General features: G+C 42.9%; 1 protein-coding gene across 1 annotated transcript; it reads right to left on the bottom strand.

Moving 5' to 3' along the window:
* Nucleotides 1-13,596: 13,596 nt before the first annotated feature.
* On the bottom strand, nucleotides 13,597-99,196 carry TRIM71 (tripartite motif containing 71). Its single transcript, XM_065400201.1, has 4 exons — nucleotides 98,330-99,196; nucleotides 37,285-37,452; nucleotides 17,953-18,087; nucleotides 13,597-15,048 (listed from the first exon to the last, which is right to left on the bottom strand). The coding sequence occupies exons 1-4, from the start codon at nucleotides 99,194-99,196 to the stop codon at nucleotides 13,597-13,599; spliced, it is 2,622 nt and encodes an 873-aa protein (XP_065256273.1).
* Nucleotides 99,197-117,990: the final 18,794 nt, after the last annotated feature.

Here is a 117,990-nt window from a genome sequence, read left to right as displayed (position 1 = left end):
CCTACAAAGTTCACTCAGTCCTACTTCTTGTTCAGCCAATCGCTCAGACAAACAAGTTTGTTTATATTTACAGGAGATAATGCTGCCCTCTTCTTATTTACAATATCACCAGAAAGTGAGAACAGGCCTTTGCATGGCACTTTTGTAGCCAGCATTGCAAGGTATTTACATGCCAGGTATGCTAAACATTCGTATGCCCCTTCATGCTTCAACCACCATTGCAGAAGACATGCTTCCATGCTGATGGTGCTTGTTAAAAAAAATAATGTGTTAATTAAATTTGTGACTGAACTCTTTAGGGGAGAATTATACGTCCCCTGCTCAGTTTTACCCACATTCTGCCATACATTTCATGTTATGGCAGTCTTGGCTGATGACCCAGTGTCACGGACTCTCAGATCATGCCCACTCTTGGCCCCGTGCAGTCCGTGGGGGGGTGCCCCTTTCAGTGAGGCAGCCCTTCTCAGGGGTCCACTCTCTCTCGGGGTCAGGCCCCTCCACCTCCTGGAGCCGCACCTCTCCGAGCCTTAACACGTCTGTCTCTTGCCAGGTGCCCCTTCAGGGAGTCCACTCGCTTTGGACCCCCGGGGCCTCCACCCCCCGATGGGGTTGATGCAACCCTGTTCTCTAGACCAGAGTGACTCTCAGCCAACATAAAACAGGAGAGTTTATTGAGCGACTGAACACAGCACAGGAAACCCTCTGACTCTCAGGCCTGGCCTCCCTGAGCACAGCACATCCCAGTCTCCCCTGCATCCAGGTGGGCTCTGCCTGCTCCCCCTCTCCAGCCCAGAGCCCCCCTGCTTCCCAGCTGGGCATCTGATATCACCGGACCCAGGCCCCGCCTCTGTCCATTGTCTTCTTTCCAGGTAAACAGGGTCCTCTGGGCCCCCCCCGGCTGGAACCGGCTGGTTAGGTCATGGGGTCCTCCCTTCGCAGTCCACTGGCCAGAACTGGCTGTGACTCCTGAGCTGGGTCACTGGTGAGGGTTGTCGGGTCACCAGGGTGTCCCTCCTCCAGGCCATCGGCTGAGGTCCCAAGTTCCCTCTCCGGTCCTCTGCAACAAACTCCCTCTCCCCTCACCTCGTTAAACCAGTAACACCCAGGGGCACTGAGTCCCACTCCCTCTGCATGCAAACCATTGGAAAACCACAAAAAGATAAGAAAATCCCCCACTTCGTCACACCCAGCACATGTTGCTCGTTTTTAGAACACTTTCACTGCAGATTTAACAAAACGCAAAGAAGGCACCAATGTGAGATTTGTAAAGATAGCTACAGCACTCGACCCAAGATTTAAGAATCTGAAGTGCCTTCCAAAATCTGAGAGGGATGAGGTGTGGAGCATGCTTTCAGAAGTCTTAAAAGAGCAACACTCCGATGAGGAAACTACAGAACCCGAACCACCAAAAAAGAAAATCAACCTTCTGCTGGTGGCATCTGACTCAGATAATGAAAATGAACATGTGTCGGTCCGCACTGCTTTGGATGGTTTTCAAGCAGAACCCGTCAGCATGGACACGTCCTCTGGAATGGTGGTTGAAGCATGAAGGGACATATGAATCTTTAGCGCATCTGGCACGTAAATATCTTGCGACCCCGGCTACAACAGGGCCATGAGAACCCCTGTTCTCACTTTCAGGTGACATTGTAAACAAGAAGCGAGCAGCATTATCTCCTGCAAATGTAAACAAACTTGTTTGTCTGAGCAATTGGCTGAACAAGAAGTAGGACTGAGTGGACTTGTAGGCTCTAAAGTTTTACATAGTTTTATTTTTGAATGCAGATTTTTGTACATAATTCTATATTTGTAAGTTCACCTTTCATGATAAAGAGATTGCACTATAGTACTTGTATTAGGTGAATTGAAAAATACTATTTCTTTTCTTTTTACAGTGCAAACACTTGCAATTAAAAATAAAGTGAGCACTGTACACTTCATATTCTGTGTTGTAATTGAAATCAATATATTTGAAAATGTAGAAAACATCCAAAGTATTTAAATAAATGGTATTCATGATTAATCACGATTGATTTTTTTAAATCGCTTGACAGCTCTAATATTTACACATATCCATTTTATAATTTTTTTCCTAGTTTTACCATAACACTGACTGACTAACCAGTTCCAGAAAGCTGAAGATGTCCTGTTCCTCCTTAATAGTCACATGACATATCTCCTGATCAGTATCCTTCCTCTCTAGACTTGCTTCCCAACACCTACTTTCCCCTCATTATTTTAGTCTCTTTACCAAAGTGCTTCAAGAGGCAGGCAGACAAGGAGGCTGTTGGGTCCCCTGGTCCAGCTAAAGCTCTGAAAGAATTTGGAAGAGAATTTAATTTAACCAATGTAATAAACAGTTATTTGTAAGATTCAGTAGCAAATGCTCCAGGATTCAAGACCAAGAATGGGATGTGGGAACATCAGTCACACAGATCCTATAACCAACAAAGTTGTCACTCAGTAAGGGCTTGATCCTGCTCCCATTCAAGTCAGTAGTGCAGGATTCAATCTTATCACTTCCCTCACAGCAGTAAATACATGTACTAAAGAAAGGAAGCAAGTCTTTTGCCTCATCCAGAGAGCTACTCTGAAATGATCACTCCTTCACCCTCTCCTTGCAGCCCCCTGCTGGCGAAGGCCCTCTGCTTGGGTTTTGGGGAACAGGCAATGGTTTCAAATCAATGTACCTCAAGTGCTATGATGGCAAAGAGGGCTTTCAGCATTTCAGCTCCAGTGATGTCTGGTGTAGACAGAGCTACAGTTGGCCACCAGTGTTTTTACTGTCCACCACCTACCAGATCTCAGAGAAATCAAAGCCACAAGGTCCTTAAAACAGCAGTGGCCATTGGCATTCTACTCTATACTAGTCCTTCCATCGTTGCGAACAGTGGTGGAACTAAACTGGTGGTAGCAGCGGTGGGAAGTTTTTGACAAAAGTGCCTAGAATAGACAAGAGGTCTCCACACTACGGCCCGGGGCTTCCATTTGTCCGGCCCTCCAACCAACAGGGGAGAAGCTAACAGCTGAGTAGGCACGAGCAGGCAGAGGGAGGGGCCGCCGGCAGCAGCTCACACAGGGCAGCAGCACAGCTGAGCTGTGCAGAGGGGTGAGTGCCTCTGGGAGCCAGTGTCCCCCCAAAAGGGGAGCCAACTTAGGGGAGAGCCATTGCTTCTCCCTGTACGTGCTCGGCTGCAGCAAACAGGCAGGCTGCATGCAGCTGAGTAGGCACGCAGAGAGGCTGCCGGCAGCAGCTGGGGGGGGGGGGAAGAGGGAGTAGCTCAGCTGAGCTGTGCAGAGGGGTGAGTGCCTCTGGGAGCCAGTGTCCCCCCAAAAGGGGAGCCAACTTAGGGGAGAGTCGTTGCTGCAGCCGAGCAGGCACGGACCCCTGCCTTAGAGTAAAAATACAAACCAGATGCTTAATTACATCTCCAATAAATGGCATAAAGAAGATGGAAATTAACAATTTCATAATGGTTAAATTTTAACTACATCACTAATAGAACCAAACAGTATTTGTATGATACAAATGTGAGTTTTTAGAAATAAAATTTAAAAAATGTGAAATGATTTTTAATGTATTGACAAATATTGTGTGATTTCACAGTACCTGCATCGATTAACTTTTATACCTGATTTAGAATTTAATGCAACACTGACACAGTAGAGTAGTGTTGTTTTTTTAAATAATTTTTGCATATATTTAATTTCTTTCACAGTCGCTTCGGCCCGCGAAGCCCCTTCAAAAATCTAATATGGCCCTCGTCTCAAAGTTTGGAGACCCCTGCTTTAAAGCATTAACTAATATAGGGTCGCTAACAGACTAGTCACTGGCTAGTGCATCTCAAAACCACTAGCATCCACTCAAGTGCCTCAGCCCCTCACCATTTCTAGTTTACTGCAAAAGCAGTGGGCTGAGTCATTGTGGGTTGCAAGAGAGTCCAAGGAAAGGATTGCTGCGCTGAGGGGTCCAAGTCAAGAAAAGTCAACTTCAGAATATTTGAGGTAAGGGGGGAATTTTCAGAGCCAAGAGGGAAGAAAGAGCATGATAAAAGGGAGAGACGTTTGCCAGGCTCTTCCTCTTTTCCACCTCCATCTACAGACACCACACCAAGTGACTCACACGCTGATCCAAGGGGAGAGCCTGGCTGAAGGACAACCAATCAGCCTGTGGTGGGAAGCATCTAAGTTTGTAAGGGCACTGAAAGTGTTAAGATCAGCTTAGAATGCGTTTTGCTTTTTCATTTGACCAAATCTGACTTGTTTTGCTTTGCTTTGATTTATAATCACTTAAAAATCAATCTTTGTAGTTAATAAATCTGTTTATTCTACCTGAAGCAGTGCGTTTGGTTTGAAGCATGTCAGAGACTCCCCTTGGGATAACAAGCCTGGTGCATATCAATTTATTTGTTAAATTGACGAACTCATATAAGCTTGCAGTGTCCAGCGGGCATAACTGGACACTGCAAGATGGAGGTTCCTAGGGTTGTGTCTGGGACTGGAGATATTGGCTAGTGTCATTCGGTTGCACAATCCAAGGAGCAGCTTACATGCCAGAGGTTGTGCATGAACAGCCCAGGAGTGGGGGTTCTCACAGCAGAGCAGGGTAAGGCTGGCTCCCAGAGTCAAGGATTGGAGTGACCTAGCAGATCACTGGTCCAGATAACACCAGAGGGGAATGTCACACCCACCTTTTGAATACTGTGTGCAGATCTGGTCACCCTATCTCTAAAAGGATGTTAGTATTGGAAAAAGTAAAGAGAAAGGCAACAAAAATTATTAGGGGTATGAAACAGCTTCCATCTGAGGAGAGATTAAAAAGACTGGGATTGTACAGCTTGGAAAAGAGACGACGAAGAGGGGATATGATAGAGGGCTATACAATCATGAATGATGTGAAGAAAGTGAATAAGGAAGTGTTCTTTACTCCTTCACATAACAAAAACTAGGTGTCACCCAATGAAATTAATTTGCAGCAGGTTTAAAAACAAATCTAAGGAAGTACTTCTTCCCATAATGCACAGTCAATCTGATGAACTCATTACCAGGGGATTTTATGAAGGCCAGAAGTATAACTGAGTTCAAAAGAGAATTAGCTAAGTTCATGGAGGATAGGTCCATCAGTGGCTATTTGCCAAGATGGTCAGGGACACAACCCCATGCTCTAGGTGTCCCTAATCCTCTAACTACCGGAAGCTGGGACTGGATGAAAGGATTACTCCTGGATCACTCAATAATTGCCCCGTTCAGTTCATTCCCTCTGAAGCATTGGGTACTGGCCACTGTCAGAAGGCAGGATACTGGGCTAAATGGACCTTTGGTCTGACCCAGTATGACCGTTCTTATGTGGTAACTTCCAATGTTCCCTCTTAATTTTTTAGGTCCATGTATGGAATGAATTTTGTTATGTGCACCAATATGGAGGTGATGTGGAGTGGGGCCGAGGGGTTTGGAGTGTGGGAGGGGGCTCAGAGCTGGGGCAGAGGGTTGGGATGCAGGGGGTGCGGGCTCTGGGGTGGGGCCAGGGATGAGAGGTTTGGATGCAGGCTGCCCCGGGGCTGCGGCGGGGAGAGAGGACTCCCCCAGCCCTCTCTCATGCCTGTAGCCGGGGGAGGGGTGCCTCTCCCTGGCTGCAGCAGTTCCTTGGCCGGGGAGAGGCACCTGTCCCCACCTGCGCAGCCCTTGATAGCCTGCTGCGCAACCGCGCAGCTTAGAGGGAACTTGGGTAACGGCTGTTTACATCACCCTGGAAGCTCTAGAATTCACTCCCCGTACACCATGCATCCTCTCACCCACTTAATTCTCTCATCTCCAAGTCTACTGAAGACCCCCTCCCCATATATTCTTTCAACATTTGTCCAAAGCTGTGTGAGCTAAAGAGGACTGCTGCCTGCATGACCAATTATTATGCAATCTTTAAGCTAAATTGTGCTGCCTGGCACTTGTGTCTGCCATAGGATCCCCAATGTACTTCACAAACAACAAATTTAGCACCCCGAGAGGTAAAGCAGTTATCACCCACATTTTACTGAAGAAGAAATGGAGGCACCAAAATTAATCGACTTGTCCAAGGCTACACAGGAACTCTCTGGAAGAACTGAAGATATATTTTGACATAAGGCCCATGCCTTAACCAAAGCAGTTCTGCAGAAAAGGACCTAGGGGTCACAGTGGACGAGAAGCTGGATATGAGTCAACAGTGTGCTCTTGTTGCCAAGAAGGCGAACGGCATTTTGGGCTGTATAAGTAGGGGCATTGCCAGCAGATCGAGGGACGTGATCGTTCCCCTTTATTCGACATTGGTGAGGCCTCATCTGGAGTACTGTGTCCAGTTTTGGGCCCCACACTACAAGAAGGATGTGGAAAAATTGGAAAGAGTCCAGCGGAGGGCAACAAAAATGATTAGGGGTCTGGAGCGCATGACTTATGAGGAGAGGCTGAGGGAACTGGGATTGTTTAGTCTCCAGAAGAGAAGAATGAGGGGGGATTTGATAGCAGCCTTCAACTACCTGAAGGGGGGTTCCAAAGAGGATGGAACTCAGCTGTTCTCAATGGTGGCAGATGACAGAACAAGGAGCAATGGTCTCAAGTTGCAGTGGGGGAGGTCTAGGTTGGATATTAGGAAACACAATTTCACTAGGAGGGTGGTGAAGCACTGGAAGGCGTTACCTAGGGAGGTGGTGGAGTCTCCTTCCTTGGAGGTTTTTAAGGCCCGGCTTGACAAAGCCCTGGCTGGGATGATTTACTTGGGAATTGGTCCTGCTTTGAGCAGGGGGTTGGACTAGATGACCTCCTGAGGTCCCTTCCAACCCTGATATTCTATGATTCTATGATTCTAAAGACCATCCTTCATTCACAAAAGTGATATTGATTTATAAAGGCACGGTGCAAAACCAACTATCTGTTAAATTGAAAACATTTTGGCCTTGCAACAAATTACCATTACCTGCATATTATTGGGAAAGAGAATTTGGTGTATTTTTAACAAAGGTCTCATATTTCCTATACTTTATTCCTCTGGTCTTTCAGAACACGACATACACTTCCTCAATTTTTGTTTTAGAAACTTTATCGTTTACAGAGAACCAGTTTCACTTTCTCCAAGATGTGCTTTGTCCTTTCTTACAGGATGCAACAAAGTTTTTTTAAATGGATAACATACACACACAAGAGACCCAAGCTTGCCATGAAAAACTCACATTTATTTGATTAAACAAAAATAAAATAAACTGCATAGGAACATTTTAAAGTCCAGAGAGACACTGACTTTGTTTTAAGGCTGCCAGTAGCTGATACATCATCTCCTTGCTACATCCTTCAGCCTTCTCTATGGACCACAAAGATACATTCAGAAGCCTCCATTAACACAAGAGTTCTCTAACATTGTTAGTTTGTTCTACATAACAGTTTGCCCATAACCCGTCATGCTTTCTTCTTTGCAGTACGTAACATTTTAAGTTACAAAGCCCAGCAATTTTTGTCTAAATAGACAAGTGAACCCTTTTTTGGATGGTGGGGGTTGTGTTAATGGAAGGGTTTTTTTTGACATGACCTGTTCCATTAACAGTTATAAATGCTCTGTTTTTAATGAGCTGCTCAGAGCAATGTCTGTCCCACTGAGCATTTTTTCTTATTAGGAAAACAGCATGATTAATCACTAAAATAGAAAAGTAGAGTCCAGCAGAACAGGAAACTACAAGAGCAATTGACTCAAGATGCACAACTTCCAAGAACTGACAGAATCATTCTCGAAGCTCATGGCATTACTGTGCTGAACTATATCAAGATGACAGTACTTCTAATTTAGTAATTACATTTTATAAGATGGGCTTGTATCTACAATAAATCAAGCGAGGACTTAAACTGTCTACAGAATTTGTTACACTGGTCTTAATTGGATAGAGCTTCCATTTGTTTTTGATGTTTCCAATTTCTGTGAAACTATGCCTCAACAAAGGACCAAATTAAATGGTATGTATGGGCCCTCACTCTTTTTACTTAAAATGTATCAACCACCAACCAAGATAGGCATGACAAGTAATGCACAATACAAACAATAGTCACATACAGTAAGAACCCTCCCCCTCCCCCTGCCAATTTGGGTGACTAAACACACCTTACAAACTAGTTAAAAACTTTTTAGTCATTTTAGGAGGAAAAAAAGCAAAACTCAGAAACAAGACATCAGTAGGAAACTACTACATAGACTGAAGTATTCTACAAACCTATAAAGGAGTTTACTGGTCTGGTAGTTTAAAGAAAGGTATCTACCCTACTTTACTACATAGACACGTAACATTCAGTCAGTAAGGCTCTGTAAAAAGAGCTTTAAAACAAAAATATCTACCTGAGTTTGTAAGCTGATACAATCATTAAGAGAAGGTCTAAGACCATGCAGGTACACAAATCTTTTTTAGAACCATTATTGGTTAAACCATGATGGAAAAAGATGCCAAATTGGCTTGTTAACCCGTAAGATCACTTAAAAAGACATCAAGGTACATTTTCCACCATAACATTTACCAAACCCAACACAGCATATAACCATTAGTGGTTTTCTGTACCCACTCTTCTAGCTTTTGTCACTCAACAATGACTAGGGGAGAAAAACAAGAATTTTTAATACAGTAATCTGATAATGTGCTTCTCTAAACTTTACTCCACATGTAAAATAATGGGTCTGTTGAATGCCACTATTAAAGTCAAATAAAAACCCAACACAACGGCTGCCTCTGGTAAGAACATTCAGTCTGAATTGCCTTCCAGGAACAGGAACTTGGTTGCACTGTCATGGTGGAAAACATCCTGTTGCATCAAGAAAACTACATATACAATCACCAAGTCAAAGAATCAATCTCATTCCCTTCAAGCATTTGGTATAGCATTGCGTTTAAAGAAATTATACCCTTAGAGTCTTTTCTGACAGGATACATTTGTAGGCATGCAAAAATAGATAAAATATTTTTCTCTTGTAGAGAGAAGACCTAAAGGTCTTAAGGACATAAGAACTCTGCAAATAAAGACACAAAGTATGTCATGTCAACCAGTAGTGTCATAATACTGAAAAAAAAATAGTTTCAGTTTGCATAATTTCTAGTGAAAATGAGTCAAACTTACAGGAGGATGATTAGAATTAATTTGCCTGAGTGTACGAATATTTGGTTTTATTTACAGTTCTTTAGCAAGGGCAGCCTAATATTTCCACAGGGAGGCAACAACAACAGAAAATAGCCACTTGTACACATCTACTATTTCCATTTAAACAAAAATGCGTATCCTACAGGCAGGATGTACCCTTCCCCTGCATGCAGACTAACACTTTCTTCTGAGACCTGTCTGATACTAAATTGAGGTAGATGCTTTACTTCTCCATGGTGAGGTAGAACTTTAAGAAACAAAAACAGTTGGGTCTCTATTTGTGCATTCTGTACCACAGCAAACTGGGTTCCACTGATCTCCAAAGGACTCAAGGACCTGAGGTACAATATTTGTCTAACGCAAGTACCAGTGTTTAATTTTTTAGACAGCTCCAAACTGTTTGTCTAAACATCTCTATTTTTTTTTTTAAATACCCTATTACCTTTTGGCACCATTTGGATACACTCCTTTAACAAATAAAAATAAAAACACTTTGGCACATTTTTTTAAAAACCAGAACTGAACATAGAAATTTTATGATCTTCAAAAGAAATAAAACATATGGCTGGATCAAGCCTAAAGACTGCTCTTGAAATAAATTAATTTGGCTTAACTATAACTAAACAGACTGAGTCGATCGCCAGCAATTCCAATGGAATGCCACAACGAAGTGCCTTCTTCTGTTTCCAACTTGATTATTTTTGGCCCTCATATACACTAAATTTTAGGTTTTTCCCTCTTTATGGTATGCACTTGTGGGCTTCCCCATATAAGTTATACTTAAAGGGTACAAATTAAAGGAGTGACTTACCGGAGGGTACTGCATCATCTAGCACCATGGCTGCCTCATAAGCCCTCAGCCAGGACATCACTGAAACTCTCACTAAAACAGTTTTGAAATACCAGGACTGCTTCATATGGCTGAATTAGGAGATGATGAGAGTTAACTGATAACATTTCACAAAGCGAAAATTTACTGACAGCCAACATTGATTTAACCTGGCACAGTTAAATTCCTTTGGGAGCATTCAGTGCACAAGTCTGTAGATCCAAATCTGTTATTCTTCTCCAAAGCTAGAGCCTGGAGGTGGGGGTGAAGAGATAACCAACCTTCTCCTTCCCCTAATCCACTACCACCAGTTCAGGAGATTATACTGAACAGTTTAAGAAAATTCAGGAGTTTGCAACCCAGTGTCAGACCTTTGCTTACCTTTCCTACACTCCTGTCCTGTATGTCTATTCGCCTAGTTTCTACATGTATCAGGACAGAGGAGGCATTATCCAACAATTGTCCATGAACATACATAGAACAAACGTTGAGCCAGATTTGAAATCCTACCAATTATATACCAAATAAACAAGCCCCTATGGGGCATATGATGTTGGCATTAAACTTTTCCTATAATATTACACTACTTACTCTCATTGCATTATAAGCACTCCATTTTATAAGCTACACTAATATTTTTCAATGAGAGCAAGTGTGCTTAGCACTATCTATTACAGTAACAGTATAGGAAATCATTTGGGTAGCCACACAGCCGTTTTTTTTAAAAACAAAAGCCTCCCAACGTGATGTGAAACACTTCGAAGTCAAATAGTCTTGTTTGTGCTAAGCAGATCCAGTGAATTAAGTAAACAGCAACTGTAAAGGAAGACATTGTGCCTCCCCCAAATAAAGACAGGTGTGTGGCCTTCCCCAGTCTTGTGCAGCAACATAATATGACATGGTGAAGGTCAGTGGAAATTCCACCAGCCTTCACATCTCTATACTATATAGTGATGGAGATAAACAAGAAGAATTTTGCTGCAATTCAACTCAAAGCATGCCAGGAGCAGTTAAATACTTAAAAAAAAAAATGCCTGGGGGATGGGGAGGGGGCACGCAGGGAGAACAGAAAATACAAAAGGGCAACATCAACAAGCATTAAGCATAATAGCTTTTCTGGCATAATCCAGCAGTGACAACCACAAAGGTCAAGGTAAAAAGGCCAAGCATTTTTAATAAGACAAAGAGGTGAAATGGAAGGATTCTGCAAATTGTCAAATTAAAGCTTTCAACCGGTTATCTTTGGTATCTAGGTCTCTGAGTCTAATTTGTTTTCACAGCCAAGTTACAAATAATTATCTCAGTGAAAAACATAGAAAAACACACAAACAAACAATATCAACTTCCACAATCTACCACAAAAGGAAGGAAAGTGGGCTGTGAAAGCTAAAAGGAGTAATTTGCTTTCTATTACACACGAATTCTGAAGAGCCATATACAAGTTTAATGACAGATCTCTCTAAAAGATTATCTTGGATTTTTTTTTTTAAAACAACACTATCCCTAAAATTAAGCCCAACCGATACCCATTGCTGAGCATTTGCTTCATGAGGTGTTAGCTGAAAGTAGCACAGTTACGTTATCCTGTGTAATTTAGGGGTTTTTCTGTTTTGAAAGGGTTCTTGTGATCTCACTGACTCCCTCTTCATTGTCCATCTCTTAAAATCCTCACCTTCTGGACAAATGATTAGGATTTCTAAAAACAGGAAATGAATTTCTTGGAAATGTTATAGTAATAGGGAAAGCAGTGGAAGCAAGTGAAAGTACACCTTGAAATTTCTTATTAATATGAAAAGAGTCCTTCAATTTTTCAGGTTGCTTGTGTATGTGGTGGCTGGGGGAAGAGATGAACCCTTTCTCCTTCAGCCTTTTAGTTAATAACCTTGCTTCTCCAATCAGGGCTCTTCTCTTGCTGGAATTGATAACACTAATCTTACACCACTGCAGAGGAAAAAAAACCTAATTGATGCATGAACTCTTCAATTTCTGCATAGTGCAAAAACTCCCCACCTTTCCGGTTTGCCAATACCAGTCCTATCCAGAAGGCAAGGCAATTTCTCAAGAGTCCATGTCAACATCAATAGCTAACATATTAAGATGCAAGCTATTGAAATGTGGACTGTAATCCACTAAGGAATCAAATTCCCATGGCTTGGTAACCAAAGCCCCTCCTCAAAATCTCAGCTGCTCAGAAAAACAAGAAATTCCTATCCCCATTGGAGCTAAGTTTTGCAGTTTATAGAGTTTAAAGAATCTGGCTAGTGTAGTTTTTAGACGCTGTCCCCATTTTAAATGCAGTTTTTCGGTGATGCCATGGAATGACGATGCAGAGCTTTATATGGCTCCATTTTGCCTCATGCTGGCTACCTTTCACCAGGGGCCATTAAGAATGCCTGTACATTAAAAAATGTTCTTCGAACCTTTCAATCCAACTTTTTTTTTAGGGGAGGGATAAGGGGAAAAAAACAAAAAGTTCAGCTGATGTCACTGACTGGTTTTGTGATCTGATTTTTTAAAAATGTGGACTTCTCTGAAATGCACCCTGAATTTCCAAAGTTGTGCTTTATTGTTTATTTTTGGGAAAATTTACTTTGTCCTGACAAACCTATTAATCTTTACTCCCCTAACTAAAGCCTTTATGGGAACAAAACAAAACAAAACAAAAAAACCCACAGCCATTTCACATGAAACAAATTTTAACTCCAGGGTTCAATTCTTCCCTGTTTTGATGCTCCTTGTAACAGGCATCGATACACATAACAGTGACATACATACGATGGAAGGAAGAATGTAACCTTGTTTTTAAAATGTGACTAATAATCAGACAAAAGGCTATAAAGAAATTATAGAATAGAGAACACATTACAGAAAGTCCTGCTTTTTTCATTAAACTTTTTATGACAACTACACTAAGTCACCAAAAATGACTTCCCCCCCAAGAAATTTGTGCATTTTCACAGGGGCTTCACTTTGTGCTGTAGGATTACTGCATTTTTCAAAACACATATGCAAAAAAGCAAACTTGCCTTTCCTGACTAGTGAACCCCACCCACTTCCACAAAAAGATCAAAGTCTTCTGGGAACAAGACACTATGTTGAACAATAAATCAAACACACTGAGGTATAAAAAGGAGAACAGGAAAAAGTTCTCTGCTGCAGCAGCATTTAAAAAAAAAAACAAAAACAAAACAAAAAAACCCCAAAAACCCTCCCCCCCCCAAACCACAGTACGATCAAGAACACAAATCTTCTACAAATATCTAATGCTACTGATTCCCCCCCCCCCCCATTTAAAAAAATTATAGAGCGCCTTTTTGGCTTCGTCTACAGAATTCATCACGCAACCACCTAATGTGCACAGCAACACATGTTTGTGCATGATGCCCCATGTGGGGAAGAGGTAAAACTTACTGCTGGGGGGAGGGGTGGAGGAGGAGAGAGGGGGAGAACACAAAGATAATGAGGTAGATAGAATTTATAACTTTACAGGATCACTCCCTGCAGAAAAGATAAGTACATTCATCTGTAAAAAATTAAAGATGAGGTAGGTTTGAATTAACGTTGTATTTTTTCGTTCTCTTAAAAAGAATTTCCCTGAGACAGTTTCTTCCTAATTCAGATAACACAGATTAGAAGACGAGAATTCGATTGTTTCCGAAGTCAACCACAACAATCATGCCATCAGGGGTGACAGCTATACCTGAAGGTCGGTCCATCTGACCAAAGCCACTTCCCTGAGTGCCAAATTTGCATAAAAAACTACCATTTGACTCAAATATCTGCACTCGGTGGTTCCTAGAATCGGCCACAATGATGCGCCCCTCTTGATCCACAGCCACGCCTTGTGGGCGCAGGAACTGGCCGTTGCTGGTGCCTTCTGACCCAAGGAAGCGTGCTGACTGGCAATCTGGATGGATGACCAGGAGGCGATGGTTGTTGAAATCTGTCACTACCAGATGGCCTTCATGATTGAAAGTCACACCCCTTGGAGAATCAAAGTGCTTCCAGAGTGCCCCTTCGAAGCCATATTTATTCAGAAACACACCATCAGGTCCAAACAGTTGAATCCGATGGTTCCTCGTGTCAGAGACCAGGATTTTGCCCTCGGCGTTGACTGCCACATCCCATGGGTAATTGAATTGCCCATTCTTGGTTCCCTTTTCCCCGAATTTCAGAATGAACTGCCCATCAAATGTAAAGATCTGGATGCGATGATTATCCTTGTCAGCCACGACAATCCTACGCGAGATATCACAGGCAACACCAGCAGGGCGATCGAACTGACCAGGCCTGGAACCCAAGGTGCCAAATTTGTGGTGAAAGGTGCCACAGGGCTTAAACACCTGAATGCGGTTATTACTGCGATCAGCAACCATGATGTACCCTTCTTTGTCTACGCAAACTCCCCAGGGGCGACACAGCTTGCCATCGTTGTCTCCCTCGCTGCCAAATGAAAGCCCTGGTAGTCCAATGCCAATGTAACTGCGCCCAGATTTTACCATGACCTTGAACGGACTGTTCTCTATGTGCTGGTTGCACATCATGACAGAGACTAGATGCTCTCCCTCCAGCTGCGGTCTGTAACTGACCAGGTAGGTTCCATTCTGCTGATCATTGACATCTGCACCAAATAGGTTTCCATCAGGGCCCATCACCACTGCAGAGATCATATCGCCCCCCGAAAGGCGTGGTTCACCATCATGGTCATAGCCTATCACTGTGAAGGAGGCCGCTTTGCCCTGTAGTGCACGTTTGAGACCTTCCCCCGTGGCTTTGGTCAGAGGAGCAAAAGCCCCACTGCTGACAAACCCCATTGATTTAATGGCCATATACAGAGCCTGGTCAGGAGGAGTGAACATGACTCTGTCATCCTCCTGCGGCTGTAGAAGGCCTCTCACATTCTTCAGTTCCTGCACTTGAGCCAGCATGCGATCCCGAGCCAGGAGAATATCCATGCTACGACCCTCCTCTAGGACCTGCTGAACTGCACTAATAGTGTTGTCCAGTTTATTTAGATTCTGACGCAACTTTTCAACTTGCAGGTAAAGGGACTTGGCTTTGACTTGACGAATCTTTTCCACCTTAAAAACAAACAAAACAAACCCATTACATTTATATTAAAAGACAGCTAGCAGTTCAGAAATATTTTTCTAGTGTTGCTTTCCTAATTCCTATACAAAATTGTAGTGTAGTTGCCACAGGGATGTTAGGAGATTATGAATGGAAGGGGAAGTGGTCTACAGGACAAACTCTCTATGAAGATGTGGTCCATGTGAGGAAAATAATTAGGAGAAATGTGGATGCTTATTGCAAAATGAACCTGCTGAGAATCACTGGTCCCTCCTCTGACAAATATAGCCTTACTTAAAAGCAACACGCACTTCTGCCATGAAGTTTTGCTGCATTAGTTTGCTATTTAAAAGAAAGGTCATTATTATTAACTAAAAATAGTCTCCTTGCTTTGCAATTGTCCCATCTTCCAGTCACAGGGAGCACTAAGTGACTGGCATAATAGGATTTATAGGCAGAGTGACAATTTTTTTTCAGTTATATATATATATATATATGTGTGTGTGTATGTGTATATATATATACACATACACACACATACACACACACACACACACACACACACACACACACATACATACACACACACACTTCAGTACTTTAGAAATCCATTCAAGATGTTAATGGCAAAAACACAGGCCTTGGAAAGTTAATGAAATGTGTAATCACTTCATTGTTGCAGAGTGTACCTCCAGCATCAGTTATGCAGCCAAGCATACATTCAGAAATTTCAGCTAGTGTATCCATCTGGTCAATGCGCATCATGTTTGAAGACTGCAGTTATATGTTTGCTTGACTGTTTAACAGATGAAGGAAGAAGTTCTGCAATGGAAGTGTGGACATGTGTTATTAAATTTACAAGGCAGGCAGTTTCTGCCAAGTGTGTTTTCAACATGGACATTTTAAAAAGATTCTCATCCCTTCCTTAGAACAGCTCCCTAAGGCCTAATATTCAAAAGTGACTAGGAAGTCACTAATCACTTCTGAAAAGTTAGGCCTAAAATGCTACTTACATTTTTTTTCTGGATGTACCAAGTTAAAAGAAAAACTTTGACAAAGCTGTCAGCAGTTGGTCATTTCCTCTTTTACAAATACATTTCAAAAAAGCAAACTATTTTAAAATTAATTCTGAAAATAAAGCTGGTGTCTGTGTCTGTGAACATGTGGAATCACACCTGTACAAAGGAGTGCTGGGAAGTGGTAAAAAATATTCTCTGCCATTTTTTGTTGTTTAGTTTTTTAAAATGAGGAAAATCAAAAGCTTAGTTTATGTCACAATAGCAACATTCAAAATTTAGAGATGTGTAGCCTATCAAAATGATGTTTGTTTTTCTGAAATAGAAATGTGCTAAAAATATAAGTGAAGAACATGTTGTTAGGCCTAAGTTTGGGGCTTGACAACAGTGAGGACTAATGCTGGGTGAAATAAGTGAGACCGCTTAGAAGCAAGTTGGAGATAAGTTAGGAAATAACCCCAGGTCCTGTTGTAAACATATTTTGGTCCTTACTTGTTTTTACAAGTGTTTTAGATAAAATGCTAATATTTTGGAAAATGTTACATTGATAGTTATTGATATGTTTTTATTCAGATGCTAATTAAGGTATTTAATGTTAAATAGCCAATGAGAAAATAGAAAATATTTAATTATGGTAAAAAAAGGTGGATTTAATGCTAATTAAAGTGTTATTATAATTGATTATAAAAAGAATACTACACTGATTTTAGATAGGCACACCCATCCAGCAGAGAAAGGTTTATACCCATTCTTCTCATTCAGGGACTGATCACCTCGGGATGGATCGTTTCACCTTAGAACGGGAGTATAAATGCAGTGAATGGTTACATAGTGAAGCCTGTTTATTTCATATAAAATAGTTAGTTGAGCAAAGTCTTTAATTTTATCACTTGTGTCATTTACAGTCCTTCACTAAATTGTCTGGAGGCTTGAACTGAAAAGGAACACAGGCAGGAGGCGCATATTTTAAAGCAGGTTTCCGCATAATCCAGTACCTGCATGGTGGATGGGGGGGCGCGAGGGGAAGGGGGAGAGAAAAAGAGAGAGAGAGAGAGAAATGACTCACGCTGAGCAAAACTCCCCCTCAAAACCCCAATTCTACTCCTAAAACTATAAAACGACCATAAAAACAATAAACCACTCTAAAACTAGCTGTGTACAACTGTATATTTTTTAAGTGCATTACACGCAAAAGAGGACACTAATAGTTCCAACCCAGACCATGCAGCAGCGAGAAGGAACTGGAAATGCGGTCGGTCCGCCCCGCCTTTTATCACCTTGGACGAAACCATGAGGCAAGACAAGGGCTCAGCACGGACCAATGGACACTACTAATTTCAAAATCTCCAGCTGCAGATGCATGGTGCGCATGCGTGAATCCTCAGTGGACTATAATAGGGACCATCACTCGAAGTAGTAGTCAGAATTCCTCTGTTTAATAACTGAACAAGTCCTGTTCCCAGAGCTGTGCAGTGCTGCTGCAGGGCCATGCAGAAGTCCGACAGAAACCAAATTTCAAAATTTCACTGTGAACCAGAAATCCTGTGTTTTGGCCAGCTCTGTTTGCGGATCCAACAATAATCAGGGCTACTGCATTTCCTATTCATTCCTATGTGACAGTACATTTTTGTTCTTAAAAGTACACATTTCGAATCTAACGGATATATATTTATTATGAGCCAGATTCTACCATCCTCATTCATGTTGAAACTACCTTAATCCTCAACACGATTTTAAAATGGGACTACCTGTGTTGTAAATACCACTCAAAATACAACTCAACACAAGGGTATCATAACATTGCCCTATTCTAATTTAAAGACAGGTCAGATTTCCATCTTAAAGTTTAATTGTTAGTAACTAGAACAGATAAATATACCTATATAAAAAGCTTTTTACCTTCCACAGCAGCTCACACTCCCGTTCTTCCAGGGCCTTCTTATGTCGAGATGTCATAGCTTTGACTTCAGACTGCACCACGTTTGCTTTCATCTCAACCTGCTCTGCCACAGCTTGGGCCTGTTCAATACTCAGCTGGAGAATAAACAGAACACACACACTGCTTAGTCAAACCAATTTAAGTTGCATTAGGTGATGGCTCTTACATTTAACCCAATGCCTCCAGCACTAGAACAGAAACAGGTCAATGTGCTCTCATAATACTGCTGTAGGACAAAGTTCAAGGCAGTTGTTTTCATGTAGTTTTCCTGAGTGCATGTCAGTTTCACATATTAGATGTTGGAATTTATACAAAATTCACTACATAGGACCAAATTCTTCCCCAACATAGCCTGTGCAAACCCCACTGATACCAGTGGAGTTGCACAGGATTCAAGTTAATGTACAATTTGGTCCAGTATGCACATGTTGATTAAGTTCGATATCAAACCTACATTCTTTAGACATGTATGTTGAGAATCCAAAATTACCTTCTTATCCCCAAGTATTTTAGACTAACAATACATTTGCTTCAGGATACAAGTCTAGTCTTCTAGTAAGACTTCTGTTTTCCACTAATGCAGAGATCCCCGAAGTGTGGAACATGCCCCCACAGGGGGGCCTAAAGGAATGTCCGGGGGGAGGGGGCCCAGGCCAGCCCCCCACAGGGGTAGGGAGGGAGTGTCACCCAGCCCTTTCCCGCCCCCAGCTCTGCTCCGGTCCTGCTCCCAGCTGTGCCTGGCTCCCAGCCTCGGCTCCATTCCCGGCCCAGAGCAGAGGCTGGGAGCAAGGCTGGGAGCGGAGCTGCACCTTGCTGCAGGCCAGACTGCTGGCCCCAACCGCAGCCCAGCTCTGGCTCCGCTCCCACCCCCAACCTCGGCGCCTGGCCATGGCCCCAGACCCACCCCCAGCCTCAGCCCCCTTCCCGTTGTCCGCATTTCCCCCACCACCACCCCGAGCCGCAGCCTTGCTCCCGGCCCTGGGCAAGGAAGGGGGCTGTGACCCTCAGAAGTTTGGGGACCACTGTACTAATGGATGCCATTTCTATGCAAGTCAATTATATGTAGACAGCAATACTTTTTATATATGACTTGGAGAAAGGAGTGGTGGCACATGAAAATAAAAGTATGTCTATTGACACTTTAGAACTGGGGAGACATGAGCAAGTCTTAGGGTATGTCTACACTACGAAATTAGGTCAAATTTATAGAAGCCGGTTTTATAGATATCGGTTTTACACAGTCGATTGTGTGTCTCCCCACATAAAATGCTCTAAGTGCATGAAGCCGGCGGACCGCGTCCACAGTACTGAGGCTAGCGTCGACTTCCGGAGCGTTGCACTGTGGGTAGCTATCCCACAGTTCCCGCAGTCTCCGCCGCCCACTGGAATTCTGGGTTGAGATCCTAATGCCTGATGATGCAAAACAGTGTCGCGGGGGGTTCTGGGTACATGCCATCAGGCCCCTCCCCCTCCGTCAGAGCAACGGCAGACAATCGATTCGCGCCTTTTTACCTGGGTTACCTGTGCAGACAACATACCACGGCAAGCATGGAGCCCGCTCAGCTCAGCTCACCGTCACCATATTTCATCTAGGTGCTGGCAGACGTAGTACTGCATTGCTACACAGCAGCAGCTAATTGCCTTTTGGCAGTAGACGGTGCAGTATGACTGGTAGCCTTCATCGGCTATCTGGGTGCTGGCAGACGTGGGGCTGCATTGCTACACAGCAGCAGCCCCTTGCCTTTTGGCAGTAGATGGTGTATTAAGATTGATATCCGTCATTGTCGTATTCCAGTTCAATCAGAGGCACCTGGGCAGACATGCTTTGTCTCCTGGAGACTCAGTCCTGCCGGCAGTCCTATTGAACCGTCTTGACGATGATGGCTAGCAATCGTAATACAGTATCTTCTGCCAAGCACCCAGAAGATGCCGAGGGCTATCAGTCATGCTGCACCGTCGTCTGCCAGCTTAAGATGTAAAAAATAGATGTATTCATTTGCTTCCCCCTCCCTCCGTGAAATCAACGGCCTGCTAAACCCAGGGTTTTGAGTTCAATCTTTGGGGGGGCCATTCTGTGCGACAGTTCTTTGTGTTTCTCCCTGATGCACAGCCACCTTTGTTGATTTTAATTCGCTGTACCTGTACGCCATGTCGTCAATCGCCCCTCCCTCCCTCCGTCAGTTTCGCGCCTTTTTTCAGACCAGACGCCATAGCACTGGGATCATGGAGCGCGCTCAGATCACCGCGGCAATTATGAGCACTATGAACACCACGCGCATTGTCCTGGAGTATATGCAGAACCAGGACATGCCAAAGCAAAACCAGGACCAGCCGATGAGGCGATTGCAGCGCGGCGACGAGAGTGATGAGGAAATTGACATGGACACAGCCCTCACACAAGGTACGGGCCCCAGCAATGTGCAAATCATGGTGTTACTGGGGCAGGTTCATGCCGTGGAACGCCGATTCTGGGCCCGGGAAACAAGCACAGACTGGTGGGACCGCATCGTGTTGCAGGTCTGGGACGATTCCCAGTGGGTGCGAAACTTTCGCATGCGTAAGGGCACTTCCATGGAACTTTGTGACTTGCTTTCCCCTTTCCACAGCAGGGCGTGGTGCGCATCAGAGAAGCTTTGAAAACCAGTTTTGTGACTGGCCAGGCTACGGTGTGAAACTTCTGTTTGTTTCTCCTTGATGAACCCTCCCCACCCGGTTCACTCTACTTCCCTGTAAACCAACCACCCCACCCTCCCCTCCCCCCTTCGAGCAGAGGCAATAAAGTGATTGTTACTTCACATTCATGCATTCTTTATTAATTCATCACACAACTAGGGGGATAATTGCCAAGGTAGCCCGAGAGGGGTGGGGGAGGAGGGAAGGAAAAGGACACACTGCAGTTTAAAACTTTAAAACTTATTGAAGGTCAGCCTTCCGATGCTCGGGCAATCATCTGGGGTGGAGTGACTGGGTGGCCAGAGGCCCCCCCACCGTGTTCTTGGGCGTCTGGGTGAGGAGGCAATGGGACTTGGGGAGGAGGGCTGTTGGTTACACAGGGGCTGTAGCGGCGGTCTCTGCTCCTGCTGCCTTTCCTGCAGCTCAACCATACGCAGGAGCATATCAGTTTGATGCTCCAGCAGCCGGAGCATCGACTCTTGCCTTCTGTCTGCAAGCTGATGCCACCTATCATCTTCAGCCCGCCACTTGCTCTGTTCATCCCGCGATTCAGCCCGCCACCTCTCCTCTCGTTCATATTGTGCTTTTCTGTAGTCTGACATTGACTGCCTCCATGCATTCTGCTGTGCTCTTTCAGCGTGGGAGGACATCTGGAGCTCCGTGAACATATCATCCCGAGTCCGCCTTTTTCTCCTTCTAATCTTTGCTAGCCTCTGTGAAGGAGAAACATTTGCAGCTGGTGGAGGACAAGGAAGAGGTGGTTAAAAAAAAGACACATTTTAGAGAACAATGGGTACACTCTTTCACGTTAAATTTTGCTGTTCACATTTTAACGAAAGCACGTGTGCTGTATAAGGTCGCATTTTTCCTCTTATATTGAGGGCCTGCCGGTTTGGTGTGAGAGATCACTCATGCGGTGCCAGGCAACAGAATTCGGCTTGCAGGCAGCCATGGTAAGCCACAGTCTTTTGGCTTTTTTAACCCTCCTAACATGTGGGAATGGTTTCAAACAGTAGCGCCCTCATTTCCCATACCAAGGACCCGTTGGGTTGGCCATTTAAAATGGGTTTGCAATGTAAAAGGAGGGGCTGGGGTTTCCGGGATAACATGCAGCACAAACCCAACTACCCCCCCCCACACACACACACCCAATTCTCTGGGATGATCCCTTCAACCCTCCCCCCCTCCGCCCCCCCCACCACGTGGCTAACAGCGGGGAATATTTCTGTTCAGCCGAGCAGGAACAGGCACCTCTGAATGCCCCCTTAATAAAATCACCCCATTTCAACCAGGTGACTGTGAATGATATCACTTTCCTGAGGATAACAAAAAGAGATAAGGAATGGATGTTGTCTGCATGCCAGCAAACACCGGGACCATACGCTGCCATGCTTTGTTATGCAATGATTCCAGACTACGTGCTACTGGCCTGGTGTGGTAAAGTGTCCTACCATGGCGGACGGGATAAGGTAGCCCTCCCCAGAAACCTTTTGCAAAGGCTTTGGGAGTACATGAAGGAGAGCTTTCTGGAGATGTCCCTGGAGGATTTCCGCTCCATCCCCATACACGTTAACAGACTTTTCCAGTAGCTGTACTGGCTGCGATTGCCAGGGCAAATTAATCATTAATCATTAAACACGCTTGCTTTTAAACCATGTGTGATATTTACAAAGGTACACTCACCAGAGGTCCCTTGTTTGCCCTCAGGGTCTGGGAGCACACCTTGGGTGAGTTCGGGGGTTACGGGTTCCAGGTCCAGGGTGATAAACATATCCTGGCTGTTGGGGAAACTGATTTCTCCGCTTCCTTGCTGTGAGCTATCTTCATTGTCTTCATCATCATCATCATCATCTTCCGCGTACCCTGAATCCGCTTCCCTGTTGCGTGTTTCTCCATTGACGGAGTCAAAGCACACGGTTGGGGTAGTGGTGGCTGCACCCCCTAGAATGGCATGCAGCTCCGCGTAGAAGCGGCATGTTTGCGGCTCTGCCCCAGACCTTCCGTTTGCCTCTCTGGCTTTGTGGTAGGCTTGCCTTAGCTCCTTAATTTTCACGCGCCACTGCTGTGCGTCCCTGTTATGGCCTCTGTCCTTCATGGCCTTTGAGACCTTTTCTAATATTTTGCCATTTCGTTTACTGCTACGGAGTTCAGCCAGCAGTGATTCGTCTCCCCATATGGCGAGCAGATCCCGTACCTCCCGTTCTGTCCATGCTGGAGCTCTTTTGCATTCCTGGGACTCCATCATGGTTACCTGTGCTGATGAGCTCTGCGTGGTCACCTGTGCTCTCCACGCTGGGAAAACAGGAAATGAAATTCAAAAGTTCGCGGGGCTTTTCCTGTCTACCTGGTCAGTGCATCTGAGTTGAGAGTGCTGTCCAGAGCGGTCACAATGAAGCATTGTGGGATAGCTCCCGGAGGCCAATAATGTCGAATTCCGTCCACACTACCCCAAATCCGACCCGCAAAGGCCGATTTTATCGCTAATCCCCTTGTCGGAGGTGGAGTAAAGAAACCGGTTTAAAGGGCCCTTTAAGTCGAAAGAAAGGGCTTCGTCGTGTGGACGTGTCCAAGCTTAATTCGATTTAACCCTGCTAAAGTCGACCTAAACTCGTAGTGTAGACCAGGGCTTAGATAAAGACTGAAACTTCAAGTCCTCTAGACACAAGTGTAGTCAACTTTCCTCTTCTATATTTAATAAAGTGAAACTATCAGCATTTATACAGTGCAGTCAGAGAGGTATTGTGCAAACATTAAAAAGGAGAGTCAACTTAGAAGGCACACTTGGAGCCCACAGGAGATAGAAATAAATTCAGACAAGTGCCACCTAAAAATTACTGTAACTGAAAATTAAGAAAAAATGTGTTTTATCTGTGCATTTGACAGCACTTTGTCTCCCCAATATAGCAGGTCAGTCGTTTCTTCCTGTTTGTCGTTCGCACACCAAGAGGGGAGAGCTATTTTGTATCTTTAAACATATAAAAATAAAAATTGGCAGGGCAACTTGAGGGCGTCTGTAGTACCAGAAAAACAAAACAAAATCCCCAAACAAGTTAATTTGACTATATTAAATTAAAAATTAAGCCTCACACAATTAAATCACAGAGACATCACCCGACCCCACCCCAAGGAAGTTAAGTACCAATTTTACAGATAGATAGTGAATCACAGTAGCTAAAAGATATGCTTGAAGTCAGACTGAGAGGCTGCATCTACAATAGGAAAGTCAGGAGCCATAAGGCTGTGCCATCTAAAGTAACATAGGCAAGGCCAGTGGCAAAGCCTGAAGTAGACCCAGAAGTTCATGAATTACAAGTTTGCATCTTTAAAATCAAGGCTCCTTAAAACAGAACTACTATAGTGGTGGTAGTAGGACTGGGATGTTCTTAAACTTGGGACTTCTATTATTTGGCTGGAGATAGTTTTCTGCAAGGCTGGATTACTAGGCAGCAACATCTCTGCATTGTGATAGCCGGAGGTTTGCAATGGAGAAAAATATCTAAATGAAAGCTTAGCATTTGCAAAATATTGCAAAATGAAGCAAAAAATTATGATCAGATCCTCCTATGCTCACAATTTGTTCCTGTTGCAGATAGGGGAGTTTTTTCTTTGGGTCAGAATAAAAATATTGTACAATCTCTCATACAGAGAAAAATCCTGGCATATGTCAGAAAGCATCAGCCACTACTGAACTACACGGGGAAACATGCATTGTTCTGTCAAAGGGCTAGGGCTAGCTTAGGCTTTGCTTTAAAAAAGTTAATGCCTACTGAGCATGCTCAGAAGTGTTTTTTCAGTTTATTATTTTCCTCCAAGCCTATTCCTGTATGTATCTAAAGATAACAATATTAAAACTTCACTACTCTCAGCTGTGTGATTAAAATGACTATTCCCCTTTTCTCCCTAACTCTGCCACTCACCACCACTATTTTTTCCATCCCTGCATAAAGCAAAAAGACAATTTTTTGGTCAAACTTTTGGCAGAGACCTATCATGGAGATATCAGTTCCATAGTAGTTTTCAGAAACTTATTTTGTGCCTCTTCACTTATGTTTTACACTATCAAGCAAAACCCATATATTTCCCCAAGATTGGAAGTTCTTTTAACATGGTCAGTGTTTTTAGACAACAAATCAATAAGGCAATAATGAAGATGTATTAATTTCTCACAATCATGGCTCTAAGTTTACCCAACTGAAACTACAATGTGCCTCGTTTATCCTAATCAAAAGAATCTGCCTTCTGTTACCCAGTACTGTAGTTTTGGTGTTTTATGCTCACTCCAAGTTCTTGCATAGATATGGTCAGAGTTGGCACCTGTGGCCCTGCCGACCTCCAATATACATCACTATAGCAACTTGACAATCAAAGATTTCACCCACTTTCATTTAAAAAATTCAATCACTGTGTGATAGATTAAGAGTTTATTTTTCTAAAAATGTACAGATTGAAGGCCATGTGAACATCTAGATAACATTACTTTTCCTTAGGGATACAAATATAGTTAGAATGCAGACAAGGCAATTTCCTACTATCTGTGAAGGACTGTTCAATTTCACAATAAGAGTAAACTCTTCTAAATACCATTTTCAGAAGCATGGAAGGTGCAATACACCAGGGTTGTATGGTTAGGGCCTCATGTTTTGACAGCTGAGGCTAATAATCCTCAGAAATACAATCCCGAGAAACAGAATAGAGAAAGTGTTGTAAGTAGCTGTCTATCTAGTAAGGGCTTCAAACTAGATATAGAGTCTTGTGGTAATGGTCATTGGATGGGCTGGTAGGGAAGTTGTTTATAGAATCTTATGACATCTGGATCAAATCTGACTTGGGTTACGAACTTTTAAGAACATCACTTTCAGTAAAAGACTGTCATGCTAGAACTCTATAATCTGATTATAAATGTGAGTAACATCTAAATTTAAGACAAGGGGAGCAATATTCCTGACTGGTAGAAGATCTCCTTGATAAGAGTAGAGAGGAAGTTACTTTAAAAAGGAAACTGCAAAAAAAAAAGGGATATTGACGTTCCAGGCACCTAAATTCAGTCTCTCAAACCCTGGATAACTTAGACCAAATTAACAAATATTCTGTGTTGTAGGAACAGTGGAGATTCTGTGGCTCAGCAGATTAGGTCAAGGAACTGCAGCCTCAGAGAGAATGGAGTGATGAGGGGGATTCTGAGAAAGACGCATGGAGATGGGAGGAGCCCATTTTTATTCCTGTAATCACAGTCTGCTTGTCTGTGAGCTCTCCACTTGTCTGGGAGAAACAAGACAGAGCTCCCCTTCAATGAAAGGGCTGGAATACGTGGGTTAGATGAGAAGCAAGTTCTACTTCCTCTTAGGAGTATGCTTTAGACAGCCTTCCAAGGGGTCTCTGAGAACTAAGAACCAGCTGCGTTGGCCAACTGAATAGTTTAGAAGAAGATGATTCTAGTTGTACATTTAAAACAAACAAACAATAAAACTAAAGAGGATCTGAAAGCAAGTGTTCAGCAGAAGGCATACATAACTCTCGTGTGAAGCTATGGAGGCAGACCCAGATTAATTTAGTCCTAGTCTGAGATGTGCAAAATGAATTGCTCATCTTCTACCTCACCTGCAATTGGCCAAGTAATCTAAATATTTATCAGTTTCCTCTGCTACAGTGAAAAGGTGAGTGTTTCTGAAATTAAACTGGAGCTTCACCAGCTACAGCAAGAGGTAATCTCATTTTAAAAACTGTCACTTTAATACTTCTAGGAGCCTTGTGGGTTTGTTTTGTGTGTGTGTGTGTGTGTGTGTGTGTGTTTTGTTTTAAACACAGTGTATAATTAAGATAAATGTGGATCTTTGTATTTTCCTCTAACAGGTTACCTTTCCTCAAGATAGTCAAGGAACAAATCCAAGATAAAATGAATCCTCCACACAATCAAGGCTGATTTTGTAGTCTAATTATCCAGTTCAAGTAGAAATCTTTTAAGCTCTATCTGAATAAAACTCTCCTAGCTCTCCATAGACTTCAAAATTCTGCTACCCACTGTTTTGACACTTCCGTCTTCTCTAGAAATCACAGTTCAGGCAGCCACAAAGCTCAATTTTTAAATCTGTCTTTGTTTCAGGTATCAGTTTCTTTCTCAGCTTGGTTTTCAGTAAGTACCTCAGGAATACTCTACTGTTAAGGCCACAAAAGAATAAGCTCCATTTTTGGTTGGATATTGATCCATAGAACACATCTCCTCCTACAGAGAGTCCCAAAATGAGGTTTACTGAGTCGTACTATTTATTGATCATTTCTAGTTATTTTGGAGTGCTCTACCTAGATAATGAAAATGTAGTGCTCAAAGACAAAGACTGGTCTTTCAGGATTTGACCTGCCTCAGCTTCTGTTGTCTTTTTAATCCTGTTTTCATAGCCTAAACCTTAAAATACTCCACATACAAATAAAACGTGTGCGTGTGTAAAAAGCAGTCACTCCAAAACCCCAGCTGACTGTGGAAGTGAGAATAGTCTCAATGAAGGATGGCTGTAGCACTGAAACACTGCCAGTCACTGAGCTATTGCTGCCAGCAGTCTTTCAATACTGCCAGCTCTCTGCCACAAACCTACTTGTATAGTAGCAAGTGTGCAAAGTGTACAGAACTCTAGTATCAGAGGAAATCTCGGGCATACTGTATTATTCATACTTTCAGATTTCAAAGCACATATTATATATACACTGCAATAGCTTCTATTTGGATAGTCTTTGTTCTCCTGGGAGCTTTTAAGAGGATATGTAATTTTTCAGTTTATTATTAATAGGCATAATTACTTAGTACTTACACAGACAACATTTTACATTTTCAAAGCACTTGTGCTATACAAACACCCCAGTATATACAAACATCGTGAGAGGCAGGGTCTGGGCTCAGGAGCCCAATGTGTAAAACTTGAATCAAACATTCCATTCCAAGGTGAGACAACAGATCTAGACCTGCTGAACCAGTTCCTATACTCCGTAGCCAGAGTGGGGCTCTGTGGAGCTGCCACAAAAAGGGGGAACAGTAAACTGGTATCAGAGGCATTCAAGGACACTTCAGGCTCTACCAGAGAAGTGCATCTTCTGGCTGGACTACATACACTGAGGAAGTGCATTCTGCAATTTAATATGAGACGGGCTACTACTGACACACTCCAGAGACCATGGGACTAGGACTTCAGAGATGTCTTGATATTAAAGGGGTATTATCAGTTACATTCATTGTGCTATAAAGACAAGGGTGCCACAGCTGGATGCTGGAAGAAACTAGAAACTGATTGACACTCAAAGTAAAAGAGGTGCGTTTATTTAAAGACAAAAGGAAAATTAGAGATCTGCTTATGAACTGTGTGTTGTGTACATTGAGGATTATTCAAACATCTAGGTCAGAGCACATCTGTTTTCCACTCTTAAGGAGGCAAGATGAATATATGAAGAAAACAGTATCCAATCATTATAAAATGCTATAACAAATTATGTTGCATCAAGTTTTTACTTCTCTCCTATGAATATACTAGAAGCTAGAAACTGGGCCAAATGCTGGCATAAATTTCCAAAAACAGTTCCATCTTGATTATTTCCCATCAGACTGATTTAATTTTTTATATCAGTAGCATAAAAATGATTGACTTTTTAGAACCATTCTTTCCCTACTGTTCCAAGATTTGACAGAGATATGCCATTTAAAATCTACATAAAAGGATTACCTGATAATCCCACTGACAAACTACATGAAAACAATTTGCATCTTTCAAAGACAAGGACTTGCTCCAGTCCCTTTGAATCATATGCGACACTCAAGAGCCAGATACTCAGCTCTTGTAAATCTGCATAGCTCCACTGAAATTAATGTAGCTATACCAAAATTTACATAAGTCAAGGATCAGGCTAATGTAGATGTTATCTGTGAATATAAAAAATACATTAAAATAGAGTTAAGGTTGAAAGTATGTATCAGTAACTCAAGAGTAAAATCCTTACAGGGATGTCATAATTATCATCACAAAAAGCATTACAAGACCAGGAACTTAGAAGGAATCCAAACACGTTAAGGTATAGGTGCCTTAACTGTGCATTTGCAAGTAATTTCAATTTTAGCCTATAATGACACCATGCAAAACAAATGAACAATTATAATTAGTATATTATGGTATTAGCTGGTCTGGATTAAATTCAACTGGTTTCTAAAAAAACATATTTGATTTTTCATTTTTGACTCATGTGGTCACAACAGGTGGAGTTAAGTTTTCTAAGTGCTTTTACTACAGCATTTCCAAATTTTAATATGTTTACATTTCTTTTAAATTTACACCTTGACCCTAACTCTGAATTTCCTGAATTAGTAATGCTTGTTTTAGGGACATCCCCTGTAATGTGTTTATTCTGAGAACTACAGATATGTACCCTCCACTTTAAGTCTATTTAAGCAAGTTTTGTCTGGGAAGTTTCCTTTTGTAAAAGATTATTTAAATTTTCAGAAATGAATCCCCAAACAAGAATGCCGAAGAGAATATTTTTTCACTTCAAAGTCCCAGAAGCAAAGACAAGGTTTTCATCTCGAGGCCAAAAGACCAAAAACATCAAGACACTTGATCACGGCCTTGGATAGACCAAGAGACTACCTACGCTTGACCAGTTGTATTTCTAAAGGTTTGGAGATATGCATCATCATCTTTAAGCCTTTTTACTTAAGCTTTAAGGGCTAATTTCACCAGTACCACGTGGTTGCTTTATCCCACTCGACTGCTTTGCACTGCTCCAAGTTTCCCTCTCCCCATTTCCTTGTGCACATACCCACCTCACCACAGTTTTTCCTTCTACCCACTCCACTGAATAGATTTGGTGCAACAAGTAGTTTGAGACGTTTTTAGGATTAATGGACATTTTTTGTAATCCTTCATAATGGAAAGTGTATTCTTCAGCTTCTATTGACAGCTAAAGTTATCCTACAGATAATTCTATTAAGAACTACCCTCCTCCAAAATGGCTGCCATCTCATACTGGGGTCAGAGGGACTGAAACCAGAGTGGACCATTGCAAAAGGTGCTCTCTTTCAAAGATGCCTACTGTTTCCCATTGTTCCCAACACAAGTGAAGCCAACCTGGCTTCAATTAAGATGATGGCTCCCCTATGCTGTCAGGGAGCAGCATCTTAGTCTTCACTAGCAACGTTAAAGCGCTGGTGCAGCAGCGCTTTAATGTGGCTGTGTAGTGGCAGCATAGCGCTGGGAGAGAGCTCTCCCAGCACTGTAAAAAAAAAAAAAAAAACCCTCCACAAAAGGGAATAGCTACTAGCGCTGGGAGCGCGGCTCCCACCGTTGGTGCACTGTCTCCACTAGCACTTTACAGCGCTGAAACTTGCCGCGCTCAGGGGAGTGTTTTTTCACACCCCTGAGCGAGAAAGTTGCAGCGCTGTAAAGTGCCAGTGTAGACAAGCTCTCAGTAAGTGAACTTTGGCACCATCACTATTGGGAACAATGCGACAGTGTGAAAGAGGGCACCTTTATGAGTTTAAATCTAATTTGCAAGTGGTAAGGCCTGAGGATAAACAGATGGGTTAAAATAGCAAAGATGCTATATATAGCAACTAGTGACAAGTTGTGTTTCTGGATTTGTTTTGGCTTTTAATACTTTGTCAAATTAGGGTAAAACTGAAAGCTCCAATTGTTTTGCTGGTATCTGCGATGTTAGCGCTGCTTCCAATGTGTTCCTACTCCAATCCCTATCCAATGATATTCCCCAGAGTAAAAACTGATTACCCAGAGATGTATCAGTTTGTCTCTGCTCAACATTTACTGGGTTTAACTAAAAACTATTCCTAAAATCGACCTAATTAAGCAGGTTTAAGTTTTCAACATGGCCAGAGACCAGCCAGAAGGAAAAAAAAAATGGGGGGGGAGGGAGGATTGTTTTGAGTTGGGAGGGGAGCTGAAGGAAAGGGGACTAAAACAAAAACAAGGCGTTTTGATGGAAATAAGGCTAAAAAGGTAAGAAAATTGGCAGACTAGAAATAGCAACAAAGCTCCATTTTTAGAGCAAAAAACAGACACAACTTTGGTTTGTATTTTTTACATATAAGCTTTTCCCAAAAACTTTTAGGCATGAGCAATTTGCAGAAATGCCAGCATTAGCAACATTCATTTTTCCTGTCACTCCTCCCACCCAAAAATTTTAATTCAAGGAATTTAGCAAACACAGCAGGACATAATATTAAATACTTGAAGGGATTCAGTCAACCTAATGTGGTAAACAAACATTTCTACCACTTTTATAAATAAAATCTTAAATCTAAGAGTGATTTGAGTAAATCTGTTTGACCTGACACTATTTATGGTGTTTACAGTTTTACATTTCTTTCAGCTTGGGCAATAAAATAACCAAACCAGTTTCACTGGCGAAATCAGTGTCAGTTTCTCAGTGCATGGGGACGGTAGTTAAAAAACAAGCTGTTCAAGTGGATTTATTTGTAAATTGTTGACATGTTTCTATTTGTCCTAGGCTTTATAAGGAGCTCCAGTTTGCCAAAAAGTTATATTTTGGACCAGATACAGGCTGACCTATAATAAAGTTTATCACTATTGTTTGCAGTGTCCTTTTACAGCACACACACAAGCCCATGGCATCTTAAGACTTAGAAATAAAGGCCCGTTTCTTACACAGTAACTAGCTTAATACTAGTGCAGAACCTGCAAAACCTTGCAAAAGAGACAGTTTAAGGAGAAGTGTAGAAACAGTAGTGAAAAAAGATACACCCAGCAGGCCTTGAGGATATTGGACTTTTTTTTTGGATATTTACTATGCAGCTTCACTGGTGAGAGCACTAGGTGTGACAGGGCACCAGCATTTTCACCCCTTTGTCATTTGACACAGCTCAGAGTAGGTCTAGGCAACAATGCTGGTGAACAAATGCTGTCTTGCCTACATTAGCACTCAAATCAGTTCAGCAGCAGCAGCGGTGGTGGTGCAGATAATTCTATCAAATTATAATTACCAGTATGTTATATCAAACTGAAAAAAGTTAGCAACTGTATTTGACAATATTGTCCTGATAAATCAGTCTCATTTTATTCCATCAAGGGATTGGCAGCAGCATTTTAGAGTTTTCAGATTTAAAACTTATGTCCGCTGACCTAAGACATCAATTCCAGCTTAAAAAAAAAAAAATCATCCCTTTCTCCCCCAAAACCCCACCAACTAGCTTATTGTTCCACACCTCTCAAACATTAAATTCCTGCCAATGCAAGATAAGATTGTAAAGATTTGGGGTGGCCTTCCAGACTCACTGGTGAGTTGGAGAAGGGGGGAGGGGGAGATTGATCTGTTTTGCTTTTGGTCTTTCTAGATTCCTTTCAATTTCTTAAGTGTTAGGTGGTCAGACTCCACCCCATCTGCTCCCCAGCTGGGTGCTACTTATTACCTTGCCAACAGGCAATCCCCTCAGCAATCCTCTCAATTTATTTCAGTAAGACAAAAAGGCATTGCCCTAATGGCCCTGCCTACCACCAACTCTGAAGTCTTTGATGTTGGAAGATAACAGAACCACTTCCTCTGTGTTCTGCTAATGACCGAGGCCTGTTACAGTTTTCAGCTGTAAACAACATACTGTCAAACACCACAGCAAAGGCAACTAAGGGATTGCCTAGGCTAAGCAAGGTGGTGTATTCCTAAAATCTCCTTATCCAACTTATTTGAATCAACATGTTTTGAAACCACTGTAGATGGCGTAAATTGTATTTTAACACATTGGAGGCCAATGCTAAGGCAGATTAATGCTCACCTCAAATATCTATTAAAAATACAACTTGCCCTGTTGAGATAGGGTTTTACAAACAAGTTCACTAACATGTTTTTTAAAACCCACACCCCTTTTATCCTAGTCTAGACATACCCTGAGATGCAGGTCAGCAGGAGCGGCAGACTGAATTAACTCATTTACAACATCCTTTTCAGATTTTTAACTGAGTTTCCTCCAAAACCTCAGAGAGAGTTTAAATAAATTTCCCTTTCTACAAAACTTCCAACTGGGGTTATTTGCATGCTTTCCAGATATCTCAACATAGGGGGCTCAATATCCTAACTCCTATCCCCACTTAAGCACAGTTTATCTTTTCTTCTCTAAGAAATTGCTAAGTTTTACATAACGTTCATCAGCAGAAATGCAGAAACCTATCACTTCTATCTATCCTTAAGTTCCAATGTCAGGGCAACATTCCTTTTAAAGCCTGTCAACACCAATCCTTCAGCCAACCAGCGGAATTGCTAAAACGGGAACATGAGCTGATCCTCCAAGGATTGAGCACTGCACCTCCATAGCCCTCCCTGTGCTATTTTAATTTTAGATACTAGACAACTGGGCTAGTCCCAAAAACCAATCATTTAAGCAGTTTGTATCAACATTTTAGAAAAGAGACTCAACCAAGCTAGTCTACGAGGTCTGAATGCAGCTTCTTCTGGACCTGTCAACATGGATTTGCTAGACATGTGGGAAGCATTCCCTATTCCATGTGCTGAACCCATAGCTTCATTTTCCTTATGGCCTGGAAGTAAGAAATCTCTCCTCCATAACTGGCTTTCCTGTGTGGCAGTGTCACTAACCTTTCAGCTTGACCCTCACCCTCTGAATTTCACTTATATATTTTTTTCCCCCTCAGTCCTGAATTATTTGTAGGATTCACATTTACAAGATCTTGTAGATCCAACACTTTTTGTGCTTCCCCAGTCCAGAACTGTCATTAACAGGTTCACTCATCATGACATTAGGTGTCTTCTGCCAGCTGTTTTAAGTGTGAAAAAAAAATTAGAAAAGAATGGTGAGAGGAAGTAAAAGAAGCAGAGAAAGGAATGAGGCAGAGTTAGGAGGAAAAGGGTGAATGTGATAATACACACATGACTCTTTGCAGATTGGCCATGTGGCTAATTTCTGCTTTAAAAAAAATTAAGAGGCACAGTCTGCTACTCAATCATCAACTGGTGCAAATAAAGCATCAACATCAACGGAAGTAAAAAACAATAATCTAATTTCTAACAGACAGACCCTTGTGCAGGCCAGCTTGAAGAAATTCAATGTTACTGTACTACTGAGATTCTATTAGCTACCATATCCTCCTCTTTGCTCAAACTTGGGGCACATTAAATATTTCTACATGGTTTCTATGGAATAGATCTGACATCTGACAACTCTTGGCTCAGGAACAAAGCAGACATCTTAAGCAGGCCTGGAAGGAGTGTGACGTACTAGACCCTACATGAGCCACTCACCTCTGAGCTCCAGAAACCCCATTGATTGTGTGTTCTGGCTCACGTGTCTTTTTAGAGGACTATAGTACACAACTCCCAAGAATGAGCCTCCAGAAACTGGGATAGGGAGAAACAGCCTACAATTTAATATCTATGTTGTAGTAGTACTTCTTGTGCTACCCATAGTATGAACATAAAAGTGACAGATGCTGCCCCAGACAGCTTAATTATCATATTTATGAACAGTTTTGTTCTTTATTTCTCTAGCTTAGGTACTTATATGGCCCCCATTACTATACTGAGAGCCTCACAATCTAACGTGTTTATCCTCACTGCACCCCTAAAAGGTAGGGATGTATTAGCCCATTTTACAGTTGGGGAACTAAGGCACAGAGAAACTAAGCCTATGAGCCTATGGCACAGCAGGGAACTAGAATCTCCCATCCAATTTCTCCCAACACAACACAAATTCCTCCCTCTCATGACCAGCAGTGGCAGCTGAGAGACTCCAATTTGTAGCCCTTGGTAAGAGGACATTCTATCAGATAGAATTAGTGATTTATCACTCAAACCTCTCAAACGTAGCTCCATCTTAGTGGGTGTTTTTTAATTACAAAGAGTTCCCAGACAAAAACCTCACACATTAGCACCAAACAAGGAACTGAAAGAAATACTACCATGTGGTCTCTGTAATGATTTGAATATAAGTAATATCAACCTTTTTTAATTTTAAAAAAATGTTAACTTATGTCAAGATTCACTGGTATGCTCTGGCTGCTCTACTATGTTTTTTGGGGTTTTTTTTTTTTTATTTTTTTTTTTGATTAAAGATATTTCATGCTGCTACTCAGTTTACTTAGATGCAAGATGGTAAGTCATAATAGTCTATTTTTAGATTAAAAGAATTACAACAGATTTAGATCGTATGGCTCTTTGGGATTGGGACAGTATTTTTGTTTTGCATTTGGTACAGCATCCAGCACAACGGTCCATGACTAGGGCTCTTAGGTACTACCGCACTAAAAAAATAATAAATCAAGAGTTAATTCCGCATACACCAAACAACCTCTGATTTGTAACCTGTGTTCCTTAGAACACAAGGACTGTGTAAGATCAGAGTTAACATCTGAGAGTTGAACATGCAGAATATATTTATTCACAGCATTACTGCAGCCATTTCTTAATGTTCTCTTCAAACCCAGGTGCTGAACCAGACATGGCTTTTCCACACACCCAGATTTCAAAGATCCTTCCAATACCTCAGCCATCAGCTGCATTTAGGATGGCGTTTCTGCTTTTACACCTCTACCCCAATATAACGCGACCCGATATAACATGAATTCGGATATAACGCGGTAAAGCAGCGCTCCGGGGGGGGCGGGGGGGGCTGCGCACTCCAGCGGATCAAAGCAAGTTCGATATAACGCAGTTTCACCTATAACGCAGTAAGATTTTTTGGCTCTCGAGGACAGCGTTATATCGGGGTAGAGGTGTACTTTTAAACTTACCTTTAGTTAAACTATATTCATTAATATTTAAAATAAACTGAAGAGTTTGAATATGTTTCTAATTAAGTAGCTGTTATCCTCCTTTTGTATTTTTATTGTGAAAGCATTAAGCTTTTCTCCCCTTGGTAGCTTAGACAAGAGCTGTGATCTCCAGAAGGAAATGCAGCAGGTTTACTGCACAGGCCAAGAGGCTCGGATGTAGAATATGAAATGATAATCCCAGCTCTGCTACTAATTCATGGCATTCATAAAAGTTTGTGCTTTGAGGATTTCAGATGCCCAATGGCAAAAATCCAGGGACTGATTTTCAGAGGGTCCTGAGCACCAACAGTTCCAACTGATGTCTCACTTACACACTGTAGGTTTGTTCTAGATGTCTAAAGTTAAGCACTCAAATTAAGACCATCTTTGAAAATTCAACTTATCCTCAGAGCCTCGGTATCACCATCTGTAAAATGGGGGCAAACAAAATACAACTACCAAGAATTGCTGAATCTCTTGATTTTATTGAGAGTCTCGCAATATTTGGTGTGGTACCTAAAGTCCTAGCTACAGAAGACAAATGATTTATGTGCAAGTGTCAGCTTTCATTTAAAAGAAAAATTTTCTCTAGCCTTCAGAGTTCCAGAGGAAAACACGAACTGAATATACTCTAAAGGTTAAAACAAAACAGAAGGCAAATCAAAAGCACTCAATTTTCGGGGAGTTAGGGAGGATGGTTTAAATCTCATTTTTAAGATCTGGTTTAAGGTCTGATTTATGACTTTTAAATGTTTGAGTTTGGCTAAACTGCCTACAAGAGTGTTATGAAGATTAATATTTGAAGAGCTTTGAAAGTGGGCAGTGCTGTATAAGTGATGTGTTACTTATTACAACTTTGGAGAAGATGATAGTTTAGAGCCTGATTCTGTCATGCTTCTCATGCTGACCAGTACTTTACTTGGCAAGAAGTTCTACTGACATCAGCAGGATTACCTGTAGAGTCAGGTACTACTCAGGGAGAGCAAGGGTGGCTGAATTGGGTCCTTACCTGTGTATCTGGTCAAATTCCTTTCTGCCTACCAAAATTCTTCCTGTAGTTTGAAGGGGTATGGTAATTTTCTTCCATCCTTGTCCTGTATTTAGACTTGTTGTGTGCTGTTGAACAGCTGCTGCATTCCACCATAGAAGTGGCACTATTTAATTCTATAACACCTTTCATACAAAATGCTTTATGATCCTTGAATGCAGAAATGCCTTCACCCACACTCTGCTTAAATTCATCCGTGTTCCTATTCTGAGAAGGTTATATTTGTAATAGGTCCCCACTCACCCACACAGAGTGGAATTCTGATCATTCTAATCCAAGTAGCTGATGCTTACTACTTGTCATGTGGCACTGCCCAAAACTCCCAACCATGCTTGGGGACCCATTGTGCTAGGCACTGGTCAGAACCATACTAAGAGACAGTCCCTGTTCTGAAAAGCTGGAGATAGTTGTTGGCAGTTATACAGCAGCAATGAGGCATGTGCCACCTCCAAACCAAGATAGCTTTACAAGATCAGAACTTTGAGCCTAGAACAAGTTACATGTCAAATTGTGCACAGTCTCACGTGGAAACAGCATGATGTCCCTATTTATGAAAGGATGATGCAACAAAGATGCATGTGAATAGTGTGTTGGCATTTCCTTTGATTTGCTGTTGACAAGGAAGTTCCTTCCTGAATAATGAAAAGACCATCACCTAATGCAACAAGGGAGAGGAGAGGGTTGGGTAGAGGATAGGGGATGCTGAAAGGAGAGGCTTTTTGCCCTTCACACACAGGGGACATTGTAGCAGCAGGCACAGCTGGTGGTAGACAAAAGGGAAGATTCTCTTAACCACGTGAGTGACTTACCTGAATAGCCTGGCGTCCTTGCTGAGCATCTGCTAGCAGTTGAATGGTGAGGGTTCTGGAATCCTGGAGGGCATCTTGGAGGTAGATAAAGCTATGACCCACATGTCGTCCCATGGTGCATTCCCGGCAGATAGGGACAGAACAAGTGTCACAGTAGAAATGCAGCACCTGGAAAAGGACACAGAAAAAAAAACTGTATGACACACTAAGCCACCCACAGAAGAAAATAAGTATCTTAACCATAAGAGGAGATATTATGGGTAGTAATGATAAGCAAAGTGTTCACAACAGCTTCTACAGAGGAAAAGTGATCCCTCTTGTAAGCAGCCACTCATACGTGGACAAAAATAAAATAGAAGTGTTATTGTTTTCTTTGCAATACAATACCAGGATGTCCATCCCACCCTTCTCTCAAGAACGGAAACCATCTGCCAACACTCACCCGTTTGGGTATGTCACCTATTGCATGTTTCAGATAACTTTTCTTGCATATACAAATATTGCATAAAGTTACTGAGCCATTTAAATTTACTGTACTATTGTTGCACTGGGCACATCAAGCAAAAAAAAACAAGGACAATCCTCTCTCTAATCTTTCAAGTCTATCTGCAAGACAGAACATACAAGGCAAACTGGATGCAAAAGCTTGCCATCATCATCAAAGGTGGTGTCAAAGCCAAGAACTGTGGCAATTCTCCTGTGCCAGCCAGCACTTTCAGTGTCAGTGGAACTTCTGGGAAGAAGCTGGAATTAGGAGGAAGAAACTATACATTTTTAAGACAAATGGAATCATGTTGGTTAATAAAACTAAACCAAATCCCAAACCCACATTCACTCCAGAGTGAAACTCTGTACGCCATATCATGTATTTATTCACTAGCAGTAACTGCTTGCATGTTTGCATTCCATCCAACAGAGGGAAGTGGTACACAGATGTAGCATCCTATACAGATTTGTGTTTTGTTAGAAGTTAAATCAGTTGGGCTTTAAAAAACAGATCTGTGGAGGAGTGTAAAAACCACCAAACAACCTCAGAACAAGAAAGTTCAGAGTGAAATCTAAAACTCTAACTTATACCTACACACAGCATTCTTGATGTAGTAGGTCATAAAAAGTCCTAGAAAATCCAAAACGCTGTTGAAAAGCCAAATCCACTGTACAATACAAGTAAAGTCTTATACCATAAGTACAGGTTTTCCTTCGGATGGTGGAAAATCTACTCCACAGGAATGACCAAGAGCAAAACAGAAACAAGAGCCAGGTAATGTTCATCTGAGCATGGAGTGGTGGTGGGGTAGGAGGCAAGGCAACCAAATCTAATGGCAACCAACATTCTCTGTACCAACTTTTTTTTTTTTTTTTTTTTTGGAAGGGGCTGGGGGGGAAGGAGACTACAGTCCTGATTTCCTTTTCCTAAAATTTATTCCATTTATTGATCATAATAAGCCAGGCAAACAGGCTCATTCCTCCACCTGGCGTGGACACATTTCATATTATGTAGAAACACATCTGTAGCAGCAAACAAGGTTGTGTGCATGTAGTTAATCTTTATTTCTGGATACATTTTTGAAGGAGGTTTTCAACAAAACCTTTTTAAAAAATGAGTTACATTTCTGGACACAGACTGTTCTGCTAGAGAAATTAAAGCATTCTTATTAGCATCTGAACAAGACTGATACCTCAAACATTCTAAATATTTTGAACATTTTGAAAAATATCAATTTAAGTTCTAAATATTAAATTTGGAACTCTGGATCTTCCTGTACTAGAAAATTCCTTTTGTGCATAATGTGATAAGTCAGTTTACTGTATTATAGTTTTTTCTTTCAGCGCTGTATTTTCAATGTAAGCTTACAAAGAACATACATTAATATTGCTGGGCCATCCAACTTTTAAACAACTAGGGGGGAGAGGGAAAAAAAAAAAAAAAAGGATGAAACGCCACGCAAGGTATCAAGTCAGGTCAAATGAATCTGATATTATTTAAAAACATGCAACATGAATTATGCATCTCACTATCAAGGACAAGAGCGGAAAAGAAAATGGTGATCATATGAGCAAGAGCCCAGCAGCAAGTTAAACCTGTCATTAGCTCTCTTAAACAGCTAATGCCAGAAGCAAAGCTAGGGCAAAGGCCAGGGAACTGTCCTGTCACACAGATCCAGATGCTGCTGCTGCCCAGAATACAATGCCTAATCTAGGAGTCATTCAGGCCACAGACAGAGAAACTAATCAAGCAGTTGCTCAATCAACCCACTCCCGTCCTCCCTCTCCTGACAGAATATGGATGCAAATGAAGTAATGACATTTTTAATGAAACCAACTAACAAAGGTGACAATTTTATTTCAGATATGCAGATTACATAGGGAACATGGTAAAGTCTTAAGGCAGAATTGAAAAGCCAACCTTCTCATTCGAGTGAGAAAGCTGTCGGCAAGTTTCTAAGGCAAAGGTCCCCAATCTGTGGGGCGTACCCCACTAAGGGGGCAAGGAAGAACATTCCAGGGGGTGCGGCGGGGGCCTGGGCCAGCCCCCATGGACAGCAGGCAGGAAGCGCCACCCAGCCCCACTCCTGGCCTGGGCCCAGGCCCCAGATGCCGGCCCCATGCCTGGGGCCCCAGCCTCAGCTCTGCTCCCACCCCCAGCCTCAGGCCCTTACCCCGTCCGTGTCCCCTCCCTCCCAGAGCCGTGACTCCACTTCTGGCCGGGCTTGGAGGGAGTGAGGGAAAGTGGATGGGGTGGGGTGGGGTGCGTGAGGTAAAAAGTTTGGGGACCACTGTTCTAAGGTGATGTATCAAGAGGCTTTGCAATCTAGATTTAAATTACAAGAGAAAGAGAATCAGCGGGGGACCACCACTTAATATGACCATGCTTACTCCAGCTCCACCACCCTTTAATAAAGTTAAGCTTTTTAAAAAAAAAAAAAAAAATTATATATATATCCCCTCAGAGACCTCAAAATATGTTCACTCTGCAATGAAGATGACTAGACAGTGAAAGGCAGCTGGAGGAGGATAGAGGAGTGTAGTCAACTTCAAGATGACCTGCTAGAATCTTCTAAACCAGCAGTTCTCAAATTGTGACTCGGGACCCCAAAGTGGGTTGCGGCCCCCTTTGAATGGGGTCGCCAGGGCTGGCTTAAACTTGCTTCAGCCCTTGGCAGCAGGACTCAGGTTGCAGGCCCCCTGGTCTGGGGTTGAAGCCTTGAGCTTCAGCTTGGCACCCCACCTGGAGCAGTGGGGCTGGGGCTTGGGCTTTGCCCCCCCCCCACACACACACACACAGGGCAGTGGGGCTTGGGTGGGCTCAGGCTTCGGTCCCCCCTCCTGGGGTCATGAAGTAATTTTTGTTGTCAGAAGGGGGTCGCGGTGCAATGAAGTTTGAGAACCCCTGCTCTAAGCACAAGTTGGAAAAGGCAAAAAGTGCATTACTCTTTTGGAGCCAACTTCAGTTTTAATTCTTATACCTTCATACAATATAATGCAACATATTAGAGGCAATTTAGCTGCACTGGTTTCTTTATTTATCTGAGTGTTAGAGTCTGTATACACCCCAATGTACCCGCAAAGAATCAGAGGGCCAGACTGTCCCCTTCGTTACCGTAACTGTAAGGAATTCAGAACTATCTGGGTGACGGAAGGGAGTTCTGTCAGCAGGACTCTGTGGATAGAAGCATAGCATCATGCCCACCGACAGCCAACTCTACAATGAATTAGTGAGTAAGAAAACTGACTGCCATCATTTATTATTCACAGTCTCCTTCTCTGAACCCAAGCCCAAGGTTCAGGGCCAGCAGCCAAGTTTCCTGTCCCTCGCTTGTTTTTTGGTGGTGTTTATTTTGCTTCTCCCACCACCAAACAGGGCCATCTGAGCCCAATAAATCTAATGGACTGTGATATCTGTAGCTCAGAATAAAGTTTTGTATTGATTCTAATCGGGAAGGATTAAGATCCAAACAAACACAGATCTTGCACCAAAACAGTAGAGATTCCAGTTTTTTCTTGCAGTAGAAAGATACATATAAGGGTTCTGTTTCAAGCAGACAAATATGTACTAAATTTGTAGAGAACCACATATAAAAGACCCTCCTAATCTACTGCTTCCCCCCCCCCCCCCTTCCCATTTCTGGAATAGCAGACTGAAATCGGAAGGGTTTGGCTCATGATTATTGGACATCATATACATTTTAAAAAACTATGACTAATCTTGGATTAATACAAACACAATCTGTAGAAGGATAAAAAGTTAATCTTCCATTACAGAAGAGCATTCTATCATGACAAAATGTATTCATTTAATCTAATTTTTAAGAACAGAATTAGGTTTTACGTTTGCCTCAGACAAGTTTCAAAAGATTTCAAGTTCTCCCCTACTCAACCACATCCCCTAAAACCAAACATATATAGCTACCTTGCAAAAAGTTCTCTTTCTTGGTGTATATTTAACATTTGGGGGTGCCTTCCACTTAAATTGTTATTTTCTTGTTTTTTAAAACCATAAGAGCAGGAAACATAAGATTTTTTTTCCCCCTTCAGACTTCATTTTTTGTCCCACTTGAAGATACACAGATAATGAAAGGGCAGGGGCAGATTGCCACATTGTAATTTAACGGATAGGATTTTGGAATGACCTCTAAGCCATGATAGCGTTATTAACTGCTGCCCATTCATCCGCAGTTCCCCAATTTAAGAACAAATATTATGTGACTATAGCCTCAGAAATAAACAGCCATCTTGTTTGGGGCAGGGAGTGAAGAGAAGGAAAATAGGAGATAAAAGATACCCCTTTCCTCCTAAATTAAAAAAAAAATTAGGGATCACAAGAACTACGTTTACTGGATTTACTGTTTGGTTTTGTAATTATTACTAGGCTGTTCTGCTCTAAAGATAGTTAAGGAATAAGAGATTTTCTTTTTTCTTTTTAAACATACCATTCTCCACTTTGTTAAACTCTGGGCAATTTTAGTCAGTTAACTGTAAGACTACTGGAAGATAGACATGAAATATGTAAAAAAGGAAGAGTAACAAATGTTCTTATCACTTTGAGAATTCCAGTTTATCACAATTAATATTTTAAGAAGCTCCCTCAAAAAAATACATCATCCTGAGAAGGAGAAAGGCAGGAAGGTGGTGATGGGAATGATTTTAAAGATGGTTAACAGTGATTTATTCCAAAAGAAGTTAACCATGGGTTGATTATTTCCAAATAGAAAATATTTCCTTAAATTGGTTGCATACAATTTTAAACAAAAAACAATAAAGGCAGCCTACTTCAAATTAAACAGAGTCAGTGAACCCTATCAGAGGGCTATTCATCTTTCACAGCCACAGGAGCCCAAGAAATACGACAGCAAGACAATAAACGTGATTGCTTCAGGAAAGGCTGTACAGTGCACTGTAAAAACATTTTACAACAGCAGATTCCTGGGTGTCGTTCTCCCCATTTTTTGGTCCGTCTGTTTTCAAAGGGGATGGGGGGGATGGGCGGAGATGTTGTTAAATGTCCCCTGGGATTCCACAGCAATCAATCAGCATCTGATGAATGGCCACTAAAGTTAAACTCTGACCCGACTCTACAATTCCCACACCAGTTTTCCCCTCCTTACTGTTGACCAGCTTCCAGAATGCCCCACCCATCTACCTCCCCTCACCAAAATTTCCGAAATACCAGGCACAGACAAAAGCACTGGAATGTAGTAGCCACGAGGAAAATTCAGTGAAAACAGCAGTTGAGGAGCCTTCTCTTAACTTGTGTTTAAAAAGTGTCCTCTTGGTGAAGCCAATGGGTGCCTTTTCGCCCCACAGCTCACATTGAAAACTTTGATTTATCTCTCTGTAAAAAATGTTTATTTTTAAAAATGTGTTTGCATGTAGCTATATCTCTAAGAAGGAACAAATAGATTTCTTCAAGTTCTTATGCTATCCCAGCATCATATGCACAAACAATATTGACACTGAATGTGACAGACTAGAATAGTTTTTAAAACTACAACATTAAGAACCTACTGATGGGGACAAAAATATTTTGGAAGTTAAAGAAAGCCAGACATTAGGGCTCGAAAGCTTACTGTAATGTTTACACATTATTTCTCATTCCACCCTGGGAACAGATACATAAAAATATATGGTGAAAAATAGCAGCATGGGGGGAATAAAATGAAGCACCTCAGGTTTTACACTTTTGAAACAAGCTCAACACTACTTTTATGGAGTCCAATATCAATTTTAAAAGGCAAAAAGCATACCTATTCCATTCAGCCCAGAACTCTGGAAGTTCACAGAGCAAAAAGCATTTCACTTCTTTTAGCTGTATTGACTACTGCATCTATTACTGCTGTTGCTTGCTTGGTAGCAAGTGCAGAAGTTAAGGTTGTCAGACTATGGAAGTTTTAAAATTCTACAAACATTTTAATCACCACATTTTCCAATTAAAAATGTGTTTGGTTTCTATTTAAGAACAATGTTTTAGAAGAGTTTGAGAAAAGTCCTTTTGGCTGTGTGACTTCAGAAGCATATTTTTCCACCCATTTTTATATAAAATAAAAATCAAGCTATGTGAAAAATGAAGATTTGGGTTCCGATACTCAAATTTGTGTGAACAGTCATAGCTCAACTGCAGTCAATTATCAATGGTTCACTGTCAGACTGGGAGGATGTATCAGTGGGTTCCTTCCGGGGTCAGTACTATTCAATATTTTCATTAATGACTTGGATAATGGACTGGGAAGTATGCTTCTAAAATTTGCAAATGTCACCAAGCTGAGAAGAGTTGCAAGCACTTTGGAGGACAGAATTAGAATTCAAAACGACCTCTGCAAATTAGAGAATTAGTGTGAAATTAATAAGATGACATTCAATAAAGACAAGTGCAAAGTACTACACTTAGGAAGGGGGGGGAAATCAAATGTACAAATACAAAATGGGAAATAATTGGTTAGGCAGTAGTACTGCCGAAAAGGATCTGGGGGGTATAGTGGATCACAAATTGAATATTAGTCAACAACAACATGAAGCTGCAAAAGAAGCTAAATATAATTTTAAAGTGTACTAACAACAATGTTGTATGTAAGACATGGGAGGTAATTATTAATTCTACTCAGCATAGATGAGGCCTCAGCTGGAGTACTGCATCCAGTTCTGGGTGCCACACTTTAGGAAAGATGTGGACAAACTGGAGCATCCAGAGGAGAGCAACAAAAATTATGAAAAGTTTAGAAAACCTGGCCTATGAGGAAAGGTTAAAAAACTGGGCATGTTTAGTCTTGAGAAAAGATGACAGAGGGAACCTGATACCAGTCTTTAAATATGGTAAGGAAGGGCTGTTACAAAGAGGATGATGATCAATTGTTCTCCACGTCCACTGAAGGTAGGATGAGAAGTAATGGGCTTAATCTGCAGCAAAGGAGATTTAGGTTAGATATTAGGAAAAAAACTTTAACCTAAGGATACTTAGGTTCTGGAACAGGCTTACAAAGGGAAGCTGTGGAATCTCCATCATGGGAGGTTTTCAAAAACCAGTTGGACAAACATTTGTCAGGGATGGTCTAGGTTTACTTGGTCCTGTCTCTGCACAGGGGCCAGACTTGATGATCTGTTGAAGTCCATTCTGGCCCTAGATATTATGATTCTATACACCCGGGGAGGGGAAGAGAGAGAATATGGCCCTCAAAGTTTACACTTGTGGTATGTTTGGCAGTTAGTGCCACTGTTACGTCATAAAAAAGTGGCAAAGCTGGGTTTGTAGGTCCTTAACTTTTTCAATGGAGCAACCTTCAAACTATATTAATTTTTAAAATAAATTATATGCATGTAAAATATGAGAAGGTGCTGAGCTTGTTGGTGGAGATCATTTATTTGGGTGGTTAGTTTACCTTATTGGCACTATAGAAGAAAGTGTCCAATCGTAAGCTACATTCCAATCTTCTTTAAATACCAGTTTAGCAGAATTTAAAGCTGTTAAAACACACATATCCAGAGCTCTATGTTCAAGTACATAATTTTATTATGTCACCTGTCTATTAGCTTGTATGTATGAATGTTTTGAAATGTAAATATTTAGTTTGACAATAAAGCTCTGATGTTAAGCCAGTATTTTCCATACCATCATTATAAGAACCATACATCACAAACCAAAAACGAAGAACCTTGGAATTCCTTAGTGTGAATACAGAACAACTCCACAGGAAACTATATCATGAAATCCATGGCAGGACACCTGAAAATTTAAAAAACAAACTGTCTTTGTCTTGCACCCAAGGTGAGCCATTCCTCAATAACTGCTGAGCCCAAGTCTGCTTTTAAAATTGAATACCAGATCTAGAGCATTCACTCAAAAATTAGGGTTTATCTTTGTCCAATAGGATTTTTACAAGAATACTGGCAGCATCTTAAGAAACGCTAAAACTCTTAAACCAGACAAGGCAACATGAAGAAAAGTTAAGCATCAGGAGGGATACCAGCTCATGATTTAGTGCTGCTCAGCAACTTGAGAGCAAAATAATGCTCTTTTAGTCTCCATTTAAAGATCCATAGAGTTTAAGGACAGAAGGGATGATTAGATCTCCTAGTCTGAACTCCTGTCTATCAGAAGCCATAGAATTTCATCTACAGGTCTGTCTCATCTTATGCGGGGGTTCCGTTACACGGTTAGCGCATAAAGCGAAAACCGCGTATAGCCAAAATCCCATTGAGTTCAATGGCGGGCGGAATCGCCCGCACTACAGGTATAGTATTAAAATTGTTATTTTTCTCTCTCTTTTTTTGTTTTTGTCGACCGCGTAAAGTTGAAATCGCGCATGTTAAATGCGTGTAAGATGCGACAGACCTGTAATTACTTTTGTATTGAGTCCAACAGCCGGTGTTTGGCTAATGAAGATCTTTCAGAAAAACATCTAGTCTTGATTTAAAGATCAAAAGATGGAGAATCCACCACTCCCTTTGGTAGTTTGTTCCAGTGGTTAATCACCTACACTGTTAAAAATTTGTGTCTGGCTTTCAGCAGTTGGTTCTTGTCTTTCTTTGCTAGATTAAAGAGCATGTTAGTACCCAGGTATTTTCTCCCCATGAAAATACTTCTACATGGTTATCAAATCACCCCTCAATCTTTTTTGATAAGCTAACAAATTGAGCTCTTTAGATCTCTCAGGCCAGGTCTGTACTCAACAGGCTTTGCTGTTATAGTTTGGGCATCACTTAAACAAAGCAATTATATCCTCAAACAAAATCTCTGTGATGACTTCACGTGCACCAGAGAAAACCAGCAGTTAATACAAAAGCACACAGAGTCATACAGTATAAAGATATTGCATCACAATTGCTTGCTTAGATCAATGCTGAATTATACCATCCATGTAAAATTATTATTATTGGGTTTTTAATTTATCACAGAGCATCTTATTCTCGGAAGAGAAATTAAGATATTCTCCTTTGAAAACAAGTGTTTGTAAAAGAGATCCAAGACCACACTTATCTATTCTGATTAATATGCTTGTTACTCTTCATTTTTAGGAGGATTATACTTGTGTGTTGTATGAAGGATGACTCACGAAAGCATTTTCTGGCAATGAGCAACCGTGCTCCACTCCCTCTAAGCGAGCTCTTATACTTAATGTTTGTTTTGGGAGACGTAGCTGTCTCAGCAGCCAGAAGGGCATTTCAATAATCATACAACAAGCATTACTGCAGGTTATTCTTTAATCCCCTGTGTATGACTAAATGAGTGAATTCTTGTCCATCTATCATTTTATGGCACAACATACGGTTATTGCCAAGAAGGTACTGTAAATCAAAGGAAAAACAGATCTAAGAATAAAAAGATCTAATCAGAGAAATCACCAATTGTTTATTCAAACATCTTCATCCCCATCACCATGTAGCAATTATACCTAATAAATATTGGCGATGTTTGACTATAAATACTGGATCAAAAGGTCTTTGGTGGAAAAACCACGAATAGCTTCTAAAAAAGACAAATATTAAAGATGAATTGGTACATGCTGAAGAGCTCAATTTCCTGAACAATCCAGCTATAGATAATAAAAATCACAGGCTGGGAGTCTGGAGTTGTCAGTTTCAGAAATGCCAAAACCAAACAAGTCACTTTATCCTTTTGTTGTGACTGCTTCCAAATTTGTAAAATTCAGGTATTACCAAGTGAAATTCTATGGTTTCAGGTTTCAGTGTGTTAGTCTGTATCAGCAAAAACAACGAGGAGTCCTTGTGGCACCTTAGAGACTAACAAATTTATTTGGGCATAAGCTTTCGTGGGCTAGAACCCACTTCATCAGATGCATGAAGTGAAAAATACAGGAGCAGGTATAAATACATGAAAGGATGGGGGTTGCTTTACCAAGTGTGAGGTCAGTCAAACGAGATAAATCAATTAACAGCAGGATACCAAGGGAGGAAAAATAACTTTTGAAGTTTGCAAATTATGGATACCATCAGAAAACCTAAACTTAATTTCCCCACTACTAATTTCTCCCTACTGTTATTCACACCTTCTTGTCAACTGTCTGTAATGGGCCACTCTCTTACCACTTCAAAAGTTATTTTTCCTCCCTTGGTATCCTGCTGTTAATTGATTTCTCTCGTTAGACTGACCTCACACTTGGTAAAGCAACCCCCATCCTTTCATGTATTTATACCTGCTCCTATATTTTTCACATCATGCATCCAATGAAAGTTTATGCCCAAATAAATTTGTAAGTCTCTAAGGTGCCACAAGGACTCCTCATTCTATGGTTTGTATTCTGATCATCTAGGTAGACTTTTCTGGCCTGAATCTATGCAAATTAACACATCTACTCCACAGGGTGGAGTTGTAAATCTTAATTCATTAATCTTAAAAGTACTTTGGAGATATTCTGATAAGAAGGACTGTAAAATATACACTAGCAGCAATAATCTACCCTCCCTGGGCCAAATAGTAGGCAGTTAGATTTAAACAAGGTGAGGTCAAAGTTTCTCAGAACAAAAATATTTCTTTGAGTAACAGTTTTGCTACTTTCCTCTAGTACAGTCATGTAATCTTACAACATCTCCCTCCCTCCCCAAACTTTTTAAGTTAGACATTTATTGCAAGCATTCCCTGTCAAGGAGAATAAGCTAGCAATGCTGCTCTGCCTGGATTTTGGCACTTTGTTCATAATGCTTTTGTGAAGGCAGTTTTGGTTTTGGACTGGGGTGGGGGTGGGGGGACGGACTACAGATTTCCCCCCACCCCCCTCAATACACCACCATGAAAATTTAGTGCATGTTGAAACTAGTCATTCTACAGATAGCTCTGGTGCCTTCCCTCTGTCATTCATAGGCAGTAAATTGAAAAACCCATTCAATTACTTTTTAAAAAAGTATTCCTAAAATATATCCCACACATACACCAATCAAGAAGTTGGCTGTTGGGGGGAATGGAATTCCTACATGTATTTTGAATCAGCAAGGAAAAGAAAATCCCTGGTTAACAATGTTTTTAGAAACAGTAATAATGCATGATTCAGGAATATCTTCTTTGGCTCCCTTGATTTTAAAAGTGTTCCCCCCCCCCCCAATGGCCTTTATACTGCCCCAGATCTTACTACTATAGATTTTTTGTTGATCTTAAGCCTTGTCTAGTGTACAAAAAATACCTTTTGCTTATTACAACAGGATCAGCAACAAGTGCAGCTAAACTGGTGCTGAGCACCGCTCATCTGCAAAGTAGGCAAGGGCAATTTAGTCACAGCTGTTAAAGGCTAGAAGACCATTATATCTAGCCAGGCTAGAGAATTTCGCTCAGTAATTCCTGCATCAGATGTGTGTTCAGCATAGTTCAAGCACACCCACTGCTGACACTCTTGTCATCAACAGGTATCTTCTTCAGTAGCACAGATAAGTTGTAGAACAATTCCACCCTAGAAACAGTTGGAGACTAATCTGAGGGAGCCAGGAGTTAGTTTGTTTTATTTGTTTAGAAAAGGGGAAGAGGCAGTGGTCAACTTAACTGGAATCATTTACATTTAGGAGTTTTATCATGGCCTCAGATTAGTACAAAGAAAATGCAAATGTGGGTTTAACTTCAATCTGTTACTGTAAGCAGTCTCAACAACGAAGCGTTAACTTGTTTAAAGTGGTTCTATTGTTATAGTATTCAAGAGTATTAACATTTTTAACAAGAAAACAGCATACACCTTTCAGCATTAAAAGAGGTTTACAGGTCCAGCTATTTTGTCAAACATCTATATTTGCATACGATGTAAGGTGGGCCAGAAGCCCAATCCTAACAATATTTTAATTAAAAGAAATACTGTTAGTGCAATGTTGATGTTATCTATTTAACTTCCACAACCCAAAGGGAAAAGTTGTCAGGAAATGCTAAATGCTTCCACAGCAACATTATTTCTCCCACATTGCACATATTTGCATTTACTAGTTTAGATACTTTAAGCGTATTTTATTGTGAATGGACACAGTTTGTGTAAATTAATGAGAAACACTAGCTGTAAGCTTTATGGACTTAAATATGTAAATATAAAATGCTTTGTTAGCAGTTTATATTCAAAGGAAAAAACGTTTTTTGTGGTGTGGACAGGGGATAGCCACACATGTAAACCAGGCTCCCCAGCATGGTAGAATTAAGCTACTGAGTCAAGTCCCCTCATTGAAGGCCCTTTAAAGTATGCAACCCGCCTTGCCTCAAAAACCCTCTTCAAACCATTCTTGCATCTGGCATAAAAGTCTCTGAACAGGATTTGCAAACGGCAGCTATCCTCTTCCCCACATCTTGGAAGTTCCTATCCTGCAGTCCTTTCAGCCACCTAGTTCTTAATTAAGATTTGTTGTTTTAAAACAACAAAAGGTCTAAAAACTGAGTATTACAATCGTATATATTTAAACACCAGCATCATTTTGCCTCACTCTACAGTGCAACAACAGTACACAGTTGAGGTAAGGAAAGTTATTAAATCCAAACTACATTAAGCTCATCTAAATCCTGCCAACAGTTTACCAAGGCAGGCATTCTAGCCAAATTCAATACCTTTAAAGAAAAAAAATAGGTGAAGAAGGGGAGGAAGGGGATTTTGAGTTTTAAAGTAACCATGTCTCACTTAAAAAACAACCAATGCAAACCAAAAAACAAACACCCCCACCACTCTCTAAAACAATACTAGGGCACTAGTTTGCTATTATTTCATCAGAAAGAACATCTACTGAATCAGCAACATCATTTTCTGCAACTCCCCTTTCCCAGTAATAATCAGACCCAATCCTGATTCACTTAAGACTTAACAAGATCACAGCTTGAGGTGATATAGCCACAGGCCATAAAAAAGACCAATAAAAATTTTAGAAGCCCATCTGTTCTGCAAGATTAGTGTCCTATGCTTATTTAAAGGATCAAGTTTGAACCCAGCTTTCAGAGTCACACTGTGGGTCTTCAAGGAGCCATGTAACCTGGGTCCCTTGACCAAGCACAGTCTGCCAATTTATTTTGGCAAATTTACTTAGTTGTGTTACTAAGAAAACAAAGAAAAAGATTTCACGTGAATATAGTGCTCAGGGAGACAGGTTGTCTATCTAACCCCTCAGTGGCCTTTTCACAGCAAGTCTGGTCATGTTAGGCTGCTTTCCCTCTTCCATTATCACCTCTTTAATAGCAGGCTCAAGTTATAGATTTTATGATCATTAGGGATCAACTTGATGCAACTTTCACCTCACATTTAGAATATGCAGTGTGTATATAGTTCTAATCCTAAGAGGAAAAACCATTATGCAGAACTCTGGTCCTTTACAAAACCTAGCAATAGAAAAATGGTTGCAACATGCACGGCCTGCTCACCCTGCAAGTTCCTAGTGACCAGTTTTCTGCCACCTTACACTTCCTTTACCCTCTACAGAATCACACAAGATTGCACTCTCCACAATGAGAGATCACCTCTCTTTGGGTATGTCTACACTGCATTTTAAAACCCACAGTAGTGAGTCTCAGAGCCCACAGCTACAGACTCTGGCTCTCAGGGCTCATACTACAGCACTAAAACCACCTGTGTAGACATTCGGGCTCAGGCTCTGAAACCCAGCTGCCCTTCCCAGGCTTCAGAGTCCATGTTCCAGCCATAGGGCAGGCCCCAGCCTGTAGCCCTGGGCTCTGAGAATTGCTGCCCTGGATTTTAAAACGTTGTGCAGACATACCCTTTACGCCCACCAGGATAGTCTTTCATCCACAAGTTTATACACAGAAGAATTTAAAAGCTACAAATAGTTTCTACTACATTTTTATTTAAAAACAAGAGAATGGAAGGTAGGTTTTTACATTCAGTTATGTTTTGTTTTGAAACAAACCTAAAAGAAATGGCGCTTTAAAGAAATATTATCATTAAGATGCATTGGTGAGTCTGGATTTTAATGCAGGGCAAGTGTTCAAATCCTACCATCATATACCAGGAATTAGAGTTAGGTGGTAGAATAATCTATAGTCTCACTGGAAAGATGCAATCTGTAGCTTCAAAAATGAGTGTTTTGTCCTCAATTCATAAATGCAAAGTTGCATTTTGACTTTGTAACAGATGTAAGTTACATCTGGAAACAGACAAAAGCCAAATGCCCAGCAGTTTTGGAAAATTAAAACATTGGGTCAGATTCAAATGAACTAGAAAGCCAAAAGGTCAAAGCAGCATTAAATCATTAGTTTCCCAGCTGCCACCAAGGCATAGAGATGACCTTTGATTTTGTAAGAAGTGGCCCAAGCAATTTTCTGATGGCAGTATGGACAATCTGGCAGAGTGGGGAAATACGTTAAAAAAAAAAAAAAAGCCTTAAAGGCACAAATTAAACTATAACCTTTCCATTCAAGCACATAGGCAACAATCTTTCATGTGCCTCATATTAAGGTGTGTTACTATCTTTATATTCATGGGGTAAGTTACATGTAAAAATAAGTCACCACTCTTGTGGGATTGTCTTTTTTTCAGCATAGTTGAAACACGGGGCAGAAAGTAAATTTAGTAACTAGGCTTTTTAGATTTTATGTGCAGTCAATTTTTTGTGATGGGGATTTTTCTTAATCTTTCAAAAAGAGTATAAAAATAACAGTTACAGTCTCTTCCATTTTTTAAACCTACTATTGTTTCAAGTATCACCTAATTCTAATGTAAGTGCAAGAAATTAAGTGGAAAACCAGCACCTTGTATCTAGTCCCTCTGTACAGGCAGTTTTTCATATACTTGGGACACATTGAAGTCAAGAAAAGGAAGGATAGTTTATTATTCTACCCTTCTCCTAGCTTCCATTGTTTTGGGTCCCCTCTCCTGGGAATAGCTCCAATGCCTGTCTTTGCTGTTCACAGTTCTGTCAACCATCAGCAGAGAGATATTGACATAGATGTTCAGGTGATGTAGTGGTGTCAGTCCCAGGATATTAGAGACAGGGTGGATGAGGTAATATCTTTTATTTCACCAACAGAAGTTGGTCCAAGAGAAATGCTTTTGAGCTACACAGAGCCTTCTTCAGGTCTGGAAAAGGTATTCAAGCCTAGTATACGCTAGGAATTTATTTCAAAGTAGCTATGTCTCTTAGCAGTGTGAAAAATCCACACCCTTGAGAGACTTAGGGTACGTCTACACTACCCGCTGGATCGGCGGGTAGTGATCGATCTATAAGGGATCAATTTATCGCGTCTAGTGTAAACACGATAAATCGATCCCCGATCGCTCTGCCGTTGACTCCGGAACTTCACCACGGCGAGAGGCGGAAGTGGAGTCGACGGGGGAGTGGCGGCCATCGATCTCGTGCCACGAGGACGCGGAGTGATTCTAAGTCGATCTAAGATACGTCGACTTCGGCTATACTATTCTCATAGCTGAAGTTGTGTATCTTAGATCGATCCCCCCCCCAGTGTAGACCAGGCCTTAGCTATACCAACCTAACCCCTGGTGTAGGCAAGAAGTAGGTGGCTGGAAGAATTCTTCCATCGATCTAGCTACTGCCTCTCAGTGAAGTGGATTACCTACACCAACGGCACTCCTGTCGGTCGGTGTAGGTAGTGTCTACACTGATGCACTACAGCAGCACCGCTGCAGCATTTTAAGTGTAGACAAGTCCTCAGAGTGTCACAGCTAAATACAAGCTGGAATAGGTTATTTAGCATAAGTAGTTAACGTATTCTAAGAGACCATTCAAGGTGAAATGCCTCATTAACATAGGACAAAAAAATCATAGAACAAAAAAGGAGAGTTAGTGGGTTTCAGGCTGTTGTAATAAGCCCCAAATCCAGTGCCTTTATTAAAATCATGATTTTTAGTGTCTAGCAAAATTATGCCTAAGATCCCAGGCTCTTTTGAAGGTGTTGTGCAGATTTCATTCAGGATAAAGACTGAAGGTATGTCAACACTGCAAGTAAAAACCCGTGGCTGGCCTGTGCCAGGTGACTCAGGCTCACAGGGCTCGGGCAATGGAGACATCTGGGCTCCGACTGTAGCCCAGTTAAACAGCCCCTTAGCTCGAGCTCAAGTCTGCTGCAATCAGCCAACTGTGGCTGTCCAAGACATATCTTGAGAGGTCAGATATGGAGTAATCATTTTGTGAAAAGTGTTCACCCACAGGTTATATGGTGTTTTTGTCTTATTTTTAGGTGAACGTCCATTTGAGAGCATAATGATTGTCTGGTTTCACACGCATAGTTGTTATTGGGGCATTTAGTGCACTGGATGTGGTACACCACATGTTGAAATAGGCATATAATATATCTATATCTATATCGAGAGAGGGGGGGGGGACCCATGGATCTTGAAAGGTGCATTGTGAGGAGCATTGATCATTGTAGCAGTAGAGATACGTCTGCAGGTTTTGCATCTGTTTTGGCAGGGTCTGATGATGCTTTGAGTTGGTGGGTTCTGGTCTGCAAAGAGACTGCTTCTGATGATGAGCTGGGGGGTTGTTTGACGGCCAGAAGAGGAGTCTCGGAAAGATTTTTTCAAGACCCATCGAGTATGGGTTGTAATTGTTTAATGAGGCCCTGTATGGGTTCTAGTGTGGGTGGTGAGAATTTTTTTTTTTTTTTTTTAACTCCTGTATTGAAGCAGGTTCTTTAAGGGTATTTGGGTGGCTCATTCCATGATGCAGTCTACTTCTCTGGTGGAGTGTCCTTGTGTACTGAAGGCTGTTTTAAGTGTGTTAAAATGCATATCCCGGACTTTCTCCTCAGAGCATATTCTGTGGTATCTGTGTATTCGGCTGTAGATAACAGATTTCTTGGCGCATCTGGCATGGTTACTGCATCTGTGGAGGTAACCCGTGCATTTCCTGCACATCACTGTCTGCAGGGTTCCCTTGTTGAGGTTGATTGCAGTGACCAGGAAGTTGATGCTGGTGTGGGAGTGTACTAGAGAGAGTTTCCTGGATGGGTGGTTGTGGTTGAAGGTGTGGTGGAAATCTATGAGGGAGTTTAGATCACCTGTCCGAGAATGAAAATATCATTGATGTATCTCAAGTATATCATTGGTGCTTTTCCAGTGAGGGGAGGGGGTGGGAACCCAGAGGAACAAAGGGTTCCCGCCTTATGCAAAAGATATATAAAGGGGGGAAGAGAACTGAGAAGGGGAGAGGAGCCATCATGGAGAATCCCCTAGATAACACCTAAGCTGGAACAAAAGCTGTACCAGGGGAAAGAATTGTGCCCAGGCCTGGAAGGTGTCCAGTCTGAGAAAAACTTACTGAAGCATCTCTGAGGGTGAGATTATCTGTATTTAGTTTGATTAGGCATAGATTTGCGCATTTTATTTTATTTTGCTTGTGACTTACTTTGTTCTGTCTGTTACTACTTGGAACCACTTAAATCCTACTGTCTGTATTTAATAAAATCACTTTTTATTTAGTAATTTACTCAGAGTATGTATTAATACCTGGGGGAGCAAACAACTGTGCATATCTCTCTATCAGTGTTATAGAGGGCGAACAATTTATGAGTTTGCCCTGCATAAATTTTATGCAGGGTAAAACGGATTTATCTGGGTTTAGACCCCATTGGGAGTTGGGCATCTGAGTGCTAAAGACAAGCACACTCCTGTGAGCTGGTTTTCAGGTAAACTTGCAGCTTTGGGACAAGTGATTCAGACCCTGAGTCTTTGTTAGAGCAGATTGGAGTGTCTGGCTCAGCAAGACAGGGTGCTGGAATCCTGAGCTGGCAGGGAAAACAGAAGCAGGGGTAGTCTTTGCACATTGGGTGGCAGCTCCCAAGGGGGTTTCTGTGATCCAACCCGTCACAGTGGCGTAGTCGAGCAGGATCTGTGCACAGCTGATTGCTTTGAGATACTGGTAGTGATTTTAAGTGAGTTTTAAGTGTGGTGGCTGGAGAACAGACAAAGTGGTTACTGGTTTGTTATTTTCTGTTTGCTTATTTTGGGAAAGGAAATTAGGGACAGAAAAGGAAGCAAAATAAGTAAGAATGAAGATCAAAAGAAGCTAAAACTACACAAGTTGCAAATTGCCCAGAAAGACTGAACAATGGGCGCTGGAAATGTCTCTGTTAACTAAGAAGCCCCTGAGCTGAGTACATCTCAGTTTCAGTGAACTGCAGATGGGTGTGGCCCAACCTCTGTCTGTGCTGAAGCTGACTGGAGTGTCTAACCTAGCAAGACAGGAGGGGAGGGGTGCCTGTTCTGGCAGGAGGGTGTTCTCTGTGGTATCCCAGCTCATCAAGTGATGGTCTCAAGGGAAAACAAATGGAAATTGATGTACAATTTGCCTGGAAAAAGGCTGACCTGGAAAAAGAAAAGGCTGCCCACCAGCCTGGACTTAAGAGACAAAGCAAGTAAGACCCAGAAGCATGACCTGGCTGTAATGGAGTGGAAGAGGTGCACAGAGACATGTATCCTGGAGCTGGAAGTTGGGGTCCTGGTGACTGCTGCGGTGGAAACAAACCCCAAGGACTCTAGCTGGAAGCAAACCCAACCTGAGTGAAAGGGGGGGGATTTTGCTGGCCAGCGAAAGGTCCCTCATAGCTGGTAGCTGTGAGCCTACAGCTGGGTCAGGGTCTCTTTCCCTTTTGGGGGACACAGGAGTGTCTGCCCAGTAGGGGAGCCCAAAAACGAATTTTAGGTATACTGCCTCCGCCATGGTCAGTGTCCAAGTCTCTGGCAGTAAGTTCAGGAGGAGGGTGTGACGTTGTGCAGTCTACATGGTTTTATAAAAACATGATAATAAGTGAATATAATATAACTGGGATAGTTTTATAAAAAATTTGATAATAAGTGACTATAATGCAAATGGGATATGCTTTGTGCAAAAGGTCTCTTGTAAGGTATCATTACAAAGCTCATAAGCTACTGAGTATGATCATCCTATTTGTAGAAATGTACCACTCTTGTATCTAAAACTAGAAATATAAAACATAACTCTGAGGGCCTATTGTAATTATGTAAAGTGTGGGCCATTAATGATGGTTTGGAATCTTGATGACTCCCATTGTCTGCAGATGGCTGTTTACCTGTGAGTCTCCCTGTATATGTGTGTGCTGGCAAGTGAGTAATGAAGTCTTGCAGTGACATGTGATCATGTCACCTGAACTGGAATCCATCTTTAACCTGGTGCTTTTCCAGTGAGGGGAGGGGGTGGGAACCCAGAGGAACAAAGGGTTCCCGCCTTATGCAAAAGATATATAAAGGGGGGAAGAGAACTGAGAAGGGGAGAGGAGCCATCATGGAGAATCCCCTAGATAACACCTAAGCTGGAACAAAAGCTGTACCAGGGGAAAGAATTGTGCCCAGGCCTGGAAGGTGTCCAGTCTGAGAAAAACTTACTGAAGCATCTCTGAGGGTGAGATTATCTGTATTTAGTTTGATTAGGCATAGATTTGCGCATTTTATTTTATTTTGCTTGTGACTTACTTTGTTCTGTCTGTTACTACTTGGAACCACTTAAATCCTACTGTCTGTATTTAATAAAATCACTTTTTATTTAGTAATTTACTCAGAGTATGTATTAATACCTGGGGGAGCAAACAACTGTGCATATCTCTCTATCAGTGTTATAGAGGGCGAACAATTTATGAGTTTGCCCTGCATAAATTTTATGCAGGGTAAAACGGATTTATCTGGGTTTAGACCCCATTGGGAGTTGGGCATCTGAGTGCTAAAGACAAGCACACTCCTGTGAGCTGGTTTTCAGGTAAACTTGCAGCTTTGGGACAAGTGATTCAGACCCTGAGTCTTTGTTAGAGCAGACTGGAGTGTCTGGCTCAGCAAGACAGGGTGCTGGAGCCCTGAGCTGGCAGGGAAAACAGAAGCAGGGGTAGTCTTTGCACATCGGGTGGCAGCTCCCAAGGGGGTTTCTGTGATCCAACCCGTCACACACCTGTCCGAGAATGAAAATATCATTGATGTATCTCAAGTATATCATTGGTTTCATAGTGCAATTGTCCAGAAATTCTTCCTCGAGGTGGCCCATGAAGAGTTGGCATATTGGGGACCCAATCCCAGTACCTATGGCTGTTCCCCTGGTACTGACAAAGCATTTGTTGAGGAATGTAAAATTGCTATAGCAAGGATGAAATGGATGAGTTTGGCAGCATGTTTGGGGTGGATATCTGAGGTTGTCCATTGTCTTGTAGATATTTCAGGCAGGCAGTGATGCCATCATGAGGGATGATGGCTTATAGGGAGGTGACAAGGATGGTGCTCAGAGGGAGGTTGTTAATGTTGTGGAGTTTCAGGAAGAAATCCGCCATGTCCTGAAGGAAACTGGCCCTTTGTGTGGTGAGTGGTTTGAGGATGGTTTCTATGAGTGCTGATATTCCTTCAGTAAGAGTGCCCTGGCCAGATTTGATGGGTCTGCCTAGGTTCCCTTGTTCGTACATCTTGGGAAGCATGCAGAAGGTCCTTGAGGTGAGTTCATTGGGGATGAGGTGGTAGAGTTTCTCTTGGAGTTGTCTGGGGAAGATCTGATATCCTTAAATTCCTGTGTGAACTATGCTATGGGGTCTTCAAATTCCTTGTAGTAGGTGGAGTCAGAGAGTTGTTGGTTAGCCTCATTGATGTCGTCATCAAGGTGGAGAACTACGTTGACACTCCTTTGTCTGCTAGTTTGATCACTATCTGGTGGTTGGGTTTCAGGGACTGTACAGTGGTCTTCTCAGTGGAGGAGAAACTGTGATGGATGTAATGTTTGTTCAGGAGAAATATCTGTGAAATCCACTGTGGAGCATCCAATCAGATGATTCTTTTTTCTTTTGACTGTCATAGAATATCAGGGTTGGAAGGGACCTCAGGAGGTCATCTAGTCCAACCCCCTGCTCAAAGCAGGACCAATCCCCAACTCAATCATCCCAGCCAGGATTACGTCAAGCCTGACCTTAAAAACCTCTAAGGAAGGAAATTCCACCACCTCCCTAGGTAACCCATTCCAGTGCTTCACCACCCTCCTAGTGAAAAAGTTTTTCCTAATATCCAACCCAAACCTCCCCAACTGCAACTTGAGACCATTACTCCTTGTTCTGTTATCTGGTACCACTGAGAAGAGTCTAGATCCATCCTCTTTGGAACCCCCTTTCAGGTAGTTGAAAGCAGCTATCAAATCCCCACTCATTCTTCTCTTCTGCAGACTAAACAATCCCAGTTCCCTCAGCCTCTCCTCATAAGTCATGTGCTCCAGCCCCCTAATCATTTTTGTTGCCCTCCGCTGGACTCTCTCCAATTTTTCCACATCCTTCTTGTAGTGTGGGGCCCAAAACTGGACGCAGTACTCCAGACGAGGCCTCACCAATGTCGAATAGAGGGGAATGATCACGTTCCTTGATCTGCTGGCAATGCCCCTACTTATACAGCCCCAAACGCCGTTAGCCAGCAGTGCATGGGATTCTTCCGTCCTAAGTGCAGGACTCTGCACTTGTCCTTCTTGAACCTCATCAGATTTCTTTTGGCCCAATCCTCTAATTTGTCTAGGTCCCTCTGTATCCTATCCCTACCCTCCAGCGTATCTACCACTCCTCCCAGTTTAGTGTCATCCGCAAACTTGCAGAGGGTGCAGTCCACGCAATCCTCCAGATCACTAATGAAGATATTGAACAAAACCGGCCCCAGGACAGACCCTTGGGGCACTCTGCTTGATACCGGCTGCCAACTAGACATGGAGCCATTGATCACTACCCGTTGAGCCCGACGATTTAGCCAGCTTTCTATCCACTTTATAGTCCATTCATCCAGTCCATACTTCTTTAACTTGCCGGCAAGAATACTGTGGGAGACCATATCAAAAGCTTTGCTAAAGTCAAGGAATAACACGTCCACTGCTTTCCCCTCATCCACAGACCCAGTTATCTCATCACAGAAGGCAATTAGGTTAGTCAGGCATGACTTGCCCTTGGTGAATCCATGCTGACTGTTCTTGATCACTTTCCTCTCCTCTAAGTGCATCAGAATTGATTCCTTGAGGACCTGCTCCATGATTTTTCCAGGGACTGAGGTGAGGCTGACTGGCCTCTAGTTCCCTGGATCCTCCTCCTTCCCTTTTTAAAAAGATGGGCACTACATTAGCCTTTTTCCAGTCATCCGGGACCTCCCCCGATCGCCAGGAGTTTTCAAAGATAATGGCCAATGGCTCTGCAATCACATCCGCTAACTTCTTTAGCGCCCTCGGATGCAGCGCATCTGGCCCCATGGACTTGTGCTCATCCAGCTTTTCTAAATAGTCCCGAACCACTTATTTGTCCACAGAGGGCTGGTCACCTCCTCCCCATGCTGTGCTGCCCAGTGCAGTAGTCTGGGAGCTGACCTTGTTTGTGAAGACAAGGGCAAAAAAAGCATTGAGTACATTCGTTTTTTCCACATCCTCTGTCACTAGGTTGCCTCCCTCATTCAGTAAGAGGCCCACACTTTCCTTGACTTTCTTCTTGTTGCTAACATACGTGAAGAAACCCTTCTTGTTACTCTTAACATCTCTTGCTAGCTGCAACTCCAAGTGTGAATAATGACTGTCGCTAGGGACATGGTAATTGTAGGTGATGTCCTCATTGCTGTGAAAGAATTCTTTGAGGCAGAGTTGGCGAGAATTCTTTTAGTTCTCCAAATGTTTGTATGGTATCAGGTTCTGTGGTGGGGCAGAAATTCAGTCCCTTGGGGAGTACAGATAATTCACCTCTGGTTAGGGGTAGTCTTGATAAAGTGATGATGTTGGGCTGTCATGTGGCATCCATGTGGTGGGTCCTCGTGTCATGGTTTCTCCCGGATGTGGTGCTCTGTGGGTTCTGGAGTAGTGCTGGATGGCTGTCAGTTCCACTACCACCCACCTGGTTCTAGGTAGTGGTGTTTCACTGCAGCGAAGTTTTATAATACTGCTGCTTGACAGTTACGGGCTGCACCAGAGGCACTGAAGCAGTCTTTGCACTCAAAGTGAATATGGCATTGTCAAAGAAGTGTAAATGCTGCTTTAACAACCAGCTTCAAAAAGATTTTCCATATTTTCAACCAACCAGAAAAGAAACATCTGTATTATGTTCAATATGCCAGTTAGTATATTCCATTTTGAGTGGAGGGAGGATATCTACAAAAGAACACAAAGGTACCACTAACCATACAGTTCACGTTCTGTTACTGATTTTTTTTGCAAGGTTGAGTATCATACTGTTAGACAAAAATCACAGTTCACAGGTCAATGGACTTTAGTTCCAATTTAAATAACATTCAGTAACCCAAAATTCTCATGTATGTGGACAAAGTGCGAAGCAACTGTTGTAAATGTTTTTGCTCCATGGGCAAATGATGAACAAATTGACGACTGGAAAGATACTGCTGATGCATCGAATCATGGACATGTAAAGCTGCTTCTTGTCTTGCGTCGCTATTTCAAGGCTTATGACGGCAGTGTATGTGTGCAAATTAAACTGTGGATTTTACCAAACTTGAAGGAGCGACATCAGAACGATAAATTCTATGTTATCAAGAAGGAATTGAAAATAAGGTTGCGGCATTCTCAGCAGATAATACAAACACAAACTTTGGCGGCCTATGCAGACATGGAAGAGAAAATTTGCACACCAAATAAAGAAAAGTTTAAAAAGGGAAGTGATTGGCCTTGGATTCCCTGCTCACATCGTGCACAACTATGCCCGAACTGCAAAGGATACAATCCTGGTAGACATTGAGAGGATCCTAATTAAGATTTTTGGATATTTTCATATTTCACTGTTTGTGTGGAAAGACAGAAAAGTTTTTGAGAGTACATGGGACAATAATACTGGAATATACTGGGATACCATAATGCCAGATTGCTGATAATCTTACCTGCTTTAGAGACAATCCTTCAACTTAATTGAGTAATTGAAGTCATTTTTCTTGTCAGAGCAAAAATGCCCAGTAGTTCTTCACAAAATATTTGAAGAACCATATACCAAACTCTGGCTTGCTTTTTATCCATGCAAACATGACACTTTTTCATGACACAATCAAATCGATTGAGGGAGATGATTGCTATGCTGTAGGGTTAGCCGATATCTTAATCTCAAAAAGGGGTTGGTTGCAAGGTATGAATACTTTGTGCCTGTTTTAGTGAGAAAACTACTTAGAGACCTACAAGGAGTGGGGGTCGTGACACATCAGTGCTATCTTAATGTATCAAAATCTTTCTTCGATACATCCATAGAATACATATGTGCATGGGGAAAGCATACTGACGATTTGAAGCGTCTGCTTTTAAAGAAATGTCCTTTAAGATCCGAGACTGAAACAGTAGTCGAGTTACTGCAGAAGAAATGCCCCAATGTGACAATTAATGAGGATGCACTGTTTGATGAAGAAACTCTGTTAAATGAGTTTGTGACAGGGAAACCACATGAATGCAATGACACAACTACAATGATCACAGTATGTGGCAGATGGGATGAAGTATTCTTTTTCCTGAACAGTGTGTATTATTTGTAACCAGTGTCTGAAAGTATATCTTTAGTGTGACGTCACATCCGTGGGTGATTATATGCATATTTGTTTTGTATTTATTGTGTATATGTGCAACTGTTAAAATAGTAGCTGCTAAAAAAATTTTTCCTCACTATGCTCCACAACTTACATGTTCAGTGTTAGCAACTTTGCTGTGCTCTTACCTGGTCTCTCCCCGGATTTGGTTTTCAAAATATGGTCACCTAACCTGAAGGGAAGCACATCCTTAGGAGTGAAGTTAGGCCATGATCTGGCACAGCACTTAAATATGTGCATAAAGTTCAGCACCTGAGTATCCCCATTTAAACTAGTACTTTGTCAGATTGGGGCCTTAGTGAATAGCACGACTTAAGTAGTACTTAGCATATCACTGTACAGTCACTGGACTAGAACTGAAATTGTTACAGACAATAGATTAGAAAGGCAATGGGAGTGGAGGCTCTAGCACAGCAATGGGGAGTGCAGGTCACCCTGCAGTCCCCTCTCCCCGGCCCTCTCAGGACAGAGACTCAGCAGTAAGGCACAGCGCAAGGACCGGGTCAGCCCCAGGAACACCCCAGGGCCCTGCCCCTCCAGAAGTCTTGCTTGCATGCCCAGCAGGAGCGGCGCCAGGGTTTTTGCCGCCCTAGGCGGCAGCACTCCTCCTCTGAGCATTTGGCGGCGGGGGTCCTTCCGCTCCGCGTCTTCGGGGCACTTCAGCGGCAGGTCCCGGCGTGAGCGAAGGAACCACAGCGGAAGGACCCCCCGCCGCCGAATTTCCGCCGAGGACAGCAAAATGCCGCCCCCCAAATCCTGCCGCACTAGGCAACCACATAGGGTCACCTAGTGGAAGCGCCAGCCCTGATGCCCAGGCCTTCCTCCAAATCCAGGTGTAGGCGGGCAGGCAGGCTCAGCCCAGTAGGATCCAAGTGTGGAGGGGCTTAGTGGGGAGGGGATCCAGGTGTGGGGTGAGAGGGTTCTGTGTGAGGCAAACTGGGTGTGGGCGACTTAGTGGGGGGTCCAGGTTCAGGGGGGATTTGGATGCACAGGGGCTCATTGGGGGTTCTGGGTACAGGGCAAATGGGCCTCTGTGGGGAGTCCAGGTGAAAGTGGTCACGGCTCAGGAGAGGGTGGTCTGGGTGCAGGTCCAGTTGCAGGGGGATGGGGCTCAATGGGGAAGTCTGGGTGTGGGGGTCTGGGTGCAGCTGATTGGGGCTCAGTGGGGTGGGGATGCAGGTGTGCGGGGCTCAGCGGGGTGGGGATCCGGGTGTGTGGGGCTTGGCAGGGAGTCTGGGCTCAGCAGGGTGGGAGTTCAAGTATGGGGGACTCAGAGGGGAGGCCTGGCAGGGGGTCCAGATACAGGGGTGAGGCTCAGTGGGAGGATCTGGATGCACAAAGGTTGGGCAGATGCTGGGTGGCGTGGGGAAAGCTCCATGTACAGTGACCCCTCCCTGTACCGCTGGGGAGCAATGGGGACAGGGAGCAGTGTTGGGTAGGGTGTAGAGCCTTCCTGCAGCTGGGGGGAGGTTCCCCAGGGTGGATTTGACCAGTCTCCGTGAGCAGCCTGTGCTGGGAAAGAGGAAGTCCCATCTCTCCCCACCCCACCCCCTCGGACTAGCAGCTGGAGCCCGGCATGGTAGGAGCCACCAGCCCTGTCCATCCCCAGGCACACCATGATAGTGGACAAGAGGGACAGAGTCTTGCATGCACACGCAGCCCTGCTCCCTGAGGCAGTGATTTACAACTCCCCCTGGCTGTTCCCAAAGCCCAGACCAGACACACCTGCTCAAGACCGCTGCCCAGCAGGGGCGTATGAATCAATTAGTCTGCGGGGGCATTAATTCTGTGCTTGCACAGTGGTGCAGAATTCCCCTCCCCCCCAAGAGTACAATCTGGAGAATCTTGGTGAATTTATGTATTGACCCAGGAGCCACCTAATATATCTCAGTACAGGAGACATGATTTCTCTGCCCTGGAATTAATTATCAGTGCTCCCAAACACTGGACTTTTGATGCTTAACAGAAGGATGGATATTTACTGAATTTTCTTTGGGAATCAATGTGAGGACACTGTAAGGGCTACTTATCTGAATTAAAAGTAAAATGCTGCGTCTCATCTAAGAAATTCCCAACTTCTAAAAACTCATCTGATTGGAGAGAGTAGGGAGGTTTACTTTAATGAATAAGTAACATAAGGGCACTTCCTGAAGTGGTTCAATGTGAGTAGGTCTGCTAGCAGCAGAATGAAGTGGTGTTCTATGGCCTTGTGGAGATGGAATAAGGATTGTTCCTGTAAGGAAACATTTATATTGGTGTATACAAGCTTCATTTGTTTGGACATAAACATTATACTACAGCGACTTGAGCTTTTCTCTTGGGCACTCAGACACCCGCACTGAGGCCCTTCCGGAGGAGCTCAAGGCAATGATTCCCTATGGTAGAATAAGTTCTATTCTACCATAGGGAATCTAGACGTCTCTCTGAGGCTAATCACTTCATCCAATTATCCTTTCGGACCGGTCTAGTCCTGGATGGAGGATTGGTTTTACAATAGCAGACCTTCTCCGAGATGGAGAACATCAGAAGGTCCAATGCTAGGTTAATCAGACCTGAAAGCCACAGCCTCTTCAGACCAGAAGTCATCGCTTTCTTATCTTTTGTATGGTCCTGGGGTGCAGTGAAAACGGTGGGAAGGCATACAGCAGAGACATTGCCCAGCTTTGGAGGGCCATTCACCACCTCATTTTCCAGATCCTGGCACAAGAAGAGGCCACAGGACACTTTATTGCTGTTTCCAGATGCAGCTAAGTCAATCATCAGCCCACCAAATTGACTTACGATGGAAGATATTTCTGGGTGCAGGTTCTACTCTGCTTAATCCAACATCTACCATGTAAATCTTAGCATTTATCACCCCTTGTATGGGCAGTGCAGCAAGATAGGAAACTTTGCTCCCCCGAGAGCAGGAGAAGTTGATTTTCTCTCTGGGATCAGGCTGATCATGTTCTTTCTTATTTTATTTATTAAAAACCTCAAAGACAACTGTTACAACCAAAACAAGTCTATTATATCCATGATAGGAACAGTGCTATGAGACCTTAACGAATCACTGTGGTCCAGCCGGTGGATGCGGTGTTCTCTTTCTGGCACCTATTCCCTAATAGGGAGTGGGAATTGAATAACCCACCTCCATTATCCCTAGAGGGTATCTGACAGAAGAATCACTCTGCCTGGTTCACCAACAAGTGGATTTCTTCAAAGAGTATGACTGTGTGCACACAGTTGAGAGAACAGAGCATATACAATGGAAACTTGTTTCCACCACATTTCACTCTGTTGGCCCTATAGGTAGAGACAACATAAATTACTGGGTAGGTAGCTTATGAGCCATCTGGTTCACTGAAGTAGGTCTGTGTATAAGATCAGCATTCCCAACAAGCTCCAGTAGGAACCGGATTTTTGTTTCTCTGATACTTATTTTTCTTGAGGCTGTTTTCATTGTCCATTAACATTCTTCTGAGATGAAACCTTGTATCCTGACAGCATTCATCCTCAGCCCAGGCCTATGACTGACTACCTTAGTGCCATTTGTCTGTTTATTATGAATCCAAAGTACTCCAGGAACAATACAACTGTGCATTTCCTTAAGGGTTTTGAAAACCCTTATCAGAAAAATGGTCGAGGAAGAGAGAAGTGAATTTCTTAGAGTCAATATTAATTCTACCATGATCTTGGAAGAGTCTCTGAGATAACCTGTCAGATCAAGTGACAACAATTACAACTGGAAAAACAAAAAGCTGCCCTCCATGTTCAAAATGGAAGAACTGTTTGTAGAATGGTAAAATGGGAATGGAATATCCTCCACTACAGGCATTTATTCAGATGTTTCAGACAGAGCCCTGGTTTTTTTTGTTAGATTGTCTGAGACTAGAAATAGGATCTGGAATGAGGTTGTATTGCTCCAATCTGAAGGAGATGGATAGTTTCATGACCCAGCATTCCCATGGGTTGGTTGAGTGGGGAATAGGACAAATCGGTCTCTGATTCTTACACAGTTCCATATAGAGTACTCTTCTCTCCCACCACCAACCAGGTAATATCTAGTCGCCTCATTTTGTCCAGATCTCAAACTGACAGACCCCTGATTGGTGCCAGACTGTCTAACTCCAGATAGGATTATCTGGATGACTCCCAACCAGCCCTAAGGCAGCCCATGACTTCGCCTCAGCACACAGCCCTTGTTCTAGCTACCAGTTGCAGAATGATATTTTTCTCCTGTTGTACTTCATGGTCTGCTTCAATGTGCCATATAACCGTTACTCCTTTCTATCTGGTAGGAGCCAGGATTTCAAGTTGATTTTCCAGATAACTGTGAATAGCCTCATTCCACAAAGTTGCTCACTGAATCACTAAGATCTGGGAATTGATTTGCCTGAGCATTTATCTCAAGGACCAAATGCCCCGCTGTGCATGCGCCTAAAAGATTTGTATCCCACTATCTGTTCCCAGGAGAAGCCCCATAGGCCATGTGCTATTTAGGTTGTGAGAGACCATACTTTCAGTGTGTCCACCCATGTTTGCATGCTTTCACAAGCAATGTTGAGACACTTAGGGTGTCAGAGGACAGTTCATTTTTGGGGATGGAAAGGGGGGGGTTGCTCCAATGCCAGTTAATAGCATGGGGAAAACTTATGACCTTCTAAAATGTAAGCTGAGGGGCTACAAATAAATGGTGCCTTACTGCCTACTTGTTCTTCCACAGCTGAGTATTGCTCCTTTCCTCCCTCACTTGCTAGCTGTTGAGGGGAGGTGGCGTCAATGAATGGCAACCTGCAGCAGAAGCTGGAACAGTAACTTAGACATTCAGGCACGGTGACCCACAGCAGCAGCTGGGAACAAAAGAACAATGTTTTCACAGTCTTACAGGTGGCAGGAAATTCCCATCCTTTTATTACATTTTCCCAGGGGGTATCGGAAGGGATATATAGCTACCTAGCTTGTCTAAGGCAAATGCAGATCTCCCAAGCAGTGTTTCACAGTACTGAGTACTCTGCCTGAAAGTGTCTATCCTCTGGTGGGGGTTGTTTTTAAATATGTATTTATTATCTGACCCCCCTCTCCCCCCCCAAACAGTTAGATCTTAATTGATTCAGACAGCTAGCTTTGCTCACCTAGGAAGGAAGTATGCAGCTATGCCCATGCCCAGAACTATCAGCAAGTTCGTGGCTTTGTCTTCTTTTAATTGATCTGCCTTGCTGCAAGCTGCAGGTGAAACAATGCTAGTTTATTTGTTTCCCCTTTGGGAGTTTGTTCCTATAATTCTGCTTTGGGGAGTGAGAGTGAAATGGGGCGCAGATTCCTCCATGTATATTTCAAGCAACTAACGATTTCCCTATTAAGGCTGCACTTGTGTCCCTCTCACCCATGGGGGTGGGGGGAGGGGTCGTCCCTTCTGGGCCTCAAGGATGGACTCCCCAGAAGCTCCACCTCTCTGTACTTCTTGGGATCTACATAGACCATATGGTATGTTCCCCACCCGGAGGTCCCAGCCTGGGATCAGAAGGGGTCCCCAGGAGGCTTGTTATAGAAGTGGGAATGAGCTGAGACTGAAGCCCCTTAGCCATACACTCTGGCATCAGCAGTGTCTAGTCCCCTCCCCGTTAATAGTGTGAGGGAGGTAGGGAGGAGGCAGCAAGGCTCCCTAGCCCAGAACATGGCTGCTGATGCTGGCTTTAGGGAGATAGGCACCATCTTCCATTTGACATGATGCCCTTTGTCCTAGTTCCTCTCATGGAGATGGGGAAAGGGGAGCTATTAGCTCCTGGAGCCAACCTATTCCCAATTTTGTCTGGCTCCTTATAGGCCTGAGGCAGGGGGCCCAAGGTGACCTCATCTGGCCTGGTCTGATAGAGGAAGAGGTTGGGGCTACAGCTGGCTTGGGGCAGAGGAGCTCCCCAAAGAGAGGCTCAACGAGGAATGAAGCAGGAGACACAGACCCTCCTTTTGCCTTACCACCCCAAAATCCTGCAGGGGGCAAAGGTCTCAAACAGGGAACAGCTGAAAAAACAAGTCTCCCCCAAAGGCAAATGCAGCCCTAGAACACAGCTGGGAATTAGACAAATTAGTGAGCCAAAAATGTTCTGGAATCTGATGCAAGGCTTGGCATCTCCCTCAGAAGAGCTCTGCTGCAGGGAGGACTGGCTGAGCGGTCAGCCACTAGAGAGGCAGATAAAACTAGAGGTGTGCTGGTGACAAATAGGCCTGGTTATTCCCCCTAGATTCTTGGACCTTTATCATGCTATAAGAAATAGCAAGGAGGTTACTAGCGAGAATAACTTGCAAGTCTTTTGTAGCTGAAGGCACTATCCATCCTTCAATCGTGGTAGCTCTTTGCACCTATACAGAAGTAAAGAACTCCAGACAATGGTTTAATTTTTGGCATACGCAGTTATTACTATTAAGTGTTGGCAGTGTGTGTAAGATACAATATGAAGACCGTCCCTATACAGCTACACAGGTGAATAAAAACCCCAGTGTACACAAGGCCTTAAAATGCTGCTACTTTGAGTATAGATTCCTTCAAAATGAACTTATTTAAAGGAGCCATCCAGTGAGACAACAGCTCCCAAATGCTTCTTGATCAAAAGCTGATACAGACAGGGAAGGGGGAAGAGAATGAGTGTCTAAAAGAAAGTTACTAAGAATGTTAATAGCAGGAAACTTTTATTAGATGATTTCTTGGCACTTTTTTTTTTTTTTTTTTAAAGCAGCAAGCTTGAGAGTTAAGGATTCTGATCAATGCAGCTTGCTATAAAAAAAGAGCAGAAGGTCAAGAGGAAATGATTAATCGTGTGCAGAAGCCTGGCAGGATGGGTCCTGGAATGGCTTACTAAACAATGCCCTCACTAATAAGTAGGTCAAAAGACCCTTATAGTGAACAGAAGCCTTGGTTACACTGTACACTAATATTCTTCTCATCCCCAACAGTTACATTTATTCACTACTTCCAATACAACACACTTGTTTTATTGGAATCCAGCTATCACCATAAGATAGGTATTTTGAAAGGCACAATTATAACTTGATGTCAAATGCAACCAGTAAGTTAGAAGAGTTAAGGTACGTTTGCAATAATTTTGTCAGCACTGTATCATTACTGATCTTAAAGTACATTAACTGCTGCATTTTTTTAAGCTTTGAAATCAGGCAGAAAACTCAGGAGAGAAGGAAGTAGCTAAAATAATTCATCTGGACTATCAGTTCCAAGCAACTGTTATGTTTCTGTTTCTATATATTGAAGAGTACCAAGTGACTGCAAACTATGGAAATAGAAACTCTTCCCCATACACACACACACACTCACACTCTTTATGGTGTCTAAAACTCCTTTGCAAACAATATAAAGAACATTGAATGCAGACAATATTTAAAAGATGACTTGCAAAAAGGTGTGTGCTTTGCTTTTAAAAAACTACACACTTTAAAACCTGAGAAATGACAAGTCTGGTCTTTGTAGGTGTCACTGGAAACTTATAGGCTTGGTCCATTTAATGCTCCCACACAAGTGTGCATGCTGGTAGGGTTTAATGATGCTAGAGCGAAGGTGAGATAATTTCTGAAAATTCTCAGGTTTTCACAAGCCCTAGGAATGCTTACGTCTTTTTTTGTTCCACTCCTTCCCCAGCCTGAATATCATATCATATATACCACCTATCCCAAACAACAGGAGTCAACACTGTTTTTAACTACTTAAAACATGAAGATAACGACCTTGGAAAGCTGGACCTAAAATTCATAGGAAAGCCTTGATTTTTGTATTTGTTGTGGGGGTTCTTTGTGCAACATTAGAGGGAAGATTGTGGCAGCTTCAAAGCACCCGAGTTTTTACCTTATTCATTTTCCTGTTTAATTAACAGTAGAGTAATCCTCAAGTTATTTATTGTGATATGCATTATTTTATGGTGCCCCAACATTTTCAACATTCCAGATTTTTGCATTCCCAATACAAGCTCACTGGAGCAGTTGTCAGGGGGCAAGGCGAAGCTGGAGGCTTTGGCAGATGGGTATGGGGCTGCTTCAGAATTAATAGCCTATTTGAGGTGGGGAAGTTCACACCTCTTTGGACCTGTCTGCTGATTTCCTGGTTGAAGACGACAACACTGCATCCTATTTACGTTTGGAAGGGTCAACAGCTTTTATGGTTCTGAAGGGAAACTTATGGCTTGTATACAGTTAGATTAAAATGGCAAAACTCTTATGTTGGCATTACTAAAGCAGTTAAAACAAAACAAAAAACAAAACACCTAATGTGGGCACATTTATACCAGTATAACATTCTAATTTGGGACTTCTGTGGGGGGCTCAGCATACCTGAAAAAAAGAGTCAAGGCACTGATTTTAATTCAGTATGAAGCAATTTAACTCCAAGTCACTTGATAAAACATTTAAGTATTTATAATTCAGTAATTTTATAACAAAAGTTATTCCCTCTAGTTTTCATTGTTACCTTTAAAACTTAAGGCAGGGAAGAGCATTGGTTTTGCTAGTGACAAACAACCTCCCCCCCCCCCCCACCTTTTTAGCCTTAGCTGTGAAAGAGCTGTTCAGGCCTAACTCAGTCACATACACGGGTGACCAATTCAAGATAGAGACTCTGTAAAGGAATATAGGCAGTTTAAGAGTATTTCTATATGTACAATGATGCAGCGGCGCAGCTGTACTGACACAGTTGTGCCGCTGTAGTGTGTGGTGAAGATGCTCTATGCCGACGGAAGCTCCCGTCAGCATATTTAAAAACAAAAAACCCAACAAAAAAAAAAAGCCACACCACTCACAAACCCTCTGCAAGTGGCATAAGCTATATTGGCAGGAGAAGCTCTCCCGCTGACATAGCGCTGTGCATGGGAACTCTTACATTGGTGTAACTTATGTCGCTTGGGAGTGGAATATTCACACCCCTGAGTGACATACGACATAGGCTGTAGTGTAGACAGCCTTAGTAAATGCAACACAGATCTCTTGCATACCAAATCCCAGAATCTATGGTGTATTCAGACATTGAGACTTTTTTTTATTCTTGTGAAGCTTCTTGGAGCTAGTTCTCCATCTCTGCCATGTCAAGAAGAAGAGTTTCCAGCAGCAGGGGGTTAATGAAAGATAAAGCATCTGTAAACTGACCAGATAACTAGAATTCCCTACCCCCTCCTGTGCGTCAATGTGCTGATGCACAGGACTGGCCTGGCATTGTGACCTGGCATGCCAAATACAGGGACATTAGAAACCCAGACACCCTTGACTCCAATACACATGCCCCAAGTACATAAAACTCACTTTGTGCTGCCTCCCTCCACATAGGTAAAGGAAGCAGATTTCAGCCAAGAATAAGCAGAGCACTGCTATTGAGGAGAATCAACATCTGACTTATAAATACCATTAAAAAAAAAAAAAAAAAAAAAAAAAAAGGACCCAAGCTAGCAAGTCCTTAGACTAGACACACAGCACTGAAATTTCCAGACAGCTGAGTCACCACAACTGAGGCTTAACCCACAGGCCCCACATACTCAATAATTCATGTTCATTCCATCAAGCTTTTTTTAAAAAATACACTGACACAGTTGGAAGTTAATTTGTAATAGTTATGGAGGTCTTATCTTGCTTTGAATAGGTTATAGTGTTAACTTTACAGGTTCACAGATGCATTCTGAAAGATCTAAGCTGTACTTTCCAAGTGACCACTTTAAAATGACAAAACTCTTTGGCCAGAAATGGAAAGAACATGCTCGCAACAAAACAGAATGGTGGGGCGTCAACTTGTGTTCGTGGAGGGACGACGACGACGACAAGCCAGACAAAGGTGACTTTAAAATGAAGGTGGCAGGACAACACGTGATTTCCTTGTACAAAATAAAGTGTTCCATCTTCTCTCATTACCCTTTGATATTCTCCCGTTTGTTCCCTGTAGTTCCCCTGTCAATCTTAGCATTCGTTGGAAGAAAAGTACTCTGGTTTAACTGGCAAGTGCTAGTAGCTCTGCTGCCCTGTCTTGTGACTGGGGTTCACAACAGGCCAAGGTCTACTGTTGGTCACACACTTTATGAGATATGCAAAGTACTTTTGGGCTCACACCAGAGGCTGCTCATTAAAGGTAAGGAGAGCAGGGGCAAGCAGCCACAAGTGCCAAGTCATAGAACACCATGCTTTGCACTTCTGGAGTGCCAAACTCTTTTAGAACAGCAAACCAGTCCTCACTCCTGTAATTTTACAGATGGTGCAAACTCAGGCAGGTTAATTAAGTAACTAAATTGTCCAAGGTCACACAGCAAGTCTGCGGCAGTCAGAAATGGAATCCCAATAACCTCTCATCCCCATACTTTAAACAGGAAATCAATCCCCAGAAGTACCAGGGCTTGGGACCCATTCCCCAATATCCTGTCACACCCTTTCCCTCTCTGTAGTAGATGGCTGCCAGGCAAGCCTCTCCTCACCGGATCAGAACACACCAAATTTATGGAAAAACAAATTTTTATCTCAGCCCCCTAAATGGTGGTGTTAAAAAGACCTAGCTTGCTTTCATAAATGCAAGTGCAACTAAAAACTCATCACCACCACCGCCAGTAGAGAAAAGCCATCTGTAACAAAGACCTGAACAAATTTTGTTTGAAGCTTTTTTCCCCAGTGAACAGCTTTTTCATCAAAACAGAAGTTTCTGTGGAAAAGTTCAACTGCATTTTTGTCAAAAAAAGCTTTTAAGTTTATAAAATTTTTGGCTTCCTGATAAAACCTTTTCATTGAGGTTTTTCTGAACAACAAAAGGTTTTGAATTTTTTGCAGTAACAAATGGGAAATGTTTCCCAACCAGCTCTATGCATGACTACTAGGTTTAGGACTTCCCCCTTTCCTCCCCCCTTTCAAATTGTGTGAAGAGTAGGAGAGGCAAGAGAACTCTGTTTTGGACTACATGAAACATTTGCGGTTATTCTTTCAGCCACATTCCGTACAGTTAAGTTTTCCTTAGGACCATTTAAGCATCAACGTAAGAGATACATCAACCATGCAACCAGGCAGCAACAACGGAAGGCTGAGCATTGCAAATACACTGAGCAGGGATTGGGGGAGGGGAGAGAGGAGGAAGCCATTTGGCTACTAAAAAGGATCTTTCTTTCAAATTCAGTAGGGAATGAATGTCAAAATGGCTTTGGGGTGGGAGGTCAGACATGTTTGAAGCGTTAAACTCCTGTCCTCCTATTTGTCAAGAAGTTAGTTCTTTTTTTTCCCCCTCTCTCCCCTTCAAAATAGTTTCAAAACTACTTTCAGTTGCTTTAAACAGATTTAAGAACATTTTGCATTTTTAAATCCACCACAGATAGATACTTAAGAGAATTTGAGAAGATAATCCATTTATATAGCTACTGAACAAATGTTCCATTATGGAAACATCTTTTGGGAGCATATGGATTTTTTGAGTGATTTGCTTGAGAAATTTAACATCAGCCTTAAAATCCTTCATCCCCCACCAAACCCCATTTTGAAAATGAAGTTTATAATGCTTCCACTATGTGAAAGCCTCAGCAACATTATTTTAATAATATTAATACAGACATTGAGAAGAAGTGATATTGCTAGAGACAAATATAAGCAAGACCAATACAGCACTCCAATACAACACTCATTTTTTAAAAACAGATTCTTGAAAGAACACTACTGTTTTCTCTTGGTTTTGTGGAAGAAAACATGTAATACTGGAGTACTTGTGCACTGTTGGTTGAAGAGAATTGGGGTTGTTAAGATCAGGAATATGGCTACTTGCTTACATCTCTGTTTTAAATACTTTGCACTCTCACAGCACTTTGAGATTAAAAGTGCTTCAAAGGTGGATAAGTGTTTGAGCTGGTCAGAAATCTGTCAAAATTGAGGGAAAAGTATAGCAAAGTTTGTTTGTTTGTTTTTTTAAAAACAGTATAATCTCCACTCCTCTATTCCCCCTCCCGCATCTCCATGTGTAAGAAGAGAGGTGTAAGGATGTTAAGCAAAGATACAGGGGTGTTAAGCAACTTTCCCAGGTTCACACAACACCTTGCCTTCACTGCAATTAAAAAAAAAGGGCATATTTTTGTTTTGTTTACCTCCGTGTAACTGAGGCGCATAAGCTATCCCAAGGTAAAAACCACAGTGAAGACAAAGCACTTCAGTTTTACAAATGAAATAAAGTAGGCAAAAAGTCAGTGCTATACACCAGCCTTTTCTGGGTTTACCATCTCAGGACAGCTCATGTGCTTTAGTTACTCTAAGGTAACCCCCCCCCCCTTTTTTTTTTTTTTTTTTTTAAAGCAGTGCATCAGTGAAAAAGATAGGAACAGAACCTAGAATTCTACTGCTGGTATCCATGCTAATGATTTTTGATTCATAGGCATGGAGAATCCTACACCACTGTCCCCAAGCTGTCTGCAGCTCCAAAGCTAATAACTGGTGGATTCTAATTGTGTGCTGTCCTTGCTAGAGACCTCTTGTAGCACACTGTTTAGTTCCTCTATGCACAACTCCATTTGCTGTGTGGACATCCTGAACCATCCCACTCTATCCTGTTCTTCTTCTTACTGTAAAATTAGGGCTGTCCGCAATTAAAAAAAATTATGAATAATTTATCGCAGTTTTAATAGCACTGTTAAACAATAATCAAAAATATTTTAAATAAATGGTTTTCTGATGTTTTCCACATTTTAAAATATATGGATTTCAATTACAACACAGTATGATCACTTTATAGTATTTTTAATTACAAATATTTTCACTGTTTAAAAGATAAACAAAATGTATAGTATTTTTCAATTCACCTCATACAAGTACTGTAGTGTAATCTCTTTCACAAAAAAGTGCAACTTACAAATGGAGAATTTTTTTTCCCATAACTGAACTCAAAAATAAAAAAGTGTAAAACCTTGCAAAGCCAACTACAAAAGGTCCACGTGAATGCCTGTTCTCACTTTCAGGTGACATTGTAAATCAGAAGCAGGCAGCATTATCTCCCGTAAGTGTAAACAAACTTGTTTGTCTTAGTGATTCGCTCAACAAGAAGTAGGACTGAGTGGACTTGTAGGCTCTAAAAGTTTAAATGGTTTTTTTGGTTACACAACTGCATTCAAAAAGAGTCTACATTTGTAAGCTGCACTTTCACGATAAAGAGATTGCACTACAGTACTTGTAGGAGGTGAATTGAAAAATACTATACATTTTGTTTATCTTTTAAACAGTGAAAATATTTGTAATAAAAATATAAAGTGAGCAGCATACACTTTGTATTGTATTATAACTGAAATATATTTTAAAACAAAAACCAAAATATTTACAATAAATTTTAATTGGTATCTATTATTGTTTAACAGTACAATTAAAACTGTGATTAATCATGAATAATTTTTTTAATCAAGTTTCAGAGTGGTAGCTGTGTTAGTCTGTATCAGCAAAAACAACGAGTAGTACTTGTGGCACCTTAGAGACTAACAAATTTATTTGGGCATAAGCCCACGAAAGCTTATACCCAAATAAATTTGTTAGTCTCTAAGGTGCCACAAGTACTACTCTTTTTTTAAATCAAGTTAATTTAGGGTTACCATATTTTAATTTTAAAAAAGGAGGACACTCCACGGGGCCCCGGCCCCGCCCCAACTCCACCCATTCCCCGCCCCCAGCCCCGCCCCTTCCCCAAAGTCCCCGCCCCAACTCTGCCCCCTGCTCCTCCCCCTCCCCTGCTTCCCGCGAATCAAATGTTCGCGGGAAGCCTGAAACAGGGAGGCAGCAGGTAAGCTGGGGCTGGAGCTGGGCTGGGCACGGCCCAGTCCGGCCGAGCGGCTCCCTCCGGCGGCCGGCCAGCCCAGGCCATGAGGCTCTGGCCCCGGCGTCTCCCGACCGGCTCGGCTCGGGCCCTGGGCCACCGGCCGAGCACCGCCGGCCCCAGCGGCCCCGGCTGAGCACCGCCGGGCCATCCCTATTTTCCTGGACATGTCCGGCTTTTTGGGATTTCCTCCCGGACGGGGATTTGAGGCTTAAAAAGCTGGACATGTCCGGACGTATGGTAACCCTAGTTAATTTGTTTTGAGTTAATCGCTTGAGTTAACTGTGATTAATTGACAGCCCTATGTAAAATATATGGCTAGGCATTCCATAGCGCCCTTTCCCACACGCAGTGGATTCCACTTTATAATCCTGACTTCTGGCGACTATCTCCTGCACCCAAAGTATTCCATGGAGCTTAAATAGCTACATTACCTAAAAGCCACAGGTACATTTAAAAGAGGAACATCGGGTTGTTTTGCTGAACATATTGCTCGCACCACTGTCTGGATACACACCACTGTGCAACCATCTCTCTGCTTGAAGAAGAGAAAATATATCTGGCCCAAGGAGGAGATACGTCCTCCTGGCAGGGGCGGCTCTAGCTTTTTGCTGTGCTTGGGGCCGCAAGGCAGGCTGCCTTCGGCGGCATGCCTGCGGGAGGTCCGCCGGTCCCGCAGCTGCGGCGTACCCACCGCCGAATTGCCGCAGAATCCCAAGATCTCAGTAGGGAGATGGGAACAGAAGGCTGAGGAACCCATATAGCAACAGGGGGAAGGAAACTCCCAATTCAGGTATTGAAGCTATAGCTGTTGAAGTGTATAGTTTGAGGCATGGATGGTGCTAGGGATAGGAGCAGAGATGGAGCCAACCTACCCAGATGTTCCTGACAGGATTAGATCACGGTCAGCGTTGTTAATATTTTTCCGGCCCAACCACCAACCCTTACTGAATGACAGAGTGGTCATACTTCCCCATGCATGTGATAATGGAAGCAGCGTTTGTTAAGAGCATAAAGTTAAGACAGATTAAATCACATGGCTCAATATTGACACCTCAGTGTCTCAGATTCCCTGTGATGGATTCAATCCTTTCAGTAAAGGCATCCAATTTGACCCAAATTCCCCATATTGAATTATATGAGAGGAACATTCAAAGTGCAGAAAAATGAAACAGGCAATTATCAGCCTTCAATCACCCAACATGCAGGGTCTTTTGACAATAGGTTTTGGGATGGCCAGGACTGTAGCCAGTTCTGACAATACTCCTTTGTTAGTGGTCAGTGAACAAGCTAGCTCATTCCAGACATCCCTTATTGCTTTCATGGTACCAGGATCATGGTCAGTTGCTCACACAGCCCTGTTTGGTTCTCTAATCTAGCCACTGTAGAAGTTTATCTCAACCTATATCTTTGATCCTCCCAGAGTCCACATGGAACTTTTCCAGCAATCACTCTAAATCCTTCACTAGCCCTGCCAGTGTTACTGAATTCTACGTGTTTTATAGTAGATTAGACAAGAATTAATACCACTATCTAATCTAATGTAGCTGGATGCAAGGTGAGATGAGACCGTTTTCAACCCTCTTTTGTCCCTTCCAAACCTAGATTATGCTACAGCTAGAAAAGATTGCACTTTTAGACAATGCATCTGAAAAACACTGGTGTTCATAACTTCAACTTCCTGGTTTCTAAAGAAGTATAGACAATACCAGTAACACACAAGTACAGTATATTAAGATAAAGACGGCAGCAATTTGCTATTCCTTAGAGTGTCTAGTAAATATGAAAACAACAAGGAGTCTGGTGGCACCTTAAAGACGAACAGATTTATTTGGGCATAAGTGAGGTTTTTACCCACGAAAGCTTATGCCCAAATAAATCTGTTCGTCTTTAAGGTGCCACCAGACTCCTTGTTGTTTTTGTAGATACAGACTAACACGGCTACCCCCCGATAGTAAATATGAATGTCACATGACATATGTCATCTGAACGTCAGACTGACAGACAAGGAAAATTCTCAATTAGCCTTATGAAAAAACATTTCTCTCAACTTAATCTTCCCTTAATCCTCTTCTTTAGGGTTGGGATGGCAAACAGAAGGAAAGGGCAGTAGTGTAAACAGATATTAAAAACCCAACATTTAATAGCTAGCCTAGAGAAAGCCCAAGGCTGCCTTACCACTAAATTTTTTATGTGGCTACCATATATTGGAAGATGCAGCTTTCAATTCACATGTTCAGGCTGGGCCAACCATAGGTTTCAATGTCACAAGCTCTGCCACACCACGATCAGAAACATTTCAGGGAAGAGTTAATTCATGGCAACAGGGGTATTTAACAAAGAAGAACCCCAGACCTCAAGGAATGGGGTCCTTCTAGAACACCACAGGGGAAAAAGAACATGACAGGCAGGATAGCTTACTCTGAAAAGCAGTTTCTTGGACTGGGAGGGAGCTTTAAAAGAGAGTGTTGAAAATGGGTAAGCTCCCATTCAAAAAGTTCTACCTTACTTGCTCAGAAAAAGGAAAGAACCACAAAGGTTTGCTACAGTAACTCAGAGCTACACTGCTCATGTTCAGCAAGAACTTAAAACAAAACTCCCCTCTCCCCCTCCCCACACGGGGACATGAGTGAGAGCGCACAACTGAAAGCTGTGCAGTACTTTTGTAGGCAAAAAACAGCCTTCCTGTTGTCTAGCCACGTGGCAGCAGGCAGCACTGTCAGGCAAGTGCTAAGACCATCAGATATTGATTATTTGCTTTTCCTAGTTCTCAATTCATTAAAAAAAAAAAAAAAGTATTCTTCTTTCCCCGCACCCACCCCTAAGGGCCATGAATCTATTTTTTGCTTAGAGGACTTACATGTAATAAATTTAAATAAAAAACTTTTTAAAAATTGGTTTTCGGACCCATACCTTAGAAGTAACCATGGACATTTCTTCTACCTCCTCCAACGAGAACTAGCATAGGTGCTGCTATTAAACCATTAACACCCACAGCACAGCCGGCTACACAATTAACTGGAAAATTGCTAAATCAGTTTCCAAAAAGAGAAGGTTACTTACTTCATACTAACTGGAGTTCTTTGAGATGCATGATCCCTCTGGGTACTCACCCACTTGAGAGTGGAAACTCTTCAACAGCAGTGTCAGTTGTTAGTCCATGCCTGCACTCTTTGCATCCTTATGCTCCCAACAGACGGCATAAGAGGCAGTGGGGAAGAATGACTTCCTTAAATTCATTGCAGAGGAGGATGTAGTTGGAAATCCATTTTGGAAGTCTTTGGGAAGAGACTGCTTCCCCTTTCATTCTCTCAGAGAGAAATAGCCTCAGATCTTTGAAAGGAGTTTGTCCTGGTCAGATAGAAGGCTAGAACTCTGCATACATCCAGGGAATGGAGGCTTCTGTCTTCACTACTATTGTGAGGTTTGGGGTAGAATAACTAGGAGGTCAGCTGTTTGGTTCTAGTGAAAAAAAAAAAAAATCAAAAGGAGTCTTTTTAAGCCCTGGGGTATAATCTCGGGCAGCTCTGTGAAAGCAAACGTAAGGCGGGTCTGTCACAAGGGTCCCAAGCTCACCTGGCCAAGGTGATAGGGGTTAGGAAGGCTACCTTAAAACAAACAAAACAACGATAAGTAAGACGGACCAGGAGGCTAAGGGGTTAAATGGAGGGGTCATAAGTGTCAACTGCACCAGGTTCAGGTCCCAGACAGGCGTAGGTTTCAATGCCAGCATGAATGTTCTGATGATGCCTTTTAAGAACATTACCATTGTGGAATGGGTGAAACCAAGCAGTTTTCCCACTGGCGGATAAAAGGGATTAATATTAATAGCTGATAAACGTACCTGCAGTGAACTGATGGATAGGCCCAGTGACTTCAAGGAGAGAAGATATTCCAGGATAGGAGGTAAGTGATGTTGCTGAGGCCATAGGGAGAACCTCTTCTACCTGGCGATATAGCACTTCCTTGTAGAGGATTTCCCCCTATTGAGAAGATAGATTGAACCTCCTCTGAACAAGACAAGACCTTTGCCCATCCAAAAAACTAGGCCTACCAGATGAAGGGACACCGGGTTGGGGTGGTTTGTTCTGCCTCTGTTCTGGGACAGTAGACTCAGGAAGGGCTGTAGGTGTATGCACGGGTAAGAAGCCATCTGCAGGATAGTGAAGAACCAGAACAGCTTCTGCCACCATGGCAGCAGTAATCCTGATAGCACCATGTCCTGCTTGATCTTCTGAAAGACATGAGGTAGCAGGGGAGTGGGAGGGAAGATGTACATCGACAAGTCCAGCCACTGCACTCGGAAGGCATCCTCTCTGGAATTGTGCTCCAGGTGTCCCAAGAGCAATAAGCCAGGCATTTCCTGGTTCCCTGGGTTGCAAAAAGGTCCCATAATGGGAATGCCCACTGCCCAAAAATTCTGCTGGACCACCAAAAGAACAGAGCTCCCACTTGTGATCTTCATGAAAGTGTCTGCAGAGGTTGTCTGTTACAGCGTTCACTGCAGAAAAGGGTGCTCTGATGCTGGACACTGAATTACAGAACTTCATTGCTTCTCTACAGAGAGGGGTGCTGCCCCTTATTTGTTTATATAATAAGAACGGCCATACTGGGTCAGACCAAAAGGTCCATCTAGCCCAGTATCCTGTCTTCCGACAGTAGCCAATGCCAGGTGCTTCAGAGGGAATGAACAGAACAGGTAATCAAATGATCCTTCCCCTGTTACCCATTCACAGCTTTTGGCAAACAGCGGCTAGGGACACTTCAGAACATGGTTTTGCATCCCTACCCGACCTGTTTATAATAAACAGTGGTCAAAATGTCTGACAATACCTGGACATGAGAGGACCCGATGAAGGGCAGAGATCTGGCTGTGCAGACTCTTGTGCAGCCAGGAACCCTGAGGTGTATGGTTGTCCAGGTGCACTCCCCAACCCAGTAAGGAGGCATCCATCATGACAGTCTTTATGGATGGAACAGGAACAAAAGGAACCCCTATGCACACATCGTTTTTTATTTCCCCTCAGATTAGTGAGGATAGATGTTGCAAGACCCGTTTATCCAGAGGGGTCTCTGCTTGGGGCCCAGACTTTCTCCGCCATGCCTAGAGGCACTGGAGGCAGTGCCTTGCAAAGGGGGTCAGTGCACCAAACTCTCATTGCGGACTGAGTTCAAGTTGAGTAATGAGGTCGCTCATAGAGAGGAATCGGTTGAGGCTGGTATGCCCTGGCTCAATTGAGAACCGATTCACGTCAAATAAAGTCTATAAAACTCTTGTAGGGGTTAAAGTGGACTTTTCTGGATTTATCTGGAGTCCCGAGGAGTGAAACAGGTCAAGTAGGGAGGAGACTTCTGATACAACCATCCCCTGAAGAGCCAGTCACCTGGGCAAGGAAATATTGGTTCACACTGTCAGAGCTGGTGCTTCGCTACCACAGTCAGAACCTTTGGAAAGGCTCTTGGGGCAGTCAATAGGCCGAAGGGCTCTAGGCCCACCATAAAGCAGAAGAATCTCCTGTGCACTGGGTGAGTATCCTCCAAACCAAGGACTGCATACCAATTGTGTTCATTCAGGGAAGGGATTATAGGAGCCAGGGTAATCATCCTGAATCTTGAATGACGGATGAAGATATCCAGCTGCTTAGGTCCAGGATAGGTCTCCCGACCCCCTTCCTTTTTGGGATTAGGAAGTATTTGAATTAAGGGCCCTTCTGCATGTGTTGAGGCAATACAGGCTCTATTGCTCACAGCTGGATTAAGGAGCCCACCTCCTGTTTGAGAATCATCTCATGAGTGGGGTCCCTGAAGAGAGACAGGCAAGGGAGTTTTGGAGAAAGGGGAGACAGGAATTTGATTGTGTAGCTGATTAAAATAAAATGTACAAGACTGCTCTGTCTGAAGTTATATGCTGCCACATTAGAAGAAAACAGATCAGGCAGACACCAAAGGGGACGGGGCAGACTGGTTCTGCAAGGACTAGTTGATGGCTCAAGTGCCCTGTCAAAATGCCTTCTTGATAGGCGGCTGGGGTCTGAAGAGGGGATTGTGATGGTGAGAGATGTCTGGCATGTCCTTGGGGGCTGGACAGTACCTACAAGGTGGCAGCTTAGAATTTTTCCTGCAAGGTGCCAGGGTGTATGTTCCCAAGGAGCAGAGCATGGCATGAGAGTCCTTGAGGGAGTGAAGCAACACAGTCTTTTCACTAAACAGGCTGTTCCCCTCAAAGGGGAGATCTTCAACTGTGACATGGACCAAGGGAGCGGGCCTGGACTGGTACAGCCTCTGTCGCTCCGTTACAGCCTGGACCACGAGGTAGCTCAGGATAGAGTGAGAGAACAAGAATTCAGTCCCTTTGGAGGTCACAAAGTACTTCTTCTCAGCCCGCTTTAGCAACAGGGCATAGGTAGCTGGTGTGTGCCAAACAGCTTTAGCAAGCTCCCATATGGACTCATTGACTGTGAGCACCACTTTAGAAGAAGCCAGAGAGTGGAGAATGTCTAGAAGCTTATGGGTGGGAGGATCCTGAACATTTCCCAATGGGATCTGGAGGGTTTCTATAATCCTCCTCAAGAGCTTCTGGCATGTCTATAATCATCTGGGGGAGAGGAGAGACTGATGCCACCGCCTCACGTGAAAATGAAGATGCTATCAGTGAATCTGACAATACCAACTGTTCCTGTTAAGCAACAGGGGGCTGAGACGCCTCCCTTGGAGGTGATCTCTGGAAGACAGTGCTCAGGGTCCTCAGTCTGGGTCCCAAATGCATGGATTCCATGGGCCCACATATGGCCAGGGGGTATATAAGGGAACAGATACAGGCCCCGGCAGGGTACCATTGATCCCTAACCCCATAGTATGGGTCATAGTAGGACTTCCAGAGCCTCCTGGAGGCCTCTTTCTGAGCTGAGGTCTTGTGTTTGGGCTGCCGGGGGGGGGGGGGGGGGGGAGAGAGAGATGATAGCTGGGGTAAGGGAGAGAGGGAACATGCACAGTTTGTGTACACACAGCCTAGTGCAATGAAGACCTGGTCCATGATTGAAGCTTCTAATATACTCAGCAAATCTTTCCAGTCATTTGCTCAAGCAAGGAGATGACACAGAAGTAACAAAGTACTCAGTAAAGATCAAGTAGAGCAGGGGTCCCCAACGCGGTGCCCGCGGGCACCATGGTGCCCACCTACTGGCTGCCGGACAAGCAGCCGCCGAAATGCCGCTGAGAAGCAGCAATGTCAAGAAGCGTTACCGCCAAAATGCCGCCGAATTTCTGAGGAATTTCAGCGGCAACGCCTCTCGAGGACGCCTCCTGCCGTTGCCGCTTCACAAATTTCGGCGGCATTTCAGCAGCAACGCCTCTTGACGTTGCCGCTTCACGGCGGCATTTCAGCGGCTGCTTGTCCGGTGGCCATGGTCCTCGGCAGCTAGTCGTCCGGCGTCCGCCCCACAGAAAAGATTGGGGACCACTGAAGTAGACTTTCTGCTGATTTCTGATCCCATAAAGTAATATGCCTCCCCACTAAAAAAAAAAAAATGCTAACAGAAAAATGGAAGCTATGGCTCCTTTGTCCAAAAATTATTTCAGACTAGTTGAGTCATTTAATCCCTTCTCCTGGCCTACGGGACTAGGTTTCAATTTGTGGGACGGGGAGAAGAGGTGAACGAGAGGAAGGAAACTATAGTTTGGTACCTTTACGTTTTATTTTATATAGCAATCAAAGCAAGCAAAATGTTTTCTTGCTCAGAGACATTTGTCAGTTAATTTCAGCTTCCTGTCCGAATCCTGCACTTTATCTTTTTTCCCCCACCCAGTCTTCCAACTTTGCAAGTTTAGCAGAGATTCCCTTAGCCTTAGTTCTGCAGTTGCTCCCTTTGCTCCCCATTGGGTAAATGTAACAGGGGAGAACTGGCTAGGAAAATTAGGCCAGTCAAGAACAACAAAAGAACGGCCATACTGGGTCAGACCAAAGGCCCATCCAGCCCAGTATCCGGTCTACCGACAGTGACCAATGCCAGGTATCCCAGAGGGAGTGAACCTAACAGGTAATGATCAAGTGATCTCTCTCCTGCCATCCATCTCCACCCTCTGACAAATAGAGGCTAGGGACACCATTCCTTACCGATCCTGGCTAATAGCCATTAATGGACTTAACCTCCATGAATTTATCTAGTGCTCTTTTAAACCCTGTTATACTCCTAGCCTTCACAACCTCCTCAGGCAAGGAGTTCTACAGGTTGACTGTGTGCTGGGTAAAGAACTTCCTTTTATTTGTTTTAAACCTGCTGCCCATTAATTTCATTTGGTGGCCCCTAGTTCTTATATTATGGGAACAAGTAAATAACTTTTCCTTATTCACTTTCTCCACACCACTCATGATTTTATATACCTCTATCATATCCCGCCTTAGTCTCCTCTTTTCCAAACTGAAAAGTCCTATTAAAGACACAGTCAAAGGGTTACATCATAGATTTAAGCATTGACACTAGTTTTTACAAAATGAAGCTTTTCGTGAGTAACTAGATTTGACTTGGAGATGCCAGAGTTAAATGTAGGTTCTCAAGAAATTTATTGTTTACTATGTCTTAGGTCTTGGTTCTAGCTGTGTTGCTCTGTATAAGTATGGCTTGAAGCAACAGCTGGAATCACATTTGTAATGAAATAAAGCTAGAAAGCAGTTTTGACACCCTGAATGACCTCCAAATCAAACAGACTATAACAAACAGAAGGGTCCATTTAATACAATGCAGTATGCAATTACCCTGCCACATGCAAGATTAATGAACAGAATTGTGATATGAAAACAAGGATATTCATTAGTCTAATTGTTTAAGCCTAGTTCAAAGTGTAATACATTTTTCATTTTGATGGCAACATTAAGCTTATTTTATTATATATACATACACACACTGTTCCCCCTTTCTTACACCAAAAAGATATACAACTCTAAGTGTGGCTTTATCAAGGAACATAAAGTCAGAATACCAGTACATATTGTGAGCAATCTGACATCTCACATCACTGGCCATTATGGACATGACACAATGATGAAAGAACAGATAGTGTAAGAAGAGTCTTTGGAACCAGTCCAAACCCTTGTGATCAGCATGTTGCTGCAAACTTAAGTGGCCAACCACAAAGTATTATTTAGGTTGCACATGTTGAACTCACCAATATGCAGCCAATGCCACAAGGCCCATAGCAAGATGAACAATGGGTCTACGTTCATTGTAATTATCCTGCCACAGAATAGTAAGCAGAATCTGTCTCATCAGAAGCTCTCATTTACAAAATTAAGCTTTCTAGCCCAAGAACATAACTTTCAGACTGTGACTGCTGCTATCCCATCTGCTCATGTCTACAAATTACCTCTTGGAATATTGTTTTAGTCCTAGCCTACTCCCATTCATTTTAACTCTGAAGTCTAATGATGACAATATAAAATGTCAGCACCAGTAATTATCTGACTGCTAAGCATTTTATCAGACATACAGCCAATGTTCTTTACCTTTTTTCAGACTGACAGATAATCTGTGAGGGATAGCAGTGGGTGGCTGATTGTTGCCAATGGTTGCTAGAATAGGGAACTAGGAGTTCAACCTCCAAAAGATTTCAAGTCACCTCTGCCCACAAGGAAGGAAGGTAGAGGATTTCCTTCTCCAGTGAGATTAATAGTTTTTCCTGGTTAAACCTCATCTAAAGATTCTCAACTCAAGAATTTTTCACTCATCTTTTCTACAAAGATGTCTTTATCTTATTTTACATGTTCTGCTGACTGAACTTTCTCTCAAGCAGTCTATTTCGTTTCAGACTACTTATCATTTGGGGAACAAATGGCCAGATTTTCAAAGGCATTTTAGGTGCCTAAAGAGGCAGATGGGATTTTCAGAAGCACCTACAAGTGTAACTCAGATTGGCGTGAGGCACTTCTTAAAAGTCCCACTAGGCACTTATCCATATCTTTAGTCACCTAAATATCTTTGAAAAATCTGACTCAAAGTCACTACACCCGGCTGTTTGGCATGTATGGAGAGGGAAGACCAACTTCATCACTCCTAAAGTAAGCCCTGTAATGGATACAGTTTGAAGATGAAATATTACTCATTTTAGTAGATATTGATAATTAACACCTAAGAGACCTGAGTGAAGCCTTCGCCAAGCAAATGAGCTTACCTGCAGCCATTCATCATCACCTCTCTCTACTGAGGTTATGTCTACACGGCAATAAAAAAAATAATAAAAAACCTGTGGCTGGCCCATGCCACATGACTCAGACTGCAGGGGTGTCTGTTTGCAGTGTAGGCTTCTGGTCTCAGGCTGCAGCCCAAGCTCAGGGACCCTCCCACTTTGCAAGGTCCTAGAACCTAGGCTCCAGCCTGAACCCAGATGTCTACACTGCAATTAAAGAGCCCCACAGCCCGACTTCCACGAGCCTGAGTCAGCTGGCAAGGGCCTGCCGCAGGTGTCTAATTGCAGTGTAGAAATACCCTAAGAATCTCTGTACAGTCCCTGAAAAGGAAACCAGTAGCTTATGAGTCAGGAGAAAGAAAAGCCACCACAGACTAAATACGGCCAATTCATACAAGTGCACATAGGAGCATCTAAGATGGAGCTCAGAATAGATGACCTGAATTTCTAACAAAGTAGATACATTCTGCTTCTTCTTAGTGAAGGTTTGTCAATAGCCACCACCTTTGAACTTCAATGGCTTTGCCACAAGGGCAAACACTTACTACAAAGAAAAGCAAAAATAGTCAAGTATTAGGACACTTGTAATCATTCCTATTTAAAATTAGATTGGTGCCAACCTTGGACTAAGGCAGTTTCAAGGCTCTCATGGTTTCAGTCATTATTTTGCATGGTTTCCTGTAGTTACTGCTGTTTTCAGACTGATTCCTAACTATCAGAGGCAGCATCCATGCCTGGCTCCAACAGAACTTCTCTGGCTCTGCTCAAAGGTTTGTGTTACATGGCCTCCCAAGAGTTTATGGTCTCAGAGACATTGTTTTTATTGCATTTGTGACACCAAACCCCTTGCACTTTTGTCATGTTGCAGTTAGTTTCCAATAAATGTGTCAACAAATCTGGTATCTGCTATTTGTTTGCCTTTGTATTCAGTCTTTGTGCTTTGGTATTTTTTAGTTAGGTGCACTTCAGTTTTCACTGCTTGCCAATACTCTAATTTGAGAGGCACAATTTTCATCAGCTCTACAATGCCCATTGCTCTCTTGAGTTGCATCAGGGTCGCATCCATTTGTGGTTTAAATTTTGGCCTGGCTATCAGTTGCAACAAATAATTTAGCTTCCATTTCATTCATCTATTCCCACAATTTAGCTCTATTACATTGAGCTTTGCTACAGATCTATGATCTAACTTGCCAGACTGTTTCTTGTAAAAAGCTGTGTCTTTCCCAAGTGACATCCTTGATTCTTCTCTAATTTCTTTGCAATAACATTTGCTCTTAAGAAAAGCTTGGAAGCACTGGCATGGGGGAAAGAGAGAGCAAACCCACCTACCCAACAAGACACTCCACTGCACATGCTTTTCCCTCTGGGAAGAGATGAGAGAACAAACACCACATGACAAATGTGTAGTCATGTTGCTTAATTCACTACTGAAAGCTCAGAGGCTACAGCGATGAGTAGAGCCCCACCAAATTCATGGCTCTGTTTGGTCAATTTCACGGCCATAGGATTTTAAAATTCATAAATTTCATGATTTCAAATATCTAAATCTGAAATTTCATGGTGCTGTAGTTGTAGGGATCCTGACCCAAAAAGGAGTTGTGGTGGGGTTCGCAAGGTTATTGGGGGGGAGAGGGGGGAAGAGAATAGAGTTGTGGTAATGCTACCCTTCTGCTGGAAGCAGCGCTGCATTCAGGGCTGGGCAGCCAGAGAGCAGCAGCTGCTGGCCGGGAGCCCAGCTCTGAAGGCAGAGCCGCCGCCAGCAGCACAGAAGTAAGGATGGCATAGTATGGTATTGCCACCCTTACTTCTGCGCTGCTGCCTGCAGAGCTGGGCCCTCAGTCGCCACTCTATGGCCGTCCAGCTCTAAAAGCAGCAGCGCAGAAGTAAGGGTGACGTGGTATGGTATTGCCACCATTACGTCTGAGTCGCTGCTGGCATGGCACTGCCTTCATAGCTGGTCACCCAGCCAACAGCCATCACTCTCCAACCCTCCCCCTCTTTCCCCCCCCCCCCCCCCCCAGCTCTGAGGGCAGTGCAGAAGCAAGGGTGGCAATACCACAATCCCCCTAAAATAACTTTGTGACGCCCCTGCAACTCCCTTGTGTATCAGGACCACCAATTTGGTAAATGCTGGTCTCCCCCGTGAAATCTGTATAGTATAAGGTTAAAGCACACAAAAGACCAGATTTCACAGTCCATGACACGTTTTTCCTGGCCGTGAATTTGGTAGGGCCCTAGCAATGAGCATATTAGAAGTCGATATAGAATAGTTCCCTTCCACAGTGAGGGATTCAGGTGGCTTCATTTGCTCTGTTATTTGTAAGCATATAGTTTACTTCCAGTACCATGTAAAAGTTGCAACACAGATGTGCTAGAAGGTCTTTATCTTGACACCCTGCACCCAGTTACCTGACATGACATGGATCAAGATCACAAAAGATTAATATTAAGCTTGTCCCATGACAGAGACCAATACTGACTAGTCCAATGGCTACTCATAATCCATCCATACTACTAAACAGAATCATACTGTAAGAAAACAATGTTACCAGGTCCCTTGACATGATAGGTTGTATTATGTAGTCATAATTTACGTTTCAGAGACAAATAAGTGGTTCTCTAGTGCAGCATATTCTAAAGATTGCTTGGGTGATGGGGTGTTTAATATATATTTATTTTCAGGAATTTTAAAGCTACTTTCTGGGGGGAATTATGAAGCTTTGTAGCTATAATTAACTCGCATAATAGTGTGAGATAGTCGAAAACTAAAAACTAAATAGAAGGGGTAAAAGTCTACCTGCATCAGCCTGCCATCCTAGGCAAAAATCCCAAGACACAATTTCTTTGCACATTCAAGAGCAGGGGTGAAAAAACCCTGTAACAGTTCCTGCAGTTCATCGGCATGTGTGTGCATTGTTTTTGAAAAGAGATAAGCAATGGATCTGGTAGGAAAGCAGTAACAGTAGGCTTGGAAGGATTACATATTTTTTAATTGATGCACATCAATTTCACTGTACACACAAACTGACCAAAAAAAAAAAAAGAAACTTCCACCAATAATGAACAGAAATGTAGACAAAAAAGGAAAAATGCTGCTTCAGAACTTAGTCAAAATCCAGTGATGTAGACTTTTGAATTAGGCTGGTTCGAAATGGACTAGTGAATTAATAGTAAAACAGGTATGATTTGTTGAGTTTAGGATATTTACTTTGTAAATTTTGTCATGTGATGTTGACAATTTGCATTATAATGATGTATGAAGCTTTAACTTTTTGAATCTCAATGTCTATCATTAAATTGTCTGTCACCTCCATAATTTCCAGAAACTGTGAATTTGAGAGAATTTTTTAAATTGCTTAAGAATAAGCCTCTATTATCCATCAAAATAATAAAAATAAATAAAAATCTAATACTGTCAAGCCTACATAATAGCCACATAGCAAGCCATTTGAAGATCATATACTCCTGACATTATGTAGGCTAGGAAAAAAAAGTGTTTTTTAAATTTATTTAACTCAAGTTAAATTTGAAACAACTTAGCACCTAGTATAGGCATAGTTTAACATAAGCTAGCTGGTTGTAGTATGTCCTAGGGGGAGCCCAAGTTACACCACACCACCAGCTGTCACAATTTTAAAAGGTCTTAAGCTGTTAATGTAGCAGATGTAGGTACATTTGAGTTTTCTAGTTATGTATGAAAACAGCCTTTAAAAAGGTAAACTGTAATGCAATACAAGATCTAACTGCTACAGCAAAAAAAAAAAACCTAACCCCCACAAAATCCACAGTTCTGACATCTCTTAATTTCTCTTTTGAAGAGAAGAAAAACAATTGTAAGAAAGGCATCTGAACTCACAGATTTTAATGTTAAACAGTACTGAATCAGACAGGAGTTCTCAGTGTTGATATTAATGTTGCCAACTCTTGCAAATTAATTATGAGTCACACAGTTTTGGAGCCTGCAGCAGGAGCTCTTGCGAAGATGCAAAAAGCTCCTTTGCTCCTGTGATTTTCAGAGTTGGTTTGAAAACAGGGGTGCACAGCTGTGGGCAAGAGACTCTGTGAAGGACCAGACCGGTCCTTGCCACTGCCCTGCCTTCATCCCTATGTAAGGAGCAGAGGGTCATGGCAGCAGGAGCAAGAGAGCTGTGGGAGGGCCCAGGGAAACAAGAATAATAAAATTACGTCTAGCTACTTGCAGTTATGATTACATTAATTTTATTTTAAAACATTCAATTTGTCATTGTATAACTGATCAAACCTATAAAAAGTAGAATATTTAAAAAACATTAAAAAAAATCTCAATGTATTTGTAAAAACAAAGATTCTAAATAATTAATATTGTATTAAAAAACGGCTTGCACAGTCATGCCACACTGAGGCCCAGACAGTAGATGGCCCCTTACATCTTACCCATGTACGCATCAGTCTTGATGTCACCATGCATTGTCCATCTAGCGCAGGATTTGTACTGCAAGCCATCAGTTTTGATGTGTGTGGTAAATATATAGCGTTGCCAACTCTTGCAATTTGTTTGCAAGCAACAGGATTTCAGAGGGTGCGGGAGCTGGTCTCCCCATGACAAGAGATGCTCCAACCCCCTCGCGAAATTCAGCCCTGCTCGAAGCTGGCAGTCTCTCCCCTTGCTCATTCTTTGCTCCCTCTTGGGAGAGCAAACCAGCAGCTCAGCATAGCTCCACTCCCTCTTCCCCTACTTGGAGAAACACGGACAGGACAGTCAGGGCCGGCTTTAGGCCGATTCCCCAGAATCGGGCCCCACGCCTTAGGCGACTTTTTAATTTTTCTTACTCACCCAGAGGCGGTCCGCTCCGGGTCTTCGGCGGCATTTCGGCGGCGGGGGGGTCCTTCAGTGCCGCGGAAGACCCAGAGCGGACCCCCCCGTCACCGAAGTGCCGCCGAAGACCCGGACCGCCACCGGGTATTCGAATCAGGCCCCGCAGGTCCTAAAGCCGGCCCTGAGGAAGTGCCTCTCCTCCTCCCCTTCTGCACCCAAAGAACCCTAAGAGGAGCAGCGATGAGGCTGGGGGCTGAACTGAGAGAGAAGGGGGGACAGGATTAATTGCTGGGCAGGGAATGGGCAGATGTGGGGGTGAGAGCTCCTGCAGCAGGGCCAAAAAAAAAATCACCTTTCCCAATGCTCTTCTCCCAAGTGTAACACTAAGTCTCTCGCATACACCCAACAGAATTTTAAAAAAAATTCAAGAGACTAAAAAACCCACAATATAATTTTCTTTAACAAAACAAAGCATGATTTTGCGGGGGGTCGGACTCATGATTTTTGATCTCTTGATCTCTATACACCAATGAGCAGCTTGTACATGCACACAATATGCATATCTTCACTGTGTTTTTCGTGTAATCTATTACATACTCAGCAATTTGTAGTTTAGTCTGCATACAATTTCTAGCCAGTGTTGCCAACTTCTAAAAGAGACAGACTCGGTCTTTTTTTAAAGAAAAACAAAAAAACTAACACACACAACCACCCACCCACAAAAAAGCACTTATCTAAACAGTTTCAGGGACTTTGAGTTTCTTCAAGTTTTGTTTCAGTGGAAACGGTCTGAAGTCATGCTTAATTAGGCAAATAAAGTAATGATATCAGAATTTACTGGACACCAGAATAATAAGATTTCCAGTTTGTTTAGCCAAAAATGCTGAGAATTACTGTAGGAACGTTTGGGCAAAGACTGTATGGTGCTTGCTACCATAACAAGGAAATCAAACTGGCCATGTTAAAAAACAACAAAAAACACACACTAGTAAAAAGTAAGAATCTCAGTGTGATGAAGCATGAAAGAGGAAAAATTACATGTTTAAAACAAAAACAATGAGGAGCATGCATCTGAAGAAGTGGGATTTTTACCCACGAAAGCTTATGCCCAAATAAATCTGTTAGTCTTTTAGGTGCCACCGGACTCCTCGTTGTTTTTGTGGATACAGACTAACACGGCTATCCCTCTGATGTTTAAAACACAAGATTCATTTGAAGTCACTGTATGTTAGATATGAAAAGTTAGGGACCAGAGAAACTTCTGGAAGAATCAGCAAGCAACACAGCAGTCCAATACATATCCATCTAATCCTCAGAAACAGAAGATTCTTTCACTGTAATATCAGAGCACTATTCTGCAACGAGTAAAATTTGTGCATTATGTTACAAAAGTTGGACAGCCGAAGATATTTACTTCTACACTTGTAAAATGAAGAGGGTTAGCACTGCTCTAAACATGTGCACTGGGAGGAGAGAGAATAGGCTACATAGTGTCCTGGTTTAGTATTCTTCTAAATTAAAGTATGTATTGAGCAACAAACAAAAATTTGCCCCTAGTGGACTACAATCATGTTCTGTTCAGGACCAAGGACATGTCTACACAGGAAGACAAGCCGAATTAACTCCAGGTGTGAATTTAAGGGGGGGGGGGTCAGTTGCAAATTTAAAATAGGATCTTCTGATAAAAGAAAAATGGATTTTTTTTTAGTAAAATCATATTGCTAAATTTTTTTTTACACTGCTTAAGGCACCTGTGATCATCGAAGAGCCAACATTGCAAAGACCTTGACTACACTAGGCTTCCCCCTCTCCCTCCCAGTCCCATTTTCAAATGGCGCTGAGCCAGTGAGAGCAACAAAGCCAGTAATAATGGGGACACTAATGTAGATGGCTCCTGGCAATTGATGGTATTGCCTCTACACTAACCCGCCTATCGTTACCAGCAACACAACTGAACTCGTGGTAGTAGTGATTGAAAATTTTGTGCATGAAACAAAAAACAAAAACAAAAAACCCTGGTGTAGACACCCTTTAAGAGTGAGGTGTGGTTACCACTTGATTTTGTGCTTCATGAGAATGGTTTAAGTGACAATTAGTTAGCCCTCTGCAAATCCTAGGAGACAACGGAGAGCTCAAGCATAGCCAAGATTCTGATCCGAGGTGCAGAACTTTAACAACTGTCAATTATGTGGGGGGAAAAATTAAAAAGGTCACTTAAATAGCAGGCCAACTAAGGAGTATCAGCTGGGCTCACTTGATAGAGTTATCATTGGGCCCCAAACCCTGAACCCCACAATGCCTTTTTAAAAGTTACTTCCTGAAGTAGAGCCATGTTTAATAAGGATGCATCTGTGTGCAGCGCTTAGCATTACAATAATGCCCAAAACTACTATAGCTAAGAAATTCTTCAAATTTGATATTGTCAACAAACCCAGACACTAAATTTTGCTTAATATTGGGTTTTTACATAGCACCTTTCAGCCACAAATCTCAAGGCACTTTACAAAGCACATTAAGCTCTTATGTGAACACTTTATTCTGAAAGAAAGTGGTTTTAGTTCACTTGTGAATTAAGCTAAACAAAGGCCACTTTACTTTTGAATGAGGGCATCCACACAGGGATTTGATGCACTTTAATTCACACCTGTAGTTAATTTGACTTATCACATCTAGACAAGCCCTTAGTCCTGAACAGAAATAGTCTACATAAACAAGATTAAAGCCCAGTTTGCTTCATTTTTCCTAAGTACAACATTATCACATTAAAACATTCAAGAAAATGGGGCTCCAAGCAATTTTCAGTGTTCAATAAAGTCTCATTGAATTGTCAATAACTAGAGCTCCTACCAAAAATCAGTGTCCATTTTGGTCAATTTCACAATCATAGGATTTTTAAAATAGTAAATTTCATAATTTCAGCTATTTAAATCTGAAATTTCATGGTGTTGTAATTGTAGAGGTCTTGACGCAAAAGGGAACTGTATGGTGGTCACAAGCGTAGTGTGTGTGTGTGGGGGGGGGGGGGGTTTTGCAGTACTGCTACCCTTATTTCGTGCTAGCGGCGGCACTTCCTTCAGAGCAGGGCACAGAAGAAAGAATGACATGGTATGATATTGCCACCCTTACTTCTGCGCTGCTGCCTGCAGTGCAGGGCCCTCAGTCAGCAGCCACCACCCTCTAGCTGCTCCGCTCTGAAGGCAGCGCAGAAGTACAGATGGCAATACCATGACACCTCCCCACCAAAATAACCTTGCAATCCCCCTGCAATGCCCTTTTGGGTAAGGTCCCCCAATTTGAGAGACACTGGTCTCCCCCGTGAAATCTGTATAGTACAAGATAAAACCACACAAGACCAGATTTCACAGTCCATGATGCATTTTCCATGGCCATAAGTTTGGTAGGGCCCTATCAATAACTTTGTATAGAAATAGTCATAGTACACAACACAGCTGTGTAGTCTTCTGTGCATCAACAGCATAGAGCAGAACAAAACCCAACTTATCTAAGGAGACCCTCCCAAACAGACCACAAGAAACTTCAAGTATCTACAGTAAAAGGCTGAATGACCATGTTGAGCTTGTTGTAACTTTAACTTCCAGTCCCAAGGACCCTGGGTACTTCAATTCTGAAACTGTGAACATGTAACTATCCATAATACTCACCTCTATCCTAGCTCTAATGCATGTGTACTTAATGTGTTTTAAAACCACTGTTAGAGCAAGAAGATTCCAAGGTGAGGCTGCCACTCTAGCCTTCCTTTGGAGTTTCCTGGCTTTTGTTAGTCATTCAAATAGCGAATGATGTAACTATTTCTTTTTAGTGGATTGTTTAAATAGTGGCCTGGGAAGGCGGTTTTGCCATTAGATGCTACCAAAAGTAAAAACCCTCATTTAACAATGCATTTTGTTAACAAGATGACAATTCTCACCGTTTCTCAGCCACTCTTCCCCATGCAGTATAGTTTTGCTATCATATATTTTTAGTTCTTGGTCAGTTATGTTTCTGTAGAATGATTATGAGGTTTCTTTCAGAGGATGGTCTTAGTATTTTCAAAGTACTTATTATTCATTTATCAGACACCACATGTGCACCAGTTAATATACCACCACCACGACGCCATCTAGCTAATCAATTAGTTGTTCAATAATGAAATGCTACAAATATATTACTAATTTCATAGATTCATTTACATTACAGCTTCGAATGTAGGAATATGAAACATTTGACATTTTACAAAGAAGTCAGAGTGAAGTTTTATAGAAGAGGATGACCATCACAGGAGGAGCTCTGTTGCTCATGTAATAAACTTTTAAAAGTACCCCAGAAAACGTTTTTATGTAGAAAAGACATACATCTAAAATAAAAATAAGAATGCAAGATGGCTTACTCCTCCCTTGGAATTTAACCAAGTGGGAGCTCGAGCTCCTGAACTGCCCTTAGCTTGTTGCTGGAGAGTATGGAGCACTCACTTTGGAAGCTGTCACACCACTCTTCTCATAGTCTTACTGCATGTGGCTGTGCTTTGGTAGGAAATTGTGACAAAGAACTTTAAGAACACTTAAAAGAGTGAATGAATTTCACTACAGTTATTATCACACATCCAATAAGTCTGGTCTAAACTAAAGCACTATGGGCCAATTTTTAAAGGAAGGAAATTATCTGGCCCTTAACACTGAACAAGTATTGTTTCAAAGGGTAATCATCGGCTACCCCATTCTGGATTTTACACTGATAGTTATTTGTTATTTAGGACATCCACTAGTAGGCACAGAGGAATTTTGCAAGCACTACAGGAGGTCCAAGTGCTAATGAGGAGATTTTTGCATTTCCTCTCATTGGCCCACCCCCTTCTCCAAAACATGCTTTTCTAAACACTCATTCTATTAAATTTAAATGTTCTGTTCTTTGCTCCTCTGACAACCTTATAAAAAAACTGGAACTAGAGAACAAATCAGTTAGCATTACATTGGCATAAACTCTAGTAGCCTAGCTGTCCCTACTAAATAGAACTAACACTTCCTAACGCATCCAGTTTTTCAACCAATTGAAAAGATATTTATTCAGCAGCGTCCATGGAATTTTTCTGCACTCATTCAGTCTTCAGGCAGGGATCTTATCTCCAAAAGTAGTACAGAATCAACACAAAAATAACTAGAAGGGAGTAAATCATCCTGAACAATGAAGTTAATGGAAAATTCCACTGAGGCATCATGCTAAGCTCCAAAGAGGGAAGGGAAAGAGAGGAGTGCCATTTTCCAGTTTTAAATTAAGTCAGTCCAAGCTGACACATTGTTACTATTTTAGAACAGGCATAGACATTTCAGCTGCATGTTGAAAATGTTTGTCTTCATGACGAATGCCTTTAAGAAAATATAGCCACCAAAAATAACTATTATACAAGGAGATATTATTTAAAAAAAGATTAGACTAGATTAAGCAAGAGTTTGGCAATATCAAACTCCTATCTCCTTTGTATTATAAAGATATGGCTATAATCTTAACCAGGAGTATGTAGACAAGTATTACATTTGCCAAAACTGATTACTTCCTTTGAAAGTTTGTTTTTCCTGCTGCATCACATTCTCTTCTCCCAACACCTTTTAATGGTTTTCTGCTTCTACAGTGGAGTATTCATAGTCTTGCTAATGCAACATCAATATCTTGTAGACAAGTCTGTCATCTTTACTGTTAAGTCTTGACAGTAAGCAATCTTACTCCTGGAGTTAAATACAGTAAACTTGACTATCTAAATATTCTCTTCATTCCAACAAATCTCTCCAGATTTTTAAAAATACAGTTCTACATGCTATTTGGTTTTTAAACTTGGGGGGGGGGGGGGGGGAGTGTATGATTCCCCATCCCTTCAAGCCAGCTTACCATGTATTTCAAAAATTTGATCAGCTATAAACTTGAAATTCAGGGACTCTTTAAGACTCTGTTTCTAATTTCACTATATGTGCTTTCAAGTTTTAGGGGAAATCCATTACCCAAGCTATTTAAGCCTATAAAAGCAGTTTGTGCTGTGGAAAGCATACATTCTCCACCCCCCATTCCCAACCACCCCTCTCCTCCACAAAAAAGTAAATGAGACAAGGTGGGTGAGAGACCAACAGAAGTTGGCCCAGTAAAACTCTCTTACTCACCTTGTCTCTCTAATATCCTGGGACCCACAGGGCTACAACACCACTGCATAACTAAAAGCAAAAAAGCTACACACATTCCCTACCTCACAGGTCTGACCAGAAGGCAGATTCACAATCATACTCTTTGCCTATGTGTACTAATTTCCCCACCACAAAAACAAAAATTTTAAAAATGCACCATCTTTTGAAGTAAGCAATGGGACCCAATGACAACTTTTCACCTACTTTTAGGTTAGCAAAAATAGATGTTAGATCCCTAAAGTCAATACTTCTTCCTCTGAAATATTTATATTTACAATACCAAGTGAACTGTTAAGAACATTGGTGGGTCTTCTAGCGGTTCAGAGCGGTTCAGATGAAACGATAAAAGTTTATAGATAGTGCTCTTAAACAAATCAAACAAAAAAAATGAAACCACATTCATGGGGACTAGAAACAATGAGCCCATCTCCAACTGAAACCAAATGGAAGTGGAAGAAGGTTTAGAACTCCTCTCTTCCCCGCCCTTTGATTAAGGCAGGAGGGTGCAGTTGAGATGGGAAGCCTCCCATACAGGACAGTCTAAAGCAAACCAGCACATTCTCGCTGCCAACCAGTAAACACGTTTCTGGGAAAGAACTTAAAGCTCATCCGGCTTTCAGGCCCATTCGGAAGTGCTTGTTCTGAACGCAAATATCCTCTCCCCGTTTACCGTAGCCAGTGTTACACACGAGACACTTAGTTGTTACACTGATGTTTCTGATGGGAAAATGAAGACACTCTAACCAGCTCCCCCACCCCCTTGAATATTTCCGACTAGGTTTCCAAGGATAGCTAGCCGAAGGGAAAGGAATCAAGAGGACCCGCGGGCTGGTGGGAACAGAGTCCAGGCAAGAGCAGAGTAGCAGCCGGCTGCCCTCTCCGGGTGCAGGCGGAGGGAACCTGGAGCCCCAGAAGGGCTAAAGGACTCCATGGCACCCGCCGGGAAGAGCTGGGAGAAGGGGCCCGAGGCAGAAGGGCGAGCGGGCAGCTCGGCGTAGGCGGCCGGCGCACACTTGAGCCCGGCGTTCCCGGGGGGGGGTTTCCAAGGCGGCTCAGTCGGGTGAGCGCGGACAGCTCCACTAGAGACTGGAGGGGGACGGGGCGCGCGGGAAGGGGCAGCCCCTGGGGAGTGAAATCCCGCGGACTCCAGCCCAGCGCTGCCAAAGGCGCCGGAGCCGCCCGGGGGGGACGCGGGACTCACCTCGTCGTCGTGGTGCTGGCAGTAGCTGGCCCGGTCCGGGAAGACGGAGGCGAGGATGTTGTAGGGCGCGGCGGGGTAGGGCTGGCCGAGGGCGAGCTGGGCAGCCGGCCCGGGAGCGGCGGCGGCGGCGGAGCCGGGCGCCCCGCCGAAGCGCTCGATGAAATGGTCCTTGGTGAGGCGGACGCGCTGGTGCGCCCGCACGCAGTTGTCGCACAGGTGCTCCTGGCAGTCCAGGCAGCGCGAGCTGGCCGCGTTGCCCTCGTCGCAGGAGCTGCAGCGGGGCTCGCCCTGCCGGCTGTGCGGCCGCCGGAGCAGCAGCGAGGCTGAGCCGCCCCCGCCGGAGGAGGACGGGGACGGGGCGACCGCAGAGGCGGCGGCGGGGGACGAGCCGCTGCCGGCCGAGCGGTGCTGCTGCTGCTGGCGGGGGTGGTGGTGCCGGTTGTTGCTGCTGCTGCCGCCTCCCCCTCCCCGGCCGTTGTTCTTCTGCTCCTCGGCGGCGGCGGCCGCCACCACCACCACGTCCAGCAGGTTGCTGAGGAGGAAGTTGGAGGAGGGCAGCGCGTCCATGCCCGAGGGCTCCGAGATCACCACCTTCTGGTCGCAGATGGGGCAGCGCAGCTTGAGCGCGTCCCCCGCGGCCGGGTGCTGGCGCTGCGCCTCCAGGCACTGGCGGCAGAAGGCGTGCAGGCAGGGCAGGACGTGCAGGCGGCGGGACGGGGCGCAGGACGAGCCGCCCGCCGAGGAGGAGTTGGAGGTCTGCGAGGAGGAGGAGGAGGTGGAGGAGTTGGAGGAGATGGGAGCCGGCGAGCCGCACATCTCCTTGCACAGCGGGCATAGCTGGAAGTCCGCCTCGGGAAACGAAGCCATTTGCAAGCGGCCTGGCTGCGGGGGAAGGGGGGCACGAGCCGCGGGGTGCAAGCGCCTCAGCAGCAGGGACTCATGGAGAAACCGGATTGCAAATCGCTTGGCATCGATTATTAGTCGGTGTCTGCAGGGAGTCGGATCCTCGGAGCGCCTCGCCCCCGGGGGAGGTGGGGGGCGCTGGGTGCGGTTGTCCCGTTCGCTGCTGGCCAATGGAGTTTGCCTTCCCTACCCGTACTTAGCTTCCGATCCCGGTCCGCATTGGACAAATTGTATCGATTTCCCAAAACTAGTCACTGGCTGACACAGAGTCTGCCTGTTTCCCCCGGGGTCGGCACTTCTACAACGTGGTTGGTGACTATGTTCTTCTTCAAGTGCATGGGCACCACTCCTGTACCCCCCCCCCCAAATCCAGTGTGAACTGGACCTAGCGCTGCGGGAGGTTCGGCTCCGATTTCCTCAGCAGCCGGAGAATAGCGCCGGGGGGTCTGCGGGGCAAGCCCCCCTCTGATCCCGAGGGGCTGCTGGGCGGCGAGGCAAAGGGCTTCCAAGTTAGCGCCTCTGGGGGGGGAGAGGGGGAGAAGAGGAAGGAGAGAAATATTTTGTTTGTTTTCCCCCTTTTGCGGCTCAGTCCAGCTCTAGGAGAGGCAGAGACACTGAAACACAGTGGCCAAGCAGACTCCTCCGGCTCCAGCCCTCCCCCGCCGACGCCTGCTCCACCACCGCATGACTGGGGGATGGGGATGGAGGACGGTGTTGGTGCCGGACCCCCCCGGGAGACACTCAGGCTGGCGGGATGCAATAAAGAGAGACACCCAACACTGCAGCGAGCAGGGGGTCGCTTCGGTGCTCCTTGGTCCTGGTGGGCGCGTTCTCCCCAGCCCTGGATCGCTCTGAGCCGCTTCCCGCACGCCCTCCTGGGCTGGCTCCGCTCCCGCTCCGGGTCAGCCCCAGACCGGCTCGCTCCAGCACGCGGTCTCCCCTCTAGACTCGCAGCCCGGGCAGGCTCGGGGTGGCTCGCACACGCTGTAACAGCAGCGGTAGCCGCCGGGTAGAGTAGCAGCGGCAGGTCCCCGCCGGCCGCCCTGAATTATTCATGGGGGGTGTATTATATTCGCTTGCACAAATTGGAGCCGCTGTGCAATGCTATCCGAGAGTCCCACGCTCACCCCCCTCGTCCTCTCCGGTTCTCGCTCGCTCGCCTGAGCCTCTGCAACGACTGGGATCACATTTCCTTTGTCATCTCGCCTCTTCGTGTAGTGTTTTATTAAGAAACAAAAGTAAAAAAAAAAAGCGCTTCCCCCGCAATTTGCACAACCAAATCCACTAGCGATTGGCACCGGGTTTGAATTAGCAACAGCGGCAGCAATAGCAATTACTCACTCAGCAACAGCAGAATCCCAAGTGATACAGATAATGTTGAATTCCAGCAGAGCCATCGCACGGGGCGGAGGGGGGAAATGGGTGGCTTCTCCCCTTCCCCTCTTTGTCGCGGTGGGGGCTTGGGGTGGTTGCTTTCTCCTCAGGTTGTGTTTGAGAGCATGGCTTTTGCAGGGGCTCCGGGCAGCTCGTGCTCTGGGTACGCGCCCTCTCCTTTTCCCTCTCTCTGGACGCCTGTTATTGAAACTGATCAGAGTTCGGAATCCTTTTAATCTCCAAAGGAGCGAACTCACTTCCGCCTGAGCTCTGAGGGGGTGGCTAGGGGGAGGGGGGTTTAAAGGCAAACAGGAAACATTAACCCTCTTACTAGTGCTGGCTTTTCTGTGCTGCCTCTTTCCCTAGCAGCCGTGGATTCCTGAATCTTCTAGTAATTCGGCTTTTTAAGACTGCGAGGGCTGCTTATAATGCGTTGTCTGTCCGTCTTTATATTAATTAGTTCTACAACTGCTAGATACGTTTATGTGTACTAATTGTGATTATTTTATTTTGTCTTTTATACGTGTAATCATGTGATTCTCATTGTAAAGAAGGAGCGACTTGATGTTAAAAGCTATTGAGAGGACAATTATACAACTTTGATTACATTTTGAAAACATCTAATTAAAAATATAGTTCTAAGCCTTAAGTCACTCAGTTTAAATAACCCCTTTTGTTATGTCCTGGACAACTATTTATTGACTAAACCTCATACCTGTGATCCAGTTTAAAATTAAAACAACAAGAAATCCTGTATCAAAATGTAAGGGGTGGGTGAAAGGATTCTAGGATTAGTATTTAAGAACTCTTTAAGAAGAGAAGTAAGTACACAAAACTAGCCTTAATGTAATATGAAGATTGCACCAAAAAAAATTAAATAAAGGTTTAGTGTTTTAACCAAGCTCTCAAAAGGCAGGAAATTCCAAGAGTAAAAGTTGCTGCTTCACTGTTAACTCAGCTAGATTGCTTGAACTGTGTATATATGTTGTGCTTTAATGCACCATACATGAAAAGATACATGATGTTTTACAAATAATAAGGGAAACAAAATACTGAAGAGATTTAAAAAAATGAAAATGAGGTAGGGTTAGAGTTAGAAATGAGCTACAAAGCCAAAACGGGTACAAATATATAAATGAAAATATTAGGAAAGTGCTGAAACTGTCAAATCTGGACATAAACAGGGTATGAAACAAACAGCTAAAAGGCAAAAGCTAATAAAATAAATGAGCAAAATAGGAAAAAGAAAAACAGGGTAAACAGATTGTATATCCTTCCTCCTCCTCTTAGCTCTGTCCTACAAATATTGATGCATATGCTTTCCTTTTGTGCCAAGAAGTAAGCACATGTTTAAGTATTTGGAGAACAGGGGCTTTACTCTGTATGGTCCTGGATGCTGCAGAGAGATTTGCAAATGAGGACCCTTTCTCTTGCACAGCCACATTGACAAGAGTGGGACTCCCTGAAAACATAAAAGTCCACACATACAGATCAGACTATGGGCTGTAAAGTCAATGGGACTGCTCACATGCATTAATGTATGTATAGGCAGGAATGTTTACACTATAGGATCATAGCCCTAGATTGTAATATCTTCAGGGCAGGGATTTGTCATATTTATAAAGGACTACTTCCTGATGCTATACACATTTATACTACATATACAAATGTCCAAGGTGGTTGAGTTATTACTGCAGAAGACATCCATTTTGCATTTAATTTCCTCATTTTGTTGTTGGTTTTGTTTCACCCAAAGGAATAAAAGGAAAAACATTGAGCTATCAATTGTGTACAGGTTAAACACACTACAGGCTTGACCAGGAGAGATTACAAAATCATTGTGCCACAGTCAAACCTCTATTATCTGAAGTCTGGTTGACCAGAATTCTGTTATCTGAAAGTCAGTTGTTTCCCCCAAAATTTGAACAAGCTTAGGTCTACTGGACCAGCAGAGGACTCTACTACTGGGGAGTTTGTTCTGTTTAATATAGAGCTAGTTGACTGATTCATACTGCAAGGTGCACTGGCTCACCAAACAGCTAACACTTGCTAACATGGTCACTTGGTTGCTCAGATAAGAGCTTCCTCAGTGGATCTTGTCAGCTTCTTCATTCAGAAATAGTCATCTAATCAGACAGAATTTCCAAGGTGGACTATTTCCATGTACAGCTTACACCCATGCTTTGCACTTTGACACTATTTGGCTTTTTCAGCTAACAAACTTGAACAAAGAATTTTGCCCCTCCATGCTCCAAGTGCCTCTAATAGGGTCCCAGTGTTCCACACACACACATTCTGTAAACTCCTCAACACTTACAAGATCCACTGCATTTGTGCTAAACCTTCTAAGCCTTACAGCACACTGTGTCTTCCTGTTTCAGCAACAGAGCTTGTAAACTGCTGTAAACAATTAGCTCTCTACAGTGTTTCTTATGCCACAATCATCACCTTCAGAGCTGAACGCCTACAATTTTTTAAAAATTGAAATTGTATTTCCCCCTCACCCTTTAAAGATCAGAGCAAGTTGCTTGTTTTGAATAAGGGTGGGTTTTTATTTTGAGTACAAAAAAAATATTGAAGTAAAGCTAAACTTAGTTTTGCATTTAGTTCTAAAAGTGGTGAGATCCACACTCCAGTATTAGCTAACTGATCATTCATATACACCTCATCTATCTTTAACTGCACAGTTAATAGCTTAATGGATTTTTCTGCTGAATATGCTTGCCCCCACATTTTTGAATCAGCAACATTTTGTTACGTTAAAAAACATTTCCTCCCCCTAATGTGTTAAATCATCTACTGTTCACTAAAACCCTCATCTTGCAAAAGTGGATGTAATAGTCTAAAGGTGATGGCTGCAGCTTAAGAACCTCCACTTTCATGGGTAGAAAGCAGGATTGGAAACATTTTTCTATTAATTTTTTAATGGGCAGGTAATTAAAATTTGCTTATGAAAATTGTCCTAATTTTCAGGCCATAGTCTCATTCTCTTCTGTAAGCTAAAACGAAATATTGATGCTTCTGTGTTTGTCTAAAGATGTTTCTCTGCATTCTGCTAATTCTCTTTTAGACTATTGTGCCAGTGTTTCCTTTTTTTTTTTTTTTTTTTTCCCTTTCCCCTTTTAATGTGTTTGACTCACACTTGGTCTTAAATTTTATTTTGTCCTGACTTAAATATAAATTAAAACATCATTACCAATGCTAGTTTGAGACCATAAGTTAGAATTGAGACTATGTAATAATTTATTTTGAATTAAAGTACAAATTCTAATACCTAAACAATATTAGAGTTAATGTCAGATATAGATTTCCAATTGAATGGACAATAGCACTTGTCTAGTCCTCCATTCGTGCTGTCTCCCTGTGCTCATCATAACTGTGCCTATGAATGTTTTGTTCCGTTCCCTCTTCAAACCGGTGGAGAATTGCATGATGGGGCCGGAAAGCAACTGCACTTGAGCTATTCACTAGAATCTGCAACACATCTTGGAGTATGCTTTTACCAATATATGTGGAGGCTTGTTTTGATTAATGTCATCATGGAAAGCCCATGTTCTAACACTGCAGTGTTACAGGACAATTATTATTGTATTCTAATACATCCTGAAAGGCAGATTACCTGCTGGTTAAAAGCTTTTGTAAACATGAATGTGCACTGTAATTTGTTGTGGATTTGGTGGCATTTAACTGTAATTTTAGAGGCAACCACTGATATAGGGAGCTCTCCTTTTCCTCCTCCTTCAACACCTACGTAAAGCAGTCCAGCTGATTGTTAATTTGTACACTGCCATACTGGACCAATTCTTATTTTAGCAACAAGGCAGGATATAGAGTCAAAGCACTGAAACCATGTGAATGGTAATGCTGTAGCCTGGGGAATCTGATCTCTATATTGACAGCTTCAAGCATACTGATTGTTAGTTTTGTTTTTGTTTTTTGCTTCTCTACCTCCAAAGACCTAGAAATGTTTACCCCTTCATATTATCTATCCCTGGAGATAAGATTGTAGACATAAAAGGCAGTCTTGCCTTTCACTGCTTTGAGTTCTAGCATAATAGTTTCTAGCTTTTGCAAAGCCTCACGCAAGACAAGATCCTCTCCTAATGAATAAGTCCATCATGAAACACAATGTGCCCACAAACCTGCCTGTCTTGATCTCCTTAAGAATGCCCCTGACTCACTATATTACAAATAAGTGACAGACAAATCATAGCTTTTTATCATTTCCTTCAGTGCTATAACAACCAAATGTACTTGGTGGTTAAATCCAAAATATCTGTTTCCAAAGGCCTCAGCAAGAGCTCAAAGTTGGCATCATCTTTTGGGATTTAAATAATAAAATTTGACACCATATTTCAAAATTAACTCTAAACAGGGATAATATTTGTGAGATCCAAAACAGCAAGCGTATGGTTGTGGCAGATACTTTTCATGATATTGTGCACTGTATCTTGTTTCTGCTTGGCTTGCACACCATTTGAACAACTGATAGTCCCAGCTGCACCATCTAAATCCAGCCAAACCAATTCTGGTTTGAGCTCTTTCTGGCTTGATCCTCACAACTGCTAAAGCGACCCCAGATTCCAAGTTTACTGTGTCAGATAAGAAAGTACAAGATTTCCCCACCTGTACACTGACTCTTGCTCAGCTACATATCCATCCATGAGCAAGTATAGTAATAAACCCAACTTTCTCTATATTTCTCTGCGATACTTCCCTAAGTGACTTTCCAGTTACCTTTATAAGATCCAGTGGATCCTGATTTAGGGGGCACATAAATGGCAAGTGCTGCCTACATAACATAATTCTCCTGAATCTGCAGGAGCTGTCTACTCAGCATGATTTATCCAAGTCCCCAAGACTCTATGGTGGATTTAGTGGGCTTTGGGATCTGTGGGAAAGAGCTAGGCAGCAACCTGGGAAAGAGGAATGGCTGGAGACACAGAGCCTTCCTCCCACACCGAGTCTATGGAACTTTTGTGGAGGGTAAGTTAGCATATCCACCTTCCCCCTCTGCACCCTTCAGGGGCCAGCAGGGAGCCTGTTTCAGAACGGCTCCTGTACAAGTCATATGGACTTGGCAGAGAGGGGCCAGTCCAGAGACACGGGGCCTTCATCCAGGTGGCTGATGTCTCTGTCCCTTAAAATCAACTGGCTTTAGTGATTAATCCTCCCTCTCCTCACTTCCATGGAGAGGCAAACTTTGCTCCCCTCAAGAACATGTAGGGAATTTAATGAGAAGAATCTCAGTTTCCTGTCTCCTGCAAGTGAACAGCCTGCATTTTTGTGTGTTCTAAAGGGCTCATTGGGCTGTAATTTCTGAGTCACCTAGAGCACCTTTTTCAAACATGAAAACAACATTGGCCACCCTCCAGCTCTGCTACTACTGGGGGGGGGGGGGGGACAATCTGGGAGAGAGAGAAAATACAGATTTTTTTTTAGTGCTTCAGAAAGTCCCTCAGAACTGTCAACTGAGTGCCATCCAGTACTGATAATGTATTGCAATTTAATTTCACAAGGACTTCTATCCCCTCTGTTCCCAGATATCTCTAACACTGAGTGCATTTCTGTTGTCACAATTTCCTCTTATACAACCTCTCTAATACTTACTATGTACCTGTGATCAAACTGAGCATCCTGTTAAATTGAACACCTGCACTGGCTTTAATCCCAGGTGACTGCACTGTAGCCATTACCCCTCCAAATTATGCTCAAAGCTAGGAGCTGGGAACTCCTTAAATTTTAATCCTGGGCAAATCACTTAATCCACCGCAGTTTTCAAATGTGGGTGCCTAAAGGTAAGTATGGCTAAATTAAGATCTAGATTCCTAAATAAGTGGCCTGGTTTTCAGATACCAACTGCTCACAGTCCCACTGACTAGATGCCATTCATAATGTATAAAATGCATACAAAAATGCCACTAGATTAATATTTAAAGGCTTCCAAGCCCATCCCCAAATAAACTTTGCCCCCCTCATATCACTCCCCCCCGCTCAACAAACATCACATTCACCCCAAATAAGATCTCTCCCTCTATGTCAATCAACCCACATTTCAGTTCACTTCAGGAAAAGGCTGGGAGAACAGATAGGCCTTGTAACATACCATGGAAGTCAAGAAATCCAGGCTTTTGGCAGGCAGCAGGTGAGAGCAGGTTCCAGCACTGAGGGCTTATAATTGAAAATGTATTGCTGCCAGCCCCCTGCTGTTTAAAGTGCATGGGGAGGGGAGCAGAGGTGGCTATCAACTGAAGCACTCCAGGAGATTGCAGCTGCTATGGTATCCCACTTAGGGATTGCACAGTTAACTCAAGTTATAACTCAAATGTTGCCACTAACTCATCTCCTATTCACACACACAAATCCTTAACTTGAGTGTGGTGGTGCTTTAAACTCAAGTTGGCTGTTCAATCAGGGGCTGTGGGCTAAAGCAGTGAGTTAATACAACTCATCAGCTGCCAACATATCCACACACCACAGTGTAAATCCAGACTAGTTCCACTAAGTGCTGCTACTCCTCCAATGCCTTCCCACTGTTCCCCCTGTGTGCCCAGACTAATTCTCCCACAATGCACTGTGAAAGAATTCAGTGCAGATCAGCTTACTGCTGTGCTACCAATCATGGGATGTGCCTCCAGAAGTCTTAGTGCCACACGGGGGTGAGTGTGGATACAGCACCCTGAGTGTTATTTCTAGGCTTGACAGAATTTGATGTTTTTTTTTTTTTTTTTAAATAATGTTGACAGATATCTATATTTATTTTCAAGCATTTGTTTCAATTTTTATCAATTTAGATTTTCAGTTGCACAAAATTGGATTGTAAGTAATTTTTATTTTATCTATTTAAATTTTCACAGTTGCAGGAAATCATGAGAGGAGAGTTAGACAATAATTTAATGAAAGTAGATGTTGATTCAAAGATGGAAAGCTTTATAACCATTAAAAACACAAGTTGTCAGCATCACATATCAAAATATACAAAGTAAATGTCCTTAAGAAAAATTTTAATAAGTTCTAAATTTCAATTGTCCTTCCACACCTAGTTATTTCACAGTGCGGCTGCTTACGTTTGAGGTAGGCCAACTTGAGAGGAGTAACTTGAATGTAGAGTGAGATAAATTAACTCTGCAGTAAAGATATACTCTTAGAGGTATAGTCTCTGAGATAATCAGGTCCAAAAGCATTTAAAGATTTATAGGTCAAAAACAACACCTTAATCTTCAACTGGAAACTAACTGGAAGCCAGTGCAGTCTAGTGCACATAAATGTAACATGCTCCTTAAGTGAAATACTGCTTAATAAACAGAGAGCCACATATTGCGTTAACTGAAGTTTCTCAGAAGTCTTCTCGTGTAATCTTATAGTATCAGGCTCCCGTAGAAAAAGGGGACTGGGAGAAGTTTTTGCAAGGTTGGTCTTGTAGAGTTTCCTCCAGATTCCTCTGTTTGGGGAGGGAATGGGATGAGGTATTTACACCCATGCAAGATGCAAGGGGTTCCACCCCGAGTCCCAGGGATCTCCAGAGGTTTTCTGGAGATACAGGGTGATCTATGTAGAGGCCCTTGCTGTCAGTCCTCCTCCTGGCCCCTGATTCAGTTCCCTGACAGTTTGGTTCCAAAGGAGCCATGTTGCAAGGCAATCCTGCTCAGGCAGTGTCCCCTCAATACTACTTTTCCTGAGTGGGCAGCATGTTTTCCCTTTATGACAGAGGTATTTCAAAAGGAATCATATTACTCATGTACAGTACAAAACTCTTTTTGCATGCCCCAGAGGATGGCATGTATGATTTCCAAAAGATAAGGGCCAGATCCTCAATGGGTGTAAATTGGTGTAGCTCCCTTGAAGTGAATGATTTGGCCCAGGTTTTAAGCACATATGTATACACTTGTTCTTAGGGAAGATATTAAACATCTGTTTCTTGTGTTTTTAATTTCTGTGTATAGAAATGAAAACAGGAATAGTGGTATAAAATCATTCCATATTCCTATTCTGAAACACATTGATTGGGCCTGGCCTGGGAGATATAACTAGGCTATTTGAAAAAACAAAGGGAAACTTTCTGAAAATGTAGGGGGCTATAGGTATAGATTTCAGGTGCGAGAACATCAAAGAAAGACAGTGCTTCCCCATTCAAGCAAACTTTAAAACTACTGATCCAGGACATCAGCTATCTGGTCACAGCTGCAAGTTCAATCTGGGGAAACTATAACTGATTGTCTACATCATTTACAAAGAAGAATATAGCCTTTCCTTTTAAAGGAAAAACAAACAAATTTATCTGCTGGCGTGCTATAGATTCTTTTAAATAAAATAGATACAAACAAAGAGAGAGCTGGGGTTATGTTAAATCCGACAGACCCTTTTATTATTCAGTAACTTTAAGGATAGCTGTTTGTGTGTGTGGTGGGGGGAGGGAAGGGGTTGTTTTTGAAATAAAAACAGCTAAGTAGCTTGTGAGGGCTTTACAGGAGAGAGACTGTCTTCCACTGTGTTTTAAAAGTGCATAGCATCTTTTGGATGGTATTGCAAATCAGTAGTAATCATGAGGAAGGAGAGAGCTCTGACTCACAAAGCAAAATCAAATGGCAGAAGCTGCATCTCAGGAAGCTTTACAAAGACAGTGGGTATAGTGCAGGTGAAGGAAAGCAGAAAAGTAGGAAATCAGGGAAACAGATGTTACTATGCCAGGATCCGAGGATGGCGATCTCAAGATTCAGGGGAAGGATTCCCATGCTTTCCCGTCTGGCAGCAAAGGAAGTTATGTGAAGTGAGGGGGCAAGGGGCCTCTTCTCTCTTTCTTCTCCATTTCTTTCTCTTCTCAATTCCCATGATGCCATGAAATATCAACTGCTGACATCAACTATATGTGCTGAATGCAGGTATTGTTTTTATTGTGCTATGCTACACTATATATAGATTAGATGCCAATCTCTGCCATTAACCAGAGAGAAGACACATGGGGAATTCACTGGGAAGTTGTGCCGTAGGCACCACATTCTTTTCCTGTATAGCAAAATAAGACGGAGTATATTGTAGAACTGGATATATTCAAGGTAAATTATTTTTTGCTCTATTTGCTGAGCTGAAAAATCATTAAAGATTAATTTGCAGTGATTATTTTTAGCATCAGGAAAGTAGCAGCCCTGGCCGTGTAGAGCCCTCTGCAAGAAGCTTGACAATTTAACAGGAATATGTGGGCAGCTTCTTTTGCATTAAAATAAATGGTTATATAGTAATTCCCACAAGTTTACCTTATGCTAGGTTATATTATATAGGCCCAGATTATATTTGATGGAAAAGCCTCACTAGGGGACTAAAGTTAGTGGAAGAAAAATCTGTGGTCTTGACCCCATTGTTTGAGGAGTGAGATTTATCAAAGACCCCATAAGATATATTGCAAGAAGCCTAAGAGCAGTAGTAGAAATTACTGAAGCCCAATAAATCCACTGTGTTTGGAGGTAGGGGTCCCCAACGCTTGCAACTGTGATGACAGAGCTGTATATCCAAATTCCATCTCAGCACCACTTGAAGGAATAGAAGCATTTTAAGGGATAAAGGATTGCAGAAGTATCTGTGCAGTGCTCTAGCCATGTAAGTCCCAGGATATTAGGGAGACAAGGTGGGTGAGGTAATATCTTTTATTGGACCAACTTCTGTTGCTGAGAGAGATAGAAGTTGGTCCAATAAAAGATATTACCTCACTGAAGTATCTGGCACTGACAGACAGATAATCGGTTGCACATTAAACCCTGTTGAAGTAATTTCTGCCAACATTAATTGAGGTGGAGTCTTACGTGTATACTTGTGTGAGCCATTGGAAATAATCTCATATTCCATTCTTTCCCTCCAGCTCCGCTCTTTTTCACTAGACAGGCCGCTTTTTTAATAACTTAGTCAAAGCACAGAGTTTTTGTTTGTATTGCCTTTACTAACGGCCAAAGTCTGACCTTAATGGAATCAATGGGAGTTTTGCCATTGATTTCAATGGAACCAAAATCTAGCCCACACCTCAGAATGTCAGATAATTGCTGGCTATGCTGTTGTGCTGTTTTCCCTGTCTTTCCATCCTAAATCCCTTCTAGGCCATTTATGGCTTTTCCTTTCCTAAGGGATCATTTAGCCCTTAGTCAATAGATGGTGCAGTTTGTTACTATGGTTCCTGCCAGGCTTTAAGAAGAATTAAGTCAGGTGAAAGTGTTTAGATACAGTATCCCACAGCAGACTGAGGGAAAAGCAGTTCCTTTGAATTCCTGGTTCTCTAGGTTAATTCTGCAACTTGCACATCATAGTTTGGTGATGACAATGGCATCACCTCTCATGTGCAATCTGAGGAGTGTAAGTAATGCAGAAGGCGACTTCCATCTGAGACATAGGCCATGAAGAACTGTGCTGGGTAACTAGATGAAGGCCAGCTCTACATTACAAACTTTTGCCCCCACAACTTATGTTGGCATAAAGCCACCGCAGTTGGTATATCACTTGTGAACATGCTTTGGCTCCTTGCATCGGCACTGCGTGTACTCACCAGGAGAGCTTGTGTTGATGTACAGTGTGTGGTGCACCATGAGTAGGTAGCCCAGCGTACAATTTGCCACCATTCAGTGCACTGTCTTTTTATAAGTTGTGGCAATGGATGGGGGCAGGGGCAAAAATAAGACTCTCAGGGGTGACTGGGAACAAGGGATCACCTTCCCAGCATGCAACTTTCTCCATTCCATAATGTTCTGTATATCCCATAATTCTCACACCTTTGCTAAAATTCCCCATGAACCCCCACGGCCCTCCTTGCTGTCTTCCATCTCTGTCAGAAGTATGGAGCCTGCACAGCTCTGCACTATTGTCGTGAGCATTGTAAGCACAGGACACACGATCCTCTGGTATTTGCAGAGCTGCAACCACCACCAAATCAGTGGAGAAAATGACAGTTTCATGGAGGACAGATAGCTGTGGGACATAGCCAGACCCAATTCAAGGTTGTTGGTAGTGTTCACAGAGCAGCTGCAGATGGTGGAGCGCCACTTCTGGGCCTGAGAAAGGGGCACTGACTGGTGGGATCCTATCATAACACAGGCTTGGGTTGCAGAACTTTTGGATGAGCAAGGCCACATTTCTGGATGTGTGTACTGAGCTGTCCCCAGCCCTGCAGTGCAGGAACACTAGAATGAGAGTGGTACTTATTACCAGAGAAAATTCTCCAGTCTCTACTTTGTATTTTTGATCCCTATTCTGAATAAACAACAAATCACTCCGTGAGATGGACACTGCTGACCCTGAGAATGCTCAGTGAGAACTTAGGATTTCTTAAAAAAAAAAAAAAAAAAAGGGAATGTGCCCTGGCACAGAGCCAAGTGGGTATGGGTGTGGCTTGGCAGAATCACAGCTCTGAGGTAAAGGCCAACAGTGAGCATGTGCAATAATGGCAACTATTGAGCATGTGCAGTAAGGGGTGACAGGTCAGTCAGAGAAGCAGCTAGCTGGTCAGAACCCACTCATACCAATCACAGCTTGGTGTAGAGGACAGAGCTGTCAATCAGAATTCTGAGATAATGGTCAAGACTGTGCACCTGCGAGTAAGTAACTGTTTCTAAGAATAGGAAGCTAGATAAAGAAAGAACATAAAAGGCCCGTTGTCAGCAACAGTTTTGGAGTGCAGAGGCTGCATCTGAAAAGGAGATAGGCGTGCAGGAAGAGCCGGAGAGACAGCAAGAGAAGCCAAAGAAAAGCTGCAGCAAAGAGAGAAAAGAAAGCTGGAGCAGAGCAGAGCTGACTGACTAGGAGCTGAACAGCAGCAGTGATGTGATTGTTAAAAGAAAGCAGCAACGGATTTATAGAGTAAGCTTATGTGACTGGGGTTCCAGGGGAGCCCACTGAGGTCACTCAGGGTGAACTGCAAAGAATGGGGCAGTGTAGCAAGGTTGAGACTCACCGGTGCGGCGGCGCCTCCTGCTGTTCATCTGGGAATTAGCTCTTTTCCAGCATACAGAGCACCCTCTGCAGGCCAGTGTCTCACCTGCCGTTGGCCCCGTGTCCCTCCCAGACCCTGGTGCCCTTTACCTCAGGGTTCTGCCCCAGAAGTACCCCACATCGCTCTGGGTCTCCCCTCCCAGGGGAACCCTCTCATCCACCTTGCCTCAGTGACTACTGCCAGTCATCCTGTAGCCCCCATTCAATGGGGCAAACTGCAGTCTGTAATGGCCACTCATGATTGGCAAGGGGGTCAGACCAGCTGCCTCTGCCTAGCCCTGGGCTGCACCTCTGCAACCCAGGTAGCTGCCTTGGCCTTTCCCAAGGCCTGCAGCCTGAGGAGTTGCCAGGCTGGAGCTCCCCAGCTCCTCTTGCCTTTCCCCAGCACTGCTCTATTCCCTGTACCCTGAGCTCCCAGGTAGCCAGGTCCTTCTCTCCCCACATCTAGAGAGAGACTCCTCAGCTCCTGGCCCGCAGCCCTCTTATCAGGGCCAGCTGGACCCTGATTGGGTGTGGTCCCAGCTGTGGCTGCTTCCCCAGTCAGCCTTACTTGACTGCTTTTCCCCTGTTCTCCAGGAGTGGGGCAGCTGCCCCACCACAGGCAGACAATGTCCAAAAAGCTGGTGGATATTCCAATACTTAGATTTACCAAGCCAGCACAAAACAGCCTCTATAATACCTCACTGGTTACCAGAAGCCAACAACACAGTTCCCTTAAAGTAATCCAGCCTCAGGCCTCCACCCAGAAACCCAAGTCAAATATGATGAGGATTATTGAAAATCTTATTCATCATATAAAAAAGTTCTACCAATCCCGAAGGATCAGACACATTACCTCCCAGGTTAATGAATGTTTCAGATCTTACCCAATACAGGTTTACAGCCAATTCTTATTAACTAAACTAAAATTTATTAAAAAAGAAAAGAGAGAGTATTGGTTAAAAGATCAGTGTACATACAGACGTGAGTACAAACTTGAGATTCAAATTCATAGCAGAGATGGTGAGCTTTGAAGTTGCAAAGAGTTCTTTCAGAAATAGTTCTTAGATTATAGTCCAATGTTTATATTCAGGGTGGTCCAGTCAGGACTGGGATCTCAGTCCTTGTGGCTTAGGCTTCCTCTGCATGAAGCCTCAAGTAGATCTGAGATAAAAAGGATTGGGACCCAAACATCTTTATACAGTTTCAGGCCTTCTTGTGACAGCTCGGAGTCCTTCAGCGAACAATAGGCAATTGAAGTAGATCCATTTCCTAAGCATCACTGGTAATTATCTACACAGATTAACATAAGACAATTGCCCGTTTTCCATCATTCTGAGGTGATTTGCTATACATGTCAAAGATGAATACAGCGATATCCTATGTTTATAGTTCATCTAAATGTTAATATATCCTTTTGATCTCTGAATTAACAGAATACAGCATAGACAGGGACTGCTTGATTACATTGTTAACCTTCAACACTATATATATAAATACACAAAAACACAAACATTATCTACCAAAATGTCTTTAAGGGTTGAATTTGGATCATTTATCCTGAAGGATGTTTAACCCTTTCTGGTCATGCATCACAGCTTAATATTATTTTAATTATAGTTCAGTATAAGTATAGTTTAGGAGAATATATAGGAGTGTGTGTGTGTGTGTGTGTGTGTGTGTGTGTTGATAAGAATGCATACAATTCTGTTATTAATTGCACCATATCTATGTAAACTTGAAAGCAATTTAAGATCTGCTATCAGCAATTTGTTGCAAACTGGCCCCTTGCAACAAATTGCTTCACTTAGAATCATTTAAACTGCATGCTATTGTAGTTTACATGCTCTTTAACTTGCAAAAGGGGATTTGTCTCAGGGATTTTGTGCCTTATTTAGGATTTTTAGGATACACTGTATTAGGGATTATTAGTTACTTTAATAAAAAGATACATTATTGTGGGAAGAATACTGCCTGTGTCAATTACTTTATCGAAAGGTTATTTCTGTGTCCTTTAGTGTTTCCTTAGCAACCCTGGGAACTTGTACTTTGGAAAGAACAGATTAAAGAGGCAATAGGTAGGTTATTGTATCAGTGCCCTAAAACTCTTTTTGGGATAACACAATAACAGTGGAGAAGTGAATGGCAATGACACTGTGGAAACTTGCAATGCCAGATCGCTACTGGCGAAATCATTTTGGAGTTGGAAAATCCACTGTGAGGGCCATTGTCATACAAGTATGCAGGGCTATTAATAGTCTCCTGCTATGCAGGATTGTGACTTTTGCAGGACATAGTGGATGGATTTGCAGCAATGGGGTTCCTGATCTGCAGTGGGGCAATAGATGGTACATTGTGACACGCTGTACCTCAGAATGGCACCTGGTAACCCTCATATTCATCATTCATATATGGTTGTGATATTTCATACAAAGCACGCCATATAAGATAGTATATGAATGGTCATGATCTGCTGAAACCCATTATTCTGTCCAAATATGCATATCATTAGTGTGTATAAAGTTATGAGATTTTGTTGTATGGTTGTTACTGAAATATGCTGTAAATTTGCTAATGACATACAAAGGACCCCTTCTAGGAGGTGTTCAACGACCAATAAGCAGCAGGGGAGTTGTAATCAAGGGATTTACGATTCAGTGATAGCTGCCCAAGCACCACATAATGGGGACTGCTCAACTCTATGACTCAGTTGCACAAGACCACACCAGGGAGATTGCTCAACCCAGTGACTCAGCAAAGCCCACCAGGACATGTCTGGGCAAGCAGCGGTGCTGGACCAAGTTTTATAGCGGGGATACTGAGAGCCATTGAACAAAACTGTAAACCCTGCATATAATGGAATCCACTTCAAGATAGCACCCCCAGCACCAGCACCCATGTTGGTGTTTTCTAGGCACATGGACTAAGGATATAAAACAGGGAACAGTTGCTGCATGCTTTTGCCTTTCTCCTCCCCCACCTACACTGGAAGCAACAGGAACATCGAGATGACAAAGGTCATCTGAGGAGAGTGGTCCAGGCTTAAGGAGAAGCCTGTGCATTAAGAACTGTAACATCCAGTGGGGTGAGAAAATTGCTGATCTAAATACTGCCTAGTGTAAGAAGGTTTAAGATTTTATTTTCTTTGGTAACTTTCTCTGATCTTTTATGCGTCTCACTTATAACCATTTAAAATCCTTCTGTAGTTAATAAATCTGTTTAATGCTTTACCTAAAACAGTATATCTTGCTTGAAGTGCTTGGGAAATCTCAGCTCAGTTTACAAGGTTGGTGCATGTCCTTTCCACATTGAGGGAGGGGCAGACTGGATAATAAACTTACACTGGCCAACCTTCTGACCAGGGCAAGATGGTATAGTGCATGGGTACAAGGTTGAGGAGCTTGGAGGAAGTGGCTGCAGCTTCCCTATTGTTAGTTCATGAGTGGCTGGGAGAAGCATTCATGTAACTCAGTTGTGTGTGTCCCTTCCTGTGGATATCTGCATATGAGCTGCACCTGCCAGAGATTTGCAGCTTGATACAGCATCACAGTGTGAGAGGGATCCCAGGCTGGTGAGTCAGAGGGCTCAGCAGTCCCACAGTTCAGGTTGCACCCCCAGGATTCCATCACACGCACAGCCCTGTTTTGGCACCAGACTACCTTGCCCCAGAGTTCATCAACAGAAAGGGCTATTTTCCCTAGGGTTATGCAAGCATTGGTGGATCACTAAGGATGCTTCACTGTCGTCTCTGTTGGCTGGTGAGGGAAGGTGCATGACGCTCACATCTTTAACAACACAGGACTGTTCAGAAAGCTACAGGCAGGGGCTTTTTCTTTCCTGACTGGCAGATTACCATTGGCGATGTTGAAATGCCAACTGATCCTGGGAACCCAGCATACCCCTTGCCCCCTGGCGCAAGAAGCCATACAGCGGCCATTTCAATGGGACCAAGGAAAGATTTGACAACCCACTCAGCAGGTGCAGAATGACAGTTGAATGTGCTTTTGGTAGATTGAAGGGATGCCGGCGTTGTTTACTCAAAAGCTTGGATCTCAGTGAAAAAGCATCCCAATAGTTATAGCTGTCTGCTCTATCCTGCATGATATCTGTGAAGCAAATGAGGAAAAATTGCTGCTGGGGTGGTGGAGGATGGAGGTGAAGCAGCTGTCTGCTAAGTTTGAACAGCCAGACACAAGGGCTATTAGGGAGGCCTTGAAAGACAGTGAACCACAGTGATCTAGCTGGCTCTGGTGTTTTGGGGCCTGTTAGGAATTGTGTGCTGCTTGGTATATATCTGTGAATATAACACTGTCAGTGCATCTATTAATTTTGTGGTGCTTGCTGTACATTTATGATTATTACACTCACAGATCCGATGACTTGTGTCACACTGTACAATAACAAGTAAGTGGGTGGTTTCAGTACCACTAGGTACTCTACAACATATGGTGGGAACTAATAAAGATTAATTATTTTCCAAACTATAGAATTTTATTGAGTGACAAAACCAGGGCAAAGAAGAAGTCTGTGCAAGTTAAAAGCAAATACATTAAAAACTTAATTAATGGAACAGAACTTAACAAGGGGAAAGAACGTTCATGTCCATTTTACCTGCACATACCGCAACTGTGGCTCTCACGGGTCCGTGTATGTGAAGCTGTGGTTGTACTTACTGTCCCCCTGCTGTGGGGTGGCAGGGATAGGGATGTGGCCCCTAATGCTACGGAATATTGAGAGGGGGGTATAAGGAGGTACTGTAGTGGAGTTCTCCATGGACTGCAAAGGGAGACAAGCCTGTGATAGTTGAACCTGTAGGTCCACAAGATCCTGCAGCCTGCACCCATTATGTCCTGGTGCATCACTCTCTCCTCTTCCTGCTGAGACACCTGGACCTCTCTCATGTCTGCTCTTTACTTTTCCAGTCTGTCTGTAATGTTCACCCTCCAGACCCTGTATTCATGGTCTGTTGCAGCCCTGGCTAGCAGGATCTCATTGAACACATCATTCCAAGTAGTCTTCTTTCTCCTCCTGATATGGTTCAGGCGTTCCACAGGTGTGTAGGGGGAACTCCTACAGGCCACAATGGCAGTAGCTATAGATAAAGCACACAGAGGTACCATTATCAGTATAGTCACAACAGAAGTCAAAAGTTAAGATTCAGAACTCGCTTTTCTTGCTCCCCTAAAATTTTAAACAAGACGTGCTTATTGACACTTCTGCTTCGGTGTGGTTGTGCAGGGCACCACTCACAGCACCAGCTACGGTGAGTATGGCCTGCCAGTGGGGAGGGAAATGAGGAGGGAATTGCTCAGTTGCATGAAACTATGAGCATAGGGCAATGGCGCTGAATACTGGCACCATATTCCACATGGGGTGGTGATCTCTCACTCCTGAAGGTGACAAAGGCACATAAAGCACAGCTGCTGCTGGCATCCTGAAGC

This window comes from Emys orbicularis, chromosome 2 (genome assembly GCF_028017835.1).
Source record: "Emys orbicularis isolate rEmyOrb1 chromosome 2, rEmyOrb1.hap1, whole genome shotgun sequence".
NCBI classification, from domain to species: Eukaryota; Metazoa; Chordata; order Testudines; family Emydidae; genus Emys; species Emys orbicularis.
The sequence above is the reverse complement of the archived record's forward strand: the minus strand, read 5'-3'. Positions and strand labels throughout refer to the sequence as shown.

Excerpts from the sequence above, each read along its gene's own strand:
- TRIM71 (XM_065400201.1), bottom strand. The coding sequence starts at position 99,196 with ATGGCTTCGTTTCCCGAGGCGGACTTCCAGCTATGCCCGCTGTGCAAG. Across the intron at positions 37,453-98,329 it reads GCCAGCACCACGACGACGAG|GTGCTGCATTTCTACTGTGA; the intron begins GTGAGTCCCGCG and ends GTCCTTTTCCAG. Across the intron at positions 15,049-17,952 it reads AGTGTGAGCTGCTGTGGAAG|GTGGAAAAGATTCGTCAAGT; the intron begins GTAAAAAGCTTT and ends TTTGTTTTTAAG.